This window comes from Uloborus diversus, chromosome 5, assembly GCF_026930045.1.
Source record: "Uloborus diversus isolate 005 chromosome 5, Udiv.v.3.1, whole genome shotgun sequence".
NCBI lineage: Eukaryota > Metazoa > Arthropoda > Arachnida > Araneae > Uloboridae > Uloborus > Uloborus diversus.
The window spans coordinates 23,697,935-23,819,830 of NC_072735.1; the positions used below are offsets into that span (position 1 = coordinate 23,697,935).

The 121,896-nt window shown below is 35.1% G+C and overlaps 1 protein-coding gene across 1 annotated transcript; it reads right to left on the reverse strand.

Moving 5' to 3' along the window:
- Positions 1-47,327: 47,327 nt before the first annotated feature.
- LOC129222174 (organic cation transporter protein-like) lies at positions 47,328-112,836 on the reverse strand. Its single transcript, XM_054856635.1, has 11 exons — positions 112,803-112,836; positions 110,214-110,585; positions 106,292-106,395; positions 99,083-99,237; positions 96,749-96,917; positions 89,966-90,110; positions 89,382-89,473; positions 89,054-89,268; positions 59,352-59,533; positions 53,436-53,575; positions 47,328-48,581 (listed from the first exon to the last, which is right to left on the reverse strand). Exons 1-11 carry the CDS (start codon positions 112,830-112,832, stop codon positions 48,551-48,553), a joined length of 1,635 nt encoding a protein of 544 aa, XP_054712610.1. The 5' UTR covers positions 112,833-112,836; the 3' UTR covers positions 47,328-48,550.
- Between the last annotated feature and the right edge of the window lie 9,060 nt (positions 112,837-121,896).

The window sequence follows — 121,896 nt, forward strand, 5'->3', positions numbered from 1 at the left end:
TCTGTCATAAGAATGACCTTTATGGTGTTTAATGCTTGCAAAGACTACCGACGAGTAAATTAGACCCTTTGCAACTCGATCATTTTAATGTGATTAATATCATATAAATCTTGTTTTTCCTATTGCCTTCGGTATCGTTTTTTTTTTTTTTTTTTTTTTTTTGTGATCAACTGTTAAGATTAAAAAAAAAAAAAACATTATATATGACACATTTCAAGTGCAAGTGTGTCTAGTTTTACTCTTATAAGTTTCTGAATTGAAGAACATAATAAACCCGAAATAAGTGTCATTGTATATGCTGTTTTCTGTGTCGATTCAGGATGTGCCGTTCGTGAACGAACGTGTCAAATTGTCAGACTCCTTAAAATGAGCGGCACAGTACGATCTCAGTAAAAAATAAACGACTATTATTTTGAACGATGATATGTTCTTATTTTACTTTTTTACTGAGTTTTATAGCACGGGTCCCCCCCCCCCCTCGTTTCGCTGAAGCTAAAATTTCCTTCCCCCTGTCGCGAAAAAAATATCCAAAATAGGGAAAACTGTAATGGGTTACTCTCCCGGTTCGCCGACACAATTTTTTCGAAAATGAAAGATGAAATGTTAAATATATTTACAGTGGTAAATAACTAGAAAATCACCCGTAAAGGTATGACGGGTGAAAATTGCTTCTTCATTTGAGTGAAGCAACTGCCTGTTTGGGGGTATTTTAATCGTTGAAATTTCGGGGCGCATAACTTTGGACAATTGTTCCTTTCTGAAAAAATCAGCAAGGTCGAAGTATATCAACTTTTTCTGCTGACAAAAAATTGGCAAAAGCTGACAAAAAATAAATAAATAAATAAATAAATAAAGTAAATAAATAAATAAATAAATAATAAATCAAGAATCGCAGCTTTTCTTTTCCAAAAATTTATAAAGTTCAATAAACTTTTTCATATTTAAAGTAATTCATGTTTATAAATAATTTCATTGCTGGTGACGTCAGAGCGTTACTCGATCAGTGATTCTGGCTATTATAAATATGAAGATTACACACTATTCCACGCAATTTTTTCTTGATTCCATGTTCATGATGTAACTGAGATCTCAAATGATACGCAAAAATGCAACATTTTAGAAAAATATTTTTGATCAATAACAGTTGATTTGGAATTTTATTCTAACCGATTTACTGAAGACTTTTTTCCCCTGAATCGTTTACTTTTTATGTTATAGCAAAAAAAAAGGCGTTCAAAGAGGCATATAAAATCTTTCGCATCATTTAAAATGAATAATTACTTGTCTGCCTGATCTGATATTTTTCGCCGTTAAAAGAAAGAAAAAAATAACGTGAAGTGACACACATGGCTCGAAATATGAGAAAATATTTTTCGCCGCTTTGTCGATGCAAAGTTTCATTTCTCCATTTTCCCTAGTTCCCGTTAATTCGCCGACATGAAATCCCTAAATATTTTAAAAGGTAACATTGTAAGGGAACAACAAAGGGCGTTGATTAAAATTATGAACTTTTTAAATATTTTTCTTAACAACAAACGATATCTGAGATCATTTGTTTTTGACATTGGTGGATGGTTAAATGCTAGTTCAAAAACCACAACATAAGATGACACAAAATCATTAAGTAAATTACTAATCAGTCAGATAGTGTTTTTGTTTCATAGCCATTATTTTTGCTTGGAGGGGAAGGGAGCCTCATGTTATCCATTAATCTTCTTCTGAAAAGCTAGATAGGTGACAAATTCCAAAGCACGAGGATTTGAAGCAAGTTGGGAGGTACGTGTAGTTATTCCTCCATAAAAACTCATCCCAAATGAGGCAGTGAGAAGGAAAGGGATGTAAGTGGACATTTTCAAGTTTTGAGTAAAACGCGTATAAAAATAAGGTCCTGGGTAGATTTTCATTGATTTTTTTTTTCTAAATCATGCTGTACAGCAGCACCTACCAGAGACAATCTCTTGCCCCAAGACAGAGAAGAGGTGCCCCTACTATTTGTCTTGGTTATCTCCAAATTTTTAATTTTGCCACTTACATCCCTTTGCTTCTCATTGCCTCAAATGATCTGTTTTTTTGAGCAATCACGATTGCTAATTGTTTTCATTTGACCGTCCTTGATGTTGTGGTTCATTTTTCAGCTTGAACCAGGGGCTTCTGCAGCGCCGCCACTCATCGGCCTCTGCAGGCACGCCTCATCTGGTGCTGACCACTGTCACTCAGAATTCGGTGGCGTGCATATCCTACATACACACACGCCCGCTCATACACACTCACACTCACACACGCGGGCGCCTTTACACACATACACACTGACACACATATGCGCTGACACACACACACCCGCCTTTACACACGCCTTACTCACGCCTACGTTCATACACGCGGGTCTACGCACACACACAAGCCTAGCCTACACATGCACGCACGCACGCCTACACACACACAACTATACACACGTAATCACCCAGGAGGAGGTGCAGACTTCAGGGGACAGGGGCCGTTTCTAGAAACAATAACTCCAATGAGTAGAGTCCTGCCTAAACTCGTGATTGCGAAAAACATAATTTGGATTTAAAATTTCAGAATTCAAATTAGCTTTTTTTTTCAGAGGTTTGTTTTACTATTTTCTCACTTGTTTCTTCGTGTTAAACCTTAAACTTGAGCATTGGATTCACTTCTATGAGTCCCATCTCCGAAAAAAAACTTCACGTTGTAAGAAATTTGAAAAAATATCTTGAGAAAACCGCATGTAGAATACGAGTAGCACCGCAGACCGCAAATCTTCAGTATAGAAACTTCCTGCATTATTTATATTTATTTTAGTTACATTTACAGATGTACAGAAGTTTAAAGTTAAAATTAGGTTATAGTTTTAATGTATATTTTTATTTTTCTGGGGATGCATTATTTATCACTATATCAAGAAGTGATAAACAATGGGACCGATGCATCCCCAGAAATGTGAATAGACATTACTGCTATATTATGAGCATAATAATAGACGTGTCCCTTGTTCGGAGGTATGAATTGATGCATGTGGAGTAATTAGTATGATATTATAACAAGCGAAACTATTAACATTTAAGATTAAGTAGTGAAATTGTTTTATATATATGCTTAATAAAGCTGTTATTTATTTAAATTTAAAAAACAAAAATTCTGTAAAAATTAAAATTTAATCAAAAATTTAGTAGAATTAAAGTTACTAGTTTATAAAAAAATTTTTGAAGTAATTTATTTCATGATTTGCTTCATGTCGCACAATTTACGATGCGATTACGAATGTAAAGAACAGTGTGGTCACATTTCAAGTTTTCTATAAAAAGTTAGTCATAGGCGATGTACTATCAGTCGGAGCTGAACCGATGTGAATCAAATGGTGAGAGGGAAAAGTATGAATGTAAGTCTTAGTAAGAACTTTAATGCACATATTTGTTGCTTTGTATGTTAATGTCAAGACAAAGTTTTACCACACTGTTAAAACCAGGAGTTCCACAGGGGTAAAGAATTTCACCCAAGGGTGAAAAAACGGTGCCTCTGGGTGAAACAGAGGCTAGGAAGTGTCGTTAAGGTGCTTTTGGTTCCTCAGTGGGTGAACGACGTCAACAAAAGTGCTAAAAGACCATTCAATAGGAGAGCGACTCCTTGCGCATGCGCTCAGACTTATCGTCCAACAACTTCAGTTTGAATGGCGAACGAAGGAAGTTGCAACGAAATTTACTTTCACATTGAATGAAGGGCAAAACTGAAAATTTCGTGGATTAATCTTCGAAATCTCGCGTAAGTAAAGGCATTTGATCATATTGTAGCTCTTAGAACTTTCGAACATATTTAAAGTGTTTAAAGTATGTTGACAACGCTTATTGTTCCGTTTACCTTAGTAAACATTTAATGTCTTGTTATTTATATCCTGCAAAACTGTTACCTAAAACTATCTATCAGTACTATCTTGAACAACAACAACATTAAAAATAAAAACGTTTAAATCAGCTGATAATTGAATTGCTATTTCCGGAATAAAAATGCATCGACGTAAACAGCCTATATACCAATGTCTATTTCTTCTCAGTGAAACAACTACGTAGTAGAAACGAACAGAGCAGCAAAGGCAGAGAAAAAAAAAACTGCGTGAAAAGAAATCTCTCACTCAGCGTTTGACTCATGAGTTTCACATCGTGTTTTGGTTAACGTATCTTTCTCAGGCGTTATTGCATGAAGCTAATGTAGTTATCTGCTCGTTTTTATTTTTAATCTGACGGAAAACTTGACATTGGAAAGAAGGGCTTTTAAATTGGTATTTATCTTGTACGCATAAGGATACTCAAATATCGAATCTTATAATAAGTATTGATAAGTTACGCTGGATTAAAATTTTAAACGTTTATGAAACGCTTATATTTTCCTATGATTCTAATCTAATGTTATCTAATATTTCTGGTTGTTCCGGCAAATGATTGATAAATACCTTCTTTGTTCATTTTCGGTACGGATTATAGTAAAAATTGTCAACAACATATTAATTACTGAGCAATTCAAGTGTGAATATAAGAAAGTTAGTGCACGAACAGACAAATTAAAGTCATGAACACTTCTAAACTATGTTCGAAAGTTTAAATGTGATCAAATGCCTTCGTATATATAAATCAAAATAAATAAAACACAATTGTATTCAAAAACGCACACAACACGGGGGGGGGGGGGGGGGGGGGGGGGATCCCTATAGGAAGCAATAAAGGTGCCATTTTTCTCACCTAAGGTACCATCTTTTCACCTACGGTGCATGTTGGTTGAAGGGAACCAGTTTTTCACCCTTGCTAAGGGTGCAATTTCGGGTGTCGCTGGTGAACAAGCGTTTCACCCCTGACAGGTGCCAAACGCAACCTGTAGTTTTAACAGTGCAGTTAATTTTTCGACAAGAAAAGAACCTTCATTTCAATTATATTTTTTTGTATGTTTTTATTTTTTTTATGTATTTATACATAAATTGCTGCACTTTTTTTCTGTAACTGTCCCTTGAATAGAGTGTCCCTTAATCAGAGGTAACTACATTGAGGTCCCTATTCAAAGGGACTGGCAGTGGCGGCGTAAGAGCAAAAGGAGACGTCGGCGATGCAGTTTTGCGAGGTCCTTTTAATCATAAAATATTTTCAGACAAATCATTGAATTGATTTTTGTACTAACTATTGGCACTTAGAGTTCCCGATTCACTTAATTGCTAGGACAAAAACATTGCGTGACTATTGGCGCAATCAAAAAGTTCTTTTGGTAGTGGTGGGAGGGGGCGGCACATTGAAGGGGAAAAAATGACCTGATAGAAAGGGGGGTCCGGGGGTACTCCCCCGAAAATTTTTAAAATTTGTTGTTTAAAAATGCTATTTTAGGCTTTCTTTGCTGATGTTAGGGGAAAAAATTTACAGAGGTCTCGGTGGAAATTTCTAGAAATTGAAGCCTTAAAAACGCAATTATAGGCCACATTTATTGACTTTAGGTTCAGAGACTGTCCCAGATCGATTCTTTTGTTTTAAAAAATAGGTCAAAATCAATCCCCTGCAAATTCTCGAAATTGAAGTTTCAAAAACAGAATTTTAGACAAATTTTGAAGATTTACGGGAAGGAAGGGAGCTCTTCCCTCGAAAAATTTTGAAAATTATGGTCCTAATAACTTTAGCAATATTTTATATTCAGGAGCCAGTCCACTTAAACTTTTTGTTAATTTAGTTTAATAAACCTAATTGCTAATGATATAAAAGAAAGGCGGTATGGGGACCCTTGCCCTAACATTTTCTGAAATTCAAGCCTTAAAATGCGATTGTAAGGCCATATTTTGTAATATTAGGCTCGGTAATTTTTGAAATTCAAGCTACAAAAACACAATTTTAAGCGATTTTCGATGTTGTTTAGTGTTTGGGGGCTTTAAGCTGAAAATATCGCGAAATTTAAGATCTGGAAACGAAATTTCAGATGCTCCATAATGCTTTCGGTGTGCGTGTGTATGGAGGGGTGTAAGGAGGTGGAGGAGGGGTGTGTGTTCGGAAGAGCAGCATTTTGAATATTTTCTTATTTTAGACGAACTTAGGAAACAAGAGAAAAAGAAAAGAAATAGGACGGGGGTGGGGGGAATAGAGTTAGCTTATCAATAATCTGTAGCTACTGAATATTTTAAATTCAGGCCCCGACAGAATTGGGTCCCGCATTTGCTGAGGCTGGCTCTGTGCAGTCTCCGCGGCACGCACTATTTTGATTACTTTTGTGTCTGTTGCATTTAATAAGAGCTTCAATTGAAAACATGGAAATTTCTTAAAACTTTTGAGAATTTACTTCTGAGAATTTTGCCAGGCCCTATCTGCTCGAGGCCGTCGGCGGTCGCCGACGCCTAGCGTCGCCACTGGGGACTGGGACCAGAAAAGGTGTCCCTTAAATAGAGGTGTCCCTTATTCGAAAATGTCCCTCAAAAGAAGTATTACTGTATTTTTTAAATATTTAAGGAGTAATACCAAAGATAGTTCACACGCAAAGATGTTCCACTCCGGTAGAAACGTATGTAACCTTCCTTTCGACCCCTGACGAAAAAGTGGTTCGACCAAGAAGCCGACATTAAGGAACAGGTTGGCGAGACAAGTTTGGGAAAAAGCGTGCTTGAATGATCGAAAAGGCACTAAATCGCCAATGCTGATGTCGCTGCATTTGCAATGCGAATCCGGAGGTGAAGATGTTTTCTCTCTTCTCTCCCCTCTGCGGAAGCGCTGAAAGGGAGGTAATTAAGCCTCATTTGTACGATGGTTCATTGCTAAAGGGTAGTAAAAAAGTCATTGTAGAATCGTCAAGCGTAAGTTATTACGTTAGCGATACGTGATTTAAAAGAATTGGGGCGAAATTAGAATGGCGCAAAAGTATGAAACGAGTAAAAATTTTGAATCCTTAAAATAAATTAATTTTGCCGGAAAAAAAAAAAACATGCGTTGTTTTTCACTTCGAATTTTTTTTTCTTTTTGTCCTTTTTTTAAATCACAATTTGCTTAACACCAGGGCCTGTCATCAGTCGGTGGACCCTGGTATCAGATATTATAAAGAAACCGCTTGTGAACCCCCCCCCCCTCCCTTTCACTTATTCATTTTTACGCGACATTTTTACCTCTTACATATCCCCCCCCCTCTCTTAATTCTAAAATGAGAGTACTAGTGGGTTGGTAAGATAACTTTATATCAAAAGTACTAAATAAACGATCAGCAAACTTCAACATATTAATTAATTAGCATACTAATTTACATCAGAACTAAACATCCGAAATCTAAATATTTTATTTCAGTTACTGGAAAAACCAAAACATACTTTTTCATTGTGTTCGTGTGTTTTTCACTGTGGATTTTTGCAGTCAAAATGTTCTAGACTTTTGATAAACGCTAAACACGTCTGTTATTTGTTCCCAAACGTGCTAAATACCCCTCATGTTGTTGTAAAACAATTGTTAGAAGATCTTCGAAAAAAAGTAATTCATCATTTATTGAATTACCTTCTCAATCAATTTGGCCAGCCTGAAAAATTGAGACGGATGGACATTCTTCATATCCAATTCTAAGTTCCGCAGTACTTCTTAAAGCACGTGAATCAATTATATCACTGATATAGTAGAGATAAGCAATTTGCAATTATTCAAGATATATGCATTTTCTTAAAATCTGAGCTCCCGTTATGTGTGTGTATCTGTCTGTCGCACTCTAGCGCCAAAATGGACGGACAGCTTTATTTAAAAAAAAATTTTTTTAAAAAATCGAAAGGGGAGTTGATCGGGAGTGTTTTTAGCTAGGTTGTGTTTTTGGATGACATTAATTAACGAAGATATTAGTTAAAAACCTCTGAAATGTTTTTCGCGATTTTTGCAGTGAGAACATAGTTAAAAATTTTAAAATTTAATACCAAAATAAAGAGAAATTTTTTCCGCCTTCTGATAAAATGTGTTTGGAGCTTCTATCTTTCATAAAATTCGAATTATGACGTTTTTTAACCGCTAAACATTTATTCACGCGATTGAAAACCGAATGGGGTTGTTTCCTTCAGTCAAAAGTAATACTTTTAGTCACTAAAATTGATTGAATAAGCAAAAATAAATAAATAAATAAATAAATGACATAACCCAAAAAATTCTTTCATTTTTCCAACAGTTATTTTTTAATTAATTTTTTAATATGTCCGATTTTTCAAACAAAGCGTGGTCTTGGTGACGTCACAAATGATGCTCTTTGACGCATCTTTGTACCGCGTTTCCACGTTATGATAATCAAGAAGTCAATTAAAATTGAGCTCTACGCTTGCTACTAACCATATCGTTGCCAATACACGTGAGTAAAGATGCGAATTAAATATTTTGCTCTGTGAATGGCAACACAGAATGGCATTTCATCATTTATGATGTCATAGACAAGAAATGTAAACAATGAAAGCGCGCAGATTTTAGCATTTTTTTTAAATATTAAACTTAAACAAATTATTTAAAAAATTGTCAGATCCTGTGTTTTTAAGCATGCTCTTTCAGAAAAAAATACTTTTAAAATTTTGGAAACGACCCCATTCATTGTTGACCAACAAGGGAATTAAAAGCAGTGATTTAAAGTTTTTATCTGTTGCCAGTTTCAATTTAATAGCAAAAAAAAAAAAAAATACTTGACTTTGATTTTAAATAATATAAGACTTTTAAAAGGATTTTCAATTTTCCCTCTTGATTCTGCAGTTGCGACTCAATCGGAGGTTTTTAAAATTTTTAATTTTATCGTTCCTTGTGAATATACGCATTTGCGTTTTATTCCGCAATTTTAACTTTAAGACAATAAAAGTCTTCAGATTTCAAGCGATAAATGTTCGCATTGTATCCTTATCAACTAGAAATCAGTCCGCAGACCTTTTCCACGACACATATATAGTGACCTTTATAACTTTTTCCTGAAAATCACCTTTTCGGACAGCGTTTTTATATGAAGAAGGTTTTTTAAAAAAGTACAGAGATAAATACACAACGTCATGTAACACTTTTAAGAGTTTTTTTTTTTTTTGAACTACTAAAGCTTAACAAAGAGTAAATATTAGGTTTATTTTGCATTCAATATCATAATGCTTCTTGAGAACACAAAAAGCGTTTCCCCAATAAGAAAAAAATGCGTGTTTGAACACTCAAAGCTATGATTGAAAGCTATATAATGATAAGAAATTCTCTTCATGATTTGAGCCGCACTTTTCGTTTGTGGTGTCATTTTCTTGGAATTTTCGAAAACTACAGGAATGATTAAATTGTCCTTTCTGACCCAGAAAGGTTATTTTGTCCTTTTGAGTGCGTTATGAAAAGTGCTTAGTATTTTTTTTTTTTAATTATGTTATTTAAGCACTTTTATTATACTTGGCCTGATTGTCTCGGAGAAATCTGAGGCCTGGTTTCTCTTATATCTCTGCTATTAGACTACTTAGAGACTTCGGGATTTCACTAAATGATTTGCTTAATCTTAAGGTACAACTTAGCGCTGAAAAAATAAAATTCTAAAATAAAATAATTATTTAAGTTAAGATGGAAAACCGCAAGTTTCATGTAATTTCCTCATTAAATGTTTAAATATAAAACCCATTGTTACAAATTTTGTTGCCTTTCAACACTAATGTTAAAAGCAATCATAATGAAAATTTTGAATCAAGGCTCCTCTGAAGCAATCATGAAATTAGCAAACATAAATCCTACAGAGGAACAAGGATTAAATTTTAGTGCCTACTACTTAAAGTTTTAGACACGTACATAGGTTTTCTCCCTTTTAGTGGGGAGCATTTATATTAAAAACGTGAGGGTAAAATTATTCTATTTCTGAAATACATTTACACTAAAAAGAATAAAAGAACAGAATGTTTTTTAAAATACCAAGCACTTTTCATAATGCACTCTAAAGGACAAAATAGCTTTTCTAGATCAGAATTCTTGTATTTTTCGAAAATTCTACGAAAATGACACCACAAATGAAGAAAAGTGCGGTTCTAGTCATTTCAAACCAAACTTTCCCAATAACAAAAATATGCATGTTTCAACACTCAAAGTTATGATTGAAAGCTAGATAATAATAAATCCTCTTCATGACATGAGCCGCACTTTTCTTCGTTTGTGGTGTCATTTTCAAAAACTACAGGAATTCTTAAATTGTCCTTTGTGACCCAGAAAAATTATTTTGTACTTTTTGAGTTCATTATGAAAAGTTCTTGGTATTTTTTAAAAAATTCTGTTATTTGTTTGTTTACAAAATAAGTCAATTTTTGTTCTGCGCACTTGGATCGTAATGGAAACACAATGTTGTCAGCCCCGCCTTATCTCGTAACGGATAAACGAAAACCCCGCTTATACGAATAAAATCTCCAGGAACCGAATATTTCCCAATGTTAGACATTTCGCAATGTTAGGGATCCCGCTTAATCGAACAATTTCCCCGGTTAATCGAATAATAGTGATCAGCTTTCGCATATGTTTTAGCTGAGAAAATTTTTGAATACATAAAAAATCAATTAAGAGCAATTACTGAAGCAAAAATTAAAAATTGTATTTTTCGGCAAACAACCGGCGGGGGAAAAAACATTCATAATCCATCAAAGCATATCCACTATTCTATTTATTTTCTTTTATCGTTGCCATTACCAACAGACAGTTGATAATTAAATTAAAAAACACAACGAAATATAAACATTGCAGAAGATAAGAAATTGATAGATATTAATTGCGTAAAACACGGTAATTGAAGTTTGAAAGGTGCTCCCAAAATACCTTGAGCAAGAAATTCACTATTATGGACTGTCTCCAAAAAATATTAACTGAAAAAAGGTGTCGGAACAAAGATTCACTACCCATAGTTGTAAGTGACATATAATTTTCATACATACTTTTATTTACTTAGCTTATTTAAAACGCTTTTTAATAAAAAACATGTTTCTTCTATTACTTAGATATTGATTTATTATAACGTTTTAAGACAAACGTTGTCAATCAGGAAAAATAAATAAAATTTCCCCGCTGATTCGAATAATATTTCTTGGAACTCACGGTATTCGTTTCAGCGGGGCCGACTACCAGTTTTCCATTCAGAAGGGAAATTCATCACAGACCTCTTACGATCAAGAAAAACCATCGTTCAGCTCGCCTTAAACCTTATCATACTGCCCTGTGCAGGTAAACAGCAGTAACTGCAGAAATGATTTTTCAAGATATTTGAAGAAACGCGTTTTGGATTTAATGCTAACAATAGGAAAGTGTTGGAATTAGACGTCTTTTTCGCGCGTTATTTTCAGCGGAAACCAAATAAGCGAGCTTGTACAGTAAAGATAACGCACAATAGATGACAAAAATGCAAAAAAATCAAAAATGAAAAATTTGCAGTTACTGCTTTTCCTCTGCACACGGCAGTACAGTATTGCACCATTGATATCCTTAGACCTCATTAACAATTTCACTGATGATCTCCGGGGGGGGGGGGAGGGGGAACTAACCTTACGGACATAGCTTTTTCTTCCGTGCCTCTGGGGGTGATGGGTAGTGATTGGTGTTTTCGGAGGAAAGGAAGAGAAGACAGAATTAATAAGAGAGATGGGGAAGGGGGAAAGCCCGGTAAATGTATCTTTACAGAGTTTCCTAAAAAGTAACAACGACTAGGATCATTCAGCAGTTTTCCAAAAATCATTAGTGGGTCCCCTTATTAAGCGTGCAAGTTGCTCCGATATTCGATAAAGTTCGATAATTTTCCATGATTAAGTAGGAAGAGAATAAGCTTGATCCATTTCGCCGTACGAAACTATTCAAAATAGTTATACCTGGATGGAAACAATTAAAAACTCATGTTTAAAACTATTTTCGTCCCGAAATGTACTCGAGAGAACTCGTACTGAAACTTCACTTTGACAAATTCAACAGAATCTAATAAAAGTGAAAATGTTTTAGATTGTGTAAAAAAAAAAAAAAATAATAATAATAATTTTTTACAAAGGTCGGTAACATGATAATGAGTGATAGTCTTTCAATGATGAAAAGTAATGAAAGATGTCTAATTTAAAAAATAGCTTTGATCCCACAAATTCAATTCATTTCTGGTGAAATGATTCAATGTTTTTCGTAAAACAATGTTTTTTATGCTACGTAATGTGTACTACAGCCTATATAGAGCTAATATTCTAATGATCAATAGGCAATTTCATTAGTTATTTCCTTTTATATTAAATTTACCTTGACTTCAATCAGTTTGGTATGTATTCTCATTTTCCCAATTGTATTGTTTGCATCAAAAATAAAGATTGCATTAAAAATTTGAGTCAATAAAATTCATAATACACTGAAACACTTTATTACATAAAATAAGAATATTTACATGATTAGTTCATTAGTTTGCTTCCATATCACTACATTTCTTATTGTTGTCAGGGTAACAAATTAATTACAACACTACATTTCACTAGAAATCTGCTCAGATGCAATCTTACTAATATTATATATGCGAAAGTTTGTCTGTATGGATGGATGTATGGATGTATGGATGTATGTATGGATGTTTGTTACTCTTTCACGCAAAAACTACTGAACGGATTTTGATGAAACTTTACAATAATATAGCTTATGCATCAGAATAACACATAGGGTAGTTTTCGTCCCGTTATGGGGGGCAAAACCCCCTTAGGGGGCAATAAAACACAATTTTTGTATAAATTCTCTAATATTGGGATGAAAAAATACTTGCACATATTTACATTATATGTCCATCGAAAGCTCTGATTTTTCTGCTGATGATGGCACCTGTTCGAAATTTCTAAGTAGAATAAAAAACGAGTTATGAGCTTTTTAGATCCATGTTCGAAGGCTTTCCTCAACTCAATACAGTATTTAGTGTATCATCTCAACTCTCTGTCGATAGCGACAATTGTTGTATTGTTGACTTTCTTTGCTTTTCGTGATTGTTCAAGGCTTTTCTCAAGTCAAATCTTGAAGTAAGATTTTTGCACAAGATTGGCAAATAATACATGATTTGGCTGATGATTTTCCATTTAAACGGAACTTTAATGTAATTAATGGTTTTTATTATTATTTATGCTGATTGAACACTTACTCATTATCCAAACAACCAGCAGATCGCCAAAATTTTTGCAGAAAGATTTCCGTAGCTGATGCATTTGGCAGTTTTTTCAACGTTGCTGTTTTTGAAGCCGAAGACTACGTCATAATGTTTCTCAGCTTTCACCATGTAAACAAAATATCGCCAATCAAAGAATTTTCAAAAGACCTTTTTTACTGTGTTAAATAATCCAGCAACTAAATTAGGCAAATCCATAAACAGCACAAAAACTTCCATTAATTTTCCTTTTTGCACAATTTCAAACAATCACCAAATTGTATTACTTATTTTGGTAACATTTCGGATGAAACTGTTTAGCGCCATTTTATGGTGACCAAAAATATCTCAGCATCTAGCGACGATATCTCTGTAACGAAAATTAATATTATATCGTTTTACAAAGTAAGGAAAGAATGGGGGAGCATCATCGAAGGTACCCCGAAACGACTTTCGCAAATTCGGTAAAATCGCACCAAGAGCCACAATGATTGAAATTTCCCGAAATAACTAAAGCAAGTATAAGGGGATTACGAGCGCAGCTACTTTTTTTTAATCACTTCGTACTTCATTAGCCATACAGAGAAGGTTTTAGACTCCATGTTAGAAAAAAAAGTATCAACAGATTAATCTTTTTAAATATGAGAAGATTAATTTCATGTTTTTTAAATTTGTATATGCTTAAATATAGTGCTTTCGTTTCTAAATCAATATTACTTTGTTCTTTATACTTATTGCTATTTTAGTTTTATGGGTAAGGAAGAAACTCGATTTTTAATCACGTCAAAAAGATGTGTTTTAAATTCTTTCACTTAAAACAGAAAACAAAAGCAAGTAACGATTTTTTCTAATAATTATTACTGACCCAGGCAACGCCGGGTATTTTTGCTAGTGATAAATAAATTGGTTAGAGCAATTTTTTTGTCATTTTGAACTGAAAAACATTTGAATTGCAACAAGCAACATTTTGAATTTGATTTTGTGAACAATTGTAGGAGAAAATTGAAAACTTTATTCCCAAATTGTATCCTTTCTTCGAAAAAATGTAAACAATAATTAAATAATATACTATTTCCATTTTAGAACAGTCTCAAATTTCATTCTATGTATTACACTAACTTATATTGCGTAATATAGAATAACATTGCAACTGTAACGAAAACCCTTTAAAGCGGCCACCCATTTTGAACGGCCGAAATTTTGCGGAACGAAGGGGTGGCTGCTCAGAGAGGTTGCGCTGTATAAGGTATATTTGCAGATACTAAGGACATAGACGCCAAAATAAAATTTGATTCATATTGTTTGTTCAATTTATGGTTTAGGCTGCTTTTACGATATCTAACACATTCTGAGCAATTCCTAAAACAGATAGTCCGTGGGACAGTCAACCATATTGTTTCATTCTACGACAATGGAATTGCAAAATGAAAAAAAAAAAAACAGCAGGAATGAACAAGAAAATATTCCATGGTTAAAATACTAAAATATCTTGATTCGAAGTTGAGTAGAAAAGAAAGTCATGGTTTTCTTTCTAAATTTTTTATTTTCATATTTTTAACGTAATGAAAATACGTTTTTAACAATCGTTTCATAGCTGTTGACATCCATCGAACCGGCTGATAATGTTTACGTGGAATAATTCTTAAGTTAAAGCGTTGCTGCTTGGAAGCTTGGTCAAAGCTTTTTTACTATGTATGCGGAATTTAATGAAAAAGAAACGTCATAATTTGTGAAAATACGCATTGCTACAGTATTTCCTAATAAAGATTTCATTTTAAAACATTGCATTGGGGGTTAAATAGCAGAATCAGCTACAGGTCAGAATGAGCCGACTAACTAGTAAGATCGCAGAACAAGCAGCTCTGACACAGAACATTGCAATCTATGGTATTCTGAGATGCATAATTACAGTGACTCCCAAAAGTGTTCGTACACCTACGACTTTCAATGAAATATGACCCTATCCACTGGTTAGAATTAATATTTCGGAATAGGTATTTAATTATAAGATCTATGATCAATTTTCAACAAAACTACATGAAATTTTTTTTTTAATTATTTAAACTTAATGATTAATGACCACAAACAAAATACAGTTATTGAGAATATTGAAAATATTGAGTCATTGAAAATAGTGAGTAAATGTCTATTAAAAATAACTTAAATGCATAACATACTGTTTTATGCATATACCATAGCATGCATCATGATATACACGATATTATCAAGAACACAATACTTATATACATGTTACTCATTTGTGTAATGTATGCATACAAAAAGGGCTCGTCGTAAATATGATAAACGTTGAATAGGATACTTCGGGCTGAAATGCATGTTAAGAGTTAAAAAATAAATGAACAAAAATGGCACAACACAGTAAAAAATTGTTTTAAAATAATTTACGAGAGCATTTCGTTGACTGTTACCATCATTTTGCATTGCCTTCTTCGAAACTGGTTGCGTATTCTAAAGAGAGTTGATTGTAGAAACATATATGATTTTTTGAGTAATTTAAAAGTTTAAAAAAAATAATAAAATAAACCTCACAAATTAGTACATACCCGTGTAGGTAAAACTGCATTTAAAGCACCTCTAATCTGGAGACGAGTCCGCACAAAGAATAACCAGTGACTTTCACTAGAGAGACAGTTATGAGAGTTTTCAACATTTTTTTTTTAAATCCAAAATAAATTTCGATACATTTGTATGAATAAGTCGTATGAAATTTTTAAACTTTATGCAGCCACAAGATGTCCCGTGTCAGAGCTTAGTTTGCATAGGAATTCTCAGAAGCTAAAATCTGTACTTATTTTATTAGGTGATTTTTTTACACGTTAAATAGAATTCAGATAGTTTATAGCTAAAGCTTGTTGTCAGAAGATCAGCACACCGCATTTATTTCGCTGTACAGGTTCGTATTTTCTTAGCTCCCTTTTAGCTGCGTTTCTATTTGACAAGGCTAGGGTAAGGTGGGGTCCCGTTGGTTCATGTTCTCTCGTTGACCCGATTAACTTCTCGGTGGACTTGACCTCTACATAAAATGCCACAGTGAAGTGTGAAGTATTGCATACGATGTAATTAAGACTTCGCTTGTTCCTCCTTGTTAAGGAAAGCAGGGAAATCGGAGTACGGTTGTGTGTGCGGGGGGGGGGGGGGGAGGGGTGAGATGCTAACACATTTTATTTTTTGTTTAATCTTTTATTGGAATGAATGTAACTAAACGGTCTGAAGTTGCATTTTCACGTTGCATCCGTTTCACCAAAGCATTTCTTACGGGGCATCAATTTTTGCGCAGGAGCTCAAATTTCTAAAACATAACATTGAAATATTTGTGACATGGGTTTAAGTTACATCCATAGATCAAATGAAAAACAAATAATGGAATTTTTATTCAAAGTGTATTATACAAAAGAATCAGAGCTCAATTACCAACCAGACCAATTAGGCTGTTGGCCATGGGTCCCCAATTTTTAAGAGCCCCAAAAATACTAAAATTGCTGCAGTTTCTATGTAAGAAAATTAAGGTACTCTCCTGAATTTATCTAGTTTTTCATGTGTACAAGTGTGGGTTGCTTTGAATAAGTGATTTAACACCTGAACACCCCTGAAACTACCACCCCTGATTCTTTATTAATGCTTTTGTTTATAAGGTTTGACTGTAGAGGACCCCCAAAAAATTTTGTTTATTGTCTACATTAGTCGGACCCTGAAAATATTACATACAAAGATCCAATTCGTCACACATCACGCAAAGCGAATATATGCATTGCAAGAACTTACAAGTTGACCGCAATTCGTTGAAGCCTTGTTACTAAACTTACTAGATATTTACTTCATGTAGTGAGTTTTTCTGAATGTAACTAGACTGCCAACTGATTATAGCAGAGCAAACATGCTGGAGGCAGTCCTTGTTTCAGAAGCCTACACTTTGATTTAGAAATGCATAAAATGGAGTTAAAGTTGCATAATTTGGGTAAAGCAGCTGAAATTATCTGAAAACTAGAGCTGCTAGAGAAACTTTTAAATTTATTTCTTCGTTTAAACCATTTCTTTAAATTAAAAAAAAAGAAGAATACTCCCCTAAAACAACTCCCGTAGCAGACCAAAAAGGTTATTTTGTTTTTACAACCTCAATGATATAAATCAGCAAAAGTGGAAATAAATAATAATGTTTCTTCCCTCAATGATCAGTAAAAGGGGAAATTTAGGGCGAATTCATTCTGATTAGTAGATGCATTAGTTCGCACAACGCTCAGGGGTCGAACGGCGCGATGACACTTCTTCCAGGCCCACTCAAAGAGAAAAATCGCGGTATCAGTTGCGGTTTTTCAACAGTAGCAAATGAGTACATTAGTTAAAAGAGAAGAACGATTGAACATCTGGAACTCTTCAAATCTTCAGATACAAAAGGCTTTAGAATCTCCATGGGGGGTGTGTCTCCCCGACTCCCGCGAGGAAATGGCAACCCTCCGCCAAGCCAGTTCACCGTTGGCGACGAATTTGTTCCTAAATGTCGGCTTTTGTCCCAAAACATGTTTTCGTTAGTAATTTATTTTCTCTGCGGAGCTTACAAACCGGTCTCGAAGTGAAAGTTCTTCTCCATTATCTATATTCTTTGGTAATACCCTTATGAGTCTCCAAATTTGCTGCAAATGTTTATGCGTTATAACTTTTCACCTCTCTTACCCTTCTGAGGAATATTAATGATTAATGATGACTTCTTTCTAAAGGAGTATAAAGAAATAGTTTTTGGAATAAAGTAACTACCGCAGAAAGTAGTAGTAAAAAAGTGCCTCCTCATACTGTTTTTCACAACAAAGTTTTCACTATTCTTTTAAAATCCTTTTTAGGCTCCCTTAATATTAATTACTGATTAAATCGAAGAAGAATCAATGGACGAATCGTGATACTGTACTTTTTAATTCTAAATCAAGGAATAAATCTAGTTCAATATATTTATTTATACTGATATCTGATTCCAATTTTACTCCGATAGAATATAAAAGTGTTGTTATTCAAATATGCTATGTGATGCTTTTTGAAGAATTAGATTTGTGATATTTAGAACAAAAGTAAAGTATGTTTAATGGGATAGAAAATCTGATGCCCGGGCCTCCTGCCCCCCCCCCCTTCCTCTAAAATCAGCTACTGATCCAAATAAAAACAATGGCTATGGAACTAAAAAAACTGGAAACAATTTTTGTCGTCATTTTCGAAAAGTAGGGGAGGGGGAGGGGACAGCGGTCATTATTCGATAAAGGGGATAGTTTTGCATAAGATTCACCAAGAATGGCGTCAGAAGCAGGTTTTTTTTGAGCAATCTCGATTGCTTATTGCTTTCATTTGACTGTTTTTGATGTCCTATCATTTTATTTTCCCACCGCCACCCTCTGCACCATCACCGTGGACAGGCGGGCTCCTCACGATGTTGCACCTATAGCGAAAGCCGTCTCCAGGTTGCATCCATGTCCTACACACACGCGCATACATACACAACTACACACACACGCGCATACACAAACACATACACACATACACCTATACACAAACACATACACACATACACCTATACACACATACACCTACACACACATACACCTACATACACAAACACATACACACACAAACACATACACACACAAACACACACGCATACATACACACACATACACACCAGTGGCGGATCATGCGATTTTGGGGCCCCAGGCGCAACCTATCCGGAGGCCCCCTTTAATTGACACATCGAAAGTGATATGGTTTCCTATATTTACAATGCAAAAAATCATCTTTTTTTGAATCAACAAGCTTTGGGGGGGGGGGGGGGGGGGATTATTCTTATTTAAAAAGGAAAAACAACGATATTTCTGACAAAAAAAGTTTACTGCGAAAAATTTTGTCTTTGTTTTTTGGTAATTTAGGTAGTGCAGGGTGTGAGATCCGAACCCCGATTTCAGACCATCTAGCAAAATCCCAGCTTTCCTCTGTTTTTCAATGCGCATCATTCAGTGGCGCAACCAGAGAGAAAAAAAATCTTAGGAGCGGGAGTTTTTTTCATTTGGCCAGAAAAAAAGAGAGAGGAGAAAGAGAACCTTTAATTGGATAGAAAAAATAAGGAGAGAGGGGGGTCCGGGGGTTCTCCCCCGGGAAAAATTTTAAACTCGTAGTTTTAAAAACGCAGTTTTAGACTTTCTTTGATGATGTTACGGGGCACAAAGGTGCAACTGCAGGCAGGTTCGGATCTGCGCACCCGCAGACCCCGTAGTGCGGGGGTGCACCTGGTCTTTTTACGGCCCAAGGAATTGAAGAAAAAACTGAAAAAATCTAGCACTCTAAAACTTATTAACGTTACAAATATACACTGCTGGCCTCTGAGGGCCTACAAATTTTGTTGTAGGGGGTCTGAAATTTATAGATCCGGCCCTGGGTGCAAGGGTCTCAGCGGAAAGTTGTTGAAATTGAAGGCCTAAAAATACGATTATAGGTTATATTTATTGACGTTAGGGTAAGGGATGGAGCTCAGGGACTGCCTTTAATCGATTTTTTTTTCAAAACAATAGATAGAGATCAATTCCTCCTCCCCCCTCCCAATTTTCGAAACTGTATAGTTTCAAAAATACAACAGCAGACAAACTTTACGGGATATTTAAAATCTGATGAAAACCTTCGTGAGAGATTTGCTTTTGTTTCTTTCTTGAAAATTGTACAGTATAATGAAATCCATACTTAAAGGATAACTTAATAGGCTAGACCGGTTATAGTTTAGACACATTTTACATTTTGATTTTTGTTATATTTGTTATTTTATATTTTTCGTTACGAGGGTTACGTACCAAATCAAAATTTCATCGGATGCAAGCACTATTTTCCTATTAAATAATGATTTCAAACCTTTGTAGAGATAATGTATTCGCAACAATAATATCTTAAATTTCTTCTCGAAATTTATTAACTATACTCAACGTGAGTCAAGTAGATACACAAAAGAATAAACTGTTGCGCTGAAGTAATAAGCGAAATGAAGTTTTTAAGGGTTGTTTTGAAAGAAGATTCTCACAAAATATTTTGTTCGAGTGAGGTGCTAAAAGTAAATTTGATTTAGTTAATGTAAATAAAGTATGGCTCTCTTTTCCAAATTACGCTCTTTTAAATATTTCTAGAGTAATTTCATTCATTTGAGGTTTTTTTTTGAGCAATCACGATTGCTTATTGTTCTCATTTGACTGTTTTTGGCAGTGTTGCCAGATTGGGGGAAATTTCCCCATTTTGGGGAAATCTGGTGTTCTCTGGGGAAATTTTGGGAAATTGGGTTTTGAGGGGAATTCTTTGGGGAAAAATTTTTTCCTTGGGGGAAACCTGGGGATTTTTTTTTTTTTTTTTCGTATTTAAATTCGCGTCCTGACATCTGGTAGTTACGTTGTTTGTATCAAACAGCGTTGGCGTAGCTTTGCTCAACTTTATGGAATTCGCATTTCGCATTATGTGGAATATTATGCTACGGAATTCGCATTAATAGTTCTGCGTGAGTAACTAGTTGATACGTGAAACAGGCAAAAATAAGTGTGATGAAGAATGTTCTTAGTACAAAATCATAGTTTAAATGTACATATAGAAGCAGAGTAAGTAAATGCGAGTTGAAAGAAAATATTAGGTTATTTCTTATCTTTCGGTCTTGTATTTATGACTAGTGGCACCCGCACGGCTTTGCCCGTAGTAGGAAATTAAAAGTATTTTGGTTCCCCTGTATATTTACAAATAATGCATGATGAATTTCTCGCCAATTGGTTTGCCCACGTCACGGTTCCGCATTATGATAACTTGGTAATTTAGTCGTCCATCTTATGAAAATTTTGCTCGTGAAAATGTTCGTAAAATTGGAATAGTAAAAGAACAAAATCGAATTTTCGAAAAATCGCTTAAAGGTGCACACCAGTAGTGTAAAAAGGGGGGTTGAACGCCAGGAGGCGGCTCTGCGGCTCATAGCCGCCTCCCACTCCCCCTCTGACCTTGGGGATGACCTTGGGCTGCCCCTCCACCCCCTGCCGACCCCCCCTCCACCTCCTCCCGACCTTGGGGTTGACCTTGGGGTTGCGCGTGAAACTTGAAGAAGGTGACCACCGTGATTTCGCCCTTCCTCGTTTTCGCTCTTCCTCGCTTTTGCTCGGCTACGTTTTCGCTCTTCCTCGCTTCCGCTCGGCTACGTTTTCGCACCATGAAAGGTTACGAATAGTTTTCGCGCGTTTTTTTTGGAATATTTTCCCGCGTTTTTGGACTTTGTTATTTTTTTTCTTTGTAACCTTATATGATGGTTTTCGGTTGGCAACACTTGTTGTCATGACAACCAGAGTTTTTAGTTTTCGGTTGGCAACACCTGTTGCTATGCTTTAACTTATGCGGTGTTTAACGTTCATGGCGCCATCTATTGAGAGGTTTATTTTTATTTTTTTATTTCTACGAATTTAATTATTTTTATTTTTACAGAGTGTTGAAGTTGGGAATCGAACACGCGTCCACAAAAAGGTCTTCGTAGTCGAGGGATATTGAGCACACGCGCTAACCACTCGGCTACGAAGACCTACATATGAGTACACTAATTGTCATCCCAATATAATTTTCACATGAGGTAAATGCACATGGTGTCATCTATCGTGACTTTGAGTATTTTTTTCTGGACTTTGAATAATTTCGACGAATGGTTGTCAAGACAACCAAAGTTTCGCGAATTTAATTATTTTTTGAATATTTTTCGCGAATTTGATTATTTCAATGCTTTATGAACTTGGATTATTCATTTTAGAGTTCGAATATTTTTTACATTCAGGTCTTAGACTAATTCGACGTCTTTCGTTCTTTTGATTATTTTCGAGCGTTTTCAAACTTTAAATATTTTTCACAAAACTTTTTTTTTTTCATAGTACCAATCAGCTTTAATATTCAATATGATTTATACATTTTCATGAGTTATGTTTTAATCACGTTATTAATCGTTTACACTGTCATTTTATTATTTTCATGCATTTATTATACTTGTTAAAATAAATCCCAACTCTGTTATATTTATCATTCTTTCGGTGATTCTTTTTTTTTCGGACTTTGAATAATTTCGACGAATGGTTGTCAAGACAACCAAAGTTTCGCGAATTTAATTATTTTTATTTTTACAGAGTGAAATAGGATCTTTAAGATTGAAAATAAACTTTTGTTTTAAGTTGATGGTCCCACCAACCAGCCCGGTGTATCAAATACACCCATCAACTTTTTTTTTTTTCATCAGCCGATGCATACCAATGCAGCTAATTTGGAATATGTCAAATCATTTCCTGAAATAAAATTTTTCTTAAATAAAATTTCCTGAAATAAAATTTTCTCAAAAAAAAAATCAAAGAAGGGCTCTAGAAGTGCTAAAAATCACAAGTCCCTTTAAAATGTGCTGAAATGAAATGCAACTTTTTACGATTCCCCTTCCGAAAATAAACATTGAATGTTCCCCTCCTTTTGAAACGTTAGTCTTTCTCCGTATGCTATGCGTCAACGAATTCACGCATCAGTGAACACGCGAAAACCACAAATGGTCAAAGGGGAGGAAGATAAGAACTTCTCTCTCTCTCTTTCACACATACACAAAATGGAAGGAAAACATTTCTCAAATGATTTCATTCTAGCGTTTCTTCTAAGTCTTTAAATAGTTTTATTCATATAATATTTTTTCTCAAACTATTATTTAAAAAAAAAAATGTATAAAATAAATTGTCATAGTTGAAAATACATACAAATAAAAACAGAGAAATTGAACCAAATACATTAATTTTAACATACACATTACTAATAATAATGAAAGTACTTACAGATAGATGTTTAGACTTTTAAAATATTTAAAATCAATTTCTTGTATCATACTATCATATATCCAAACCGATTGTGAAATTTTACTTGCAAGTTCATTTAAATTAACAGTTAGAAAAATATAATTTTCGCTGCATAGATATTTCGAATGAAAGTTTTGTGACATACACTCATGTTTCGATTGCGATTGATACAATATTTTACATCTCGCACAGCGATAGTTTTCGTTCAGACAATCATGCATACTGCTCAACATACGCTTATGAATTTTACTATGTTCGTTAATCACTTTTTTCGGTTTAAATTCATCACGATAAACACGGATCATATCTTGTAAAATCGTTGAAAACATTATTTCGAGTAATTTTTCCATAATCATGCAAAAACTATTCACTAAGCACTTCGCAGATTCACTATGAAGTACGAATTTTTCATTGTTGAATATAACATTCGATTCAGAGATATCAACATGATACATTGTACATTGTCCTGCTACATTAAATACAATTATTTCATTGTATGCAACAAAACTGCAGTCTTTATACACAAGATTAAAACTGCACATTTTTTCCATGAAGTCGACGAAAGCGTGAGGTGAGAAATTAATTTTTTTTCCATTACTGCAATCTTCAATCATCATTACTATACTTCCATTTGGTTTAACCACAACATATAGAAAGGTTCCCAATTGTAAATCATAAGCTTTTATCTTTCTCTCAGCAAATCGTGGAAGGGTACCTTTTAGATTTGCATCAACCCAGTCATCGGAAGGAAGAATGGGAGTCAACCCCATGGGAGGTCTTTCGTTCATATTGAGAATCTGATGGGGTTCGTTTTCTTCGATCAAGCTTGTTGATGGTGCGGGGGGTTTCTCCAACGTTGGAAGTTCAATTTGTTCGGTAGGAGTACACTTCTCGTCCACAGCATTCACAATGTTTAATTCACAACTTTCAAAAACAGATTAAGATGCGGTGTATCGACTTGGAACTTTTTTTCGTAGAGGAGAGCTGTCCGATGCAATTACCGTTTCAGGATGATTGAAGAGAGGGAAATCATCCACATCTCGAATCGCAAAACGTTTTGAAATTGGACTTGTCATGATATTAGCCTCACTCAATGCGAACATCAAAATCGTCAATGTTCAATCCTAAGCGATTTAAACCTCTTTGCATGGCAACTTACAACGTGCAAATGAGGCAATTCTAATCAGGTCGACTCATACGAAAGGTTGAAGATCACATGATCGAATGTAGATTAATCATCACACGCGTTGATAATGATTACCCTTCGGTCAGTGATGATTAAGCACCGGACGGACACAGTCTGAAAACACAGGATGGTGAATCAGCTGATTAAGCATTGATAAGATGTCATTGCTATGTCCCTTCCTCTGGACACGTGAGGTCGATGATTAACTATCTTGTGATTATCAATCAGAGCGATTACAGCGCCACGACTGGAAGTGAGGTTGTTATCTTGATAAAATTTTCATTCTCGCTCAGATTTTTATGTGTGGTGTTCAGTTGCTCGGTGCTCTCTCCCTCTCTTCAAGAATGGATTACTTACTAAGTGCGAATGGTTTGAATGTTCTAGTTAAAGAACAATTCTACACTCGTGAAGTCGCCAACAACATATTCAATGAACTGCTGAAATTGCCGTTCCAGACTATCAATGTGATTGTCCATGGGAGACGCTATACTCCAAAGCGAAAAAGTTATGCGTATGGAGATACTGGACTTGATTACCAATATTCCGGCACCTCAAATCCTGCACACGAATGGACTCCGGTGATGTTGCGAATAAAAGAAGATGTGGAAGCTGCGACTGGACAATCGTACAACTACGCGTTATTGAACTATTTTCCCGATGGGACCGCGGCATTGAGCTCGCATAAAGACGGTCCCTCCAACGGTGTTGCTTGTGTGAGTCTGGGTGCATCCAGAACGCTAACATTTGAAAGACGTGGATTTCAACCTCAAGAATTACTATGTCGCCATGGCAGTTTATATGTGATGCTACCACCTACCAATGAACTATTTACGCATGGAATTAAACCTGACAGAACTGTGACTTTACCGAGGATTAGCATTACATTTCGAAACATCATAAGTGACGCAAACCAGCCTACAGCGAAACGAATGAGAATGGTTGATGATGCCTCCCTCTTCAGTCAACCGGAAATTTCGACAAGTGCGCTACTTCAAGAAAGCGATACAACAATGAACTTTGCTTCGCCTCATGCTTCAGTGGATCCCTCCCCCGTCGTTTCACCGTTTAGCGAAGAAAGTTCTACGTTCCCCCAGAACGATTGGCTGGAAAAGTTCCTTTTGAGCTCCCTTCAGCGTTTTGAAGAGAAAAAGATTAACATTAGAAGCTTGCCGACTGATTTGAACATTTTTGTGTGTCTTCAGCAAAGTGGAAAAATCGTGATCCAGTTGGAAAATACTGTTTCAGGTGCTGAAGTGAATTTTCAACCACAGAGTTGGTTATATTTTTTAACAAAAATGTGGGACTTTAATTCCCACTACGCGACTAGTAACTTTATCGTTAGTACACAAGCTATTGTTATTACTCGTGAAAACCAGTGTGAAGTACATCAGCTAGAAGAAGTTGGCGAGGAAATGTGCATACAAAAACCTCCCGTTTTATTACGAGACGATGTAAGAAAAATTTTGAAAGAAGAAGATGACGGTATTCTAGGAGAGATCCTCCGTGTAATGTTCACTATATTTCGCGAAATGCTTTGTACTGAACAAAAAAAGATTCAAGCTCCAATGATTGATGAAGTTGAAGCGAAAGAACTTGTACACGATTACTTCATTGAAGAAATGCGGCGAACTGTATTAAAAAACTTTGAATGTGCCGGCTGTAAAATGGATCATCCCTCACAAAGAAGACATGAATGTATGTCGTTAACATCCAAGGACAAATACACTCTATTATGTGAAAATGAAAATATTTTCACTACTATGAACTTTGTCGAACTTTGCGATAGCATTTCCGAAAAAATATGTTTAAGTGAGACTCAAATTGCAATGTTTACAGTGGATTATTTGAAGGAGCGAACGGCTGATCTGTAAGTAGTTTTTGTATATACTATTTTTATTTGTTCAATAAATGTATTATTCCATTTAACTGCTTTTATTGTTTTCATTTGCATGCAGCGAAAATAATAACGAGACAGAATTAATGAACTAAAATATTTTATTGATACATAGTATCCCATACAAAATCGGGCTGTCTTTTCGCCCTTTTCTTTCTAGGTGTATCGAGAGACATATTGACAGCTTTAGGTACAAAAGTTGGAGTCACATCTGTTAAATACTTATTTTTCACAAAATGTTTGGGTACATTTATTTCATTTAACGTGTGTAAAAATTCATCTTTCCATGGTACATGAATATTTTTTCGATTGCTGAAAATTAAATTCATCAGATCCGCAATATTACTATTCGGAATGTTTTGTTTTTTATAAATAATTTGTCCTTTTTCATTCCATGATAAAAGATCGGAATGTTTCTTCAGGAGATCCAACAGATTTCTTGCTTGATGCAGGTAATTCTTTGCAACGCTTTTCAGTATCGTAGGTTCATAATTTTCAGTTTTTGTTATTTTTCTTTCTTCTTCTTCTTCTTTTTCAATAACTTTATTTTCTTGAGGTTGGGTCCATCTTGGGTTGAATTCTGTCATGTTCAACTTCCTTTGTAGCAGTTCTGTATATTTCGATAACTTTTCATGATCCGCTAACTTGCTCTGTAAAATCTTTAACATTTCACGATCCAATTCACTCAACTGATTGGAAGTGACTGTATGTTTCAGAAATATTTCCTCGGGAACCAAGGAATATTTCTTAGCGTGTTCCATTTCCGAGTATAGTTGATAGCACGCTTACAGCTGCAGGAATGAGAAAATTCAAAAATCCACCTTTTTGAACAACCAGCTTTCGCTTTTTCGACAAAGCTAATTTACGATTTGCTAATTTGCGCAAAGTTGTCTTGTGCTTTGACAAGTTCTTCTTTTGATGTTTTGATAGAGGAATATTTCCTTTCAATGTGTTGTGACAGCACTCACAAATTGCCTTGATACATTTCACATCAATCTTTTTTAATAACTCTTTTTGAAGTTTTGCTGGACAAATCTGCAGAAGATGTAGCTCGCTCAGCTGTTGCTTGGTAATTGTCATGATGACAAATGAATGTTATTATTTATATCCTTTCACTTTATACTATTTTTCTCTGATATATGTACTGTGTTTGATTGGGTAAAATATTTGTGCGCAGACGCATTTCCTCGGGTGTTTCATTTTTCAAATCGATTAACAGATATGAAAATTTCTCCTTCGTCGCATCCTCATACACTTCTTGAAAAAATTTTAAATGTCTGGGAAAAATCTGTTTTCCTAAATGAGTCACTTGACTCAAATCTCTCCTATTTTTGAAAAGAAGAATATAATGTGCGTTTAAAGTAATTTCACGCATTTCTTTTCCTTTGTGGAAAAAGTTTTGTGTGATGAAAATTACAGATATATTCATATGATGACTTCCACGCGTGAACAATTTAGTCATGACTTCATTTTTACCGCAAGAATGCATTAAATCATCAATTATGTAAACCGTATAATTCCCCAAATACTCTCGATAATTTGAAGGAAATCCTTCCACAAACGTCACATCGGGGATCGTATCATATAATTCTTGATAGATCCCATAGAACCATACAATTTTGTCGGGGACAATTGAAAACATCTCACGTTTATGTTTGATGAGATCGGCAACGAAAAATGACTTTCCCGAAGAAGTTGGTCCGGCTGCGACCATCGTAAAAGGAACCTCCAACTTTGGAAACTCCATGGCGAATGAGAGACAGACAAAGAAAATATTCGTTTAAATATATTTATTGATTAAAATTCGGAAATACATGAAAACGTTTCGCAATAAAATTGTATACAATCTTATCATTACAAACATGTGAATCTATAAAAGAAGACAATATATTTTTCAATGAATGACCGCGACATTTTGAATACAAATAATAAATACAATATTGACCACATACTGCCGTGACATTACTTTGCAATGTCACGGGATTAAAGTTTACATTTGAAAATCGTGATACAAAATCATCAATGTGTCCTTTGAAAAAAGAAGGCGGATTCCCATAAGAATCGAAAAATTCCAATTGTTTTCCGTCTACATAAAAAGCCACCCAATGGCTTCCAGATTCCGTCGAAGTGTCCACGTTTGCGATAAAACAGGTGGGGGTTGTATCGATGACAATGTCCTTCAGATGATCACTTGGGAAAACACCCAGAAAATATTTTTTGGTAATTGAGTCACTTTGAAGAATATTCTGTATTTGATTCGAATCCATTTTTAATTTGCAAAATCACACAGCACGTGACGAGATTTTGTAATTTCAATCACGTTTTGAAATTCTGCATAGATCAATAACGAGAGCGTTTCTTCGATGGCTGTGCTAAATTTAATTTCAACTCTCAAATTTCCTTGATGTTGTAAATTTAAATGAGGACCGTTGCATAAGTCTGCTGAGAGATCAAAATTGTAAAGTGTTGTACCTCGTGCGAACTGTTCACGAGACAAATAGATGCCTTTATCACTATTAAATCCGTCAAACAAACTGTGATAAGCACGAATGTAATTATTATTTTTAAAATCCAATTCCATTGGTTTACTTGGTACGGGTTGACCGTCAACATATATAGAGATGAAATTCACATCATGATGTGAAAATAGAAAGGGATTTTTTGAATAATGTCCATTCATAGCAGCATTTTCGATGCATGCAATCACGACTCTTTTCGGCATCACACCTAAAAATACATTATCTTGCATGAAAGAAAAACTTCCTTTCGAAATGGAATAAGTTTTACATAAAACTCTGTCGATGGGATACTTGGCAGAACTTTTTTCCAAAGCTTTTGCATGACCGAGTGAAACTCCAGGACTCACTTGAACTTTTCGTATAAATAATGACGCATGTTCTAATACCACTTTGTATGCAGCATCCACTTTTGACGATAGAAGACAAAACGCTGCATTGCTTCGAGTCATTTTAATTTTAATATCGACCAAATTTAGTAAAAGACGGTTCTGATTAAACAAGTCGCAATGTAATTGTCCGATCATATCAAATGTTTTACTGTGTTTACTGAGCTCATATCTTGATTTCAATCCGGGTCCAGCGTTCACAGCCTTCGGGTCGATTTCTTCGGGTTGTTCATCTTTGTAAAACAGCTCACAGGTAAGTTGACTTTTCTTAGCATCTTCTCCATAATTTAGCAGAGTTTCAATGTATGCACGATATGGATAAGTGTTGCTTGCAGATGAAATATTTCGTTCATTCAAACTGATGTCGATTTGTGAGAACAGAGAATGGAGAAATAAGTTGGTTGGCACTACAACTTCTTCAACTTCCGATCCATCGGGCTTGGAGGTTTTCGGTGATATGGGGGATCCATCCGCTTTGACGATTTTCGCTTTCACGTAAATGTAGGATGCGTTGAGATCTGTATATTCCACACCGCTTCCAGATATTGAAAATTCGAGAGGCGATCCGTCTCGAATGCTTGCGATGGGATGATATTCGACAAATTGTCCTTTTTCAATAGCAGCTTGAGTGGGAGGCAGTGTGAATAAGTCCAGTTCTGATTTCACACACACTGGAGAATCGCGATGAATGAGAGAAGACATTTTTTTTAAGAGAAAATATCGTGATGTGTTTTCACTCTCTTGGTTTTACGAACACTGACTTGTTTCTTGGGAAGTTTGCGCTTTTTATTCCTTCTGCCGGAGCCGATCATGGTCTTTAATTTAACTGCAGCTTTATCCGTCAAGTTTTTGCCGGCTTCCTTCAAACGTCGTTTAGCAGCCACTTTGAGATTTTCACCACGTGAGACATCGTTGAATACATCAACACCGCTGTTCAAAATTTGTTTACCGACCGCTTTGGCACCCGACTTGAAAAGTGGGACCGCAGCTCTGAAGAAAGATTTAAAGAGTCCTCCGAAACCATAGCCTCTTTGATAGGGTGCACCTTGATAATAATTAAGACCATTTCCAGATTGATGGGTGTAGTAATCCTCAAAGGATTTTTGACAGCATTGATATGGAATATACATCATGAGAGGAATTTCTGACGAAAGTGAAGTTTCACGTACGACTTTCCACGCTCGAATGGCACTAACATTCCTGTGTTGGTTCTTATAACGATTTCGATAGTGTCAATAATTTTTCGACTCACGGGCAAATAGTGAGGTCTTTCATATTCCACGCTGACCATTTCTCCGTCGGAACCGCTAACTTTAATTGTTCGCAGGAGCGGAGCATACACATCGCCTATGATTTGAGGTTCGATAATATCTGTATAAACCATTAGCACTCTGAAATGTGCATTAGGATCTGCAATCTGCGGGCTGAACACGGTCTGTTCAACATTTCTGTCGCTATCGCCCCCTATAACCATTGGGGGAAATCCTAACATCTGTGATAATCCTTCATGAAAGACGACGCGTGCATTGTTTTTCACTTTAACTCGCACACGTTTCGTCACGTGATTGTAATTGAAGGAAATCTTATTATCATGATCGGGTATGTTGATTGCCTTCAAAATGTCGGATACATTTTCGTAACATCCGGGTGGAATATTTCTTCCTAATTCTTTTCCATCACCTAGATCGAATCCAATTAAATTATTCTCTCGATTCACATTATACCAAGTATGCGGGTAAATGACTTCTACCAGCGCACAATCCCAATGTCCAGTCAGTTCAATTGGGGTCGGTAGACGTGTAATAAAATGGGATATTTTATTATCTGGGAAATAGTTTAATGAGCTGTCGCTGGGCAAAGTCACATAGAACGAGCCCATCTTTCAGAGTGAGCAAATGATATCGTGTCTCAAGTATTTATAGGTTGGATAAATGAGAGGCCGGAATCCATTGGTTAAATTTTTCCGGATAACCACGAAACTTGACAAAATATTCAGTTTTGTTTTCCTTTTTTCTCTTTCGTAATATTTTTTCGACAGTATAATCTTCTTTCAGTTTGACTTTTTGTAATTCTTGAGGATAAAAAGTTCCTTGGATGGGTTCACCCATTAAATCTTTCACACGGTACACGGGAATAGTTCTTTTGACACATTCGGTGATGATGAATAATTCCTCGGTCCAATTCGTCTCATATCCTTTTTCAAAAGTGAGCTTTTGTTTAGAAATACGAACGACATCACCCACGTTGTAAACACACGGTTTCCTTTCCGCATCTTGATTATCTCCGTAGATCGCGAAATACACTTGTCCTTCATTACTCGCATTCACTTCCACAGGTGCCCTCTTGATGGTGGAATGGTAAGTAGTATTATAACTCTTTATCAAATCATCTAACACGTCAATATAGTTGTAAGTGTTTTGACTCGTGAAATATTTCCACATTTTAGTTTTCAAAGTACGATTGAATCTTTCCACTACTGAAGCCTTCGTTGCGTTGAACGTTGTGAAGAACTTGACTTGATTGTCTCGTAGAAACTTTTGAAACAGTGCATTTTTAAATTCACCACCTTGATCCGTTTGGAGTAACTTGGGTTTTCTCTCTGTAAAAATAGATTGGAAAGCGTCGACAATCTCTCGGCCCGGCTTCGTTTTTAAAGGCTTCGCCCATGCATATTTTGAAAAAATGTCGATACATGTTAATATATACCGATAACCACGATTATGTTTCTGTAAACTTCCTAAATCGGCGAGGTCTGCTTGCCATTGGAAATCTTTATGATGAACGAATACGCGATTCGTCGGGAATTTCTTTCTCACAGGTTTGTGCAGAGTGTACGCATCGACTCCCGCTAGATAATTCTGAATGGCTTTCTTGCTTTCTTCTCCTTCCAAAGCACGAAATAATGCATTGACACCGCCAAAACTTGCTTCTTGAGCCGGTTCCAGGTAAGCCTTCTTCATTGCAGCAGGAAAAATGATTATTCGACACGTTGAAATGAATCATCCTCGGAACGTAATGAGTGAATTAGAGGTATCATTTGGTTTAAGTAGAAAATCAACAGCAAAATCCGATTTCCCTGTCAGAATATAAATGATTCCCATGACGCAACATAAACTCAGATAAAGGACCGTAATCCATACAACCTCTTCTCTAGGATGCATGTTTAAGAATAAAATAGAAATACATGAGCTATCATCATTTATAATGGTGGGTGCATCTAAAAACGGCATAGTCCAATATGTTTGTAAAAACACTGGAAATAGCACTGTACAACTTCATGAGGATGGCATGACAAAAAGTATCACACATTCTTATGACAACAATTGTGACGTTTTGCCATACCCTAAACAGGTTGCCACTCGAAAACCATCATATAAGGTTACAAAGAAAAAAAAATAACGTTAAATTGCAAAAAAAAATATTCTAAGTACAAAAACGCGGGAAAATATCTAAAAACTCTGTTTGTCATGACAACAAGTGTTGCCAACCGAAAACCGAAACTAAAAAAACGCGCGAAAACTATTCGTAACCTTTCATGGTGCGAAAACGTAGCCGAGCGGAAGCGAGGAAGAGCGAAAACGTAGCCGAGCAAAAGCGAGGAAGAGCGAAAACGAGGAAGGGCGAAATCACGGTGGTCACCTTCTTCAAGTTTCACGCGCAACCCCAAGGTCAACCCCAAGGTCGGGAGGAGGTGGAGGGGGGGTCGGCAGGGGGTGGAGGGGCAGCCCAAGGTCATCCCCAAGGTCAGAGGGGGAGTGGGAGGCGGCTATGAGCCGCAGAGCCGCCTCCTGGCGTTCAACCCCCCTTTTTACACTACTCACACCCCCATGCTGCAAACTAATTCTTTGCCAAATTTCATGAAAATCAGTCGAACGATCTAGGTGCTATGCGCGTCACAGAGATCCTGACAGAGAGAGAGATCCGGACAGAGAGACTTTCATCTTTATTATTAGTAAAAATAAAAAAAAGATAAAGATAAAGAAGACAAAAAAAAAAGCGAAAATGGGAAGAAAAAAACGTTGGGGAATTTTATAAGAAAATTTGGCTCTTTGGGGGAAAAAAATTTTTTTCAAGAGACAATAATATCAGAGAAAGTCAACTCATTTTATGAAAATATTAGTGGAAAAATAATTTATGAATTTGGGGAATTTTGATAGAAAACATCGCTTTTTGGGGAAAAGTTGGAAGGGAATTAAGGAAATCTGGATTTGACCATCTGGCAACACTAGTTTTTGGCGTTACCCCCGTTTTTTTTTTTTTTTCCCCGCCAGCACCCTCTGCCAGCACCACCGTCGTGTCGACCGGCCTCAAGATGCTGCTCCTCTTGCGAAAAAAATGCTCTTGATGCTCTTTTCTTGACAATCTCTGAGTGACACACGATGGTATTCAAGAGTTAAATCTATAAAAGTCCCCTGGACGAATTACTGGAAAGTGACCTTTTCAATGATAGGAAATCTGATTTTGATAGGTATGACTTTGTTTGAATTTTCGTTTACTGTACTTATACTGCGGAGCGTTTTTTGAACAATGCTACACTCTATCACATAACTTTCAATCCGTTAACCATAATTCTTGGATTGACAATTGAAACTTAGCAATTTTCGAACAAAATGATCAATTCAGTTTCTCAAGAAATTGAGACAGGATTCGATGAGATACATTTATCATTGGTCTTAAGTTCAATATTACGTAGATCGGTTACAGAAGACAAAAAAGAAAATATTACACTTATAAGTTAAATTTATAGCATGAGGGAAGAAGAACTGTTTTGTGAATTGTGCGACTATACTTTTTAATGACGCAAAATAAATACTAGCCCAATTTAAAAAGTTTTTTTGGTTATTTTAAAGAGAGGAATGTGAAGGAAATGTTTTTTTAACATAACTTTCTTGCTTCTATTGTTTTTTGACTGTTTCAATCAGGTCAGTCATTTGAAAGATGACTTTTGTGTCTCAACATCAAAATTACCTTATTATTCTTAACATTAAAACCATTTTATTATCACTTCCTGTTAACCAATATGTATTTTATACCATACTGAGGAAAATCCTGTTCAAGAAAATCGACCCCCCCCCCAACGAAATGCTGAAAATACCGCCCCTGTCTGAGGCTTAGCTCAAGCAGACTTGGCATTTAAAAAAGGCTTTTTTTGGGTAAAATTAAGTTTTTCAGAACAAAAAACTTATCTAGATGAAATTAAACAGCAAAAATTCATCTAAATACAAAATTTAAAGATTACTAATTCCCATCTTTTGAGATTGATAAGAAATAAAAATACATAACGTTATACACTGCAAATAATCTTTATTATAAGTACCTACTGGTCGATATGGGTTATTAATTCTTCATCTGTTTTACCGCATCTGAATCACCATTTCTTTTTTGTGGATATGTCTCGTATTACCAGGAGGGTGTACAGAAATTTTGGGACCCATCACAAATAAAACTCTTACGGGCCCCCTCCATATTATTTACCCCTACTATTTGGGCCCCCATCAGGCTCGGGCCCGGGTCAACAAGTGTCCCTTCTCCCCCCCCCCCCCCGTGTACTCCGCTAATGCGTATTACAAATTCTAGAAAATGAAAAGTCATAATATGACGGGTGTAACGTTCTTGACCATTTCCATTCTCTTCCATTTGTAGAAACAAGAAACCCAACGTGTAGGTAGGGTCACCCGGGGTAAAATGGGTATAAAAAACAGCATTTTTAATTTCCGTGACCCATAGCAGAAATATCATGAAATATAATTGTGTTTTTGTTCAATATTCTATACATTGTGTATCTTAGGTGTAATTTGGACATAGTTTGTGTTAACTTTTTATTTTAAATTTAGTGTAAAGGGGTATACCCATTTTACCCCTGTGTATACCCATTTTACCCTGTGCTTCGGGGTAAAATGGGTATATGCTGTTTAATGTTGAACTACACAGTAACTAATGCAGATTTTTTTTAATCGAGTAGAATTGCATTGGAGGATAAAAACTTTAATCTAAAACAACCACAAAAAATGTTTACAGAACCAAATTTATGAACAAAAGGAGCATTGGCAAAGACTTGCGGTTTGGCTGAGGTAGTTTATTTTACAACTTTGTGATGCCTGCACAACATCAATGTCATTTTTCTTGGGGAGCACATAGGATAATTTGGCATATGATTTTGTAGCAAACTTCACAGAATATTCACCTTTCAGCTGACATTTCAGTGATTAAACCTATGAATTCCACAAATTTAACAACGGCCCTATCGCCAATTGCGGGGATTAACAACTAGGAGTACCACTAGTTTTCACTTCTACTTCATTAGTTATTTTATCAATTATTGTTGTCTTTTTTAAATTTATTTATTTTATGTGTATTTATTTATTTTTTCTGCTTTTGTTTGTCTCTTGCCTGTTCGTGCACAATCTTGCAGCCACCTGCTCTGTAATTAAAACTTCTCCCACCTTTGTTTGGACTCTTACTTTTTCTTTTGTAAATTTTTCATTTTCTTACCAGTGCTAAAAAAATGGCTGTGAACCAAGAGGTGTAGCAGGAGGATTTAGTTATTCAGTACAACTTTGCTATGAGACATAAGGATTCTGTTGTGATTGTGTGTGAGGTTGTACGTCTACTGATTGTGTGTGAGGTTGTACGTGTAGTGATTGTGTGTGAGGTTGTAGACTTTGTTCTGGGCATGGGAGGTTGGTGGTTTAAAAAGGAAATTAAAAAGACAGCATATTAGCTATCAATACTTAACTATGTTTTATAATGTGTAGCAATGAACCATATACATAATAAATTACTAACCTACAGTAATCATGAACTATCGATATTAATCGAAAAATATAATACCTTTAAGTACTAATTGGCGTAAGTTATAGTAAATAAAATAAAACAAATAAATGCAGAGTAATTATTTATAAAACTTTCTAAAAACATACTTTTAGTTTAAACGATGAATAATATCTAACATTTGTCTTGCATTGATAATTTAAGTTTTTTAATCTTCATGCATTCAATGTCTTTAATTTGAAAATGTTGGCTATACCCATTTTACCCCGTACAACTAAAAGTACTATAAAATTTTTGCAAATATTAAAATTTACTTATTTTTTGAGTTTTCTGTTAGAAAAATTCTTTTTCTATCAAATCCAAATAAAAAACTTCCGAAACTCTTCCTGTAAATTTTTCTAGAAAGAGGTTGATCACTCACTATAAACGCATTGTTTTGTGTTCTGAAAAATAAAACTGTTGCTAAGCCTAATAAATGAGTTCCTAGACTTTTTTTCCTCAAGTCAAAATGTTGCCTGATATGTAAACATTTTCATCATATTTTTTTATTTTCAAAAAATGTTGTCCAGTAGAATAAAATCAAGAAAAATGCAACTATACCCATTTTACCCCGGCTACCCATTTTACCCCGGGTCCTCCTACTTATCGCAATTCATGATTGTAAAAAGCGTAATTTGAATTCAAGAAGTCGAAATTCAAATGCGAATCCTGGATGCTCTTTTTTTTTTGTGTGTGTGTGTGTGTGTGTGTGTGTGTGTGTGTGTGTGTATAGGGGGGGGGGGGTCATTTCTAAGCCTTTCTGGAAAAAGAGAATAACCATTAAAATTTGTGAGCCTAAGTATAATTCGGTTTCAACTAGATCTAAACGCAATGTATCAACTTGACCGAAACAACACCATTACCAGGGGTGATTGTAACTCCATGAAAAAAATACCTGAACTTTTTTTCCCAAGAAGAAAAAGTGTTTTGATGGGCATATATATGCATTACGTGTATGTACACATCATATTATGTATATAAATAATTTTGATACATAGTTATTTGTTGGGGATAAAACTCGAAGTTTTAATTGGACTTCATACGTCCATGTGCATGGTGGGAATTAAATTCTTTTAATTTTTCTCATTTCTTAAAATTTTTCAAAGAATGTTTAATTTTCCTCCTTTGTAACTGAATCCTTAACCATTAATTACATTCATTTACTAATACACTAAAGCCTAATACACCAGCATTTTTTAATGATTCCCGGTTTCTTTTATGAGTATTTGTAGAAGAATGTTGCATTGCAATAATGCCTTCACACCATCATTAGCATATGTAATTTTGCTAGCAATGTAATTTAGCTAGGCTTGTTGCAAGAAACACAAAACCAAAATCCAGCCCTATCAATTTTTTTACACTATATTTCCATCTTTTCATTGTAGGAATCCACTCTGTTTAACCATTCCCAATTAAGCTTGTTCTTCTTTCCTGCATCGATGGAGCCAATATCTTCAGATTTATCCAGATACCTCATTTTTTAAATGAGAACATGCAAAGTTCAAATGAATAAATTTATCAAACAAAAATAGAAGCGAAATGAAAAGTAAGAGTTAACTAAACAAACTAATTTATATTTACGAGGAGCATATTAATAACGATAAAGCATAATTAGAATTAGTTCAATAACAACAGAACGAACGCAGATAAAGATCATAAACCAGAATATAAAATAAAGAAAATATTTGCATACGATCAATTCCTCCAACTGCCATAAAGAACAAAGACAGGAGTCGAAGCTCTTATCCCTTTTCTCTTTCTACCTTCCCCCAGTTTACAAAACATGACCGTAGCTTACGCTTTATATTTATACCAAATGTCTTCAATTTGGATTTTTTCGTTTCATCAAATATCGCCCTAAATTTTACTAAAATGAGTTTTTCTGAAAATATAGAAGTTCCGGTATTTTCGAAGATGAAGATACCGGAATTCAAGATGAAAATACCGGAAATCCGGTAAAATACCGGGACACAATCACCCCTGCCATTACGTTAACTCAGAAACGTGGGGAAAAAACATCAGCGAATATCAGAAACTTCTGTTAGGAAAAATCATGTCTTCTATTCAAGGAACACAAATCTTAGTTTAATATGATATAACTACTTAAACACCCTACGCGACAGTTGAAAACAAACTATAAAAATTTACTTTTGTGCGCAAGAAAGCATTTTTTTTACGGAAAACTTGCAAACAAAAAAAGACAGCTTGGAATAATCATAACTCGGCGGCAGGGCTGTGGAGTCGGAGTCGGGCTCATTTTAGGGTAAAGGAGTCGGAGTCGTTCGAAAACATGTCGACTCCGACTCCGGGTTTCATTTTTTTTCTTTAATTTTCCCTGACTCTCCTTGCATTTTTTGAAAAATTAACTACCAATTAATTTGATTACATGAATAAATACCTACTAATAAGAAAATAACTCATTGTGGCAACCAGCTGGCTTGATTGTTTATCGAATTTTCTGTAACAGCTACCTACGCCGTCTCCTAGTTTGCTTATTTTCTAACTTAATTTAACTGATAGCAACTGTCAGCAAACAATTTTGTTGTCTAACATTTTCTAAATGATCACTTTGAAATAAAAATAATATATTTTTTACCTCGATCTCTGTTATAAAATAGTAAAATGAATGCATGTATCGCTTGAGCAAGTCGAGAAACTTCTCAGGGTGCTTGGTAAATTCGAAAGAGTGTTGGTACGAAAGCACAAATAAAAAAGATCCGATAAAATATAGGGGATAATGTTGTACCTTGGAACACTTTTCATATTTTAATTTTTAACGTCAATTATTTGAATCAAATTTAAAATCTAAAAGTCACATTAAAATAGCCCAACATACTTCTATAGAATATATATTTTTTAATTCAGACAATTTGAAAATAAAATGTTGCCAGCCATTTAAAGTATAAGTTCCAAGCTACCCCAAGGTTCCACATCCTATTGTACCTTGGGACACATCCTGTTGTTCTATGGGAAAGTCTTCATGATTCAGGAAACAGCCTTATTATACTTGAACCAATTTTGCACCAGAAAAGAAAAAGTTGTTTAAAAGACTACATATAAGATTAGAACATTGTTCCATGTTCCTAAACATATCTTAATTATTAAGAACCATGCATATGTTGTACCTTGGAATGTGTCCTAAGGTACAAAATGTTTAGCTTTCCCAAGGTACAATCACCACGTGGTTTAATAAAAACCAAAATGATGGTCAATCTAGAAGCACTATAAATAATTTGCTTATGAGAAAATAATGAAAGTACTTCTCTTTTATAACAGAATAAAATTCAGTTGGCTAAATTTACAAATACATACAAAGACGGAAAATGAAATGAAAAGGAAGAAAATATCTACTTTTGAGTCATGAAATTCTCCTTCTCTCACAAAATCGTCAATTTTACTCATTTGATGCTGATTTTTACTATGGCACCATTTAGGGTGAAAGGTTCCTATTAGAGATTATAAAAACATGGCTGCTAAAAATAGATTCTTAGAAATTAGCAGTGCTCCAAGGTACAACACTCTCCCCTAAATGTTTTTTTTTAATTCTAAAAATTTTATCTAAGAAAGCTTGGTTAACACTGAAAAGTACAAAATAAAATTAGTATATGATTTATTGCTTATAACACTCAGTAATTATAATTAATCCTAAAATCTTCATATTAAGGTTAATTCTGAAGCCGTCAATTAAAAAATTAAAATTAAAAATTGAACCAAGAAATGTAGGTATAGTTAAAGCTATTCGTACAAAGCTGTATACCGCAGCATTTTGTGTAAAATTTGCTCCAGACGTACATATACACGACCTCTCTCCGCAATATAGTGCAATATTTTTGTTGAAATTTTTAAGATGAAATTTAAGATTTATTATTGGGGAATTTTTTCAGAATTAAAGAATCTCAATTTTTATAAATTCTGAAATTAAGTTGAGGTGTCACCCACCAGATGAGTACCACCCGGGAGGGAGGGGGAGGGGTGCCACTTCTCAAGAAAAGTTTTTGACTTAGCAAAAAAGTTTCTTTTTCTTTCAAAACTCTTTCTCTCACTCTTCTCAGTGCTTTCAAAAATTGAAAGCACATGATTTGATCAGCATCTGTTAAACATTAAAGGGGAGCAAATTAATCTTTTTCATTTTTTTAAAAAATGGGACTTTTTAGTAATCTTACTTTAGAAATCGCACCTACCGGATAATTTGATTTTCATATTGAATTTCTAACGTTGTATGCATCTTAGGTTTACAATAAAATACAACGCGAAAATTTCATAAAAAGGAATTAATATTTGAATCTCTATTTAGGAGTTTTCCCCCCTTCCCATAAGGGGGGATTTGAAAAAATAAATTTTAAAAAATAAAAAAGCCGCAGTCGGAGTCGGATGTTTCAATATCTTGGAGTCGGAGTCAACCATTTTCCTTCCGACTCCGCAGCCCTGCTCGGCAGCAGGAAAAATTCAGCATCGTAAAAAGAATGTTGCGTAAGAGCATTGCCTCAAAAAGAACTTTTCCCGACTCTTTTGAAACAATTTCGTTTTTAAACTTATGACCAAAAAGGAAAACGCATTGGAGGAAAAAAAAAGTGTGATTGCTCACCTAAATCCCAGGGCTGTTTTATTTTTGTAAATGCTTTTTTCTTTCATTAAACTAGCAAGATTCTGAGCACTGTTACAAGACAACACTCACTGACTGAACTACTGAATTGGATAGAAATGTACCGGACAGAACAGTTCTCGCGGCGATTTTCCAAGGTCAACCCAACCCCCTGTCTTAGTGCCATAAAAATGCCTTTCCTTTTGTTACTTCGTATCTAACACCCCACTATCTCAGGGACAAAATTCGACCTTGAAGAAAGAAGGGGAATTCTCCGATCTCGGAAAAAGTGCTGAGTTACGGTAGAGTGCGAAATATGCTAGATGAAGTTTTCCGGAGGAAAGAAACAAATATATATTTTGAAACTTTAAACCTTATACACATACAAAAAAAAAAAAAAAAAGTCCAAAATTTCTCTTCTGGAAAAATTCAAACAAGTCCACCAGAAGCCTGGGGCCCCTTTAGATGCAGGGGGAATTATTGGGAGCAATCAGCCCGCACCTAAAATCCATGACTAACTGTCAATTTCCAGGAGTTTCGGGCATTTTCCACTCAAAATTATGATTTTCCAAGGCATATCCACAAAAAAAAAAAAAAGTTTTTTCTTCGAGAAAAATCCAAAAGAAGACAACTGAAGCCTGGGGGCCCTTTAGACGCAGGGGGCCCTATTGGGAGCAATCAGCCCGCGCCTAAAATCCATGACAAACTGTCAATTTACAGGACTTTTGAGCATTTTCCACTCAAAATTTTGACTTTCCATAGCAAATTCTCAAAAGAAAGTTTTTGCCCCAGAAAAATTCAAACGAAGGCAGCTGAAGTCTGGGGCCCCTTAAGACGCAGGGGTCCCTATATTGGGAGCAATCAGACAGCGCCTAAAATCCATGACAAACTGTCAATTTACAGGACTTTTGAGCATTTTCCACTCAAAATTTTGACTTTCCATGGCAAATTCTCAAAAGAGAGTTTTTTTCTCCCAAAAAAATTCAAACGAAGGCAGCTGAATCCTGGGGCCCCTTCAGACGCAGGGGGGCCCTATTGAGAGCAATCAACCCGCGCCTGAAATCCATGACTAACTGTCAATTTCCATGACTTTTGAGCATTTTCCACTCAAAATTATGACTTTCCATGGCAAATTCTCAAAAGAAAATTTTTTCTCCCGGAAAAATTCAAACGAAGACAGTTGAAGCCTGGGGCCCCTTTAGACGCAGGGGGCCCTATAGGGAGCAATCAACCCGCGCCTAAAATCCATGACTAACTGTCAATTTCCAGGAGTTTTGAGCATTTTCCACTCAAAATTTTGACTTTCCATCTTTGAGGAAGTGACGCGGCTCCGAGGCCCCTTGCTTTGCTGGAGGCCCCAGCTAGCGCCTCATGCGCCTATTCGGTGATCCGCCACTGATACACACAACCACCCACACATTCATGCCTGCACACAGACACAAACACATATACCTACATACACATACACATACCCCCCACACACACATACACATACCCCCAACACTTATGCCAGCACACAGACACAAACACACATACCCCGTACACACAAACACACATGCCTACATACACACACTCGTGATTGCGAAAAACATAATTTGAATTCAAGATGAAAAAAATTCAAAATAATTTTTTTTTTTCTTTTCTTTTTTTTTTTTTTTTTTTTTTTTTTTTTGCCACGGCGCGGCGCGGCGCAGTGTTGTCATAAACAGCACCTCTTGTAAAATTGTATTGCTGATTAGTTGATAGATGGCAGCATGTGCTTAAGGACGAATGTAGTTTTTTTTTCGGCAATACGCAATACTCGTTGCAATATAAAGTAAATTTAATATTGCGTTTTCGTTATTAAATATATCGAATGCATTAAAAATTCAAAGTGGAAATTCAAGTCACTTTATTAAATATTTTTGTATTTTTTGTTGAATTGAGTTTTACTAAATTAGAAACTCAAATCTCTCGTTCTTATTATTTGATGGAAATTTAACTTAAAAAGTTGCAGTAGAACCTCTCAAAAAGGGACATTGAGAGATCTGGGCATTTTGTTCTTTAAATATTGGCGTCTCTTCTTCGCAGGTATTTTAGCAGTGTGTTCATTTTCATTCAACATAATTTTATAGTGAACGCAACTATTAACATTCAAGGTTAAATAAATACTAAAAATGTTTTATGTATACTAAATAAAATTCACAATTATTGAAATTTCTAAGTATATATTATTTTATTAAATAAAATTCAATCGAACATTTGTCAATGCCAAAGTTTTATCGCAAACAGAAAATATTTTGAAGTAATTCACCACATATGGATTTGCTTCATGTTATATGATTTACATTGCAATACAATGTAAATTGCGATTAGTGTACACATTTCAAGTTGCAGAGCTTGTTAGTTGCTGTGCACCCTCCGTCGACCCCAGTGTTTCTTTCAGGCATCTCTCCGCGGGGGGGGGGGGGACAGTGCCCCCTTGGAGGAGGCCAACTGCCCCGCCCCGAAGAAAAATTTGGATTACACTTCTTTTTCTGCGTTAACAATTTTAAAAAAGGAAATTATAGAAAATTCGGAGTTGAATCATCTGGGGGGGGGGGGAGTATCGGTCTCTGTGGCCTCTATTTTGTCACTGTCAATGGAAAGTCCCTCGCTGGCAGCAAACTGCAAAAGCATATTTTTTGCCCTGCAAAAATACGTGCAATTAATAAACGAAAAAGACATGTTTCCCCCTTTTTATTACCCCCTTTCGTTTGTTGTTCGTTATTATTGCTGTTGTGATAAGGATGGGGTGATTGGAACTATTCCGGGCTGAGAGATGAGTGCTAATGAGCACGAAATTGCAGTCCTCGGATGGAATGATTGCGCTGGCGGTGTATTTTATGTATATATTATCTATGATCTCTCTAGTTGTTAACTCACACAATACATTGGTGAGGTAAGTATGGGAACTTTAGAACTCATGGTACATCCCGTTAGAAATCAAAAGTTTTCTGGATGAGGATCATTGGATGGAGGGGAAGGGATAGTGGTCTGAGAGTTATCTTTGGCGGGCTGTAATGCAAATGCCTATGATGCCATTATTCGTTTTTACTTCCTTTTACAAAAAAGGAAGTATTGTATGCGCGAAAAAATTATCACCCAAAAAATCGGCCTTAATTTCCATTTTGCTCACCCCCAAATGAATGTTGAGCTTTTTTTTCAACCCGACCACACGTGGATGTGTGCCTAGGAACGTACAGACATTCGAAATATCCATTTTGACGATCCTCGAGTGATTTACAACGAGTTTTCTCGTGACGTCTGTATGTACGTATGTGTGTATGTATGTCGCATAACTCAAGAACGGAATGTCCTAGAAAGTTGAAATTTGGTACGTAGACTCCTAGTGGGATTTAGTTGTGCACCTTCTTTTTCGGTTGCATTTGGATGCTCCAAAGGGGGTCTTTCCCCCTTTTTGGGGGGAAATCATTGTTAATTTCGATGTAAACTCAAGTGGTGTTATAATTTGGCGGACACTTGGCGATATATATATCGCCAGTCTTTTGGTCGCCGTTTTTTTCGCCAACTTGGCGATAAATTTGGCGATTATTTTTTATTTTTTTTAAAATCTGGTATCGATTTGGCCACTGTTGGTGATATTTAGGGAGTAAACTATTGAATCACATTAAAATTGTCAATAATGAGAAAATAACATTAAATTGGAGTAAAAGGAAGTCATGTGATGCACACATCAGCTCGTTTTTTTTTTGTCTGACAAAGAACATGATGTCATCAACGTCTTCGTTTCGAAAGAAATGTCTGAAAATTCGATTAATTTTACTATCCCCTTCCCCTTCCCCACTTAATGTCATCCCACAGTCTTCAGGTGGACAAAACTTTTAGAAAATTAAAAAGCTTTTGAAAATCCATGCGGACTTTCTCTGAGAGAGAGAGAGAGAGAGAAGAACAGATTTATATTTCATATTCATTCTAGAACTTGAAGCTCTCTAACGTGTGAACTTGTTTAAAAGTCTCCCTACAGAAGTCTTTACTGTCTTTAGCGATCATCTTTGTGATCAGAATCAAAAATAAATTATTTTGTGGGAAGTTTTTGTTTTTAAATATATATTTTTTCTTTAGTTTAAAAATTTATTTTCAATAAACACTCGTGATAATATTGTCCTGTTCGCTTTAAAAATTGTATAAAAGAATAAACTCCAAAATTTAATTTACAAGGGTGTCCAGAAATCATTCTCCAAGTTTTCTTAGCTTGACAGCTTAATCAAAAATAATTTTAATGAAGTTGTTTAAAAAAGTAATGAACTTCCATACATACCTAATATGTTTTTTAAATACAAATCTCAATCAAGTTAATAATAAATAGTCCTCCTTACATACACCTCTGTTCACGATGCAGTTGAAATCCTAAATTGAAACTAATTTGGAGTCTCATTACATGACCCTCATAACATTTTTTTAAAATTTTAAGTAAAAGAAATAACTCTTTGAAAGTTTCTCATGCGTGCTTATTTGACAATGGGGTAGTTTCCAAAATGTTCAAAATATTTTTTTCTGAAAGAGCAAGCTTAAAAACACAGGATCTGACCATTTTTAAAATAATTTGTTTAAGTTTAATATTTTTAAAAAATTACTTAAATCGGTTGGCTTTCATTATTTACGCTTCTGCTGGATGACATCACAAATGATGAAATGCCATTCAGTGTTGCCAAACACAGAGCTAAAATATTTAATTCTCATCTTTACTTAAGTGTATTGGCAACGATTTTAGCGATAGCAAGCATAGAGCGCAATTTTAATTCGCTTCTTGATTATCATAACGTGGAAACGCTAAAAAGATGCGCCAAAGAGCATCATTTGCGACGTCATCAAGACCACGCCTTGTTTGAAAAATTGGATATTTTAAAAAATTAATTAAAAAATAACTGTTGGGAAAGTGAAAGTATTTTCTGGGCCAATGTTATTTTTTTCTTGCTCATTCTATCAATTTCAATGACTAAAAGTAGTACTTTAGACTGAAGAAAACCACCCCATTAATAACTTATGTTCAAATTTAGTATTACCCATTTTTTCAATTCGAAAAATTAAAAATATTTAAAGTTTTTAAAACCCTGAGGGTTTTTTTTAAACTTTAGTTTTATTTATTTATTTAATTAGTTATTTATTTTCGCACATGCAGTGGCCGCCGTTTATAAGAATCACGTTTGTTCTAAACAGTTTTGATTCCATAAAGCAGCTGATCCAATAAAGCGTCTAATTCAATAAAGCTGAATTTTGTTCTGTTTTTGGCAATTTGAATCAATAAAGTGGTTGATTCAATCAACTACTGATTCAATTAAAAGGCGTCCACTGCATTGCAAAACCGTGTTTTGCATATGTGCATTTGTAATCGCTTATTTAACCCCTATTGACGTTTAGTGCATATAAATGCACTATTGTTTTTTTTAAATGCATATTACTGCGTTTTTCACAAGATTTTTCCTTACTTCTTTCTTTATATACATTTTTTTTTCTAAACAGCAAATACTTATATGCATGGATTTTTTTCATGATTGTTTTAATCCGGGCTCTAATCACTTTCCTTGTCTTTTTACTTCCTTTTACAAAAAAGGAAGTATTGTATTCGCGAAAAAAATTTCGCTCAAAAATCGGCCTTAATTTCCATTTTGCTCGCCCCCGAATGAATATTGAGTTTTTCTTTCAACCCGACCACAAGCGGATATACAGAGGTGTGAAATTTATTAGATTCAAAGAGCGAGAAACAGGAAAGTCGAATATTACAATTTAAAAACAAGCTCCAGATCCTTTCTAAAAGCCTTATTATGTTTTTTCCAGAGAAGTCAATGTACTATGCATTATTTCTTCGCAAAATTTCCCGTTTTACTTGAGCTTCCCCTCCCTGGCAACACTGAGTATTATTTGATAGCACCTGTCATTATGTTCTGCTGTTGTTCAGAAAAATGTTTCATTAGCCGTAAGTGGTGTGAAGTAATTTTTCGTGTGCGCACTAGGACCAACAAAATAACATGTGTTTAAGTGATTTTGTGTTGCACACTGGTTTCAAGGAACAGTTTGAGTGTTCGTTTTCACGTTTTTCGCTACGAACATCTCTTTTGATGAATTTCGTGAAATATGTAAGCCGCCTGACTTCTAACCACGTGAGAAATCATTGGTTATGTGTATATTAGACCAAAATACCTTTCCGCAAAGAGAAATTGCAACTTAGCATTTCTAATTAAACTGTCAGCGGAATCAATGTTTATGTCAAAGAAAACATACCAGTTGTCCCTAAGAGGCTGGGAAAATGTGGCAGAAAACGAAAAATGACTCCAAGGATGGAAAGAAAACTTATTCGAATGGTCAAGGTCAACACAAGAGCAACTAGTAAAGGCCTTTGACCACACAGGAAGGCCAAAATCACCTCAGGGTCATTCCATGCAAAATGAACAAATCAGCTATGGATGATACGTCACAGATTTCAATGAAATTTTTTATTTAGGTAAACCACGCATATCAATGAGGGAATGCAAAATATGGAAGTTTAAAACTGTTTGTTGCTTTATTGTTGAAATTAGAAGTTGATGCTAACACTAAGCATAAATTTTCAGAGTTCATTGCAGCCAGTTTGTCACTCAATAACTCCGTAAATTATAAACGCACACTTAAAAAATAAATGTTTCCACATTCAGTTCACAAATCTCTATTGGGAAAGAACAACGTAAAATTTATTCGGATCTTTTTTTTGAATCTGAGACGTTAACAAAGACTGAAATTTTTCCAATTTACTTCAGATTTCAAATCACTCTTCTAGCTCTTTAAATGAAAAAATAACAGTAAAAATCATTCAGATTGAAAAACTATCTATAACTAACTAACTGCTCTAATTTAGTAATTGTTTATGAATTTCTTGATGAGGAAATCGTACTTTAAAAAATTAAAAATTTCCGAAAATTTCATTTTTTACTAAGGTAAAATTTTATTAGTTACGGTTTTTTATTGTAAGTTTAGCAAGACTTGCCATTTCTTTCGTGTTTCATTTTCTCAAAAGCATGTTATTGAAGTACTTGCTGAAATGTTTCCTTAATTATTGTGTTGAATTTTCCTCTCCATACGTGTTATAGGAAAAAATAGTTCTAAAGTTTCTAGAAAACCTATCATGTCAGCGTGACTTAAAGAACATACTGAGTTTAAAGATATGGGCAGAGGACCATCTGGTCTAATTCTCAATAGCATTTGAGATTAGGTGGGCTATGAGTTTGAGGAAATTTGTTTTATCCATGAACATGTATATTTGACGAAATACACCCATTTATTTCAACCGGCCTGCAGCGACGTCCTGTGAAACAAAAGGATTCCTTAGTAGCGAAACTCGTCTATTTTCGTTATAGCTTTTCCTTCCAGAATAAAAATTGTCAGTTAAACAACATTTGCCACAATGAATCTAATTTTCAATGGAAAGCAGCTGGCCTTTTTTCTGCTATCAATGACAAAAGTGCTTATTATGGTATTGATAAAACTATCAAACTATTATCCGTCAGAACAAGTATGCATACGACATACAATAATCCACTTGTAACTGCAATATATTTTCTTCTTCTGCCTGCTACAATCGCAAATAGTTTTTTTTTGTCTCATCAGTAAAACTTATCAATCTCTAAAGTTAGGTTCAATAACAACTTAATGAAGTATCCATAGCTGTCTTGGAGATATGAAATTATCATCGTTTCATCTCAATTAACAATTGATCACCTAAACTTCTGGTCTCACATTTATTTCAGTCATCAGTGAAATGAGCATACGTTTGAAGAGAAACAGTTTGTTTCATAGAACAAAATCCATAGCCTTGATTTTATGCACCAGATAAAACTTGTTCCAATGTTCCGAGGTAATTAAATCGTGAATTATAATTGGTTTTATCTAATTTCATTCTAAAATTGAGGTTAGCCATCAATTGAAAATTCATTGTTTATCACGTCATTTTTGGAAAATGGATTTTATTAATATGTATTGATGGTTTTAATGCTTTTTACCCCTGGATGTCCGGCCCTTTATCTCCGACCCCTGGTTTAGATGGGTGAGACAGGGCGGAATGTCTTCCCCTTTATGTTCTGCATCCAACGGTACCAGCATTGATCTGGTAGACATTGCCAGTCCAGAGGATATAGGGTAACAGACACACAGACAGACACGCACAGAAATCAATAGTATAGATATACTCTTCTTATTTCACTTCTTTGTGTCCAAATTCCTTTCTGAAAAAAGAAAGAATGTTATAGGTGATATGTGATTTTTTGTCAATGTCAATCAATGAGATAATGTGAAATCAATTAAAAGAAAATCTTAATGGTTTTAATTGCAGTTCACCAAATTAGAAACTTTCGCTAAATTAGAAATAAGTTTCAAATAGTCATAGATTTTTTAAAAAAAGTTGGTCAATTCCACGGTGTCAGACAATCAATTGTTGTATAAACACCCTAAAATGACTCAAGATTCCTGTTTCATTGCACGAACTATATGAAGAACATGAACTCTACTTCTCCATAAAATATTTAAATTCTGAAGATTTCATAACCAATATTTCAATAAAAAATTTTTTGCGCAGTAACGAACGTGCAGTAAACTTTCGATTATCCACGGAACTGTATTTTAGGACTGTAACCACAACTAATCTGTGGGCCCCCCTTAAACATTGCACAATCGAAGAACATGCTCAATTGCACATCTTTTCGTCACTACACAGGTTTCCCCCAAGAGCAGTGGCATATCCTCAAAAAAAAAAAAAAAAAAAACTGACACTTCACCCTCCCCCTCCCCCAAAATCTGGTGTAGTCTGCACCACATATTTTTTAGAAGGTTGACACCATTGAGAAGGAATACTAATGGTGGGAGCCATAGCAAATGTCTCTGTGAAATAAGCTTGGGACCCAATGTTTCCCAGGTCAGGTGACTTGTTTGACAGGGAAGTTGTTGCGTTTTGGCACGCAATCGCTCTTTTGGCATTAAATATTTTTCAGTCGACGCGACGGCGCACAGTGTGGCATAGTGGGCAAAAATCCACCGAACTCGCGGGTTTTCAGCTAGGATCTTCTATTATGGCTCAAAATGCAGCAAAATTCAACTATTTCGTAGTGGTGCTACAATTTTGAATTTCTTAACCCCCTAATCGCCGCAGAGCTCAGAATGGACCCAAGTCGTGATTTTGAAAACTAAAACGTATGACCATATTTTTTCCCTATGTGGCTCAATGCTTAGTATAAATCGAGGAATTGGATAATAAAACACAACTTTTGATCGCTGCTGGGTGTTTAGAAATGCTTTTTTCCGCCGTATAAGTCATTAAAAACATGATTTTTCAGGTTTTTCCGTTGAAAAAATGGGTTTTAACGGTCTTCACACATCTCCCGCGCAAGAACAAATATATATCTTAGTTCTAATCTACGAGTTTTCAATCATTTTCCAAAGTTCAAAGGTAAAAACCTCCCTAAAACACCGAAAAATTGCTGCTGCTCCCTAGCAAATATCCTCACAAGTTTTCAGGCATCAGTCGAGCTTCGGTCTAGCATGCAGAAAGAATAATCTGTTTTCTACCAAGTCGAGTAAATTTTGAGTAGAACGTTTTGAAGCTTACTGTGAATAAATAGTACTTAGTTAAGAAGGAACAAATTTATAAAAATTAGCAGAATTTTATCTTTTTTTTTTTTTTTTTGAGAATTGTACTTGCATTAACTGAAATGTTATTAACCTTTTTCTGCACGTTAAAAATAAATCCAAACTTGACGAGGCAAGTTTACGCGTTGACTTCTGAACACCTTTTATATACACACGTTCTTACTGTGTCTTACTTCTAAACGTGCCCTGACACTTTTTTCGTTCCGAACTGTCTCAAAACTTTTTAGTATTTTCAGGCTTTCCAGTTTTGAAAATCATCATTTAATTTTTAATTGAGTAACAAATTCGTGTCTTATAGCTTACAATCATGTAGTGCTGTCTTCATGCCCGTTCAACTTTTACATTATACACTATTCAGTCCGTAACAAATTTGCTTTACTTTAATGATGGTTAGATATTTTGTTGAAAACACTAACAGGAACCACGTTAGGCGTAAAAATAAATATGCGTAAACGTGCCTCGTGTCCGGACCAAATTTACGCAAATGACTTGGACTCAAAAATATTTTTTTTAACGATTAAAAACACAAACTGAGCAACAACTGAATATACGAATTTTAACTCCATTAACTGCTTCATAAAACCGCAATGTCTAAAATTTCCTAAGTTGAAACGCAAAATTTAGAAAATTCATTGAAAAAAATCCGTGTAAATGTCCCCCGCTCTACCCTATTCTATATCTGAAAACCAGTAAGTATTATACATCTAAAACAGCAGCAAGTAATGTAGATCTATCTACAAAGGAAGGGGAAAGTAATGAAACAAGAATATCTAAAAATAGATTTTGCATTTGTCGGAGTAAAATAAATGCATTTATTTACATGCAGCAAATGATCGCTGAATTTTTTTTTTTTTGTTATTGTGAATCGCCTATAATAAGCCCCCCGCTAATAAACAGGAGTTAGTTGTACCTCATAAGCTATGTCCGTTACCGAATCAAACATAATATTTAAACTATTTTTTTGGAAACCTTCAAAATTTTTCTGCAATATATAGAAGTAGTCTATGGTTCTTCTGCAAAAATCATACATATTCATAGTCTTTGTAAGGTGTTTTATGCAGCAAATGATAAATCTATCAAAATGGAATTGCCCAATAATATGCGCCACAAATATATAGCTTTTATCCATTTCAAAAACGAGTGTTTACTATCAGAAGTCATGCACGCAAATACAACAAAAATACATACGTTTCATCCGATAGTTGGTCCAAACCTAACCTAGTAGTGTCATGATGCTTTGATTAGGAATGCTAACTGGTTATTGTCCAACCACGGATTGTATGGAATTTTCAAGCATCCAGATAAGACAAATCTACCTGAATGAGAGGAAAAAGTAAAATATTGATGCGCGTATTCCACTCATTTGAATGACACTCTGCTTCTGTAAAAGCTGACATCACTAAAAATAATAGATTCGTCCATTTTCGGCTTTAAAACGGATGTTTGTCTTTCCATACAATCCGTGATCAGACAGTAGGTTTGCCCCAACTATAGAGCCCGCATTAGATGCAAAAAAAAATTATAAAAATATGCACTAAAATAACTATATTTCTTTATACATTTATTTTTCTTTTGTTGGATTTGTAATTTTGATTACAGGATGAAATTACGATTACAAATTGGCTCATTACGATTTTGACTAAATATTAACTTTAAACGATTTTGAATACGACTACGGTTGATGGTATTTTCATTTTTATATTTCGATTATAATCAGGGCCATCCCAAGTGGGGGGGGGGGGAGGGGGGTGAGCAGGGAAATCGCCCAGGGCGCCACGAAATGAGGGGGCGCTCCTTGCGGCGCACCTCTTCGTATGAAATGCCCCGAATGTATAGAATTAGGGGCACCTTGCGGCGCCCCCTTATTTTAGGTGTCATAGATACGCAGCCATAGACACACAAAATAGAGAATCATTGCAATGATTCTCTATTTTATCCTATGGCACGAAAATATTCCTGTCTCTCAGTCTGCAAAGCATTTGTTTACTTTGTATCATTGGAACAGATACAATTTCTGAGAATATAACTGTTTAGAATCAATCAGAAGACACTTCTCATTTGTCTAGTTCTCACGAAATGTGCTTGAGTTCGGTCCCTGCATGCAGTGACGTAACCAGAAAGTTTTTTTAATGGAGCACATTGAAAAAAAATTAATAATAATGATTTTTTTTTTTTTTTTGATCGGATAGGAAAAAAGGTCAAAAGGTGTCCTGTTAAAATTTTGAAACTTTTAGTTTTAAAAACGCAAGTTTAGATTTAAAACGCGATTATAGGCCATGTTTATTGACTTAAGGGTAAGGGAGGGAGCTCAGAGACTGTTTCCGATCGATTATTATTATTATTATTATTTTTGAATAGATTGAAATCAATTCCTTCTCCCCCTGCAAGTTTTCGAAATTGAAGTTTCAAAAACGCAACTTTAGACAAACTTTGAAGATTTTATGGATTCAAGGATCTGGAGCATTTTTCAGGAAAATTGTTCAAAAATTTGGTCCAAAAAATTTAATCAGTGTTTTACTTTCAGGGGCTAACTCAAATTTTTTGCAAGTGTCGTTTGAAAAACCCATTATTTGTGATACTAAAGAAAGGCGGCATGGGGACCCTTGCACGAATATTTTCTTAAACTCGAGTCTTAAAAGCAATTTGTAAGGCCATATTTTATAATATTAGGGCCAATGATTTTTTGAAATTAGAACTCCAAAACCGCAATTCTGAGAGATTTTCGGTGTTGTTGAGTATTTGTGGGCTTCTCCCTAAAACTTACATTTTATTTGATGCAAAAGAATAACATCTTTGTTTAGAACATATAAAAAAGCTGATATTAAATTTGTACAAGTAAAACCAAAATACTCTTGAAAAGAATCATTGGATGAGTCCAGATCGAAATTTAATTTTGATGTAATTTACTTCGATAAATACGTTTTCCATTTATAATCAGCAAATTATTTATTCGTGTTCTTAGTTTCATCAATATGAATAACCAATTCAGTTTTAATTGTTTGTTTTTTATCTAGTGGGATAACATTATACTAAATAAATGTTTCCATTTTTAACATTTCCATTTTTGGAAAAGTTTTTTGGGGTATTAATGTTTCATAAATATTAAAAACATTCTTTGCTTGTGTTTTAATTTGTATTATGCATAGCCCTTTGGTTCTGTTTATCAATATGTAAAAAAATCAAGTATGTATTATGCACTGATGTTATAACTAACTTGATTTTTCTGTGTGTACAGGGGGGTGGGGCGGCAGGAAACTTTCGCCCCGGGCGCCATCAGTTCTTCGGACGGCCCTGATTATAATTTCGATTACACAAATATGTAATCGATTTCTTTCGATTACTGTAACGTAATCGTCGAATACTCCAAGCCTGGTTCCTGTGTAACTAGATAGGTACTTATATGCACTAATTCAGCGAAACATTTCGAAGGAACTTACTCCCCAAGATGTTCTCCTTCCTCGATACTGTCAGGTATTTTGCAGCCTTTCGTCTCAGGTAATAAGAGTGTCGATAAACCACTAGAGACAGCAAGGACAAAGTACAAGATGTTGGGCACGGACGGGTGCGTAGCTATGCCCTGCAATCAAGAAAAGAAACTAGTCAAATCAAGCAGAGAAAATGTGGTTTTTTTAAAACTAGATCATTAGCAAACAAGAAGTTTTTCGTATGTAAAAGCAGATTATCTTTTCCAAAGTTCAAGCAATGTTTGAAAGCGGAATATGTTTTATGTGAAAAAAAAATTATGAACTATATAAGAATCAATCTTCTGTTTCAAGCATATCAACGTTAATTTCAACACAAATCGAAGTCAACAATTATCTACAACTGTACGTATTGCCAAGCGTTTTCTCAACAATTTGGAGAATATATAACCGAGTCGGTAACGAACACTTGGTGACAAAAATGAGCTGTTGAATGTTGAATCTGTAGTCACTTGTCCACATTGGCGGTATTGGACGATAGTGCATTAGAATTATTATAGTAATATAGTCTATATTTGTAATATGAATCTCTGTAAAATTCTTTTCAGCAAATTACTAAGAGGTGTAAGCATTTATGGTATACACGCCCTGCATTTTAAGTCATTTGCCGTCCTCGTCCTGCAGCACCAGCAGAAAATGTGAAACATGGCATTTTCTGCTGGTGCTGCAAATTTATGGGCAAAGAAGGTTAACTAAATACATTATCAAGGCCAGAAAGCAATGAATAATTGCATTTTATTCTGCCTCTTTTTTTTTCAAGAGCATTTAGACACACGGCAGAGTGTCAGTCAAGTTTGGAAATCGGGGATATTTCGATAATTGGGAATCTGGCGATCTTTCTTCATTGGCGTCATTTTTTGGCTCCATGCCTGCACGAGAGACATTTTTCTTTTCAAATCTAAACAAAGAGACAGGAAACATCTATACACATAGGGTTACTATAAATCAGCAGGGTTACCGAAATAAAATTATCTACACCAAAAATGAGACGACGGCGCCCGATTCCCTATTATCGAAATTTCCCCCGGAAATCATGCGACGCATCTGCCAGTGTGTATCTTACAAGAATCATTTCAAGCTACTTTTAACCCCCTCATTTCACAAAAACTATTATATTTACGTGCTTGAAATTTTGTATGTCCATTAGAGCTGCATAGCAGACTTATAATCCCAAATTTCATGAATGTACCTCTTATAGTTATGGAATTATAAAAATTCTGAAAAGTGACATTTTTTACACTGACTGACTTGCTCATCAAAATGTTTTCGAACTTTCAAGTGTCTCACATACTTGAAATTTGGCATAAAGATAGATTTTCATGCATATGAGAGATATTTCGATAATTGGGAATCTGGCGCGGTCGTCTCACTTTTGGCGTAAATAATTTTATTTTGGTAACCTTATGTGAATAGATGTTTCCGATCTCTTTGTTTTGATTTGCAAAGAAAAATACCTCTCGCGCAGGCGCTGGAGCCAAAAACTAATGATAATGAAGAAAGATCGCCAGATTCCCAATTATCGAAATATCCCCTGCATATGTAAAGGGAAAAATCTAAAAAGTCAAAAAAAACTAGGTAGAATTACGGTAACCGGGTCGCAGCGATAAATATTTCATTCCGGCAACCCGCTACCTTACCTTAGCTACGGAGCAATTTCGGCAACCCTACACCAAAGCTTATTCGTTATTCGTTTGGCCAATCAATCATTTCAGAGTTCACAATATAAAATTGTAATTTACTTGTCTGCTAAATATTTTATTTTAATTTGCAACTCCTGAGTTCGAATTCGCTATCGTGCGGTGATTAACAATACTAAAGAAAAAGGTAAAACATTCCATTCTACGTGTTTTCCTTGGGGGTAAATTACAAGCTTCAGACAGTTTATGGTGCAATGTAATTTCAGAAGAATAGAAAATAAAGCTTCCCACAAACACGATGAAAAATTACTGTCATTCACTAAGCGTCAAAGCAAGTTATAAGTTGTGGCATTTGTTTATTTTACCTTTTTCATCCGCCACTAGACAGTAGTTGCAGCGCCCCCTATAGTTTGTTGGAGTTGCGAATTCCATAGAACAATATTTTTAATTTCCTCAAAGGTGATTTTTTTCTGAAAACTGGCAACATATATTGTGTTTCTTCAATTTTTAGATCTTAGAAACATTTCATAAAATTTTACATCGTGGAATGTTTGTCACTTTTAACTATTTTAGGTATAACTTTGATATACACCCCCAAAAATTACGCGCCAAATCTGGCATTCCCTACGGACTTTTTAGGGTTGCTGTTCCTTATTTTGGTGTTGCCAATTTAGGTTTTTTCAGCTTTTAGGTTTTTACTGTTGCCAAATTTAGTATTTTCATGTATTTTGTACCATTTTTTGAGTTTTTTTAAAAGTTTTGTGGCAACAATTTTTGTGGCAACAAAGTTTTGTGTCAACAAAAACAAAAAAAGTCGCCAAATTTCCGATTTGGGGGGGTATATCAAAGTAGTTCCCTATTTTAAGTTATAGATTTAAAAATTAGTTATTCCTATCTTTGGATACTTTTTTTGGAATTTGTTTGCAGTAAGTAATTTCCTTAGTGTTTTATTGTTCCATCTTCAATTTAAAATTCATTACTTATCGTAATAACTTATTCAGTAAGTTTGAATTAAAATTTTAGTTCTAATGTTTTCTGGATGGATCTTTTGATATGATTCAACTTATTTAGTTGATTGTTTTCAGTTTTAATTGAACATTAAATTTACTTAAGGGCTCTTTCTGTTTATTGACGAACTATTTCAGACCAATGTCGCTTTCTATCCAACTTTTAATGTTGCTAATTTTGCTAGAAATGTATGTTTCATCTTTATGTTCCTAAGGAATTCAAACATAAAAAGTGTAACATCATTTACATATGTCATGAACCTTTTCGTTTTATGCGCTTGATCTTCCCACACAGATTATGTTAACATCTTGAAAAAAGTTACCTCTCACTTGTCTATTCTGCAAACTTAATTTAAAAATAAGAAAATTAATAAAGTTCTATAAAAAATTAGGCTTTATGATATGTTTCTGAATATTTTGGGGGATATTTCGATAATTGGGAATCTGGCGCAGTCGTTTCATTTTTCGCGTAAATAATTTTTTTTGGTAACCCTGCTGATTTACAGTAACCCTATGTGAATGTCTCTTTGTTTAGATTTGCGAAGAAAAATAACTCTCGTGCAGGCGCTGGAGCCAAAAATTGACGCCAATAAGGAAAAGTCGCCAGATTCCTAATTATCGAAATATCCCCATATTTTGCTATATTTTCATCATTTAAAAATGAAAAAAAGAACTTTATTACTTTTTTTTGCTTCTTTACGATTATGCTCAGAGAAAGAAAAAGATTAATAAACAGTTCTAGTTACCAAAGCGATAGTTTGAGCCATCCGAAGCTCCGCCCTTTTTCTCTGGTTGTCTCTCATTGGAAGATTTTCTTTGTTTGCAATGTGGTACTTTGTTTACATTGAGTCGTAGGTGCCAAATTTGGCTTTTTTTTGGAAAAATACGCCAACACGACGCGGTTACCGTAATTCTTCCAAAAACAACATTAAAAATAGCAAAAAACAACGCTATTTTTTATGAGCATCACGGCGTAATCACTTCACCGCGCGATTGTAATATTTCGCCAAATAAATGAAAACAAATGGGTTCGGCAAACGTCGCCAAAACAAGGTTGTTGAAGTTTTAAATTAACAATTTAATTTCTAACTAAAATGGAGCTTCAAACAATACTTTCAGTTCCGCTAAAATGAAAAATGATCCATCAAATACACTGCTCGACATTGAAAATGCAACACCAAGAAGGAGTGGTCAGAAAGTGATGAAATTTGGAAAAAAGATAGACAGCAAGGAATAATAAATGGTCTTAGTTTCAAAATGATAGGCGGAATAGAGAGCGAGATCGGCGTCGGCTCAGTAGGATGTAGGACCACCGCGGACAGCGATACACGAAGAAACTAGTCTAGGTCACTAGTCAATAAAGGTACGGATGGTGTCCTGAGGAATGGCTCTCCATTCCCATTTTTCAACCATTTGCCACAGTTCGGCTTCTGAACGAGGCACGGACAGAGTCTGCAAACGGCGTCCAATCACATTCCACACATGTTCGATTGGTGACAGGTCAGGAGAGTATGGTGGCCAGGGAAGCATCTGTGTGCCTTGGAGAGCATGTTCGCAGATGCGAGCACTGTGTGGTCGGGCGTTATCCTGCTGAAAAATTGCATTAGGTAGCCCTTGAAGGTAAGGGATTGCCACCGGCCGCAGCACATTATCCAAGTATCGTTGGGCCGTCATAGTGCCCCGAATACGAACTACAGGTGATATGTAATTGTTCGCAATTGCGCCCCAAACCATTATGCCACGTTGTCGTGCGGTGGGACGTTCCACAGTTACTGCCGGATTAGATCTGTCTCCTCGACGACGCCACACACGTATGCGGCGATTATCACTGGATAAACAGAAGTGGGATTCAGCTGAGAACACGACATTTCGCCATTCTGTCATCCACGTCGCCCTAGTCTGGCACCATACTATACGTTACTGTCTATGTTGTGGGGTCAATGGCAGTCTTCTTAGCGGACGCCGTGATTGCAGACCACGTGCGACAAAAGACGGGAAATGGTTCTGGTTGACACGGGAACATTCAGGGTATCTTGCACCTGCTGCAGAATCGAGGAACAAGTGACTTGTGGGTCTGCTACAGCTTGTCGGTGATTTGTCGATCCACGAGTTCTGACGTCACTCTGGCTGCCCCTGCATCCCTCAATCTTGCCACATTTCGTTGTTCCAACCATATTCGGCACAGCCGATGCACTGTGTTCGCATCCACGTGGGTATCAGCTGTGATTTGACGTACGGACCAACCTCCCCTTCTCAGTCCGATCACCATACCCCTCGTAAAATCGTTTATCTGCTGGAAGTGCCTTCGTTGACGTCGGCCTGGCATTCTCTCGTGTTACACGTATCCTCCAAAACAAAAACAAAATTTCTTCGATAATTCTCCAGTCAGAAATAACGACACGAATATTGCGCATTCTGCAAGTTCCTTCCCTTATATCTTACTTCACGTGCGTCGGAGAGCTGCGCATTTCACATCATTTACATAACTCAGTGATGTACATCTACTCTAAAATTTGCATAAATTTCTGAACACTCCTTCTTGGTGTTGCATTTTCAATATCGAGCAATGTAATTAAAATTGCAAATCTAGAACTAAGCCTTTAAAATCAAAAATAACCAGCTTTAAAATTTATAAAACTTTCGTTCTCAATTAAATGCAAAATTTTGCAGGAGGAGCAAAAATGGCAGCAATAATTTCAAAATCCAATTTCAAAGAAAGCAAAAATTTGTTTTCTAAATGAATTGAAGAACATGGGAAAATCCAACATATATGAGGAACTGCTATGGAACTTGGTAACCGTTTAGGTCTGAACTTTTTTTGTCGGTGACACCGTCTATCCCGAACCTTATTTCGGAAGAATTTGGCTTCTTTTTCACATTTATGTTTAGTTGGGATTTTTTTTTTCACAGATGTTGTATAGCTACATCTTTGATTTTCTTCCCTTTTCAAGCAGTTACTCGAGATCACTATAGACATTCGAAAGCGAAAAATCGCAGTTGAATCGAGGCGTAGTATCTTTTGTGATGTTACATTTGCTTTTAATTTCTTCAATCTTGCACGTAAATCTCCAATCTTTTTGTCATGCATGTGCTAAAAATTTTCTATAGTGCCTTCCACAGGGGGCGTGAAACTAGAAGGGCTAAACACAGAAGAAATATTAATAAATACAAAAATGTAATCTTTCACCGAAACAAATAAATTACGCTCAAATCAGAGCTTCACTCACCAGTTCTCTTACAAAAGGAGCTGCGATCGATCCAACTCTTCCAAGCATAGAGCATGTTCCAACAGCAACATTCCGCACTACAGTTGGGAAAAGCTCACTAGTATATAAATAGAGGATTGTCAACGTTCCTGTAGCACAAAATTTCCCAAACAAATGCAAGGTAGTCGCCAACCAGGAAAGATCTGTCAATAGCAATATTGGTAAGATTCGTCAAAGAGATATTGTCGCCAAATACTGAGATTTTTTTGGTGATCATAAAATGATGCTAAATATAATAAGCAGCAAAACTTGACCAGTATTTGACATTGTGAACAAAGACAAACTAATGGAAGTTTTTGTGCTGCTTATAGATTTGTTAGCGGATTATTTTACACTAGCTTTTACCAGCGGCTTCGCTCACGTTGATGTAGTTTTTTTCAATTGATTCAAGTTAATGGTCATTACAGGCAGAGGTCAAATAGTTCCCAAAAAATTGCTTGTCTCTAGTTTCGCAGACATTTCAAATTGCCTGCCCCCTTAAATGTATCAAAAGGTATGATTAAAACTGAAAATTAGGGGGAAAGGGAGTAAATGAAATGTCGGCAAAACTGAGAAGACACCCAAAAATCACAAAAAATAAATCACAAAAACGTTCAGGAGTTGTAAAGAAGTTAGTTTGGGTAATTCCCAAAAATCCAATTCGAGTGAGGTCAACTATTAAATAAAGTGAAACAGTTCCCTTATAATCCCGATCTCCGTCAAATATATAATATATAGCGCTACACCGGCAATCTAAATTATTGTATAATGTATAACTTCTTACCGTAGAAATCGTCCCAAAATAGGGTCAACAATCACTACAAATCCTGATTCTAATAATGTCTCTTTAGAGTCAGAACATCAAACCTTTAAAATCCCCAAAAGAAGGAAATCAACTGTTTCTAAATAACGCAAACGGTCCTGATTATAATACGAAAAAGTTCAGAGTAAAAATACCATTAAAATCAGAGTAAGCACAACAGTTTTTTTTTAAGTTCCCATTTAAATGAGGATAATAGTACAAAAAACTTCTCATTTCGCAAAGAGAAAAATTCCCAAAAGTCTCTATTAGAATGGTCTCTATCAGCGTTTTCAAATAACATTTCCCTCTGATGATCTCAGTTATGATTATTTCCAAAAATCTTCATCAGTACAGGTCTCATAGGATAAAAAACAAATATAAAAACAAAAACAAAATAAAAGAAAAAAAGAAAGAACAATATTCTCCATTGTCGCCCTTATAAAAGGGACATTAATCCCCAAAATCCTAATTAGCATCATTAATCCTTAAAAATACACACACAAAAAAGAAAAAAGAAAAATTAAAAGTTTCATAAAAGTTTTAAATAATTCGCCAATGCACTAAAGTAGTCGTCTGGTAAGAGTACAGATAAAAAATGGATTTGGTGGATTAATTTACATTTTAATATTAGTTTTAACGTTATTTAAGAGTGTTGTTTCACTAATTTGGCGGATAAATTTTAACTTCAATACTTCATAGTACTTAATAATCTTTTTTACCAAAATTAATTTGGCGGAATTTTTACATTTTAATGCAACTTTTTTAATGGCTGTAGCATCAAAATTTTTGAACACTCGTCCCGAACACGTTATCATAACTCTGACTATCAAATGAGTTTTAAAAATGTCCTTTTGTTTAGTTTTATTTTATATTTCTTGCGATTAAAAGCAACGTTAAAATGTAAAATAATAAAATCTAATCCATTATTTATCGCCAAAGGACCACACTACCATACATTCGGCAGAGACTTGCCAAGTTTATGAAACTGCGTAAAATGTTTGGTTAATCTATATTCATAAGATACCTATGATTTTTAATTCCGAACAGAAAATGCTATAAAGAAAATGTTTTGCATGTATTTGGCCGTTTCTGGCGAAAAATAAATCTTTCTTCGATGGTAACTGGGTGTAGGGGCAGACTCTATTTCATAACATTATTTAGTTACCAGATAATTGTACGTAGCAAAAATACCCGGCGTTGCCTGGCTCTGTAATAATTATGAGAAACAATCGCTACTTTTATTCATTCTCTGCTGTAACTGAAGTAACTCAAAACACACCACTTTGACGTGATTAAAAATAGAGCTTCTTCCTTACCCATAAAAGTAAAATGGTAATAAGTATGAAGAACAAAATAGTAGTACTCTTTTAGAAACGAAAAAACAATATTTAAGCATATACAAATTTGAGGGATTTCCAAAATATAAAATTAAACTTTACTTGTTTAAAAATATGTATCTTTTTTTTCCTTTATAACATAGTCTAAAACCTTTTCTATATTGCTATTGAAGTACAAACTTTTAAGAAGTGTAGCTGCCCGTAATCCCTTACTGCGATTTAAAATGTTATTAAATTTGCATTAATCGTTTTAAGATACCTTAAATGAGGCTCCTCCTCCCTACTTTGTAAAACTGTGTGTTACAAATTTTCATCGAAGAGATAGAGTCGCCAAATACGCAGAGATACTTCTGGTGATTATAAAATGATGCTACCCGAAATGTTTCCAATAAAAAGTAAAAAATTGGCAATTGTTTGAAATTGTGTGCAAAGACAACGAAATTGAAGTTTTTGCGCTGTTTATGGATTTGCTTAATTTAGTTGGCGAATTATTTTACGTGTTAACAAATTTAAAGAAAGAAATATTAAAGAAATGGCAATATTTGGTTACATGGTGAAAACCGAGAAACAGTATTGCGTAGTCTTTAGCTTCAAAAACAGCGACAATTGAAAAAAAAGGCCAAATGCCTTAGCTAATGAAATGATTCCACAAAAAAAGTTTGGCTAAATTCTAGCTGATCGATTAAACACCCAGTCAATACAAATAAATAAAATAAAATAATAGTTTAAAAAACTAAAAAAACACGCTTTCGTAGCAAATGAACTAAAAAGTGAAAAATAATCTTTGGATGATAGTAGTTGACCAATCACTTAATTTTAATGTAATACAAAAAAGCGTGGGGTGCTGTCTATTTACATTTTTGCTTGGACAACAAATGAAGAAATTCAAGATAACTGATAAGAAGCCCCCCACGCTTTTTTGTATTACATTAAAATTAAGTGATTGGTCAACTACTATCATCCAAAGATTATTTTTCACTTTTTAGTTCATTTGCTACGAAAGCGTGTTTTTTTAGTTTTTTAAACTATTATTTTATTTTTCTGTTTTTTAGTCTTATGTTGGAGAATTATCAGGCGACGAAATTATTTATAAAACGAGTGCGAAGTAATTTCTTAAAGTTAAGACAAGTGCACCCAGATGGGAAGCTACTGTGAGTCATCGATGTATGTTTGCGGAAATCATGTTTATATTACTTTGAAAATTTGAGATGCATTTGAATAAAAGTTTTGTCCAACAATGAGAATGAGCCCAGCAATGAATTTCCAATTGAAGGCTCACCTAAATTTTGGCATGAGTTTAGTCAAAAACAATTATATTTCATGTTCTAATTACCTTGGAACATTGGAACAAATTTTGTCTGATGCAGAAAACTTAAAGGTTTTTGTAGATATTTTTAAATAATTTTTGCGAGCATTTTTTAATGTATTTTTTGAAATTTTTCTTTTTTCACATTGTTGGATTTATGCCAAAATATTGATTAAAATTGGAGGAAACTAACAATTAAAAGAGTTAATTAATTAATTTGATTATAGAATATTGCATTGTCATCGGGTCTGAGGTCGCGTGCCAAATTTCAAAAGAATCCGATCGCAGGAAGTGGGCGAAATTTGAGCTGCAAGATTCCGTTACAAGATACATACATACATACATACATACATACAGGTGAAGCTAATAAAAGCGTGTTAAAAAACTCATTAATTGCCTCAAAGTTGCATTAAAATGGAAAATAAGCAGCCAAACCCATGTATTATTTGCCAATTTTGTGCAAAAATCTTACTTCAAGATTTGACTTCAGAAAAGCCTTGAACAGTCACGAAAAGCAAAGATAGTCAATAATACAACAATAGTCGATATCGACAGGGAGTTGAGATGATACACTAAATATTGTATTGAGTTAAGGAAAGCCTTCGAACATGGAACTAAAAAGCTCATAACTCGTTTTTTATTCTACTTAGAAATTTCGAACAGGTGCCAAATTCAGCAGAAAAATCAGAGCGTTCGATAGACATATAATGTTAATATGTGCAAGTATTTTTTCATTCCCATATTAGAGAATTTATACGAAAATTGTGCTTTATTGCCCCCCTAAGGGGGTTTTGCCCCTCATAATGGGACGAAAACTACCCTATGTGTTAATCTGATGCATAAGCTATATTATTGTAAAGTTTCATCAAAATCCTTTCAGTAGTTTTTGCGTGAAAGAGTAACAAACATCCATACAGACAAACTTTCACACATATAATAGTAGTAAGATTTAAAAAAAAGTTTTAAAGATTATTTTAATTGCTATATTTTGGTAAACTAGGGGGCTATCGCCCCCTGCTCGCTATCGCTCGCCAACCCCCGGAACTGCTTACGCAGTTCCCTGTGGATCGCTTCGCGATCCATGCTCGCTTCGCTCGCTCGCTGTATGCCAATACATTAGCCTAGCTAAAATTTTCCGTAAAAATTAAAGTTGGTAATTGCATTTAGGTCACCATCCATTTAACCAATATGAAAATTACGTTCATAATGTTAATTTGTCTGCTTTAGCCAGATTTTCGACAGTTTAACTTTGCTGTATGTAAGATGACTGCCTTGGCAATGTGCACAACTTTACCATTATAGATACAAAAGTGTCTGTCATTGCTTTGGAGAGATTGCACTTCTACCTGTTGGTCCGCGGAAGGTATTTTATTTCCCTTCTACCACCCATTGGAAAACCAATGAAGGCATTCCCCTATCCGCCACCTGGGGACGCGCCCTCTAGGGGTTACAGGCTCCCCCGAGGGATGTATTTACATTATTTACACTCTTATATATATTTACATATTTACACTCTTATATATTCTAATCTGAGAAAACTTCCTCATATACACAATTAAAAATGTCCCGTTTGGGAGCCACAACTGACACTGCTTCAAAAGATCTTGTTCTTGATAATGCCACATAGAGCTGGCCATGACTAAAAACAGGCTCAGAGAGCACCAAACATATTTTCTCAAACGTTTGTCCTTCTTGTTGTTATTCTGAATCCTTGCCACGTCACGAACAAAAAATGGTTTAACTAAAAACGCGAAAACTCGCCAAGGCTACTTTGCTTGCACAATACTAAAACTACTATAACCCTAAACAAATTTGGCGAAACCTTTCAGCTGAGAATAAAAGGAATAAAGTAAATTCTTTCTCGGTTATTCATTTTGAACTGAACTGTCGTACTGAAGCAGAGAATAGACGACGCTCAAAGCGCCTACGCGTTCAAAACAACATTGCCGATGAACATGATTGTGGAGCAATGTGTGAAGAATGCGAATTTTGTGGTGCTCTTTATTGGCAGAAAGAGCGTAATACTGCAAATAAATATACTAAATGTTGCCATGACGGAAAGGTGCGGTTACCGGCATTGTGTGACGCACCTGATCTGTTGAAGGAACTGCTGACTGAAAATTCCCCAGCCGCTAAAAATTATCGGCAGCGAATCAGAGAATACAACTCTGGAAATGGCTCGTCTTAAATTGGATTCAAGAACGGTTTCCTGCCTTCTTTGAGCTTTTCTTTGCTGATTAAGGTTGAAATGGGCCACAGCCCGACTCAAACTCATCTCAAAAAAAAAAAAAAGTTCGTTGAGTATTCTGTGATTCAAGATTTCAAAACAACGTAGAAGTTTGTTTACATGATTTATCGGCGAAGTGTTGCCAACAGAGGTTTAGAAATTCACCCCTTCATTTGCCGGCACGTAAGAGAATTATATATATAGATGGTGAAATGAAAGCAAAAAAACATTATTACGTAGTCTTTGGCTGCGAAAACAGCGCCAGTTGAAAAGATTGCCTTCCGTTATAATTGAATCGTTATGATTAATTATTACTATGTTCTTATTTCTATGAAATTAATATACATATTTAGTAATTGATTTCCAATTGCATATTTGATGCATAAACTCGTTTGTAAATGTAAGTAATAAACTTACACATATTTTGAAAAGACTCTTTCGGTCAGAATAGAAAAAAATATGTTTTTCTGCCTATATGTTAAAGCCCAATTGGTGAAAAAATCTTTATGATCGAGAAAAATGGATCCTGGATACTTGAAATCGGCGCATTCAGTAGAATAAAAGTCACTGATTACCTTACAATCACTTTTTCATGACCCGAATTTTGCAGGCCTGAGAATTTTTGACAATAAAATACTTTCTATTTTCCAACTTGCCAAAATCAATTGTCTTTTTACTTCGTTGCGTTATTGATTATTGGCATAGATGAGAATAAAATCCTAAGAAAGCAATAAATTTCATGTTTAGTAAATTACCGCCCATTAACCAGGGCTAAAGCAGAATTACATGAAATACACCGCCAGCTCAGTTATTTCCAGCCTAGGACTGCAGTTTCGTGCTTATTAGCACTCATCAGCTCGGCATAGGAAAGTGACTGAGCTGGAGATGGAAAACCTCTTAAGGAAGCCAAGAGTGCCAAACAAACTGGTAGCTAATATAGAATTAGGACAGACCAGACGAGTGACCGAAGCAATGGTTCGGTTCAACTCGAGGATTGAAGGCAAGGCATGGTATGTTTAGTAAATTACCGCCCATTAGCCAGGGCTAAAGCAGAATTACATGAAATACACCGCCAGCTCAATCATTTCCAGCCGAGGACTGCAATTTCGTGCTTATTAGCACTCATCAAAGGATACTCATCGGCTCGGCATAGCACTCATCAGCTCCTACGCCGAGCTGATGAAAATCCCTTTTTTTAAATTCCTGTAGTTACCCAAAAAGTCTCAGAAATAAAAACAAATTCAAGAATTTTATTTCTTTACGCTCAAGCGAGAAATGGCAACGCATAATATTATCCAGCAATTTCTTTACGCTAACTATGTCACGTGAAAAAGCAAATAAAAATGAATTTTTGATAACTTTTAATTCGCAACTCCAACGAACTATAGGGGGCACTGAAGTCACTGTCTAATGGCGGAATTGAAAACTAAAACAAAAGCACATGGTAACGAAGAAAATGCTAAAAGTGTTGTGATTTTTGTTCGGACGTATGATTTTTTCGCTTTATTCTTTTTAAATTAATTTTCAAAGTCTTGTGGATATTCTGGCCCACGTAGAAAGAAATGAGAATTCAAGAAGCATTACTAAACATCAAACATTAATGCAAAGTACGTAGTTCATAGTTCTAAGCAGCCATTTTCACGATGTTGAATTCGATATTTATCAATTCTTGATAAAACTAAATAATAATTGTGGCCTGACAAGAATAACAATTAATGCTAGAAAATTTAATATGACATTACAAATTATTACCAAAAGAAGATGATACTTCTTTGCTTTGCTTTGGCTAGCACTTGTTTTCCATTTGTAGCCGAGTTATTTCTCTTGAATTCCCGAATCGGTTAATTTAAAAATTTTCTGTTTCGATTTTTCTAATTTCTGAGTTACGATTTAATTGTGTCATGTTATGCAAATCATCAACAAAATTCTCACGGATATATGGTGGTAGTTTTCTTTTCAGTTGATTGACAATTATTTCTTTTTACTTATCGAATTCTGTAATCTTACTACCATTTTATTCCACTCATGATAAAAATTGAAAATAGTTTAACTAAAAACGCGAAATCTCGCCAAGACTACTTTGCTCGCACAATACCAAAATTATAACCCTAAACAAATTTGGCGAAACCTTTCAGCTGAGAATAAAAGGAATAAAGTAAATTCTTTCTCGGTTATTCATTTTGTTCTACGATAATATATTCAAGAAAATATTTTGCATACTGTCCATTCCAACTAAATGCTGCTGTAAAATATGGTAAGTTTAATTAATTTAAGATTAAAAAAAACCCCATATTCTTACAAATTCATACAAAACAATAAAATTTTTTACCTTGTATAACGTTATCCAAGTTTGTTAATCCAGTATTTTCGCTTTTACCAATTATTAAGGAAATAATGAAAACTAACATTATTTTGAGAAGCTCGAGAATACTACTAAGTGACGAATTAATTTCTGTAGCTGAAAGCAAACTAAGACACATCGATTGCGTTAATAAATACTCAGAACAAACTGCCTGTGTTTACGTCAACAGACACACGTGGAACGCTTCATTTGCAGTTTTGTAAATCACCGCAAGGTAGCGTATTCGAGCGCTGGAGTTCCGAATTGCTTCTAGCTCCAAGCGAATTTCGGCTTTTGAGTCGTAAAACGAGGGGGTAAACGTTTTTTGAAGTATTTTTCACGATCTTTTGAACCATACCAAATTTGAAGCACTAAAATGCATTTTTCGTGCTGAAAAAGCGGTTTGAAAATGAATTAAAAGTTAACGTTTCACGCTTCCAACAATGTATTTCAACAATGAAAAAGAGATAAAATTAAAATGCTTGAGTTTCGCAAACTAAATAAGGCCTATAACTTTTTTTTTCTAGTGGATTTTTGCACACCAGTGTAGTTGTAGTTACCAAGGTGATAGTTGAGCAATCCGAAGCTCCGCCCCTTGTCTTTGGGTCAACTCTCATTGGATGATTTCTTTTGTTTGCATTGCAGTACTTTGTTTACATTGAGTCGAAGGTGCCAAATTTGGCAGTTTTTGAAAAAATACGCCAACGCGACCCGGTTACCGTAATTCTACCCGGTTTTTTCAATATAACTTTGTACAAAAGCTTTCCAAATCAACACATCAGTGGCGTAGCCAGGATTCTGATTCGGGGGGGCCCAGGCGATTTTATCAATGCACTACCAAATTAACTATTTTTCGTTAAATCGCGAATTACGTTATTAAAAATAGATTTCATCATGCATTATGTGCATTATAAATTATTACTAATAATTCATTAAAAATCAATAAAAATTAATTGCACCCATATTTGTGGTGCTGGATATTTTCGATCATAAATAACATCAAGATTAATGCACCAGTAATATGCTAAAAAATGTAAATGCTTTTAATTTGTAATCAAAATAATGAAATGTATTTACCATAATGTTAATTAGCTATTTAAAAGTACATAAAAATTATCTTGTATTGAAAATTTAGTCGTCTTTTATTTTTTAAAAATTCTTCCGCTATTTCTTCATCTGAAATTTTGAGTTCTCTGTGTATTGACATCAGGGCAAGTCCATTTAGACGTTCTTCGCCAGTAGTGCTCCTTAGATAGGTTTTTACTCTTTTAAGGGTCGAAAATGTCCTTTCTACTGCTGCCGTAGAGACGGGAAGAGTGGGCAGTATTAAAAGAAGAATATGGACATTTGGGAAAACTGTTTTCTCACAGTGTGCTAGTGCCTTCACCAGGGCTGTGAAGTCGGAGTCGGACTGATTTTGGGGTAAAGAAGTCGGAGTCGGAGTCGTTAGAAAACATGCCGACTCCGACTCCGGGCTTCTTTTTATCTTTCCTTTTCACTGACTCTCCTTGCATTTTTTAAAAACTGACTACCAATTGGTTCGATTACATGTATAAAAAGATACCAATGAGAATATAACTGCCATTATGGCAATCAGCTAGCTTGAATGCTTATCGCTGTAGCCGTACCCTAGTTTGCTTGCTTTTTAACTTTACTAATAGCAACTGTCAGCAAACGGTTTTGTTGCCTAACATTTTCAAGTAATCACTTTCAAATAAAAATAGAAATATAGTGTTTTGTTCGATCTCAGTTATAAAATAGTAAAAGAAACGTAACAAATTAGTAAGTCGAGGCCCGTAGCTAAGGTTGAGGGTGTTCGGCAAATTCAAAGAAGTTCTGGCGCGAAAGCACGAATCCAAAAGATTCGATGAAATAATCTAATGTTTTTATCTTTATTAAGACTATTTCTATAAGCTTGGTTCTCACTAAAAAGTATGGAACAAAATAAGTGTAAATGATTTCTTGATTACACCAGTCAATAATTGCAGTTAATCTTAAAATCTTCATATTAAGGTTAATTCTAAAGCAGCCAATAAAATTTAAATTAAAAATTTAGTGAACAAGAAATATAGGTATAGTAAAAGCTATTAGTGCAAATTTGTATGCCGCCGCATTTTGTGTAAAATTAGCTCCTGACGTATATGTGCCCTATTTTCAACGAAATTCAATTTATGAAATACTAGCAGTACCCGCACAGCGATGCCCGTGCTAAAAATTTAATGGTAGTCCGTTGAATAAAACAAATTGACGCCCCCTCCCCGTCTGATGTGAAATGATCGTTTTTCTTTGTATAAAATGCGTACACACCTTTTCAAAAAAAAAAAAAAAAAAAAAAACTATTTAAGTTTCTTTGTAATTTAAAACTTATCGTCAAATCATTAAATTAGATTTACAGTTGCTTTAAAACTCTATTTAGCGAGTGAAGCGCACTGTAAAAACGATTCAGAAACGTTCCTGGAAAATAATAGGCAGCTGATGTGACCAATTTCAACCAGTAACATTTCTTACAAAAACCAGGAACGTTTTCCGATACACGTGAGTAACCTTCCTGAAATGCTGGGAAATATCCCCAGTTAAAGCCAGTCGTGAACCTTCTACAAAAATTAAATAGGTTTAATGTATTTGATTAGAACCTTCCTGGTTTACCAAGAAAGTTCCACAAGCATTACCGCGACCATGGCCAAAGCTGCGCAAATAATTGCAAGCACAAACCAATCATATTTCTTGCCTGCAATTCCTGCCTCGCAAGGCTGCAGCTAGCCAGTGACTTATTTGCTCCCATTGGGAGTTCAGTCAATCTGGACGGGCTGTGATCAAATTGAAGCCGATACACCTTATAAACATGCTCAGTCATTCATTAAACTGGTAGCAAAAAATATCTTTCACACCAGTGAAATGTCTGCATTCGTGCATCTTTTAGCAATTCAGGAAACTTTTTTGTGGAGATACTTGATTTTGCGGGGAAATAGGTGAAAACCTCTGAAATCCTGAAACGTTCCACGGAGATAACCAGTAACGTTTCGGAATTTTTTTACAGTGCGGTTTTTACTGCAATTTAAAATATTTCGCCAAATAAACAAAAAAAAAAGACATCAAATAATATGTTTCAAATGTAAAAATAAAATGGTTGACAACCTGAATCAAAATGACATATTTCTAAACTGACTTAAAAACGCTTGTAACTTTTTTTTCTTTGAAGATAGAAACTAATTTTTTCGACCATGGGGTCGAGATATTTCTGGCGTAAAAAATGTCGCTTTTTTCAATGGTGTCAAAAAGAAAGCTGTGGGACAATTCCTTCACTTTTTATTGATAGATTTAATGAAGAAATTAGTGCCTAAATTTCAGCTAAGCCTAAAAAAGTTCGAGCTAAAAACACAAATTGCTCCCGTCGTAATGAAGTTAGAGCATAGAAACAAATTGCTTAGAACGCGGAAAATTCCACCCTTTTCAACGATATATAATATTAACATGTGCAAGTAATTTTTCACCCCCTTTAATAGCCAATAATAAGCAATTTACGTGAAATTTGGGCCTACATTGGTATAAAAAAAGAACTATTTATCTGTTTTTTTTTTCGAATTATAGCCTATGTTACTCAGTAAGAAAGTACCTTTCATACAGTGAAAGAATTTTTCAAATTGGTGCAGTGGTTCCGGAGATTACCTCGAACATATAAACACACAAAAATCCGTCCTTTCTCTTTATAATATTAGTAAAGATAATTTAAAATATAGTCGCAAAAATTTTCAGAATTAAAATATTTATATTTTTTATAAACTCTGAAATTAATTTTGAGTGTCATCTATCAGATGGGTGTAACCCGGGGCAAACCACCCCCTCTCAAGAACTTGGATTTAGAAAAAAAGCTTTTTTCCTCTCAAGTTACAGCTTTCAAAAATTTAAAAGTACACGATTTGATCAATATCTATCTGTTAAACATTAAAGGGGGGGAAAATTACAGATAATCCTTTTCAAATTTTTAAAATGGATTTTTAAGTCATCTCACTTTTTAGCTCGTAACTATTGGAAAATTTGATTTTTAAATTGAATTTCCAACGTTGTATGCGTCTTGGGTTTACAATAAAAAAACAAAATTCGAAATTTTCATAAAAAGAAATTAATATTTCCATCTCTGTTTAGAGGTTTTCCCCCTTTCCCTGAAAGGAGAGAGGGAGTTGAAAAAATACAATTTAAAAAAATTAAAAAAATTCGGAGTCGGAGTCGGGCGTTTCAAAATCCAGGAGTCGGGTTCGGAGTCGGCCATTTTCCTTCCGACTCCGCAGCCCTGGCCTCCACGGCATATTATATATATATATATATATATATATATATATATATATATATATATATATATATATATATATATATATATATATATTGTGTGTGTGTTCCATAAAATTGTTCAATCATTTTTCATGATTAGTATGTACCCTTGATCAATTGAAACAACAAGATTCGGATCAAAATTAAATAGTTTAGTTTACTAAGGAAATATCGAGAAGGCTTCATTCAGAAGTTCAATTTTTTTTAATTATATATATATATATATATATATATATATATATATATATATATATATATATATATATATATATATATATATATATATATATATATATATATATATATATATATATTCTTAGAATCCCGTAAGAGATCTAAAGAAAACTTTAGATTTGATATCTAAATTGAAATCTAAAGAAACTAATCTTTTTAATTATCTCATTAGTTAGAAGAGAGCTGATGAAGAAGGAAGCTACGTAAAATAATATTTGTTTAAAAACTAAAATAAACAGAACAGGAGCTATTATGTACCATTAATTACTTCACTGTTAGTGTAGAATTGGTAAAATATATTTCGAAGAATTTCATGATGCTTAAGAAAAATTTTTAGACGTATTTAAATAAAATTTAGGGAAAAGAAACTCACATTAAACTGAATTATAAATATTATGTAATACGTTAATCAATTCTTTTGTTCGTCACTACATTGTTTTGTCTGAAGTTTTCTCACTCCACTTCCCCAGTAAAACAAATAATTGTTCAAATGTGCAGCTCTATTCATTTTTATTTGAATTGTCGTATGGTTTGTAAAAAAAAAAAAAAATTCTATTTGTTTTTAAATCTGAAAGGTAATTCAATTATTGAATAGTAAAGCTAACTAGAATTATTAGCTAAACCTAATTTTCATTTTTGGTACGTTAAACTATTGTATGGCTTCACATCTGCCATAAAATAAATTTTGTGTCAATCAACCAATTTTTTTTACTTATTCTTTTTTTTTTTTTAATTTATATAAATTTCGAATAATGCTGTATCGGCAGTAGCAAAATTCGTTACTTGTTAAAACGATACTTAATTTAAAAAACTAAAAAAACACGCTTTTGTAGCAAAATGAACTAAAAAGTGAAAAATAATCTTTGGATGATAGTAGTTGACCAATCACTTAATTTTAATGTAATACAAAAAAGCGTGGGGTGCTGTCTATTTACATTTTTGCTTGGACAACAAATGGAAGAAATTAAAGACAACTGATAAGAAGCCCCCCACGCTATTTTGTATTACATTAAATTTAAGTGATTGGTCAACTACTATCATCCAAAGATTATTTTTCACTTTTTAGTTCATTTTGCTACAAAAGCGTGTTTTTTTAGTTTTTTAAACTATTATTTTATTTTTCTGTTTTTTAGTCTTATGTTGGAGAATTATAAGACGACGAAATTATTTATAAAACGAGTGCGAGGCAATATCTTATCGTTAAGACAAGGACACCCCGATGGGAAGCTACTGTGAGTCATCGATGTATGTTTACGGAAATCATATTTATATTACTTTGAAAATTTGAGATGCATTTGAATAAAAGTTTGTTCAACAATGGTCTGATCAGCAATGAATTTCCAATTGAAGGCTCACCTAAATTTTGGCATGAAATTAGTTAAAAACAATTATATTTCATGTTCTAATTACCTTGGAACATTGGAACAAATTTTGTCTGATGCAGAAAAATTAAAGGTTTTTGTAGATATTTTGAAATAATTTTTGCGAGCATTTTTTAATGTAATTTTTAAAATTTTTCCTTTTTACAATTAAAACAACTAACAATTAAAAGAGTTAATTAATTAATTTGATTATAGAATATTGCATTGTCATCGGGTCTGAGGTCGCGTGCCAAATTTCAAAAGAATCCGATCGCAGGAAGTGGACGAAATTTGAGCTGCAAGATTCCATTACACTGTAAAAAATCTCGGAAAACTCTCTGAATATACAAAAAAGTTTTCCGTAATACACAGATTCGTACGCCCTCCGCAGTTTTCTGCGATAATCAAAAACGTTTCCCGTTTAGCAAGAAAGTAAGAGTCGACGCATGCGCAGGTGACACGGCAATTTTATAGTTCAGCAGCAAATCTAAACTGAAACTTTCGAAAGCACGCAATGAAAACAACTGCTGACTCATGTATGCGAAGTAACACTCATCAAGGGGATTAGTAGAAGTTTTGTTCCTCGCATGAATTCACTGAAGATAATGTTAAAGTCTTATATTTTCTTGCTTATGTATCGTCATGAGATTGAATTTGAAGCTATGTCACTTATTTTTAAGTACGAAGTGCAAATTCTCGACGCATGCTCGCGGAAGGAATACAAACTGAAATTAGAAACCAAATAATTGCCGAGAGGACGCCATGTAACTTCATTGCGTCGCATAACTTGTGTAGGTAATTTTTCTTGGATACTTTTCTTCTTTCTACCAAATGGGTAATTTTTGTTGGCAGAATTTTATTCTGTCATAAAAATCACCTTTTTGGTGACCAAAGCCTGCAAAAGACCACCACCGACGAATAGGTAAGTCGCTTTGCAACTCTATTACTTTAAAGAGATTTAGTTCATATAAATCTCGTTAAAAAAACTATTTTCTTCAGTATAATTTTTTCGTTGTGAACTATTGCAATTTGAAAATATTTTACATTACATAGAACACATATTTAAAGTGCAAGTGTGTCTAGTTATATTCTATAAAATTTATGAATTGAAGATTATAAAAAAATTTAAATAAGTGTTATTGTGTACTTTGTTTTTATGTGGAAATCTCAGTTAATATTTGGCTGAACATTTATGTATCAAGCATTATGAATTAAATGTTATAATATGCAAATTGTCAGGTTTGATAGTTCGTCTTTAAGGTTGCATGTTTTCATTCTCTTGTAAACAGTGTAGCTAGATTGTATGAAGTAAAAAAAAAAACTATCTCTTGTAATTAGGAACATAGTGCTTCAGTATTATCTAAATGACGATATCTCTTTAAATATTTGCATTAGCGAAACGCTTTAAATTAGTTAAATGTGTATTAATTTATTTAACAAATAAATACATATATGTATTTAAAAGTGTCTTCATTTTTTTTCGTTTTACGAGCCTCAATTTTACCAAAAGCAAAAAAAAAAAAAAAAAAAAAAGACTTAATAAAATAATTTTGTATTTTTACACCATATTAAAGTATTTGACTTATAATTTATATGATACTTTGATTTATAATGTATATGATACTTTGATTTATAATGTATATGATGTTGCTTTTTCAAGGGGGGGGGGGGCGCTTCATAGCATTTTATGGGTGCACCATCACTCTTATGGTGTGGGGGGGGGGGGTATTCTCGTATATATGAAATGGAAAAATCATGTAATAGAGTTCAATGTTTTAATAAATAAAATATATAATGCATTTTGCGCACACTATAAAAATAAAATCAGTAACCTATTTTGAGTAAGTATTTATATTTGTGATGAGCTGGAAAAGGGCAAGAACAGAAGAAACAACCCGAATGGTTCCAGCAGAGGGACTTGGTGTCATATTTAAATTCATCAATTTCTCTGTTGGTACTTTTCAGTACACTTTGTTCGTCAGATAAATTGACTTGAGGTGAACGAATTCCGGAACGCGAAGGGTAGGTAAGTCCTGTCAAATTTTATCCAAAGATAAAAACTATCAAGTTTGATACAAGATATGTTTTTAAATTCTGCATTAAAAATACAATATGTTGATAGTTTTGTCTTGAAAATATTGAGAGAAAAACTGAAGTTTAAGATTGTTTAACAAACAATCCATACTTTTCAGAAGGTACCCCCACTCCAATTCCCCGACGATTTTGTGATTAGGAATGAAACTAGTAGATTATTTCATAATTTTTCAAAAATTTATAACTGTGCATATGTTATGCTGTTAACCATGCTATTTGTCATTAGAAATTCCAAAAAAAAAAAAAAATCCACGAATGATTCTAAAATTGCTTGTATTATTGCTCTTAGATATGAAAGAATTGAAACTGATATGGTATGCAATACTATAATAAAGAATTAGATTTTAGAAAAAATCACGGAAAAAGGATTCCGAAATTCTCGGAAACGTTTTTGAAAATTGTTTGGAGAATTCCGAAATACTCGGAAACGTTTTCGAAACTTTCATGAACCACAGCTGCACAGAATACTCAGAAACATTTCTGGAAATTACGGAAAGAGGATTCCGAAATACTCAGAAACGTTTCTGAAAATTACGGAAAGAGGATTCCGAAATACTCAGACACGTTTCTGGACATTACAGAAAGAGGATTCCGAAATACTCAGACACGTTTCCGGACATTTCAGAAAGAGAATTCCGAAATACTCAGAAACGTTTTCGAAAATTTCATGAACCGCAGCTGCACGATATACTCAGAAACGTTTCCGAATTTTTTTTACAGTGTACAAGATACATACATACATACATACATGCATACATACATACATACAGGTGAAGCTAATAAAAGCGTGTTAAAAAAAAAAAGTCATTTCGTCGACTATTTGCAAATAAGGAGTACAAAAATTGGGAACTTAGAGGGACAAAACCAAACTCTCATTCTTAAGAATGAAATATCATAAAATAATTAAATTCGAAATAAATAAATAAGAAGCTTAATAATTATAAACAGTCGTTTTTTTTTTAAATTAAAGAATCTCTTTCCTTATCCTCAAGCATAAGTACAAAATGTTTTATTCGTGACAATCTTAATGGGATATGCATTTTTCAATGTAAAAGTAGCTCCTGTAGTAAATCTCCTCTCGAAATTTAACATATGATTTTTTCTTGAAACCAAATCCCCCCTACCCCCTTCTCTTTTAAGAATAACAGCAATGAAATATGAAATAAAAAGTTAGCGGTTCATAAAATATTGCAGGATAATTTACCTCATTTATTTGTAGAATCCATCAAAAATTTCTCTTTGTGCACTCTTCCTTCTGAACTGAAAGAGAACTTTAACGTACAGCGGAATCAAAAAATAAAACTTGTGTTTGGGTAGAGAACTGAAAACGACTGATTCTTATCCCACTGCATCCAAATAAATTTCTCCCTTCCGTTATTGTAAAGTGATTTAACTAATGTTTTCTGAAAAACGATCCCTCTCCACTGGATACTTTTTGTAGATGCTTCAGAACAAAAAGACCGAGCACCGAGCCAAGAAGGAACAATTTAGAAGTTGTATTAGGCATCAATCTTCAAGGGAAAGTGTCAGTGGATTTCTGTGACAAGTTGTTGTCGATTTGGGTAATTTGCGCTTTCATACGAGCCGAAAGCACTTCCGTGGCAGGGGCAGGGTCCGTATTGTGGTCTGGTGATTAGTTCAATCTGTTTAGTATTGTCCAGCTCGAGGACAGTGCGGGTGGCGCAGACTATCTATCTGACAGATAACTGGGCAGTAAAACTGGGCCATTATCAATTTAGACGCTGTCATTCCTGTAGCATACATTGCATAAAGGGCCCCGTTGTTTACAATAGAAGACTGAAGAATCAGCTTTAGGGGGGGGCCCTTCTACACTCGACTGGTAGTACGCCCAGACCAGACCGGTTAAGAATCCCCATCATTAGACAGGGGGGGGGGGGGTCAACGAGTCATCCGACAAGATTCAGTACGGATAGCTCAGGGGACTTGAAGCGGTGATATCAAAGGCGTAACACTTAAAATTTTGCCCCATCCTAGCCTTGGTTTCTCGGAGATTCGGGAGAGAGGACTTTAGGTGGGAATAATTGCCTCCTCTCTCCTTGACTTACAGAAACATACTGTACTTTGTTCGTGTTTGGTATTAGTTTTTTTTTTTTTTTTGCATCTTCCCAACCCCCCCGTCTACACCACTGCTGTCATACAACCAATTTTTTTTAAACCAACTTTTTCGCCACGAAAAAGTTGGTTAAAAAAATCATTTTTACATGAAATATTATTATGTCGATAACGAAATTTTCGGGGGGGGGGGGCCCGGGCCCGGTGGGCCCCCCCACTGGCTACGCCACTGCAACACATTTAATACCGTATGATCCCCAATACGTAAGGACATGTGTAATGTAAGCAACACTTACTAAAAGAGAAATCAGAGGGATAAAAAGAAGCTTTATTGAAAAAGTAGCATGGAGCGCAAATGTGACTGAAGGCCGAAACATCCCTGTGATGGGTGTCCAGCAAGAAACATCCGGTCTTTAGTAGGGGATATGATCTCCCCCGCTGCTAGGCAGGTTTCACAGCGTCTGCCCATGCTGAGAATGAGGGTGTCAATGAGTTGTTGAGGCATTGCTGCCCATTCGTCTTGCAGCGCCAATTGAAGCTCCCGAATCGTTACTGGTGGCAAGGATTTCGAAAATAATATCAGTATTTATTTCTGTTTTCAAATGTTGTTCCGTTATCGAAATATCAAAAACAAAAAAGAAAGAAATGTTCCCCGGGTGTTAAATCTATTTTTATAACACGCTACACTGTAAGATTTTCCAGACGAGAGGGGGGGAAAGAAATGAGTTGGTGTTGTAAGTTTTTCTTTTGCTTTCGGATCATTTTGATATTTATTGCCTAGGAATTATTTTTGATGAAATATTGCTTTAAATTGAGTTGCTTATTTTTTTTATACTTTTGGTATCTTTTATTATCTGAAACAATTATTCATCGTGTGCATTTAATTTTAGAAAGAGAATTGATTATTGCTATGAATATGTTTTCTTTTACAGTATTTGATATTTGTATTTTATATTTTAATTTATTTTTCAAGTTTTAGTAATTACATGGTCCCAGTTAGTGTATCTTAATTTGAAAGGCCTTTTTTCTAAAAACCGTCACGAATTCACGTAACTGTTCCGACAAAATGGCTTTTCTACTGCGTTATAAGAAAGCAGAATTGTTCGAGTTAACAAAAGAATTAGGATTAACGGTTGAGGCGGATGCCACTAAAGTTAAGATGAAGGAAATGATTATCACTGACCCCAAATATGTTGAAGAAGATGTAAAAGCTATGATCGAAGCTATTTTGCAAGAAAGCGCAGATGCAGAAAAAATCCGACTAGAAGAGAGGGAACTTGAAAAATTAAAAATACAGGAAGAGAAAAAACTTGAAAAATTAAAAATACAGGAAGAGAAAGAGCTTGAAAAATTAAAAATACAGGAAGAGAGAGAACATGATCTAGCAAAGTTAAAAATACAAGAGGAGAAACAATATGAACTTGAAAAAATAAGAATACGAGAAGAGAAGGAGTTCGAGCTTGAGAAATTAAGAATACAAGCGCAACACAAAATAATTCCAGATAGTTCTACGGAAAATGCCTCAACGCCGACTAAATTTGTTCATGAAACGTTTCACAAGTTTAATATGAAGGACGATATTAGCTTAAACCTCACTCTGTTTGAAAGACATGCTGAACTAATTTTTTTGCCGAAGAAAGACTGGGTCCAAAAACTTATAGGATTGATACCGATAGACGTTGCTCACATGATCGCCAGAGAACCCACCGAAAAAGCAAACGATTACGACCACGTCAAAAGCCTACTCTTAAAACGATTCAAATTGTCTCCGGAAAAACTGCACCAACTATTTGTTTCGCATCGAAAAGTCACCGAACACACATGGTCAGATTATTACCATGAATTGAAAACATATTACGAAGGATGGATTTCAGGCTTGAAGATAGAAACGTTTGAGCAACTTAATGATCTAATTATAGCTGATCAAATGAAGAAAAAGGCACCGTACGAGTTCAAGGAACATTTTCTAGATGAATGGTCCACCATTAATTCACCTGTTGAATTGGCGAAGAAATTTGAGGAATATGAGGACGTACGAAGGACATTGAAGCTGAAGCCGTCCTATTCGTTTGAAAGAGAAAAATATGAAGATAGTGAAGTTAACAAGTTTGAGAATTTTTCACGTAACACAGAACATTTTAGGAACGAGAGGAAACGTTTTCAGACGAATCGAGGTTCATATACTGAAAGAAATAACATCACGAGGCAAGTGATATGTTGTTACTGCCGAGCGCCAGGTCATTATGGTGTAGACTGCCCAAATCGCCCTAACACTAATCGGAAAAATAACAAGTCTCCAGCCACTGTGGTGCAAACTTGTTCTCAAACTTCGCAAGAAAAAAAAGGGACAAGGAAAATTACCCTGAGGAATAAAGTTTTTAATGCACTGATCGACAGTGGTAGTTCCGTCAGCCTTATACGTGAAGACATCAGCAAAGAGGTCATAAAACCCTCTGAACTTTCGGGAAAAACAATTTTACTCTCCGGCCTAGGGAAAGCTCAAGTAGAAACCAAAGGGTATTTCCAGGCAGAGTTTGAATTGGATAAAGAAAAATATTCGTTGACATGGCATGTTGTGCCGGAACGGTATTTAGATTTTCAAGCGATCATAGGTTCAGACATTTTAGAACAAGCATCACTCGTACTCGCTAAAGAAGGCGTCAAATTTCGAAAACGAGTTGAGGAAGTTTGGCCCATAAACATGCAGCTATTTGAGGCCAGTACACAAGATGAAATTGATGTAAGGCATGTCTCGAACCCGAAAGTAAGAGAAGAATTATCAGAAATGATTTCCAATTATAAGCCAGAAAAAACTGAAACAACAGATGTATCTATGAGAATCATTTTGAAGGACGACATTCCAGTCTACCAGTCAGCGCGCCGACTATCAATCCCTGAGAACCAGGCTGTCAACAAGCAAATTGATGAATGGCTAGAACAAGAAATAATCAGACCGAGTTCATCTGAGTACGCAAGTCCAATCGTACTGGTAAAAAAGAAGGATGGAAGTACCAGATTATGCGTTGATTACAGAAAACTAAACCGTAAACTCGTTAAAGATCGATTCCCGCTGCCATTAATAGAAGACGTGTTAGACAAACTTCAAGGAGCTAAAGTGTACACAACACTCGACTTGAGAAACGGTTTTTTTCATGTGAACATAAATGAAGATTGCAAACAATTCACCTCTTTTGTCGTTCCAGACGGACAGTTCGAGTTTAACAAAGTTCCTTTCGGTCTAAGTACAAGCCCTAGTGTTTTCCAAAGATATATTTACAGTATTTTCCGGGAGCTTATGCGTAAAGGCATTGTAATAATCTATATGGACGATTTAGTAATTCCAGCTGAGGATGAGAAAGAAGGCCTTGAAAAGTTGAAGAAAGTATTCGAAGTTGCTTCAAAATATGGCTTGGAAATAAAGTTTTCAAAGTGCCAGTTTTTGCAAAGAAGAATAGAATTTTTAGGCCACATCGTGGAGAATGGGACAATTCGTCCATCAACAGCTAAAACGCTAGCAGTAAAAAAATTTCCCACACCGACTACCGTTAAACAAGTTCAGAGTTTCTTAGGTCTCACCGGTTATTTCCGCAAGTTTATTCCAGGATATTCCAAAATAGCAAAACCACTAAGCGACTTGACGAGAAAAGATAACTCATTTGTTTTTGATCGACCCCAAATCGAAGCGTTTGAAACGCTGAAGAAAAAACTAACAGAAAGCCCAGTGTTGAATATTTTTAGACCAGGAAGAACTACCGAACTGCATACAGATGCAAGCCAAATTGGCTATAGAGCCGTTTTATTACAAGAAGCCGACGACGGAAAATTGCATCCTGTCCTCTACATGTCCCAGAAAACCTCTCCGGCAGAAGAAAAATACAGTAGTTACGAGTTGGAAGTCCTTGCTATTATCGCAGCTTTAAAGAAATTTCGTACTTATCTCCTGGGTAACCACTTCAAAATTGTGACAGATTGCTCAGCATTCCAAAAAACTATGGACAAAAAAGATTTAGTCACTCGAATAGCCAGATGGGCACTTCTATTGGAAGAATATGACTACGAAATAGCACATCGTCCCGGCAACAGAATGCAGCACGTTGACGCTTTAAGTAGGAATCCCGTGGCTGTTATCACGACTGATACTCTTACTGCAAAGTTAAAACGGGCTCAACAAGAAGATGAAAGCGTTCAACATTTGAAAACCCTCCTGAAAGGCAGTGACGCTCAAGACTTTTTCGAAAGAAATGATGTTTTGTATAAGTATGAAAACGGTCGTGAAGTAATTGTTGCTCCCAGAGACATGCAAACTGAACTGATAAAGTTAGCTCACGAAAAAGGACATTTCGCAGCAGCAAAGACCGAAGAGATCGTCAAATTGGAATTTTTCATCCCAAACATTACTAGACGGGTGCAAGATGTAATTATGAACTGTGTGCCATGCATACTAGCAAATAAGAAAAGTGGAAAGAAAGAAGGATTCTTGAACCCTATCCCTAAAGAAGATGTACCGCTAAGCACCTACCATGTTGACTTTATAGGTCCTATGCCGTCAACAAACAAGAGGTACCAACACATCCTGACAGTGGTTGACGCATTTACGAAGTTTACCTGGCTTTATCCAGTTAAATCCACTTCTGCAGAAGACGCGCTCGACAAACTGAGACTGCAACAGCAGACTTTCGGAAATCCCAGAAGAATAATAACCGACAGAGGACCAGCATTCACCGCTAAGGCTTTTAGTGACTATTGCATCGATGAGAAAATAGAACATCTGCCTATAGCAACTGGAGTTCCCCGTGGGAATGGCTAGTAGAAAGAGTGCACCGCACGCTTATACCGGTTCTCAGCAAGTTATCCATTGAAGATCCTACCAAATGGTACAAGCATGTAGACAGATTACAAAGGATACTTAACAGCACCTCCAACCGAAGTACTAAGCGGACTCCCTTTGAATTGTTGATCGGTACCACAATGAGAAACAAAGAAGATCTTCATGTGCGGGAACTGTTAATGGAGGAATTTGTGGAAGAACTGGAAGACGCTCGAAATCTGCTCCGGCAAGAAGCAAAGAAAAATATCCAGAAAATTCAAGCGGAAAACAAAAGAACGTACGATAAGAAGCGTAAAAAAGCTCCTGTATACCAAGAGGGAGATTTAGTGGCTATCCAACGGACGCAGTTCGGAACTGGTCTAAAATTACGGCCGAAATTTTTAGGACCGTACAAAATAAAAAGTGTTAAATCAAAAGATAGGTATGAAGTAGAAAAAGTAGGTAATCATGAGGGCCCTAACTTAACGATTTCATCCGCTGACATGATGAAATACTATTCACGAATTTAGGATTGTGTTTCATTCTTTTTGTTTTGTTGTATTTATTTTCGTTGTGATTTATGTAAAGCTTAATTATGTTTATTTTCATACATCGAAATTTTATGTCAGTCACTGAGGCCAGTTCCTGCAGGATGGCCGAATCTGTAGGAAATAAGCTGGCAATTAAGTTATGTTCATTCCGTGCAACTCTGCCCTCTAGCGGGGAGTTCGATAGAGAAGGAGACGCTTGTTAATGTTCCGCGATGGCGGACGTCTTTTTTCCCGCGTGTGTTTTGTCTTGTGCTTTGTGTTGTATGCAATAAATATTATGTGTCGTCACTTGGTTGTAGTTCTTAGCAACGGATCTTACATCCTACTACAATGAAGAACACGAGTATCCTTCAAAATACCCCTAGACAGTGCCGCAAATACTACATGTATAGCTGAATGAGTGCCATCACCCGAGGGACCGAGTGACGGCCCCGTAAGTTTTCCGAGGAATAAGTACAGGGCCATTATGCATTTATTTGCTTTATCTTGGAAACGATAATGGTACCAACACAGGCCATTTATGTGTTTTCTATTACGACTTTGGGAACGTCTTCTTTTCGGATTAAAATGAGGGCTTTTATCACGAGAGCGAGAGTTCGTTTCTAATCGGCTAAGACGGGAAGAAATGTCATGCAACATGTCTTGAACTGACTGCTCACCGGATGAAACAGCTGTAATCTTTGTACAGTTATTATCAATTGCAATAATTCCATCAGCCATCATAGCAAGTTTGTCTAAATCATCACTGGAAATAGCTAAAATTTGCTGTGCATTTACTGGAAGTCTTTGTAAAAATAAAGTTTTTAACAATTCTTCACTTATATGACTAGGGGATTTACTTCGCTTTTCTAGTAACAATTGCGAAGGCTTTTTATCACCCAACTGCATACCGGAGATTAAACTTTTAAAACGTTCCGTTTCACTTTCTGCATATTGTTGGCAGAGTCTAGCTTTCAATGCAGTATATGGAGAACTGCTTGGTGGCTGCAAAATTATGTCGCCAACCACCGCCAATTCTTCTGGTTGTAGCGCTGACAGGCAATTTTATTGTTACGGCAGAAACAGTTCCATTGCTTGTATTTCCTGCGGCAGATGCATTTTCATTATTATCATTCATTGCGAATTATAACGTGAACAAAAGTTCAAAAAAATAGAGCAAAGTTCAGAGTGAAATATATAGTGCAAAATGTTGAAAGAAAGTTATTACAGGAAATAATCAGTCATTTCAAATAAAATTATGATAATGAATAATAATGCATACCGATATGGAATGCTGGCACATTTGAAATTCCACGGCAAATGGTTTTAAGAAAGCAATTTTGTTCTATCCGGGTCACCAATTTGTTGATGTCTTGAATATTATTATCATCGAACATCAACAATTAATCAGAAGGTTGAATAAATAAAAATATTAAGCCGCAGAATTAAAAAAAATAAATATATACATTTATTTACAATCAATCACCAAAATATCAAGCGCCTTTTTTACACCAAACTTATTCCGCTATCTTTTTTAAATTCATTTATGGAATTCTAAATTGAAAGTTAAAGTTATTATTTTTCTTCTTGCAACGCAACGCCTGCAAAGCTTCACTCTATCTTTTAGCCCGATCGAAGGTTTTCCTGTCCGTTACAACATGCTCGATGGGATTGAGATCCGGAGATCGTGCCGGGCGATCCATACGTTCAATATCCTCACTCTCTAAGAGCTGTTCGGCAGCTACTGTGCGATGACATGGTGCATTGTCGTCCATGAAAAGGAACTGCGGACCCATAGCGCCTCTAAGAAGACGCACATATGGAAGAAGAATCTCGTTACAATCACGGGTCCCGTTGACTGAACCTGCGTCGAAGATGTGAAGGTCTGTACGACTACCAAGCATGATGCCTCCCCAAACGAGAACACCGCGACCTCCATACCTGTCCCTTTCAATGATGTTCGAGGGATGATTGCGGCTTCCCCGCTCTCTCCAGATGAGTATGCGATGAGAATCGCTACTCAGACTGAATCTGCTCTCATCTGTAAAGAGTACTCGTCCCCATTCATTGTCTCTCCAATTCCGGTGTTCCCGGCACCACAGAGAACGCCTTCTCCTATGGGCAGGCGTTAGAGGTACACACCGTATAGGGCGTCGTGCAAACAGATCACCACCGTGCAGTCTTCTGACCACGGTAAAACGCGATATCGGTCGATCAGGCGCCTGTGTCGTGTGTCTAGCGATTTCTTCCGCTGTCTGCCGCCTGTTTCTTCTGACCTGTAAGACAATATACCGGTCATCTGCGGGTGTGGTTCCTCGTGGACGACCACTACTGAACCCCCGGATAGCTGTTCCTGTAGTTTGAAATTGTCTCCAAAGTCGTGAAACGATGCTGTGAGCAATTCCGAACTCTGCAGTCACACTGCGGCCTTCCTCCAACTTCCCAATGATTCGACCTCGGGTAAAAGCATCCAGATGTCGTCTAACAGATTGATTATTCGCCATTTCTCGCTGAGGCAGCAACTCGGTGTGATTTTAACTGCTATACGGCGTGCAATCTCTTTGCCAGAAATACTGATTTTACACCGACACCATGCTTTATACTACTCAGACACAACCCCATTACGTCTGCCTGCATATCTGCGCATGTGCTACCGTACATCACCTTACTTAATCTCCTGATTGGTCTTTCTGTCCGCTCTGCCTCTTCGTTCAGCTGATATGCTAATTTTTCGACTTCGTCCTTAATTTTTGCACACCAGTGTATTTATTAACCTTTTTCTTTCTCTGATTGCAACGTTACGGTCGCAACAGGCTATGTTGCGTGTATGTATGCGTGTTGCGACGGCATCGATTGCAACCGTAAAGAAAAAAAAGTATTAAAATTCTTTTTTTCCTTTTAAAATATTGCAAAATATGGAAAGAAACAAATGACTAAGCCTATTTCTTTTATTGAATTATATTATTTTTCTTACTTTGAAATAAAGGTTGCGGAAAAGACAAATAAGAGGTAACTTTTTCAAGATTTGAACTAAAACGCGGGAAGATAAAGCGCAGTATCTACAGAGATGAATATTTGAGGCATAAAAAGAAACGTGTTTTGGATTCGATACTAACAATAGCGAAATAATGGAATTTGAACTTTTTGTTTTTTCAATGGAAAGCAAGTTTGTACAAGAAAGCTAAAGTACAACCCATGACGAAAATGCGAAAAAGAATTTTAAATACAAATTTGCCGATACTGCTCTTTACGTTCTCATTGCAGTAATATTGAACTCATTTTTTTCTGCAGGAAAAGAAATAAAATATCATGATGTATGTGAACGAAAAGGTTCATGACGTATATATGGTGTTACACTTTCTATCACAACATTTTTATTTTTCTAAGGAACATTAAAATGAAACATAAATTTTTACTGAAATTTAACAACAGTAAAAATTGAATAGAATACGACATTTGTCTTAAATAATCTGAGAAAAAGCCATTAAGACTTAAAACGATCTACTAAATAAGTTAAATCACATCAAAATATCCATTCGGAAAACGTTATCATAACTAAAATTATAATTCTAACTTACTGAATAAGTGATTACGATAATTAATAAATTTTAAATTTAAGATAGAAAAATAAAACATGAAGTTAATAACCTACTGCGAACACATCCCAAAAACGCATCCAAAAGGTATGAATAACTAATTTTTAAATCTATAACTTAAAAGAGTTAAAAGTGACAAACATTTTGCGATGTAGAATTTTATAAAAAATGTTTCGAAGATCTAAAATTTGAAAAAATACAATATGTTGCCAGTTTTCAGAAAAATCACTTTTGAGAAAATTTAAAATATTATTCTATGGAATTAAAAAAAAAAAAGATTTATTGGACAAATAAATTACAATTTTGTAAAGGTGAATTCTGAAATGGTTGATTGGCTAAACGAATAGCAAATCAGCTTTGGTGTAGGGTTACCAAAATTGCTATGTCGCCAAGATAAGGTAGCGGGTTGCCAGAATGAAATATATTCGCCGCGACCCGGTTACCGTAATTCTACCAAAAACCGTCTCGTCCTTAATTTTTCACACCAGTGTAGTTGTAGTTACCAAGGTGATAGTTTGAGCAAATCCGAAGCTCCGCCCCTTGTCTTTGGGTCAACTCTCATTGGATGATTTCTTTTGTTTACATTGCAGTACTTTGTTTACATTGAGTCGTAGGTGCCAAATTTGGCAGTTTTTGAAAAAATACGCCAACGCGACACGGTTACCGTAATTCTATCAAAGAATAAATTATATCGATTCACAAACAGAGGAGGAATCGGTATCGAAAGAAAATGGCTTACCTCTTAATATATAAAGATTTTATTTTAGTTAAATTTGGGAACCAGCTTTACGTTGCAACATTTATCGCATCTTAAGTCGTTCTCCCAATATTTTAAAAATCTAAAGTTACGTTCAGTTACAATTGTATTAAAAGTAACATTTCATGAAATAATTGAATATGCAAGGCTAAACTACATTACAAACTTCAGTATTATTTCTCTAAATATTAGTTAGGGACCTAGGGCCCGTATAAAAAGTTAAATTTCGTATTTTTTGACTTATTTTAATTTTTGCTTCAAACTTTCAATATCTTAACTCTGCATCTGATTTTAAATATTTTTGAAATTGGAAGTATACAACTAGGACTAACGGTTGCGAAAAAAAAGGTCTTGGGAACTACTTTGATATACCCCCCAAAATCGGAAATTTGGCGACTTTTTTTCCTCGCCAAGCAAAATGCCTGTTTTTGGCGTTGGCGCAAAATACCTGGTTTTCAACAACACCATATACAGTAGGCATATTGAAAGCTAAAAGACAAAAATAATTAATAGAAAAAAAAATATAATTGGAAAATACAACCAGATTTGCGGCAAAATACAGCAAGTCAGAATCTGCCTGATCACTTCACAAAGAAATGGCGAATGAATGAAATGGCGCTAAAACATATATGAAATCCAAAAATTGTTGCCACAAAACTTTCAAAAAAAAAAAAAAAAAAAAATCACTCAAAAAATTGTACAAAATACAAGAAAATACTAAATTTGGCAACAGCAGAAACTTAAAAGCAGAAAAAACCTAAATTGGCAACACCAAAATAAGAAACAGCAACCCTAAAAAGTCCGTAGGAAGTGCCAGATTTGGCGCGTAATTTTTTTTTTTTTTTTTTTTTGGGGGGGGGGGGGGGTATATTAAAGTTATACCAGGTCTTGCAGGTTAAAACGGAACATCCTGTATAATTGGAGTTGAAACCTGCACAATGAGAAAAAAAGCAAGTTATGAGCTATAGGATTCGTTATAGAGTAAACTGATCCTTAAATCTTTCAACCGAAAACTAAACAAACGGTGACGCTGATAACATTCCTTCCGTTTAAGCTATAAGTTACCACCTTTTAGCCCGGGATAAGGCAGAACTACAAGCATGTACCGAGATATCGGTTACAACATCTAGAGACTGCAGTCTGCCGTTACGCCCTTGCTATGAGCTATGGGCTCATCAATCTGGAATAGCGAAATACCAAGCTGGAGGCAGATGTCGTATTATTGCAGCTTCTATTATCTCTGCTGTCCGTTTGGATTCCTTCCATTGCATAATTATACAAGTAAAATGAATCCAAACAATATATCTACATTCCGGTAATGACATCAGGGACTGCTGTTTCATCCTAGTTGTTGACTCATCAGTCTGGAATAGTCAATATCTAAACTTCAGGAAGATGTCCTCTCAACTCGTCTATTGACTATTACAGATTGATGAGTCCATAACAGGGACAAAACTACAGTCCCTGACGTTATAACCGAACTGTTGATCTTATTGCCTGTAGTACTGCGTTTTCTTTGTCTCAAACGTGGTTAAAGCCCTGAATAGTAGAATAAGTAGCAACTCGTCCGCCATCTTGGGACTAAACGATGCTTTCTTCCTATGCTTGCTATGGTGAAGTAGCTTGTTTTGCTTCTTGATTGTGGATTAACAAATAAAAAAACCACAAACGAGAAGCAAAACACGCTACTTCACTATAGCAAGCATAGGAAGAAAGCATCTTTTAGGCACAAGATGACGGACATGTCGCCACTTATTCTACGATTTAGGGCTTCAGGGGCGGTAACTTTCTGCATAAATGAATCAGTTACAATTTTACTGTAAAACATTGTTTGGAAATGCTGCACTACCATAAAATGCAATTAGTAATTGCTGTTAACAGGCATTTACTTACTTTGAGGGACAAAGATAGAAGCCACACATGCTGCCCCACAAACTACCATCAGCCAAGCGAAGACAGGTCGTCTTCCAAATCTGCGTATTGCTAGAAAAGCAGCGATAGTAGAAGGAAGCTCCATTATACCACTCAGGAAAAAATTCAAGTACGGATTACCAGCAAGTTCATTCGTGTTGTACGATATCCCATAGTACAGAAAGGCATTGACGATCCTGGGGAAAACGAATGTTTTTCTAAAACTCGGAAATCGTTCTGTGACACTCACGTTTGAAATTGCTACTGTTGCAGAAAAGCAACAATTTTTGGAGGAAAATTGATAGTTTACCATATATATATCATGATGAATGCTCTTTTCCTTATGTTGGGAGTTCTGAATACATCAATAACTGATTTCCTGGAGCTTTCTCGATTTTCAGACTATGAAGGAAAATATTAAAGTAATTAAATTTGGCGCTAAACACATTTTATGAATGAACATGGCTTAACTGTAACCTAAATCTTTTTGAAAATATGAATAACTAATTTTGTTCCATTTATTACTTCACCTGTGTTTTGACTTTGCCTGCTATGAACCATATTTAACATTATGCCACGGGATCGGCGAAAAATTTAGGAGATACGTCATTATTTTAAGGGCCTTATTTTCGGGGCCAAATTTGGCGAGAAACCGCCAAATGTCGCAAACACTTCGCGACATTTCGAACATTAACATGTAATAAACTGTCGACGGTTTAGGGAAGGGGCGGGGGGCATGACCCCCATGGCCATCTCCTTATATCCGCCCCTGATCGAAAGGCAGGGGGTTGGAACATTCTTGAAAAATTGAAAGTATTACTAAATACATGATGTCAACTTTTCGTAATAAAGGATATCAATTTGTGAAATTATAAATTCAATTAAAAAACTTACTGATTGGGAAATCATGCTATTAATCAAATTCTTGACATCACATTTTAATTCCTTTTTATTCATCGCTGCAGCTGTGGTAAGTACCTTTTCCAACTTATCGTAATCCTTTTGCATAAGTAGCCATCGTGGAGATTCTGGTATGAATCTAAAAAAGAAAGTCTCATTAGCTATAAGTATTAAAAATATATTTCGTTCTATTAATTAACTTTCACTTCCATCTTAGCACTTCATAATTCCATCTTTGTATTAACGTTCAAACTTAAAAAAACAGGAGAAACGGATAAAGTTACAAAGCTTTTGATGCGAAACTGTAAAATTTTTCTTCTCATGATAATTAATAATCGAGCTCTCGTTAAAAACGGAATGGATCATTACACGTAAAATCATCATAAAATTAAATAGTCGTCTGTGCCGTCATGTCTCAGATCCCTAGTGTAAAAATAAGAAATAAAAACAAATCTGGGCACAAGAGATGGATAGATTTAAACCTTTGTAACGTACTAGCAAAAATACCCGGCGTTGCCTGGGTCAGTGTAATAATTATAAGAAACAATCACTATTTTCATTTGATTTCTGTTTTAATTGAAATAACTCAAAAACACTGCTTCGACACGAATAAAAATCGAACTTCTTCCTTACTTATAAAAGTTAAATAGCAATAAGTATAAAGAGCAAAACAGAATTTAAACAAAAAAACTTCGTTTAGAAAAGGAAGCACGACATTTAAGCATATACAAATTTGAAGAATTTCCAAAATATGAAGGTAAATTTAACTTGTTTAAAAATATTTTTCCGTTAATATATATCTCATCAAAAACAACCCTGTTGTAAAATTTTCCCCGCCAAAAAAACCTTTAACTTTTCCGCACAAAAAAGAAAACCTGCATCCTAAACCCAAAAATCCTCAGCCATAAAAAGTTATGATATCTAGTTTGCCCGCCAAGTATCTGCCAAACTATCATCCTCCCTCTTCTCCTTTTTCATCACAGCTACTTCCATTAGAACCTCCTCCCACCTTCAACTCCTCAGAAATATGGATAGATCTTTTAAATTGTTTATCTTGTTTGGCGAATAAAAGTAGAGATATTGTTTCTCATAATTATTACTACACAAGCAACGCCGGGTATTTTTGCTATGTATAATAATCTGATAACTAAATAAAGAAAGTTATTAAATAGACATCTTCTGTTTGGAATTAAAAATCATATCTTATGAATGTACATCAAGCAAACATTTTAAGCTGTTTTATAAACTTGACAAGTCTCTGGCGAGTGTATGGTACTGTGGTCTTATGGCGATAAATAATGGATTTAGATTTATTATTTTACATTTTTACTTTGCTTTTAATTGCAAAAATAGAAATGGAATTAAACAAAATGACTTTTTAAAAACTTATTTGATTAGCAGAGTTATGATAACGCGTAGGGACGAGTGTTCAAAAATCTTGGCGATACAGCCATTACAAAAGTTGCATTGAAATGTAAAAATTTTGCCAAATTAATTTTGGTAAAAAGATCATTAAATACTATGTATAAGGTATTAAAGTTAAAATTAATCGGACAAATTTGTGAAACAACACGCTCAAATAACATTAAAACTACTATTAAAATGTAAATTGATCAGCCAAATACATTTTTTATCTCCAGTCTCACCAGGCGGCTACGTTATTTTAAACTTTTATGAAATTTTAAATTTTCTTTTTTGTATGTGTTTTTAAGGATTAATGATGCTAATTAGGATTTTGTGGAATTAATGTCTCTACTTTAATGGCTACAATAAAGAAGATTGTTTTTTCTTTTTTTTTTCCTATTTGTTTTTTATGCTATCGGGTCTGTACTGATGAAGATTTTTGGAATTAATCATGACGGAGATCTTCAGAGGGAAATGTTATTTGAAAACGCTGATATCACCATTCTAATAGAGACGTTAGGGAATGTTTCTTTTTCCGAAATGAAAAGTTTTTTTTACTATTGTCCTCATTTTAATGGGAACTTTTAAAAAAAAATTGTTGTGCTTACTCTGATTGTAATGGTATTTTTACTTTGAATTTTTTAGTACTTTAATTAGGACCGTTTATGTTATTTAGAAACAGTTGATTTCCTTTTGATGGGGATTTTAAAGGTTTGATGTTCTCACTTTAAAAGGATATTATTAGAATCAGGATTTGTAGTGACTGTTGAACCTACTTTGGGACGATTTCTCTGGGAAAAGGCTATACACTAATTCAAATAGTCAGTGCAGCACTGGACATCACTATACGCTATGTTTTTAAAAAAATGTTTGAGAGTATACGGCGTGTTTGGGATATAACCCTATGGGAACACCACTGCTTAAAGCATATATGCAGACCCATCAAATTATCGCTGATTAAGACCAGCCAAACATTTAAACTAAATCAAGTTTCGAACTTGGGGTTAAAATTGGATTTTCTTCAGCAGACAATCATAAATTCAAAAACAGATTAGAAGGATCAACAGTCGGGGCCCATTCCTTTATGATTCAAGGTACCACGTAAAATTTGAATGAGCCCCGACTGTTGATCCTTCTATTCTGCTTTTGAATTTATGATTTGCCTTATCTGTGTACGGTTACAAAACTATTTCAACGGCGTAGTTATTCAGTAGTACTTAATAGGACTCGACCAATGCGTCTGGCCGATGCATCGGCGCCGATGGTTCAACAATTTAGCCATCGGCATTGGCGGCCGATGCTAACTTGCAGGAAACATCAGCCCATCGGTCTTCAAAAACATCGAAAAGCCGATGGAATTGGCCGATGTTTTCGAAAAAAAGGACCTTTGCTGTTTTACTTTTTAAGTAAAGGGAGTTATTGTTTTCATATAAAAGTGTTTACTTAAATTTCAGTATAAATTTCTATTTTAGTCACCCCTGAAATAGTTCTAATACTGCATTCAGGTACCAAACAAGTTAATTATTGCGTTGTTTCTTGCAGCAGGATGTACGTATGTATCTCTCATAAGTCATAACACAAAAATTGTAAGCTGTAGAAGGATAAATTTTCGCATGTGGGGAGTGCCTACGTATATTGCCGAATTGAAGACCATGGAAACAAATATCAGATGGCGAAACCGGTTTTTGTGTCATTTTATTAGATTCCCGTTGAACCGACGGTAATTTTTAATTTTTCGATATTTGAAACATGAATCACAGTAATGCAGTCTTTTTTGTATCGCTTCGGCAGAGTTAAAGTTTGGGGCCCGTCGAACTATATTTTGGGACCTCATTTCTCTATCACAGAAGTTGTCAAACATTTATTATAAGCATTTTTGTAACTCCTACGGTGCCCCTATGGTTATGGGACCTCTCGCGCAATTGCAACATTTGCTATATTTTAAATCTGCCACTGCACGCCAAAACAAACTCCAGTGCTAGTTTTGAAAGGGTTTTTCTGCTCAATGTTTATGATTATTTTGAACTCTTTTTTGCGACTGTTTTTTGAATTTCCGAGAACACTTGCGTGCCCCTCCTCCCACTCCCTCAATTTCTGAAATTAAACTCTAGTTGTAATTATGAGTTGTTTAAAACTAACACCATTCATAAAATTAGAGACTTTTTTTTTTTCAAACTTTATCTATTGTTTAGAAAGAATTTAGAGCATTAATCTAAGAAATTGATGAAAGACATTTTGAATGGTGACATAATTCGGAAATCAAGGAGATTTTTGAATTTTTTCTTCGGAAGTGCTGAAGTAGATTCAGAAAATCTTTCGAGGCGTTGGTGGTAGCGGTTCTGTATTAAAAAAATGAGGCCGAGGTTAAGTCCGAAGTGTGAGTTACTCGAAAATCAGAGGGTGCCCCCCCACCTAACCCTCATTCGTCGTTTCAAGCATTTCTTAAATATTTAGCGATTATTTATTTTGGTCAAGAAATGTCACTTTGCGTATTTCTCATTCTTGTTTCACATATATTTCTTAATGCGACATCTTTTTTGCATCCTTAATAGCGATCGATTTTTTTTTCTGTTGTAAGTAACTATTTTTATGTGTTTATATAAAATCAATGAATAAGTTATTTTCGTTTTTTATAGAAAAGTTTCAAGGATTTTCTATGATGCAATTTTTTAATTTTCAGAAAATTGTTGTTAAATTGAAAAATTTAACTTGAACTTGTTTGTAAAGCTTCATAAAAGATTAAACAATATAATTGTTCAATGTTATGTGTGCAAGCATCAGATCAATTAGTATATGTATTCAGTTATTAACTTGGTGTAAATATTGAGTTTGTTTATTGTAGCTACGTTTTAAGAACCTCACTCTTTTCATGGCTATTTTTTTTTCCAGCAAAGGTTATGTCACTGTTATAGCTTTTATGAAAAATGCAAACTTTTCTATTCATAAATTTTAAATAAGTATAAAAATATTCCTATTTTGATTTAATGTTGCAGTTTTTCTGTTACCTTTTTTGTTTAATTTGATGACTAAAAAATGTCTACGTGCAATCTTTCCACTTTAATTGCGTAATTTGTTGACGCTTTCATAGTTTTATTGTTATTATTATTATTATTTTAATGATTAAACAACATAATTTAATGTTTTTTAACTATGTTTAGTGTACCTAAATCCATACATTATTACAATATTACTGAAATCTTAGTTATATGTTCAAAAAAGAAAAAAAAAAATCAATTGGTTATTGAACAGTCTCTTTGTTTTTCTTCCCCCTTTTTTTTCTTTCTTTCTTTCTTTTTTTTTTGGCTGTTGTTCTTTCTCTTTCATCATACAGCAGTCAAAAAAGGAAAAGCATAACTACACCCTATACAGATTGTACGTAGCACGATCCAAAAGTTTAATGACAAGCTGTATAAAACCTTACCCAGAATAGTTCACATTACCAAAGCACATCCAAATTCAAAGGCTCACCTTGAGGGACTATGTACTTCTGCTAGTTTTCATATAACTATAACTTTTGGAAACACTCCTAGAAGCCATTTTTCGCTACCTTCTATGGTGCAGCTTTACCTTCTCCTGACGGAAGAAAGCGGCGTCCATGCAAATGTATTTTTGCTGGGAACAGGTAAAAGTCACACGGAGCTAAGTCCGACGAAACGTTACGTTATTTGTTTGTCATATCAGAGTATTGACCAATCGAACCGTGCATCCTCAACATGAAAGTCGTCTTCTTCCCCACGATGAAGTTAAAGCAGCAGCGCAAAAGGCCTTACAGGAGGTTGCGAAAAATGTCTTCCAGAAATGTTTCTAAAAGCTATACGAACGTTGGCAGAGTGCATAATCGTTCAAGGCGACTATTTTGTAGATAGCTGTGCTTCGGTAATGTGAACTACTCAGGGTAAGGTTTTATACAACTTCTCCTCGAACTTTTAGATCATACTACGTACGTATGAGTTTTCAACTTACTATTACATAACAATTTTGAGAGACGCAAGTTTACGCGCATGAAGACATCACAAGAGCATTTGCGATAATGGGGTTGTTTCCTTTAGTCAAAGTAATACTTTTTGTCACTGAAATTGATAGAATAAGCAAAAAAGATAACATGGACCCAAAAAATGCTTCAATTTTCCCAACAGTTGTTTTTTAATTATTTTTTTTTAAATATCCGATTTTTCAAACAAGGCGTGGTCTTGATGCCGTCACAAATGATGCTCTTTGGCGCTTCTTTCTACGGCGTTTCCACGTTATGATAATCAAGAAGCGAATTAAAATTACGCTCTACGCTTGCTGTCAACCATATCGTTGCCAATACAGGGGAGTAAAGATGCGAATTAAATATTTTGCGCTGTGAATGGCAACACTGAATGGCATTTCATCATTTGTGATGTCATCGGACAGAAACGTAAACAGTGAAAGTGTACCGATTTAAGTAATTTTTTAAAAATATTAAACCTAAACAAATTTATCAAAAAATGGTCAGATCCTATGTTTTTAAGCACGCTCTTTCAGAAAAAATACTTTTAAAATTTTGGAAACGACCCCATTAACTGAGGAGGCGTTCAAAATGAATATTTCGATCATCTATACGTTCTTAGGTACATATGCATGTACAGTAGGGTGGAGTGAAAAAAATACATTTACGAATTTTAAAACGCCTTCGGTCTCAAAAGTTACCCTTTAGCATCAATATGGTACCCTTAAAATATAAGCCTGCTAGGATAATATCTTTATGTTCCAAAATCGCCCCAAAATAGTTCAAAAATTGCAAAAATTCGATCTTTTTTGAGCTCTTTAACGAAATTTAAAATATATAATTTTGGAAATGCTTAGAGGTGCATTTTTTTTTTTTTTTTTTTAAACAGTCGGGTAAAAAAGACTGTCACCATTTTTCTCAGGATTTATGACTCATCACTAGCTGTCATTTAACTTTAGAGAGTCAAAGAAATATTTCTAAGAAAGGATAAGCCGAACTGGAAGACATATCAATAGAAATGTTATGAATAACATAAATAGTGCTCGGGGGATTTGCTCTTTAAAAGCGAGTTATGCTTCCGTAGACTTAATATTGTACCAACTAAATCTTTCTTATTTTCTCGCTTAATATGGGCTAGTTATAAGCGAGTTTGATTGTATTAACTTTAACTGCAAAAGCCAAAGAGGACACATTACATCACAATTGTTTCGCACGTATAGTAGTAACTGAGAATAAATCATTTAAAACCAATATTGAGTAAAACCATGATTTTATCCAATACTGTTTTTTTTTTCTTTAGATGTGCCACTATATTTATCGGCTAGTTACACAAAACAAAGCGTTATTTCTGTAAGAAATGAAATTGAAGAAAATAAATTTAGAAGTATATTTTTACTCACTTGTAAGCTGAAGCCAGAAGTACAGTTGGAGCTAAAATTGCAAACAGTAGCCAAAACCAATTTGGAAAAAGATATGCTATTCCGGGTAAAATGACTAGACCCGCGCAATTTCCCAATTGGCTTGTGATACTGACTGAAGTCCGATCGTCAGGTCCTGTGATTTCCACTACTGTAATAAAAATCACTTCTTAATAAAGATATTTCTGAATAATAAATTTTGGAGGAGAAAGGTTCAATGAAACTCAACAACGTAAGATATATTAAAATCTTTTGATTAATGTGTCCATAAAATTGATACTTAAATGATTTTTCGCTGAATAAAATGATTTTTTAGAAATCCAACCTTCATACAATTACTGAATATCCTGCAGTTTAAATATTGGTCCGATTACTTAAATTTCAGTCTTTGGAGTGAAAAAAGTTATGGCAATCGAGCCCTCTTATTGGAATATCGGTTAAAGAATATCCCGCTTATTGTAATAAATTTTCAACGTACAAACCGTTGTAATTAGCCATTTGGATCCCGGATAATGGAATATAGCGCTTATTAGAATTATTTTTTTTTTGTGGAAAATTAGGTATTTCATTAAGCGGGTGCGGGGTCGACTGTACTTAAAATGTTTTACTTTTTTCACTAAAGCATGACATTATTTGTGGGCGACCTCTATGAATCTAAAATACCAAAAGCACTTGAATTGAAATTTATTACTTAAAGTAATATTTACTGTACTAATATTATTAGAAGAGTGTATTTTGCATGTTTATCTATGTGTGGATCTTTGAAATTAAGTGCTACTCTTAGAAAGCACTGAACCAATTTGAAAAATTCTTTCACAATTTGAAAAGGGTATTGTTCCATTGTCCCATAAATAAGGTGAATTGATGATGATATTTATTAATTTAGTCAGAAACATTGATTTGTTTATGACAGCAATTTTTAATGTTCCGAAAAACTGAAACGAATAACAATTGGTGTAAAATTAATTGTTATGAAAGTTAGCAAACCGATTTCCAGGCTGAGCCCAAGCAAGAAGAGAATTGTGGAATATTGAGCTTTGAAAATTTTCAAGTGCAACTGCGGCCATCTTTGATGGCATTAGGGGAAGTTTTGAGGCTCAGAGACTCACCCTCGGATATTGATTGTTCGAATTTGAAGTTAAAACACGAAGTTTATGGCGAACTTAAATAATGTAAGGAGATGTGGATTCGGGTGCTCTCCCATGTCCTGAACTGGATTGCTAAAGTTAGCCTAGAAACTGGAGTCATAAAACAAAAATTTAGATAACCTTTAAGAATATTTGGAGCTTTGAGGATTTTGGTCAGGTAGGGACGCCCCACCCAAGCTCTTCCCTTGAATTTGTCACAGGTTTTACTGTATTTGTTGGCAAAAAATGGAAAAAAAATCCTTCAGTATAGCATAGCTTATCTAAAATAAGGAAATAACAATAATTAAATTCATTTAAAGGGAACTATTTGCCTGGTTTAAAGTTCTCCCGCTATTTTGTAGTAAACTTTAGCCATAACAGAAATGGAATATAAAACAATTACTTTTAGAAAAATACTGAAAGTTTGGAGCAGATAAATTAATTTTCAAAATGTTAGAAAACTCCCTCTTTGTACTTCGCAACACCATAAGCTTTCTATCACTTATAATACTGCATAGAATAATTGCAATGTTGGTAGAGCAACTTCAACAACTTCAAAAATAGCTTCCAAACGGGTAACTTCTGAATAATTAAGTGATGAATTGAGCTGCGTACAATACTTCTAGTTTTTTTCTTGTAAACAACAGAGCAGAAATCTTCTTTCATAACCTTTTCCCATGTGAGTGAAGAACTGGGATTTCTCGTTAAAAGAGAAAAATGTTACCCGGCATGGCTCAAAGTCACTCTAAATGACTATATCAGGAGCATGTTCATCTCTAGCACAAACGATAGTATTCGATCAACGTCCCGTAACACCAAATAGCCTGTTATGGCTGTGGATCCAAACAATTCAAATCATATTGTTAATTGATTAATTTTTAAGTTTAAATTCAGAAATTTACCAATTGTTAAATTCTCCTTTATTAGCTTCGAATACCTTCGATAGAAGGCACTGGCCTCTGTACCAACATTGTCTTGTCTTCGATCCCTCGTTTTGAGTTCATTTTTGCTCTATGTTAAAAGCGAGAAAGCATTTAGTTTTACCGGGGCGTTGGTTTGATTCGACCAACTGTGTTAGAGATGAATATGACCCTTAGTCCCTGCTCACAAGTGAGACTGATGCTTGAACGCTCAATTAGGCGTAACGGTAGGAAGAGATTTTACCGTTTTACATAATATCTCTGCTTACGTAACACGTATCCAACTGTAGTGAGACCAGTAACTCCAAAAGCCTGAAAAAACCTGAGTACGGCGAACATCAAGTAGGATGTGGAGAACAGAGAAAGTACGAGGCTTGTAGTTGCGATGATGTATGAAATGACGATAGCAGGGAGCCTTCCAATGCTGAAAACAAAACATACCATAAGCCAAATAAGTTTCTGACATTTCATTAAACAATGTTTTTACTATGCAGTAAGTTACCGCACCCCCTCCCCCCTACACACAATATACCTACAGATCTGTAATGACATAGAGAGACTGAAGTTTCGAGAATGAGGTAGGTGTTCCCTCATTGAAGCTGAGGTCACATTAAAATTAAAAAAAAAAGATAGTTTTAACTACCAGTTTGTAGGTAATCTCAGCTTTAACGAGAGAACATCTGTCTCCAGCTCGGTTATTGACTATTCCAGACTGAAGAGTCCATAAAAAGGACTGCAATCTCTGAATGTCATAAATGGGCTGTAAGTACGTTCAAGTATTCAAAAGTACTTTTGTTTGACGATGCCGTAAAGAAAATAATCATCCTGAGTGCAGTATAAAAGTGTAAATATTCGATTAAAGCAATAGAGTGCCCTCTAATCAGTTTCCAAGCGAGTTTGACGCCTTCATATTGACTAAAAACCATTAAGAGATCCATTCCACGAAAAAATCAAGCGCGTGACGACTCATATGTTTCATTAAAAAGTAATAATTTTAAAGAGTAATGACGAAATTTTTGCTTAAGATATCACCTATAAGTTTGTAATTTGTTAAGCAGAAAAAGTGTGTTCATTAATATTCTCCACTCCAAGCAGTTTTTTCTTCTGGATTGGACAATAGCGATGTGAATCTTCACTGGGCAGAGTTTAAGGAAAATCTAGCCAAAAACGGTTGGGGATCATGTTTGCTTTTGGAGAAAGGGTGTCAACACTAAAATTTGACCAATTTGGTTCTCCAGAGAAACTAAAGACGCTCTAAATTACAAGCAAGCCGCTTTTCAAAGGTTTAGAGAAACTGGGCATAGTGCAGATAGGCTCCAATATTGTAACGCAAGGCGTAAATTTAAGTATTTGGTACGGATTCAGAAAAGAGAGTTGGAGCAAAGACAGGCGGATAACATAAACAGGAATCCCAAGAGGTTTTTTGCATACGCTAATTCGGGGAAGATTCGAAATAGTCATATTGGGCCACTGGTTGATGAGCAGGGAATTTTAATTCAGGACGATAGTGATATTGATAATGTTCTTAATAACTTTTTTTCGAGTGTTTTTAATGATAACTGTATCTCAACAGTCAACAGTCGACACCAACAAGACACAAGCTATAGTACAGCTTGAGGACTTTGTATTTTCCAGGGATGACGTTTTACTTCATTTGAAAAAAATTAAAGAGACTAAGGCTCCGGGACCAGATAATATTTATCCAAAAATTTTAGTTGAATGTACGGAGGAATTAGCAGATGTAATCGTAAATATTTTCAATGCTTCTTATAACTCGGGGAGAGTGCCAGAGGACTGGAAGCTGACTAACATTACACCGCTCTTCAAGAAATGGTCTAAAGGGAGTACGGGAAATTATAGACCTGTGAGTCTAACTTCGGTGGTTTGCAAAATTTTTGAAACATTGATAAAAATTAAGATAGTAAATTTTCTAGAAACTAATAATCAATTGACTAGTTTTCAGTACGGTTTCAGGAAAGGTAAATCTTGTGCAACTAATTTATTACATTTCTATGACAAAGTTACCATGGCTTTGGACAATAAAAAGCCTGTAGATGTTGTTTACATTGATTTTCAAAAAGCTTTCGATAAGGTACTGCATGTTGCTCTACTTAGCAAATTAGCTGATATAGGAATAGGAGGGAAAACTTTCATTTGGGTAAAAAACTGACTGACCGGAAGGAAACAAAGGGTAGTTGTAAGGGGAAATTATTCTAATTGGAGTGAGGTTTTAAGCGGGGTTCCTCAAAGATCAGTGTTAGGGCCTGTTTTATTCATTGTTTTTATGAACGATATTTACAAAAATATTTCTGGGAACATGAATTGTTTTGCTGATGATGTCAAAGTTATGGGGACTGTAGAAAATGAAGAACAAGCAAATCAGCTGCAAGAGGATCTAGATCGTATTGCAGAGTGGGCTGATAAATGGGGTATGGCTGTTAATGTTGGGAAATGCCAAGTGCTACATTTAGGGCATGGAAATAAGTGTACAAGTTATTATTTGCAAGGTTCAGTCATTAGTCAGACAGACAAAGTTACTGATCTGGGGGTCTTAAAAAGTCAGGATTTAAAGTTTAGCCAACAGTGCAGCATTGCTAGTAATAAAGCCAATAAGATGCTTGGGTTTATCAATAGATCTATTTCAAACAAATCTAAAGAAGTTATTCTGCCCTTATATAGAATTTTAGTAAGACCTCATTTGGAGTATGCTGTTCAGTTTTGGTCTCCTTATCTTAAGAAAGATATTAATGTATTGGAAAGGGTTCAAAGGCGGGCTACAAGGCTAATAAATGGACTTTCTCACTTAGACTATGACTCCAGGTTTAGAAGGCTAGAAATGTACAGGCTTGAGCAAAGAAGAGACCGAGGGGACATGATTCAGTTGTTTAAATTTATTAAAATGAAAGATGTTACGGGGCTGAAGTTTAGCACTGAAAACAGGACAAGGGGTCATTGTTTTAAGAAGAGGTGGTAATGAACAAGGGAGTAGATAGTTTTAAGAGGGCCATTGATCTTCACTTGGGATTTTAAATTGACTAGGACCAGTCTAGCTGGGCCCAGAGCCTGTTGCTGGTCGTCACTTTTGTATTTGTATTTGTATTTGATACATTTAGTGTCATCAGAATATGCATCATTCTTTATTTTTTCTTGACTGTTAATGTTTCTCAATAGAATCATATCATTTATTCCTCCTAGACACTGTACACTTTTTCTTTCATTGTAAACAAGCTTGAAACAGTATCCCAAACTTGGAGCGCATTTTCAATGTCTCAAATTTATGAATAAATGAGTTAAAGTGAATTAATTCAGGAGTTAATGTGCACAAATAAGGCACAAGTACATAGTCGAGAACAAGTATAACAAAATTTTCAAACTAATGCGGCTCAGTTAACTTAACTAACTTAAATTACAGGGTGTCCAGCAAAGGACTCACTGGTGTCAAAATTAAATATCTCGAAAACAAAGGACGATATTGGAATAAAATAAACGGTATGTTTATTGTGAAACCCATAAAAATCATATACAGGAACTTGTAAATTAGTTTTAAAAAGTTCCAACAGGTGGCGCTGCACGCTGTAATTGCAATAAAAGTATCCATGATTAGTGCTGCGAAGAGGTTGGACGATACTTTCTAGCGTATATGTAAGCATATCTGAGACTCTAAACTACTGCTGAAACAACAAACCTCTTCACAGCACTATTTATGGAGACTTCTTTTGCAATTATATTGTGCAGCGCCACCTGTTGGCAGTTTTTAAACTAATTTCCGTATCCCTGTATATGATTTTTATGGGTTTCACAATAAACATACAATTTATTTTATTCAATATCGTCCTTGGCGTTCGAAATATTTAATTTTGAAACCAGGGAGTCCTTTGCTGGACACCCTGTAGTTCTGCACTTAAAAATCTCATAGTTTTTTTTTGAAATTTTCAAAATGATTAAACTTACCGATACAGCGGAAGCACTAAAGTTCAACCCACGCAGCCTCAAAAAATAACTCATCTATCCTATGACTCCATTCAGTGGCGCACACAAGGGAAGGGTCCATGGGGTTCGTACCCCCTCAATAGCTCGAGTTTCTTGATTGACTATAGCCCTATGTAGTATGTAGTACGTAAAATAATTCCAAGCAAAGGTAACGATAATTTCAGATTTAATAAATGGAAAAAAAAAATAATAATTTATCTTCTCTCTTTCTTCCCCTGCAAAATATAACTCCATATGCACATAAACTGTTCTACAATGATGATTTTGTTTCGCTGATGAAAAAAACTAATTACATTCATTCTTGTGCTTTCTGGAATTTTAATTTAGTATTTTGTTATTAATAAAATGTTTTACTAACTAATGCTAACCAGGAAACATCACGATCAAGGAAATTCAAAAAAATTCCAAATTGGTGGCATTCGAAAGAGCATTGGAAATCATGTTTATGGCACTGAAACTACGTGCCCTCGTGACCACGTTATCGAAATATGAGGTCTTAAAAATTGCCGAAATTTTTAGTAAAGTCGCCAAATTTAGCGAGTTTTGTTCAGAAATGGAAGGTACGGCGCGAATTCAACATCTGCATCTGACAAGACATTTCACTTCCATATTTGGTCACCACCAAAGCGCGTGAGAAATAGCGCATTAATTCTTTACTCGGGGTGACTACCATGGCGCGGGGTGTCGTGGCACAGACTGCGGCATTGAAATTTTTAGGGGCTTGTGTTCCGGGATATTAACGTGCAACTGTATAGGGGAAAACGCCACCGCCCGAAATATTTGTTTTATTTTATTGTAAAAACAATGGAAATATAATGTATATTGACTTCAAATCATATTTTCTTTTGACGAATCCCCTAGACCCCGAGGGGAGTTCCATCAAACATTTGTTTCCAACTACAGAAATGTGAATGTGGGTGTGTCTTTTGTTGCTTTTCGAATAACTAAAAGTAATTTTCTCGAATAATTTAATTTGAACCTCCCCCCTGTAAAATGTTATGGAGAAGGTCAAGATAAAAATGTCTTTTAGCATTTTAGGTAGTAGTAGTAGATGTAAATAGATTTTTCTTCACTATTTTTCGTGGTTATTATTATTGGTGAAATATATTTTATTTCTAAACAAGGTTCTCATAAGTATTAATTATTTTTTTCTTTTAGGTTCTGTGCAAAGCTAATTTGTTCTGATTTTTGGCATTTTATTATAGTAATAAAGCAAATTAAAATATACTGCAGTGAGAGGTTCCCCGAGCTTAAACTTTTGGGAAAGCAAAAATTCTCAATTTACCGAAAGAAAATTCAAATTTTGCCGAGCGATAAAATACGAGTATGCGCAAATAATAATGTATGAAAAGTGACTTTCGGGAGTTAAAAAATTGTAATTATGTCCTCTAATTTGCCGAACTGTCAGACGGACTTTGTCGAATAAGGAAAATTTTTGGGAGGTCACAGTGAAATCCCATCAGTGCGCTCCTAACTGCAGTCAACAAGAACGACCTCCTATTACTGCGACCGATCTGTCCTTGGGGTCGAGCACAAAATCTCGTTTAAAATTCCACAGATGTAATGATATTTTAGCATCCAATAGAACGTATGAACTGAATACATTTGAATATACCGTTCAAAGTTTAAACTTTTTTGTTATTCTTAAAACTGTCTGTTAAAAAACTGATGTTTAAAACTTTTATGCTTCTGCGGGTGAAATATTTCCACTGAAAGAGTTTATTCGATGATGAAACTGTTTTGAAAAAAATATGATAACCGTAGAAAAACGACAAACACACTTTAAAGTCTTTTTTTTTTTTTTTTTTTGAAAAGTCGTAAATCTGAAGTCTTCAACAGAATCTAAATACGAAGAAAACGACAATTTTAAAGATTGCAAACCATGTTCTCAAATTAAAAAAAACGATTTCTGTCAGTTATTTCCAGTGTGTTTTTCGTTATGTGTATCGTTTTCAAGTTATGTGTAAGCCCTCTAACAAGTCAAATAAAAAAAAAACTGTATTAATTTTTATTTTGCTCGTATTTGAATTCCCTTTTAACTTGAAACATAATTGGTAAAAGTGACTTCAGTATTTTTAAAAATGACTAAATAACATGCAATATGATGTGCATTTACGTTATAGCGACTTTCAGTTGCAGTGACAGACTTTTTCGAACTACAGGGGTTGTTGTAATGAACGTAGACTATAAAATTTTTGATAAGAATCTGTTGTGAAGTAATTTTCGACATCGTTAGTTTTGCTGTGCAAATTTTTGACATTTACTATCCGTTGTTTTCTTTTTTTTTAATTATTATTATTATTTTTTTTGATTTTAAATTAAAAATTAAACATTTTCGCTAGCAGTGGTCAGACAATAAAACTTCATGAATAATAATAACTTTTGAAAAAATAAGTAAGAGCTGGGATACTACAATCCATGATCATTTTCTTTCAACATCAAAAACTATCCATTTTATTTTCAATATATAAGCTTTAATAAGCATGTTTTTTTTTACTTATTCATTTTAATTCTCGTACATAATTATTAATTACTTACAACACATTTCATAACAAGAGTACAAATTTAAATTAGTTAAGTAAAACACACTTGAAATGCACTTAAATTCTGAAATGCATTATTATCACGATTACTAAGTTAAATCCTACGTTCAATTTCGTTATAAAGTTGTAGCTCCTCTGGATAAAGCTCTCTAGTTTCCATTTCACAGGCTTCATAGTTACTTTTTAATTTTACACTCACAAGTAAAGGGTTAATTCGAAACATCGTTTACGCGCTTTGCAGATGACCAGAAATGGGAATGAGAGTCTTGCTAGACGCAGGCGATGAAATCACGTGGTATTTTCCATTTCTTGCCAAGTCTTTAAATTTGGCGAATTTTCGTAAGATTTCGACAAACTTTGACCCCCCCATATCTCAAAAACTAAAGGACGAGGGCACACAATATTTGGGTCAAATTTTTTTCTAAAGATACTCTTTCGAATGCGACCATTTTTAACTTTTTTCATGATTACTGAGCTCGTGATGTTTCCTAAGTAATTATTCAATATATGTATTTTAAATGTTTTCCCCTTAACATAACAATCGATAAAATCAAAATAATATGTTTGGATGAGTGTTGGAGTATGATGTGAGAATGATAGACCTCCGATTCTTTACCCCCCCCCCCCCCTTTTTTTTTTGAAAAATCCCTGTGTGCGTCACCGACCCCATTTATTCCTTACGGGTGGAATACTTACAGGTGTACAAGCATTCAAAACAAATTCGTCAAAATGTACCAGGTTAGAGTACTGTCCCAAGTAAAGGGCATTTGACTGTAACCAATTTTCTAAACTAGTCACAGGTCAGAAATCACAGTTCAAAAATACAAATTAAATTATAAACATGTGAACATACGTATATAAGTGGGTCCTAGAGCATACAATATACTTCACTTTTTTACGTGGATTTCAGTAAAGAATAAATTAACATTTAAAACATTGTCTTACCAATCCGATAATTGTCCGAACACAGCACCAGAAAACATAAATCCGATCATATAAACGGATTTAGCCAACGATATCAACCATTCTCTGTCGCATACTAAATCCCACTGCAAATAAACGTGGAAAAAGATATTTTATTTATGCATTTTTCTCCCTTCTAATTGTCTTTAATGCTCTTTCTTAAAAGCAAACACACTCTCTGAAATATTTTTGACGATTCTTCTTCCTTACGAAACTAAAGCGTGCTTAGGAACTAAACTCTGGGGGGTTCTACTTTCGGTTGACCACCTAGCTGGAGCATTTGCTTTGTACCCCAGAGCATTCGGTCTCGTAAACTCAGATGGACACATTAGCCGCGTTTATAACGCACGTTTCGACCCGGTAAATCCCCGCTCTGGTTCCGCAAGAAAACCGATTGAAAAATTCCTCGTTTCCATGTAAAAAGAGGTTCTCCCATTATACCAGAGAAAGCGGTTTTTACCCAGCATCCTTAGCGGCTAGAAGACGAACTTGTTTCGCGTAATGCATTCTGGGTAAAAACACCGCTTTCACTCCAGAAGCTAGCGGGAAGAGAAAAAATCCACATTTTCCCCGCAAATAACCGGAATGCGGTGAAAAGCAGGTTTTTTCGGGGTCAAAAGTGTCCATGGAAACGGCCCTACTAAGTATTGGCCCCTATGGGCTGTTGACTATGGGCTGATTTTAGTCTAGTTTTAGCTAAACGTACAATGCATTTAGTTAAATTGATTAAAATACTGAACTTATTAATGTGACTTCGTTTTTAATTTTAGCTTTAAATGCCACGATCAATATTTTTAGAACTATATGTCTACTGACACTAGCTAAACTTTCCCTTCTGTGTGTAGGGGGCGGGGGAGTCATATCTGTCCTCTCTTGAATTTAAAAATTATACTAGAATTGTCAATATGCGAGTAGATTAAAACTATGGGATTAGAGGTTGACTCCCAAACACCTTCTCTCAAAATTTTTTATGGATGAAGTTTATTTTTCTGTTGTTTAAAATTTATCTTATCCTGAATGAGAATAAAGTTACCTCCCTTCAGTCAGCTCTAAGGCAGATTTACATGCAGAACTACATAAAGGAGAATTTCATGCAATATACCGACTTTCCAGTTATGACTGCCAGAGACTGCAGTTTGGTTCTTAGGACGGTAAACTTAGCTTCAATGAGAAAACTTCTGCTTCCAGCTCGGTTATTGACTATTTCAGACAGATGAGTTCAAAACAAGGACGAAAATGTAGTCTCTAGATGTCATAGCCGGGCTGTCGGAATATTACATGTAGTTCTACTTTAGCCTTGGCTTATGGGTGCTAATATTACTTAAGCTTTTACCTTCATTTTCGAATTGAACCGCACCATCTTGCCGGTGTACGAAATTGATTTCAGCTACTAGTTTGTTGGTAATCGTAGCTTAAGGGAGAGAACATCTGCTTCCAGCGTGGTTATTGACTACTCTAGTATGATGAGTTCATACCAAAGAAGAAACTGCAGTTTTCCGATCTCATAACCTGGCTGTCGGTATACTGCATTGTAGTTCTGCCTTAGCCCTAGCTTAAGAGGGTATTACTGCTAATGTTTCTCCATCATTCTCTTCTCTTTAAGGGGACACTGGACCTTGAAAATAAACTTTTTTAATTATTGATGGATTTGCATGAAATTTTAACCATATACTTTAAACACTAATACAAGCTTAATTATAAAATTTCATTAAAAAGTTTCAATTGGAAGACCAATTATTTAAAAAAAATGTAAATAACCTTAACGATAATTAAGAAAACTTTGAAAAGTCCCTTGCGTAATTAATTTGAGTTCACAACACTGAAACTTATTTTAAGTCATTCTCTATACTATAATGAATAAAACAAAACTCACAAAATTGTCCTCATATTCAAATAAATTCAAAAAATAAAAATTTCAAAAATTTGACATAGATTTCTTTTTTTTGAACGTCCAGTGTCCCCTTAACAGTTTTTTCACAAATGTAGAATAAAAAAATTTTATTCACAATATCACAGTCAGGAGTGAATTTATTGAATTACGATGTTGCCCACTATTATCGCCAAATATTTCGTTTTTTCTCTTCCTACTTCAGGTGATAAAAATGTTGACTTAATCTCCATTTTTAATACAAGGTCCGGCTATTAATTTAGGTCTCTGTCCAAACCATGATTCCACCACCTCTATGCTTGTGTTTTTCAACAAGGTTGGATTGATGGTATCTAGTGCGCTGTTCCCTCCAGATCAGTAGATGCCCTGAATCACTCTCCAATGTAATTTTGGGCTCGTCTGTGAACAGCACAGGAGCCCATTGCTGCTGGGTCCAGGAAACATGTCCTCTTGCCCAGAATAAGTGGATCCTTTGCTGCGGTCCGTTGAGGGGAACACACATAACTGGTCATCTGGCATAGTGAAAACGATTTCGACCGTAGTAGCAGAGATTCTTCTTCCTGATGCTACAAAGTGGTTTGCAACGAGCTGCGGCTTCTGCTCGTGGTTGGCCTGAAACAGATCATCTGGACGCAGAATCTTCGGTTCAGTATTAATCCCAAAGTCGCTGAACAACACTACGAGACGCATTGAAACGTCAAGCAGCATCATCAGCCTGCGACAATCCCTTTTCCATCCATCCAACTGCCCGCCACCTTAACGAATCGGGTAAACGACGTCTCTGAGACATTTTGTAAACTCTACTGAGTTGGGGGGGGGGGGGGGGGAGACCATTCCTTATTTGAACCCATTTTTGTATTGCTCATATGACATTTTACTACATAACACTGTGATATTCTGTTTTCGCCAAGAATGGACTTTTCCACAACTATTGCTTTTTTTGCTATAAATCGTTTTTGCAATACACTCATACAAATTTCTATGATGCATTCAATAAAAAACTATTTAATGCACATAGCCTCTTTTTTTTGTTTCTACATTCATTTATTTGCAAATTAGATGCAAAAAACCGGTTGTACCTTAACTTTTTGAGGCCAGAGTACTTCAGAATAGCGCCGATTGCAGTGCACTTGAGCAAGAAAACGCTCTTCAATCTGCAATCACAAGCGCCATCTTCCGGTTTTTCGTTCTTCTACAGTTACGTCAGTCCTGGAAATTTAATATCCGGATCCTGTATTATACAATGCTTGTTTAAGACGAGGACATACACGGGGGAAATTATTTAAACCAGTAGTAATTTCATGAAATGGATCATGATCTAGTCAAAAAACAATAAAGATATTTGTATAACATCCTGTTTTTCATCCGAAGAAAAAAATATTAAACACTCCTACAATTTTTTAAAAATCCCATTAAGAGGTTAGGGCCAGTCAGACCGAGCAGTGAAAGAAACGGTCGTAATTTGTTTAAAAAAATATAGGTTCGATATTTTTTCGCTTGCGTGATCTAGCAACAGTTACTTCCTTCCATATATTTCTAAAAAGTGAGATAGCAGGAAAATCCTTTGTTAATTCCTTAGTTATACGTAATATTTACTGGGCAGCTATACCCTTTTTTCTTTACCACTTCCCTCCAAGAAAGCTTGAAGTAGAGCTATCAGTTTTTAAAAAATAACCATATATAGTGAAACCAGTCAACAACTATACGTTTTGGACCAAAAAAATTGTTATAGACAGGTTATCGTTCTAGACAGTTTAATTATTCATATTGACATTTTGCTGGGACCAAGGAAAATATCGTTATAGACTGTTTTTTTTTTTGTTATAGACAGTATTGTTATACACATGTTTCACTGTATCAATAAACATGTTTTTAATTTCATATACATCCTATGTTGTTATTTATGTCAAATATAAAACAAACATTAGTTTTATATTAATAGAAATAGGAAGAAAAAATTGACCAAAATTTTACAGAAATGAGTAAACAAACCAAAAAATGTACTGTAAAACATACTTTACTGACTAATGTCTCCGATAAACGTGAAGTATCGTATTCCCACTTGGTGCACTTGAGAGAGTCTTCAAAATGCAATTCCACGGATGAGTCTCTTCCTGAGCTTGAATAGTTAGATTTCTGTACATAGCATGCCTCGTTTTTATTGGTCATAAGTAGATCCGTTGAATTTTGGGCCAAAGAAGAGTTCATATTAGGTTCTACGCACCAGAAGTCTGTGTTGGGTGCCAGGAAAGTCATCGCGAAACTAGGCAAAGTATCGACCATATAACCCCAAAAAACCGCTACATAAACTATTTTTTGCCATATTCCAAAGCTTCCAATATTGAAGAAAAATTCTTCTTCAGTGGCTGCAGTTTCCGTGATTCCCATCTAATTAAACGAAACGGGAAAAGGATTCAATAAAGACAAGCTACCTTACAGCATACAGTGGCTCCCAAAAGTCTTCGTACACCTATGACTTTCAACGAAATAGGGCCCAATCCATTGGTTAGAATTAATATTTCGGAATAGGTATTTAATTATAAGATCTATGATCAATTTTTAACAAAACTACATGAAAAGTTTTTAAAAAATATTAAAACTTTATTTTTTAAAAATCAAAACCAAAAAGTGCCAAAAATTTTATCTCACAAAAGTCTTCGTACACTTTATAAAATTTCTATATATTACTGAATAATCTAACTTTTGATTAAGTTATTAAGTAGTAGAATATCATACAGTATTCATAACACCTTTTAAACGTCTGGGAATAGATTTCTTTCTTTTTCTTTCTTTCTTTCTTTTTTTTTTTTTTTTTGCATAATTTCTGAGTAAGGGTTCAACCAAACTTCGAGTCTTACTGTTTCTAGCTCTATTTGCGTTTTAAAGCCCCATTTTCGTAATCTAGCCTCCAGATATCTCTAACTACGTTACATTAAATTCAAATCTGGAGATTGAGGGAGTATTTTCTAAATTTTAGGACAATTTTCGAGGCACTACATACAAATGTTGAAACCGTGTGCTTCTATTCGTTATCTCGATAAAAAAACAAAGTTGTTTCCAATAACCAAATTTTTGGCTAAGGGTTCAAAATTTGTTTTTAAAATATTTAAAGGAACAGCATGATTCATTATTTCACCAAAAAATTCCAAACTACCAAGTCTTGATGCTGATATGCACCCTCACCACTAGAACACCTTCACCGTCCTGATTAACTGATCCAACTAAGTTCTTAAGATTAAGTTCCTAATTTTTTCTTCTACTTACAATTATACAACAATTTAACCAAAAAAGTTGAATTAATTTTTATATGTAAGTAAGACTTAATTCTAAAACGTTTTGAGCTTATTTATCATTGATTTTGCGACGAAAAGCGTAAGCATTCTGTTTTTCGCACGACCAAGAAAATTTCTGCGGGAAGAGGTCCCATATAATCCAGCTAATCAGAGAACTTGGCGAGCAATTTTAAGTGAAAATTAAATGTAAAATGTTTCATTTAACTCCATAGAAACTTTTAAAGCACTCAAATGTGTATTTTTCATAATTTTTTTAACTTTAAATCTCCGATCACGTTTTGTCAACTTTGCCGGTTGATCTTTTCTTACCTTGTTTTCGGTCCGATTTCTTTCTTTAGTGCATTTTATCAGGCACTTTACTGTACAAACAAATAAATTAACTAATTTAAAGACATTTCCAACCAATTTTCCACTACTGTGGAAAAAAAATTCAAAGTTTGAGCGGTGTTTGCGGTTTTTTACGAATACGAGCCATTTTATAGTAATAAGCACAATATTAATTAATAAATGAAAAAAAAATTAAAGCCAAATGACTTATAAGGGTCAACACAATGCAAAAATATTAATAAAACGGCATGTGATAATTTTAATCATGAATTTATTTGAAAATATTTGAGTGTACGATGACTTTTGTGGCGTGTTATTTCTCTGTCTCTTCGTTTTCTGACCCATTTCAAAAAGAAGATCCGTCAATATTTTTAAAAATCCCAATTGGTTGTATTTAGAATGACATAGGAATGATGTGAAAAAATATTGGACTTCATATTCGAATTCAGTTCCGAGTTATTTTGGTTTTACTAAAAAATTTCAAAGTGTACGAACACTTTTGGGAGCCACTGTACTTTTCTCGGGGAAAAAAGGTTTACGCATGTTTAACCAAATGTTTTTACAACTGTGAGGCAAAAAAAAAAAAAAAACATTAATCCGATTAAATGAAAAATTATCATATAAGCTTTGTGCTACAATATGATTAAAATGAAAAAACAACGTAAATAAAGCACAAATATAATACGTTGGTTTTTCACTTTAATCATTAGCCCGATTGTTTTGCTAGACCTCAGTGGAAACTGTGATTTAGATGCGCCTTTCACTTTAAACGATCTTAAGGATGCAATCAATAAAAACAGGAAAATTCCTGCAAAAGCATTAAAAAGTATTTAGCAGATAACCTGAATAAAATTCTTAATACGATTAACCATCTCTGAAACACCGGGGAGGTCCCAAATTCCTTCAAAAACGCTTGTATAGTTCCAATTCACAAAAAAGGGAAGAATAAAGAAGACATTAATTCGTACAGACCAATTTCACTCACCTCTACTCTCGCTAAAACTGTCGAACGCATGATCTTAACCAGACTGACAAACCATAGTATTCAACAGAATCTTTTCCCTTCCAATCAATACAGCTTTATACCATTTAGGGGCTGCGATGTGATTCTAGCAGAAATCCATCATGAACTGTTCCGAGCAAGAAATGAAGGTCGATTCACTTTCCTTGTCGCACTGGATCTCAAGGGCGCCTATGATGCAGTTTGGCATGACGGTCTAATATGGAAATTGCTACAAAAAGGAATACAGTCGACTCCCGCTACAACGCGATCCGACTTACGTGAAATGGCTATAACGCGATTTTTTCACCAGTAAAGAATTTTAGGATTAACGCATCAAAAAATTCCCATCGATTCCACTTGAATTAAAAATTTTATGGAAGGTCAAAGGTCAAAATAAACAAAAAAAATTAAAAAATCGGAAAAATTCACATAGAGCTGAAAATTGGCAGAGACACAAAATACACAATTATAAATGAAATATAAAAAATCCCCATCGATCCCACTTAATATAAACATTTTATGCACGGTCAAAGGTCAAAAAATATTTTTTTTTATTTTGCAAATATTTCAAAAACTTAACTGTTATTATAAAAAGCGCATATTAATTTGTAAATCATGCAATATGTTCAAAAGAAGTATTTATATGAAGTTCAACTCTTTCCGGTTCAAATTATGTGAAAATGGTGAAACAAGTACAACATTTTCCCTTATTTAACGGATATAAGATGCCTCTCAGTATCTATTATCCCTAATCAGATCCTTCAGGTGCAGCAGCGACAATTTCTCTGGCCTTTGCATACAAAGGTTGATCAAAAGTAACAAGTAATGCTTTGTATTCTCCAAAGCACAAAGTAAAGTAGTGTATATAGAATTGTAGTCATTTGCAGATTGGTGAATAAATGGTGAGAACAAAATTCTAGACATTGAAAAATCCATATTATTCTTTGTTAAACCTTCAATATAACCGTTCCAACCTAGTAGCGATAAATTATTCCATTTCCCATACAACCATAACAAATCTATTTTCCGGGGTAAGAAAGAAGTTGTATCACTTTCATAAGCAAAATTCTGAGCAGTTATTTTACTATATCCTACTACACCATTATTGTGGTACTCTTGTGTTGGCACATGAGCTTTTTCTGCAAAATCTTTTGATGAAATAATTTGTTTCATTCACGATAAAGGATCTTCTGCTAAAACTGAATTTCTAGGAGTAATAATTTGGGTTATGCCCATTATGTGTAAAGTGTTATGGCCATCTAAAGTGTGTACGTTAATATCAGCATTGTCTGCTGCGTATTTGTTTATAATTTAATTCACATGTTTATAATTTAATTTGGATCAAACGTTTAGATCCAAATCGTCGATGAAAAAAAACGGAGAGACCCAATTGTAATCTCGAGATGAAAGATCTAGGACGAACAGCAGCTATAATATAGTGGTTGACACTAGTACATATTAATTTGAAATGTTCCAATTTAGATCTTTTTCTTTTTAAGGTAATTTGCTCCAAAAAATAAGTCAATGACTCCGGAATGTCACTATTAATATTTTCAAACATTTGACTTGGCGGGGGATAATTGTTAGTGTCGCACACGACAGATTGAATATCTTCTTGAATAATTTCTGGCGCAGTCTTTGGTATCCTAAATCTTTCCTCTTTTGTTGTTGTTTTTTTATTTTCGTACCAAGCTTTGTTAAGTATATCGTGCTGTCTATTAAACAAATCATTGCTAAACTTCCACGTTTCTCGGTATAATCATTCTATTGCCATACTTTAACTTTAATCTGTTTTTGATTATTTTCTCATCTGGAATTTCAGTTTTACAAATATTTTTCAGTTTTTGCAGTGAAAACTGACAATCATTATTATTTTCAATATCAAATATTTCTGTCATCGCCATAGTAGCAGCGGGATTTTCAGGACGACTTGCTTTAAGACCTACAGAAGGCTTTTGAAATGAAGTGTAGCAACTAGAATGGTACTTCGCTTCAGCAGCAACTAAATCGTACTCATAGTGTATGCGTGCAATAAGCTTTTGCCACGCCATCTGAACGATATGTGCAACATTTAGAATATTATTTTTAAATTAAAGAGTAGAAACTTGACAAATTTTATGCCGTATATTCTGCTGTTTTTTCTCTTCAGTCTCTTCATTTGCTTCATCACCACAAAATAAGCAACAGTTTTTAAAACAAAATGTTGTCTCACCTGATCGGACACTAGTACGAGGTGGACTACTCAGGGACGTACTGGCCTCTATCTCTCGTTGTCTTTTAGCTGCCGCAATGCTGCACTTTCGGGTGTACATTTCGCGACACTGTACATGAACTGCCACCGACTGTTTTTCTTTCAAGTATTCAACAAACCCATCGTTCCTTGCACTACTTGAATCAATTAAAGATTTTAGTCCGCGTTCAACAGTAACAATTTCGCCTTCAGTCGAAGATTTACTGCAAATGAAGCAATCTTGCGACATCTTTGAAGAATTATTTGTTAAGGGTACGTATTCATATCAAAAATAGTATCAATAAAAACAACTTTTCACAACAAAGAATCACTCCCTATTAATAGGAGCACTTGTGCGACTGATTTTGCTCATACAAAGGAATCTAAGCGCGTCCAACTCTCCCCTGAATGTAATTTGATCTTTTCAGTTTGAAGGGGGTGTGTGAATCATAAGAGGGAATAGGCATAGCGGTCAAGTGTAGTTTCTCGAGGTCACTCGAAAGAAAGAAAAGGAGCTTCAGTACTTTTTCAAAGTTTCAAAAACAGCGATACCTTATGAATGTTATAATTTATTGGGGGAGGGGGGACACAAATATTGGGCTTTTTTAACACCTAGGGCAGATCCAGCTTCTGCTTTTGGAAGTACTCGTTAACTCGTTATCAGAAAGGGATCAAAGTAATTTTCGGGCACAAATAGGGGGTTTAAGGTCAACGAAATATGTCATCAAAATGCAGCTTTAATTTTGTCGCTTACAGGGGGGGGGGGGGCTGGGGGGTAAGACCACCAAGGCACAGCCTCTAAATCTCCGCTTGTATGTACATAAATGCATAGTTTTCAAACTTTTTATCCTCTATTTTTAAAACACTTACCGTTTAAGAGATATTTGTGAAAAATTGATTTTCTGAGCTTTGACCTTGAATAAAACGTTTAGCTCAACTGGAATTCGTTGGGAACGTTTGAAATTTCGTTTATAATGATGTCTCTAATTATTTCTATGGTAATTTCGTAGTCAAAGTGCAATATTTGGACAAAAATTGGGATTTTAGGGTGATTTTTTTAGAAATTTGAGTCCCTGAACTGCAGTTTTAGGCTTTATTTTATCGCTTTAGGGAGAGGGGGGTATGACCCCTTGACCCATCCACTGAATCTCCTCCTGTTTGTGCATAATTATCTAATTTTCAATCTTTGTATCCCCTATTTTTACAATAACACTTACCGTTTAAGAGATATTTGCGAAAAATCGGTTTTTGACCTTTGACCTTGAATAAAAGTTTTAGCTCCACCGGTATCGATGGGGACTTCTGACACTTCACTTTAGTGTTGTCCTTAACTATATTTGTGTTAATTTCATAGTCAAAGTACCAAATTTGGGTACAAATAAGGGGTCTAAGGGGATTTTTTTTAAAAATATGTCTCCAATGCCATTTTAAGCTATATTTAGTAGTTTTAGGGTGGAGGGTATGACCCCCATGACCCATCCTCGGAATCCCCACTTGTTTGTACACAATTGCATACCTTTCAAACTTTGTAACCTCCATTTTTTCGGTAACAATCATCGTTTAAGAGATATATATGAAAAATTGATTTTTTGACCTTTGACCTTGAATAAACTTTTTAGCTCCACCCGGATCGGTGAGGACTTTTTGACATTTCATGTATAATGATGTTCTGTATAATGATGTTATAAGGTCTATACCAATTTTCAGCTTTATGGGAATTTTTCCGAACTTTCGCTTTTTTTTTGGTCTATTTTGACCGGGCTATTAGCTATTTCCTCGTTTGGTTGGAACAAAAAACTATGTAATTTTTTCAACTCTTTTGAGGTACCAACAAAATTAGGGGCATTATCAGAAAAGATTTTCGCACTTTTACCACGACGCGAGAAAAACCGTTTTAAAGTAGCAATAAATGCTTCCGACGATAAATCTGTCACTATCTCCAAATGAATAGCACGAGTAGTTAAACAAACGAAAACAGCTACATAAATTTTATTTAGAGTTCATTTACGCTGGTTTTTAAATCTTACGATAAAAGGACCGCAATAGTCAACTCCAGTACAATAAAGTGGAAACGTTTCTGTTACTCGTTCTTTGGGCAAGTTGCCCATAATCTGGTTGCTAAAACTGGCTTATTTTTAAAACAAGTAACACATTTACGCACTGCAAGTCTACACTGATTTCTACCACTAATTGGCCAAAATAGCTGCCTTATAAGGTGAAGCAAGGAATTGGGCACTGCATGTAAGAATTTTTTGTGAAAATATTCGATTATCCAAATTGTGAATTTATGATCCTTTGATAAAATAGTAGGATGTTTAGCACTAAGACTCAGTTCAGCATTAGTTAGCCGACCTCCTACTCGCAAGACTCCGTTCTTGTCCAAAAAGGGTTAATATATTTTAACTTACTTTGATTCGAAATGTTTTTACCCTGTGTTACGCTTGTCACCTCTGTTGCGAATTCTAGCGCTTGAACATGTTTTACCAAAATATCACTAGCACGGTTAAGTTCATCACTACTAATGAATTCAGCATGAAGAGGTTTTCTTTGAAATTTACAGATGAACCTAAAAACAAAACTTAAAAAATACGAATTAGTTTCACATAATTATTAGAAATTTTAAAGAAATTATCGAAAAAGTCATTAGGCACAGTAAATTGGACATAATTGTTCACAGTTGGTTTGCACTAATGTGTATATGCAGGGTCAGTGTTCGAATAGTCGAAGTGGCTTTGAAATTTTGTGTCACAGTGTAGAAACTCTGGACCAGACCACCAGAGTCAACTTTGTACAAGTTCATTCACAGAGAGTCCTCTAGACAATGGGTCATTTGGATTGTCCTCTGAGCGTACGTGACGCCATTCGAACTTGCTTGTCAAATCCGTTATCTGGACAACTCTATTGGCTACAAAGCATTTCAAGCGATGAGGCGGTGTTCGGATCCATGATATCACAATAGTTGAATCGGAGTACAAGTACACTGCATCAATATGAAGTTGCATTGCATCTAGAACTTTACTTGATAGCTTTGACAGTAACACAGCTCCTAACAGTTCTAAACGCGGAAGGGAAAACTCGCTTTACTGGTGCTACTCTAGATTTGCTGCATAACAAAATCACACTGATGTTACCGAAACTATCTTTCGCACGGACGTAAATACAAGCTCCATAAGCGTACTCTGAAGAATCCGAAAACCCATGAATTTCCAAATGTGTACTTTCCTTTGGGACGACACAGCGCGGAATGTTCAACTTGTCGATATTGTTCAAATCCTGAGTGAATTCTTGAAATGCAATTCTTTCGCTGGTGGGGACTTCTGAATCCCAAGGTAATCCTAGCAACCGTAATTTATGAATGATGAATTTAGCCTTTACTACAAGAGGACCAACCAGACCCAATGGGTCGGCAAGTTAGCAATTATAGATAACATTGTTATTTTTGTCAAAGTGATTGGAAATCTTTAATGCTCAAAGAAAGTGAAAATTATCCTTCCTAGGATTCCATGACAAACCCAATGTCTTTACGGATGTGCTTTCATCTTTTCCAAAAACATATTCTTGATCATCAATCGATGCATGCGAAAGTAGCTCACGATTGTTAGAGCTCCATTTGTACAAGTGCATTGCACCGGCTTTCAACATACCTATAAGTTGCTGCTGAATTTCTAAAGCAGTGTCTATGTCCGCTGCACCGCTAAGTACATCGTCAACGTAAAAGTCATTTTTTACTATTGGTGATGCTAAAGGATATTTATCCCTTTCATCTTCTGCTAGTTGTAGAAGAGTTCGAGTGGCTAGAAATGGCGCGCAAGATGTTCCGTATGTTACGGTTGTCAAACGAAAGGTTTTGATCGTATCCTCATTTAGTTCTTTCCAAACTATTCTGAGTAGATCTTGTTGCGATGGATGTACTTTGATCTGTCTATACATCTTCTGTACATCGGCTGTAAAAGCAATGATGTGCTTGCGAAATCATAGTAGAGTAGACCAAAGGGGATCTTGAACAGTTCCACCTTTCAATAAGATATCATTTAAAGATACTCCATTCGAAGTTTTAGCAGACGCATTAAATACTACCCTCAATTTAGTTGTACTTTTTTCAGGTCGGAATACTCCTTGATGAAGAATGTAATAATGAGGATTTGGTAGAGCATTTTCCTTTACTTCCTCCATATGTCCTAGGTGTTTATATTCTGCGAGAAAATCGTGATACAGTTCTTTGACTGCAGGGTTCCTCTCTACTCGAATAATGGATCTCTGCAGCCTTTTAACAGCCAGATCTTTAGATAAACCTAGATCCACCCTATCTTGCATCATGGGCATGCATACATCATAGCGATCGTTACTATCTCTAGTGTAAGTAGCATTAAAATGTTCCATAGAGCATTTCAATTCATCGCTCATGGGCACTTTTTCCGGCAAAGCTTCGACTCCCCAAAAATACCTCAATGTTTTGTCTAGTTGTGTGTCATCGACAGCTAAGTGACATACAGTGTTGCATGTTGTGTCACTTGGAACACTACCAGTGACTAAATATCCGAAATATGTATTTTGAAGCAAGATTTGACTGTTAATTCTAATTTGAGTCGGTTTTAAAATTTCGAAGAAAGTTTTCGCTCCTAGCAAAATATCTACTTTAGATGGTTCAAAAAATCTATAGTCTGCAAGTTCGATACCCGATGGTAAATGTATGTTGCGAACATCTATTTTTTGAGCAGGTGTTAAATCAGTAATCTTTGGAACGACTAAGAATTCAATTTCTGTTATAAATTCTTCATCCTTATTGGAAATCACTGCATTTACCCGTTACCCAACAGTTATTAACAAACCATTTAATCCGCCAACTGGAATATTATATCTTTTTAAACCAAGATAAGAAGCGCACTCATTAGTCATAAATCCAGATTGACTTGCTGAGTCTAAAATCGCTCTCATTTCCCTGTATCGGCCATGGATATCTTGAACATAAATAATGGCTGTGCTGAGAAGAACGAATGTTTTTTCTGCTTGCGAAATGAAGTTATGAATAACTTCCTCGTTACTTTTATTTACGAGGAGTGTAGCATCTCCAGACGAAACGGATGGCGACGCTTGATGGGGGAAAGCAGGGGCTGAGAGATTTAAGCTATCGGAATTATTTGTAAGTGGCGTATGACGAATGTGTTTTGAAAAAGATCTCACATCCGGTTTATGCAAAAGAGAATGGTGCTTCTGCTGACATTCATTACATCTTGATTTAGAACTGCAATCAATTAATTTATGAGATGAATTTAAGCAATTCAGGCAAAGATTTTTCGATTTACAAAAGTCAAACCTTTCACACACTTTCATTTTCAAAAGTGATTGGCATTTATACAAAGAATGATTTGAATCACAAAGTATACAATATTGAGAAGCAGAGTGAATAAAAAATGATTTAGATTTGTAGGAAGGGTATACATTTTTTCCATAATTTTTCGAGGCGTTCGATACCATGGGTTTTGCATCACAACAAATAGCATTCAAATTTTTCCAGCACTTGATACCGTTTTTCTAAGAAAGTCACAAAACTATCCCAAGTAGGCACTTCGTGAGAATCTACAGATAATTGAAACTGCCTGTGTGTTTCTGTATCTAACTTTGAGCAAATTAAATGCATTGTTACAAATTCTGGTAAATAGTAATTATTGTAGTAACGTAACCTGTAAATAGTGTCCTGTAATGAATATACAGCCCCTATACATTCGATTGAAGTATATGGTCCCCCTATTTTTTCATTGATAAGATTCGTGAATGAATAAAAAGAAGAAATAAAATAACGGTCTGCGATTTTCGAGAAGCATTTAGAATCTTGTGGAATATTTGAGAGTTCTCTTTCGGTGTGTATAAAAAGCGTTATGCATGATAAAGAGTTCAGTTTCGATTGAGAATTTGAACTGAGAGTGTATTAGCTCTGTTTATTGCGAGGCATTTCGCCGTGTTGTTTTTCGTATTTGGAAGTAAATACGTGTGTGTAACCGTTGAGTTTACGGTGTTGTGTGATATTTGCTTAATTGCTGATGATTAATTTAGCAGTTGTTGACGCTAGTGTAAATAAATTTCCTGTATTTTTAATCAAGAACTGTGTCGTCCTTTCAAGAAAGTTGGAAGCCGCACCGGATCCGTTACAATTGGCGCCCAACGTGGGGCTACTTCAGGACTTTCTTGGAGTAAGTGTGACTTTGGACATTTTTTCATAAAAACTTTTTGAATTTGGACTTTATTTTTGTGATGATTACTCGCGCAATGGATGAACAATTAAAACAACTTCTTGACGCAATCAACTCTGCGAAGAGTGATATGGCGGCTAATCAAGAACAATTAAAAAATGATATGGCGGCTAATCAAGAACAATTGAAAAATAAATTGGCGACTAACCAGAAACAGTTAAATAGTGATTTAACTGCTAAAATTACTACAAGTCAAGATGAAATAAAAAGGGACCTAACGTCGATGAAAACCATGATGGAGAATCAACTAACCGCCATGGGAGATAAAGTTGATGCTCTGGAAGAAAATTTTGATACTGTGGAAGAGCGCATCGCCAATGTGGAAAATAAGTTGAAGAAGAAGACAAGAAATGTACTTCATTTAAGGAAGAAATAATTAAGGACATGGAAAGGAGATTGGCGACCGTGGAAAGCAGCTCTGTACAGTTTGGCGCTCCTACATCGGTTGCTCGACCGTCCATTAAACTTGCCACATTCGATGGGAAAACTTCGTGGCAGGTTTACAAAACTCAATTCATGATAGTGGCGGAAGCGAACGGATGGGACTCTGCTACCAAGGCCTGCCATTTTGCAGCATCCCTGAGAGGTGACGCAGCGG

Coding starts and splice junctions, on each gene's coding strand:
- LOC129222174 (XM_054856635.1), bottom strand. CDS start 112,832: ATGCGTTCGACAGTTTTAGCGAGAGTAGAG. Junction 110,586..112,802: donor CAGTTTTAGCGAGAGTAGAG/GTGAGTGAAATT, acceptor TCGTTTAATTAG/ATGGGAATCACGGAAACTGC. Junction 59,534..89,053: donor TTCTATCTTTGTCCCTCAAA/GTAAGTAAATGC, acceptor TGCTATTGACAG/ATCTTTCCTGGTTGGCGACT.